Source organism: Hirundo rustica, chromosome 16 (genome assembly GCF_015227805.2).
Source record: "Hirundo rustica isolate bHirRus1 chromosome 16, bHirRus1.pri.v3, whole genome shotgun sequence".
NCBI classification, from domain to species: domain Eukaryota; kingdom Metazoa; phylum Chordata; class Aves; order Passeriformes; family Hirundinidae; genus Hirundo; species Hirundo rustica.
Window position 1 is genome coordinate 8,593,301 of NC_053465.1, and position 112,045 is coordinate 8,705,345.

Sequence of the window (112,045 nt, forward strand, 5' to 3'; positions counted from 1 at the left end):
GCCCATGTGCTTGCTGCTGGTGCAGGCCCCACCACCCCAGCAGGGACAGAGGTGACACTCACCCCTGCAGCTCCCAGGGTCTCCTTCCAGAGCTTGGTTTGTAGCTGGGAGCTGCACTAGCAACCGCCACCACTCTGATAGAGCAGCCATTTGGAAAGTCACATTGATCCAGTTCCTCTGTCTACTGGGTGTGAGGCTCTTCCAAATACCTGCAGCAGTGGAGACCAACACCCAGTTGTGCCCAAGCTGTCTCGTCATGTCTTATCTTCCCTGGCACCCTGTTGCACCTTTGTATTGAGCGAAGGCTCCCCAGCCAGTTTCTTCTTTTCTATATAGTTAAATAAAGACTTTTAGAAGGTACTTGCAAGGTATTTGCAAGATCTTCATGCTCTTTTTATCTTTCTTTTCTGTCTACTCTTTACTTGCTGTGTTTTATGGCTTTTCCTTTTCTCCTCTTGTGGGAAACCTTTTCACTTTTAAAACACTGACCTTCTCCCTGTCATACCTCCTTAACCTTAGCAGTGAGTCAGGCAGGGTGTTTTCTTGGACCTCTTAGTTCTTTTTGAGTTGTGGCACATGTTTTGCTTAGGCTTTAATAGAGCATTTTTTAATCACCTCCAGACTGCTTGCAGGCTCCTTGCTTTCTGCCTGCTCCTTTTCGGTTTGTTGTTATTGACTAATCACCTTATTTTTTCATAGTTCCCTTTCTTGAAATTGTAGAGCCCCAGGCTGGATTTATTTGGTGTGCACTCTCCCACTACAGCATTAAAGGTTGTTTTGTGGTCACTAGCAGAGACCAGCTCTCCCACAAACACCTTGTGAAGCAGGTCCTGTGCACCGCTCCCCACCAAACCCAGAGCAGCAGCCCTCCTCGCACTCCCAGCACTGCTTGGTCCTGGAGACCCTTTATTGTACCCAAACCCACTTTTTATTCCTTCCTGATGGATCACTGAGCTGACTAACTTCTCTAATCTCATTTTATATTTGCTGTTCATTACCTTTATCTTTACCGGGGTTCAGTAGCACAGTACCAGCTCTACTGTATTTTTTTTTTTTTTTTTTAACTGGAATCTGCGATTTTCCCATCTCAAGGAGTCTGTGCTGGTTTTGGGGTTGTTAGGATTGGAAAGCCTGGCATTATCGTATTTTTTAAGCTTCTGGTACAGTAACAAAAGCACATCTAGGTTCTGTCTTTGGTTGTTTAACAATGTTCTTGTGAGTCTGCTGGTACCATACACGGCCAAATTCACCTGATTTACTGCAGCTGCTTCTTTTATGTCCCCGCTGGTCACCCTCGGATACAGGCCATCTCCTCCTCACCAGGGTGTCAGTCTCAGTTTCTACACCCACTGACCTTCCTTCAGCTTCCCATCTGAACATCCCTTCCCAGCTTTTCCCTGTCGCAGTGCCACCTGCCCAGCTCTGCTGCGGTGCAGGATCCAGTCGCTGTGACAGCAGCTGGCAGCTCCGGAGCTGTCCCCATTCCCCCTCATGGCAAGGGCTGCAAGGGCAGAGCTGGCACCTCGCCCTGCAGCTCTCCCACACCTCCTCTGCCTGCTGGCCCTGCAGGCTGTGCAAGCACAGACACCCAAACCCTGCTCAGGGTGTGACAAGCCGAGCATCTCTCGCAGATTCCTCCTCCGGGGGGGCTGAAGCTGATGGGTTTGGAAAATGCACCGTGGTTTGTTTTTGTTTTTGTTTTTTTGTACAAAGTGGGAATGACAGTGCTTCACTCTGGGCTCATTGACCCCCCTTACCAGAAGCTGTCTCACGGCTTTCTGCACCGCCACCCCAGCACCTGGCTCTGTCCCTAGCCCTGTCTGCTGGCCCCAGAGCTAATTCGGGTGTCCCCCCGGCACAACCAGCCCCGCTGGCTGCCCCTGGCCCGGGTCCCCACGACACCCCAGCATCCCCATCCTCTGCCCTTGCCTTGCCCCAGCACTGCCTGCTCACCCCACGCTGGGTACCCCCAATTCCCGCTGGCATATCCCTCCTGCCCGGCCCCACCAGGCCCCGGGCACAGTGCGGGGAGGCAGGGAAGGGGCTCCGAGGGGTGCGGGGAGCTCGGATTTGGGGGACTGCGGGGTCTGACCGCAGGGTCCCGAACGGGCAGTGCTGGCTGCCCACTGCCGGCAGGTCCGTGCACCCTCCCCGGCCCCATCCCGGTGTTCCCGAGACCTGGAAAATAACACACCTTGCTCACAAATGGGCCTCAAGGATGGAGAAATTGTCAGCAAAACCGTGCTTTAATTCCTGCATATAAAACCATTAATCTCTAAAATGATAGGAGACACAAATGATGAAAAAATTTCAAAGATGTCGAAGGAAGGGTGTATTCCCTGCCTGGGAACAGTGATTCTCCAAGGACCCAAAGGACACGCTGTTGGCGTGTTCCCAGGTCTAAGGCACTGCAGGGAGAACTGTCACTGCCCAGAGGTCACCAGTTAAAGGCCCCAGGAGTGTCCTGGCGGCCCAGCCTGCTCCTCTGCCGCTGGAACTCCTCACACAGGATGCTGTGGGCAGGTCGCTGGTTTCATGTGCTGCCGGCGTGCTCCACTCTCTGGTACTGTGCGTGTGTGCAGCTCGCTCCTCTCCCACGTCTCTGCTTGAACACGTTTCCTTCCCACACCCTGCCGGGAGCGATGAAGGTCAGGAGCAGCAGCTGCAGCAGCAGGGAGCCAGGCAGGGGCTCAGAGCAGTGACCCCTCCTGCCCCCAAGGGGTGTGTGCTCCCTGCCCTTGGCATCAGCCCTGAGGCAGCACAATCTCTCCTGCTCCAGCAGCGCCTGCCCTGCCACTTCCATCGCAACCAGGATGGCAGAACCACATTTTGGTTTTCCCTAGCCCATTACAAGCTTTGTGTGAAAACTACCAGGTTGGGAGCCCATGCTACAGGAGAAGTCTCTGCCCCAGAGGAGAAGGATCAGCCTGGGATTATTCTAAGGGGAAAAGTCAGCACGATCATCCCCTGCTACTTCCTCCCAGTCCTGACCTTCCCGTCCCATGTTACGGTCCCCGTCTCCTCTCCTTGATCACGAGCCCTAGTTTTTAGCCCATTTTTCTTGAGTGTCACTACTGCCCTCCAGCATCACAGCTGCAAGGCTCAGGCTGAAGCCACTGCAGCTCTCCCACCCTGTCCCACAGCCCTGCCACAAACTTGAGATTTTCTATTTTCTCAGCAGCACCGGCCAGACTTCACACGAGCCCAGTGCCCCAGACCTCAGGGGCTGGCAGTGGGAAGCACCCAAAGCCAGCACTCCTGCTGGGACAACAGCACACCCACCGTTTCCTGGAGAACTGCTGGTCTATCTCCTCCAGGGACTGTCCTTTTGTTTCAGGCACAAAAAGGTAAATGAATATAACAGCCATCACTCCCATCAGCCCATAGAGAAGGAACATCCAAGAGAATCCAATGGCATCTGCAGAGATTTAAGTGTGTGAGTGTAGAGGGTGGGTCACATCGTGGAGTACAGAGGAAACTGGTTGCTTACTGGGAGGTGGTCACTGGTGCCTGACAGGGGCACCTTGTTTTGTGAAGCTTTCAGGAGGGCTGGGAAACTCCTTATCTGCAAGGCCTGGACTGGGAATTGGCAAAGGGGAAGGCTGGTGCATGCCAGGCTTTGCCAGCACCAGGGGGAAGGCGGCAGCTGAGGTCCAGGACCAGCAGTGCCTGCTGAGAAATGCTGGAGAGCCGCCGGGATGGAAGCTGCGGACTCCGTGTTTCCTGATACTGTGGTGCTACAGTGCAGCCCAGTGGGCAATGGGTGATTTTTATAAACGAGTGACAGAGAGCTCTGACCAGAGCTGCCCGGGCTTTCCTGCTCTCAGGGACAACAGGGTCACACCTATCCCAGCCTCACCTCCTCAGGGCTCAAAATGCCACTTAATCTCCAAACAGCTCATGTGGCCACCTTCCCCAACCAGCTGTGGGAGGTGGAGGGAGGCGAAGGGGATACTCACCAATAAGGTCCAGGAAGGAGAGGCTGATCAGTAAATTAGCAGCCCAGTTAAAGCTGTTACAGAAGGCAAAGGCTCTTCCTCTTATCCCAGCAGGGTAAATCTCACTCAGGACCAGCCAGGTCACTGCACAGATTAGAGAGATCACAAAAACAGCGTGGAGTTAAGCAATTTGTTTGGGAAATGGGCAAGGGAGATTTCAGCAGGGGGTTTAAACTCTGGCTTCACCCAGCACCCGCTGCTGGTGGGGTCAAACATTCATCGATCTCAGAGACAGGTCACAGCAGAACACTTCAAACCTCCTGCATTCAATGCTTCATGGAGGAATGAAATAGCAATAAACAGGCCCAGGGAGTAAAGAAGAAAGCAGGGTAGCCGGTCATTCCATTTCACAGGAGATGAAGAGGTCTGACAGGCCTGCTGTCAGGTCATGCTCTTCGTAAAGAAATGAGAAAAGGGTGGAATTAGGGAGACAACACTGCATTTGGGCAAAAATCAGAGTTAAAGCAATATATATATCGTTAAGTCTCTCCTGTCCTGGGGTTATTTTGCTTGAAATAATTTGCAGGGTGGCTGTCAAACCCATGAGACTTGCTGACTTAACATTCTTTTCTTGAGTTAAATGCTGTTTTCTCCCATCAAGGCATTTAAATGCCAGAAAACAGTAGAACTCACATGGAAGCAAGAACTAATCTTTAATCTCACTTGATGAAAAATAAATAATAATAAATAGAATAAAAAAACCCAATTGATATTGAGAAACTCTCAAAAGAGGTTCAATTTCCAGTTCTGCACTGACTTTCATAATCACCCAGCAGAAGCCCCTCAGTCCCTCTGCCCACAGCCCTGTATTTTCCTCCTCACCAGAGTGACAGGAAGTTTACGTAGTGCTTGTAGGGCTTGTAGGATGCTCAGATTTTCCACTGAACTTCAGAGAAAAACCAGCTTTACCAGAGCAGTGAATAGCATGGAAGAGAAAGTTACTCCAGCGCTGTAGCTGACAGAGCTGCAGTGCTAGAAAATGATTCAGGAGGGGACACGTTTCCAGTTCCCAGACACTGAGTTGCTCAGCACAGCAGATACGTGAGGAATGGTTCAAGCAGGCAGCCTGCAGATCAGCTCTAGTTTTATTCTCTGGGTTAGTGCAAGGATAAACACCACACTTACTTGGCCCAAATCCAATCGAGAAGGCGCTCACAAAAGCCATCAGGCTCAGCAGTGTAATCCAATTTAAGACAGTATGTTGTGCCCAGGGAGCAGCACCGAGAGGAGGGCCCGTGCTTTCCAGTGTTCCTGTCTTGGGCTGACCTGCCAAGCCCCTTTTCTGAGTGAGGGAAGAATTAGGAACAACCTCTTTGCTTTGAGTGCTGGCAAAAACTTTTGTAAGGCCGGTTGTGGCAGCAAAACCTGCGCCTGCCTGACTTTTGACAGCACCAGACGCTGGTGGGACGGGTGACACAGCAGACTGGGGGAGCTCGGGTGTCAGGGGGTGCTGGCTGAGGCTGTGGGACGCATTGGGGTCCGTGGCCGCTTCGCAGTCCCTGGCCATGGCCGGCGGAGCCATGCGGCTGGTGAGGCCGATGGCGGTGACAGAGATGGCCATCACCACGCAGCCAGCCATGAGCAGCACTCTCCTGCCTGCCTTGTCTGCCAAGGCCATGGCCACCAGCGTGGCCACCACCTTTATCGCTCCCAGCCCAACTGAGGCCAGGATGGCCGAGGAGTTGCTCCGGAACCCCACCGAGTGGAAGATTTTGGAGGCGTAGCCCAGCACGTTGGGCTGCCCAGTGAACTGCTGGAAGAGCACCAGTCCCAGCCCCACCAGAGTCCGCCTTCTCATGTTGTCTCTGGTCCTGAAAAGATCAAGAAATGAGTAATGCCTCTCCTGATAGGGCTCCCGCTTTGCTGCTGCTCTGTGCTCTGTGTCCTGCAACGGGATGAGGCCCTTCTGGCAGTCTGAGTCCCAGGAGCTTAATTTAACAGGGTTCACTGGGAGAAAGAGGATGCTGAGGAACTGCATGGCCGTCGGGGCAATGGCCAGTCCAAACATGTACCTCCAGCCCTCATCCACGTCCGCAAAGATGTAATTCAGTGCGTAGGACAGCAGGATGCCCACGGTGATTCCCGCTTCGTAGAGAGACACCAGCAGCCCTCGCTGGTGAGCAGCCACCATTTCTGAGACGTAGATGCAGCAGGCCATGGATGAGACAGAGATGGCAAAGCCCACGGTGACGCGGCCAATGACCAGCACGGCGAATGACCTGGCCAGCGTGAGGAGGAGGCTGCCCACCAAGAGCACCACGTTGCTGACCAGGATTGCTCTCCTGCGGCCGTGGCGGTCGATGAGGATCCCCCCGGCCAGCGAGGCGAGCAGCGCTCCGATAAGGACGGCGCTCACCAGGACCTCCTGCTTGAAGCAGCTGAGCTGGAAGTCTGTCTGCAGCTGCAGCAGCGCTCCAGAGATTATCCCCAGCTCGTAGCCAAATATCAGCCCGCCCAGGAGAGACACTGTTGCAGACAGGAGGAGGACCAGCAGCGCATGACCTGGAAAACAAGCAAGCAGTGCTAGGTTCGCTTTTCTGATGCTATAAGGCAAGCTATCAGCATGCACAGGCTGGAAAAAGCTCTCCCAGGACACCCCCAGTTTTCCATCTACAAGGTCATGATGTGGAATTCCCCCATAGGTCACGTGTATGGAGGAACTTGCAGACAGCCACATAACCCACCAGGCTTCCACTAACTGCAGGGGTACTCATTTGAGGTGCACAACTTTGAAATCAGCACTTTTAAACAGCGCTGAGATTTGTTTTTAAGTGCAGGACAGTGATTTTTAGCGTCTGGAGTTGTGGGATCCTCTGTGGTATCTCTTGATTGTAAGTGCAAAATTTGTTCTGGGCAGGAAATGCAGCTTCTGCATTCGGGTTCTGAACTGTTCTGCATCATTTTCACATTTCAGTGCATGTGGTACCACCAGCTCTCCCTGCAGGTTTTGCATTCTCACTTCCTATCTTGTCGTTAAAAGCCCTGCTCACAAAAGTTTATTTTTCCTTTATTTTTGCCTTTAGTTAATCTTGTACTCTCAGCATGACTTTGTGGGGTGGCCCTGATTTCTCCATCTCTCCTTCTGCAGCCCACAGCTCCCAGGATCTCCAAGTCAATCACAGTCTCCTCAGCCTGGTCCTGGTCCACGGGACAAACTTCACTGTGAGCTGACCAGTTTACTGTTGCCAGCCTCAAATACAAGAAGTGACTCTTTGACCTCGCTCTTCTCACAGGGCTGAGCGTGCCAGTTCCCTAACTTTAGCTAAAAAAAAAGAAGATAAAAAAAGCAGCAAAAGCAACTGAAACCAAGCCACCCCAAGCAATCCCACAAAACCAAGGTGCTGGCTGCACAATCTTCTCACCATGGGGAGGGGACAGAAGTGTGACCATGTGTGAACCAGCAGGGATTGCACTGGGGCAAGAGCCAGCGCTGATGTGGGCACCGCTGGGAACAAGGTGACAGGCACCTCCCCTCCAATTTCACTTTTGAAGCATAGGTAAAGTGCATTAGTTCTGGGGTTTGTGCTGTTCTGCAGCATGTAATACTATCTGCATTCTCTAGTTTAATTAGAAATACTCACAGTTTTGGTAGACTGTACCAAATTTGGTAGACTGTGGAAAAAACGTGGGCACAACCACCAGACTGTGGAAACTTTTCTCACCCTGCCGAAGGACTTTTTTCCTGTCACAAGCTGTGTTTAATGGGAAGTGTCTCTGTTTGGCCTTTAATTACAGCTATCAATAAAGGATATTTCTCAGCGATGGCTGGATATAAATACAATTATTTTTATTTATTCTGCAACCCTCTGTGTTTCATTTGTGTTACTTATGCCATTCCAGCTCTCCCAGTCCCTCCCACCATACTCTGTGTGACCATCTGCACCGCTTTTAGCACTTCTTGTACGTGTTATGCAGATAATTAGAAAAAATATCTGCTGAGAACATAAGGCATAAGTGGCCATCCTAGTAGCTTCAAGGCACAAATTCTATTACAGAGACAGTCCTACTATAAATACCATGTGTGATTTCATCAGGTTTTGCTGCATTTCTTGTTAACTCAATAAGCAGTCACGGCTTATGAACTTTGACTGAAATCCAGTTTGTGTATCGTCTACTCTGACGTAGCTGGGGAATTTGAGGACTCTTCAGATGTCCACATGAGGACAGAGGGTTTGCTGGAGCAAGGAGCTGCGCCAGGCGATTCCCCCCCTACAGCAAACCGGTGCGGGGCTGCGCTCCGGGACAGGGCAGTGACCGGCTGTCCAGCCGGGCTGCGGCCGGCCTGACCCCGGACTCTGCTCACACCGACCAAGGCCGATGGGCGCCGCACCGCTGCCTCCAGCAATTCCCACTCCAGCACACCCAGGTCCCTGCACAGCCCCCGAACCCCCGCTCCCCTCCCCGGCGCGCCCCCGGCGCAGCCCCGGGACCGAGCCGCAGGAAATTCCTCGGCTCTCACGCTCGCTGTACGCGCCGCTGGGACCGCTAAAAAAAGAACAGAAAGAAAGGAAGGGGCGGGGGATGCATCCCCAGACTTTAGGAAAAGTTGCAAACTTTCTTTCTTGCTGTTGTTGTTTCGGAAACTCCTCCCCGGGGCAGGACGCGGCTGCCCCGGAGGGGCTCCGGTCCCCCCGTGGCCGGAGGGGCTCCGGTCCCCCCGTGGCCGGAGGGGCTCCGGTCCCCCCGTGGCCGGAGGGGCTCCGGTCCCCCCGTGGCCGGAGGGGCTCCGGTCCCCCCGTGGCCGGAGGGGCTCCGGTCCCCCCGTGGCCGGAGGGGCTCCGGTCCCCCCGCGCCCCCCGCCCGTCCCGCACTCACCCATGGCGGGGCCGGGCCCGGCGGGCGCGGAGCGCAGCGCGGCGGGGCGGAGCGGGGCGGAGCGGGGTCCGGCGGCCACGTCGCTGCCGCCCTGCCCCCGGCCGGGCAGCTTGGGGCTTGTAGTCGCCTTGCCCGCCCCTCTCCGGGGCGGGGGGCGCCCGGGAGCGATGGCGAGGGTCGAGGAGCGGAGCCGGATCCCCGGGGGATGCGTGAGCCCAGGGGTGAGCCCGCGGGGTGGCCGGGGACGCGACACGTTGCGGAGGTACGTGGCGAGTTTGTCCAGAAAGCGTGGCTGGAATGTCAGCTCTGTCCCCGGTCTGTGTCGCTTGAGGAACAGAAATCTCCTCGCTGCCTGCGGAGCTGCTCGTGTGCAGAGCTTCAGCTCTCTGGACGAGAAAGCCTCCACAAAGCCCGCAAGAGCTTCACAGTTTGTTAATGTTTTTGGGTAGCTCGGCTGGAAAGCCGCAGAAACCTGCTAAGAAAGGGGTGGCCATTTGAAAACTGAAAACAAAAAGAGCAGCAGGGGTGGTTTAGGTTGGATATCAGGAAAAGGTTTTTTCACACAGAGTGGTTGGGCACTAGAACAGGCTCCCCAGGGCAGTGATCACAGCACCAAGCCTGACTGAGTTCAGAAAGTGTTTGGACCTGATGGGATTGTTGGGGTGTCCTGTGCAGGGCCAGGAGTTGGATTCCATGATCCTGGTGGCCCCCTTCCATCTCAGCATATAGTTTGAGTCCATGATTCTGTGATTCTGTGTCTGAGTTTGCCCTCTTTCATGGCTGTGGGACAGAAAGAATCAGCCTCTCAAGCTTATCTCCTTCCCCTGACACGGTGCTCCATCAGACAAAGCATTCAGTATTCTACTTCCTCAGCAATCAGCATTATTTTTTCTGCTCAGTGGAGCAGGAACCTTCCTGCTGTCCTGCATAAAAGATGCTGGGACTTGCACTTGGGTGCAAGATTATTTTCTGAGGCTAATTTCATGTGTCCCAAAGTCCAGTTTGTTAGGCAAGGATTTTACAAAGCACGATACACTTCGGAGTGCTTTGAGAACTCTTCAACATGATATGCCAACATTGCCCCTTGGTGCTGTTTGTGTGAATGGCAGCTACTGGGCGGGTTGTGCTGTGCCAGGGTACACGAGATGTTCAGGAGTTTGCTGTGACCCAGCTGGCGTGGGGAACAGCGAGGAAGATGTGGTGCCACAAGGTGGCAAGCCATGCACAGCCTCCCCAGAGCCTTGCAGCCGGCACTGCCACTGCAGGGTAAGTGCAGAGGACCACGAACCTGCTCTGTGAGCTGGCATGTGACTGCAGGTAACCTTTCATTAAAAACCTATATTGAATTTTAATATTTAGTATGTTATAACTACACAAGCTCCAGAACAGCACTCTGTGGAGCCTGTGCTGGCAAAGCTTTTTGCCCCAGTACAGAGTTGAAGTGAGGAAGGTCTGAGTCAGTGACCATTGTGCCTCTGACACAGGCAAAAATTAGGTTGGGTGAAGAATAAAGAACACACGTGAGTATGTGATTTTTTTAAAGAGTCTTTTAAGCCGTCCGTCATGTTAACTTAATAGGGAATTTAAGAAAAGTATTTAAAATCTGTTATTTTCCCAAGTATGAGGATACATCTCATGTCTCTGCTCTGTAGAGCAGTGGTGCCAACTCATTTTATTCAAACTCATAGTTTTGGGATGCTTGAGATGGGCCATATTGGATCATGTATATCCTTTCAGCTTTAGCCTGTTGGATATCTGGCTGCAACATGAGCAGCAAAATGTTTTGGTTTTGTTTCTCCTCAAAATCACAGGGAATATGAAAAGTGTGTCAAATGATGTACCTGGTTTATAGATTAAATAAAAGCTTCCCATTCATATGCTCTAATTTCAGTGGAAATACAGGATGTGAAAACACCTTTTCTAAGACCTTGTATCTGATGCAGACTGACAGCTGCAACAGGGATCACACACTTGGTGCAGAATGGCTTCAAACACCAGCCAACAGAAACCCATGGAGTTCATGGGAAGAGCTTTTCAATAGCATTTGCATTTCATATTAGACCAGTTTAAACAGCTCTGAAATCACAACCAGCTCTTGTGATATGCACAGGGAGAAATGACTCCAGTTTTCTCTCTTCTCCAAGACCCACATGAGACCAGTTCATGGCAGACAGCAAACACAACATCTCTGTGTCTAGGCTAGTGTTCCACCTCTGGGGAGCACAGGGGGATGCAGGAGATGCAGTGTGATCGTCCCCATGATCTCTGGCCCCCACAGCTCAAGCCAAGGTATTTTGGGTGAGCTGTGTCAGGAACTTGAGGAGATGTCTCCCATGCATTGCTCCCCATGATGTCAGGCAGAGAGCCAGAGAGAACCTAGAGTCCTCATCAGCCTCAGGGCAAACTCACTCTTGGAGACATGATCTCCAATTTGCCTGAACAATTCCTTCCTTCTGAAATTATTTCAGTGTGAGAAGAAAAAAATCATATCTTTCTTTATGGTCACTCAGCATTTTTCTGCCACCTGAACATTTTCTGGAGGCTTCTTGGTCTCTGGCAGGGCGAGAAATACTATTAGCACTGAGAAGAAGAAGGTGAGGTCCTGGGGAGCACAGGAAGAGCTTTATGGTGTGTTTACCAAAGGCGGCCAAAAAGGTGACATCAGTACGTACAGAAACGCAGCTGTCACATCGACACTGTGGGGGCTGTGCGTTATTGTCCTCTGGAAAAAAGGTGAAAGCCTGCTATGATCTACAGCAGGGATAATTCTGGGGAAAAAAAATTTCTTTCTTTGGGGTCCTTAAAGTACAGCTTCCTTATCACACCTTTTGTAGCCAGTGTGTGTTCTGGGCTTGCTGAAAGCAGCACCTTTGTCCCTAAGCTCCACATGAGAAGGTCTGGGGGGGTTGGATCACCTATGCTTCGTGCCGGCAGGCACGTTCCTGTCCTTCCTCCCTGCTGTGATGCCTTCCTCCTCCTCTCCAGTGGTGTGTCTTGGCAGTGCCGTTTCCCCATGCCATCCCTATCTCGCTCCCGGCAGCCGAACAGCAGCACATCCCCAGGGCTGAGCCGCAGGAATGTGCTCCTGGAGAGCTCCGCCCCGGGAACGGCAGCCTGGGTTCGGTAACACAACCCGCCTGTGAGTACTGCTGATGTTACGCTCTACCTCGGAGCTGGAGCAGCTGGAACAGGCTTTAAAATCACAAAATGAAATACAAATGCAAGAGGAGAAAGAAGTCCATCCTGGAAAAAAAAGGAGGACATGGTGTTCAGGAACCCTCATCACCCTCAAGCTTATTTTTTTCCATTATGACTGACCCTTAGGAATGGGCTTGGGGGACCAAGGTGACCAAACTCAATTCAGTTATTGATGGAAGTGATGGTCCCTGAGCAGGAAAAAGTGTCACAGCTGGCCGGGATGGAGCCAGCTCAGCAGGAACCTGCATTTATTGCACGTTCATTTACATCCCACAGGAATTTCTCCTGATGCCAGGCTGCACAAGTTTTCTGTCATGATGTCCTAACCCAGGGGGGTTCCCTGGTAGTGGTGGTTAGCGGCATTGGTCCCATGAGGAATCTTGTTTCCTTAAACATTTTAGGGGTGCCTCCAGCATGGCACCTTGCAACAACTCAAATTCATCCCTTTCCCCATCTGTCCAGCTCTGAGGCTGGCAGCCTCCATCCCGAAATAAGCTGGGGGGTGTTGGGGGAGCTGCTTGCAGGGCTGCATCCTGCTTGATGCCAAGGGATCTGTAGGACAGCAGGAATGAGCCCGTGAGACCTGCCTTGGTTCCCATTAGCTTGGTTTGCTGTGCTGCCATTTTTAACTTAACTGCAGTGTTTGTGAAAGGAGAGTTTGTAAATGCTTGTCACCAGGAGCACAAAGTTACATAATGAAACCAGTGGCTTCAGAGCAGTTCTCTGGGGTGATTTGATATTCCAATAAAAATACCGGGTGATACCATAAATATTGTAAATGGCTCTAGTTAGTTTCCAAGGGCTATGTCAACTGTTTATTGCATTAAAAGAGAAAAGAATAAGTAAAATCACAGGGAAGATAAAATTTAAATAAATAAAATAAGGGGGAAAATAAAGCAAAAATATTTTCTTTCATATTTTGAAAGCTCTGGAGGAGGTTTTTGGCCAGCATGAGGGAAAACCATCACGTTTGCCAGAATAATGAACCGGAGGCTATGTGCGTGCACTTGCTTATAGGTTGTATGTGTGTGTCTGTGGGGGATCTGTGCACAGATACTCTGATAAAATCTGTTCACAACACGGGGAACACCTTTTGCTTTATTTGGGTGTTTGAGGCATTTGCAAATTCCAGCCACAGAGGGCAGGAATTCACCCCATTCCCTGGGGGAGCTGTTGGGCTCCTGCAGCCCTGCCACAGCATGGGCAGCTGCACGAGGGTGCCACGAGTGGGCAGAATTGCAGGATGGATTAACTGTATCATTGAAAACTTGGGAAGGTTATTTAAAAGTTGTCACTGAAGCAAGATAAATATTTGCCAGGCATGATCCCACTGTGCAATGACATGTAAGCTGTGTGGAATGTGGTAATAAAATATAAATATTCCAAAAAGGAAACAAATGTAGTGGGTGAGAAAATAAAGACAAAATGGACTTGCAGTGCCTCCAAAAGCAACAATTGAAAACATATTTACACGTACTGGGCTGAATTCTCTTGTATCTTCTGAGGAACATATTTGCAGCACGTGCAGATCACCCGGTAGGGCAGTGGGTTTTCAGGGTGCCATAAAAATACAAATATGGCTCCAATGGGGTTTATGAGGGTAATGAGGTTTATCCATCTCTTAATAAGATGCTCGAGGAAGGTGGAGTCACTGGATTCATGACATGAGTGGCCCATGACAGACCTGGGGCATAAGATTTGGTGGTGCCCAGCGTGGGGAGCCGAGGTCACACCATGCTCTGCTGCAGGCTGCTGATCCCCTGCAGCTTGTGGGCACATCCCTTCTCCTACCCAGCCAACTGGGCGGCTGCAGTGGGACTGCACAGGCTCCAGCAGAGGCTTTTGGCACATGCAAGAGCAAGAGCCAGTGACGGACCATCCTGGTGGTGATGTCCCAGAGATGGAGTCCCCATGGTGATGCTCCAGTGCTGGGGGTGACACCGTGGCAGCGGTGCCCCAGGGATGATGCTCTGGAGGGGGCTTCCACGGTGATCCTGGGAAAACCTCGGGGGAACCACGAGCTCCCGCTGGCCCCCTCGGCAAGACGCGCATCCCTTGCAAGCCCTGGGGCGGCTGCAGGTCTCGCTCTTGCACCGCCAAAACCCGGGGAGCCCGCACCGGCTCAGGAATGCTCGGGAACGAGTCCCACCGTGCCGCAGTTAGCCAGTGTCCCCCGCCACGGCAGAGGCGAGCAGCAGGCAGCAGGATTTGCGGGTGAAGGGCCGGGAGGGGATGGAAGGAGCAGCCCCGGAGCAGAGCGGCGCCGGGCGCGTTACAGCGAGCGCAGCGCAGCGGGACAGCCGGGCGGCCTTCGGCACTTCGTGTCTTTCCGTCACGGACAACGAGCCTTGCCGAGGAAGGCCGGAGATTACCGAGCTTAGCCGAATGGGCGCCCCGAGCATGCGCCGTGTGGGTCCCAGTGATGGCGGCGGCGTAGGCGGGGGCCGGCGGTGCGCTGTCGGTCATGGCGGGGCCCGCGGGCGCTGCGATGGGAGATGTGGGGCCCGCCAGGGGCGAGCTGGGGACCGCGGGCCCCGCCGTGGACGGTTCCGAGGGCGCGGCGGGCGCTGCCGTGGTGGCGGAGGAGCCGCCGGCGCCGCCGCCGCTGCCGGGGCTGCGGCTGGTGCAGCAGGGCGCCGAGGCGCACGTGTACCGCGGGCTCTTCCTCGGCCGGGCGGCCGTGGCGAAGCTCCGCGTCCCGAAGCGGTACCGCCACCCGGCGCTGGAGGAGCGGCTGAGCCGGCGGCGAATGGCCCAGGAGGCGCGGTCGCTGCTGCGGTGCCGGCGGGCAGGTGGGCACGGGGCCGGGCCGGGGCGCCTGGCAAGACTGATGGACAGACAGATGGACACACGCCGGGGCGGGCTGAGCGGGGCAGCCCCGGCAGGACACGCGGACAGACACCCCAGGGCAGTGGGAGCTCCATCACCCCGGCTCTTTCACGTCGCTCAGCGCAGATCTCAGGCACCTGGCGCCTTCTTGCGCCATCCTGAAGGGTGCGGGGGCTTCTGAGCCCGGGGCGGCACGCTCTGCGCTTTCAGGGTGCCCCTAAAACTCATCTTGCCCTCGGTGTGTCCCAGAGCGTGATTTATGGAGGAGGCTCGCCCCAGTAGGGGCTGGGCTGTCAAAAGGTTTGAGCTGCCGAGCCTTTATTAGAGTGCAGGGCAGTGCAGATGCCTTGGGAGTGAGTGTTGGGCGGGCCGTTCCAAGGGGTGCATCATCAGTGCCTGGAGGTGGTATCAACTGGCATTGCTTCTTAAGGCTTTTATTGGTTGTGTTTTGTTGTTAGAATAAGTCTGGGAATCGTGTAAATTAACTGCTGGCGTTTGATTTGTTCTTTTAAATAGGGATTCCAGCTCCAGTGGTCTACTTCGTGGATTATGTCACCAACTCCATCTTTCTTGAAGATATTGTAGACTCAATTACTGTTCAGGATCATATTTATGCTGTACAGAAGAGTGGAAACGATACCAGTGGCCTCCATAAGTTAGCAGAGAAGATGGGTGAGCTGTTAGCAAGGATGCACGATGAGGATATTATCCACGGGGATCTCACAACTGCCAATCTCCTCCTGCGGCCACCCATGGAGAAGCTGGACTTGGTGCTGATAGACTTTGGACTCAGTTTTATTTCGGGTCTTCCAGAGGATAAAGGAGTTGATTTGTATGTTCTGGAGAAAGCCTTCATTAGCACTCATCCAGATACTGAAACGATGTTCCAAGCTCTGCTAAAGACCTATGCAGCCAGGTCTAAAAAATCTGGTCCTGTGATCAAAAAGCTGGATGAGGTTCGGCTAAGGGGGAGGAAGAGATCCATGATTGGGTAGCAGAGAGTGGGGTTAGGGATGGAGAAATAGTTAGGTTTTACAAATAGGGTTATTTATATTTATATTTGGTTTTATTTCACAGATCACTATTTTGGTAACTGTGTCTTCAAATAAATAAACTTGAAAGAGTTTTAAGTGTCATAAAATAACTGAAGTAATTGTGAGATTGGGGCACAGCCAAGAGAGAAACAATTAGAGGTCACTTCTGTCCTAAATGTTAAATATTTCTAACACAAGGTAGTTTACAGTGTCATTCTACTCATCTTTGTGTGGTTAGAATCATTCAGAGCGATCTTTCTAGGACTGTAGACCATAAATTCATGGGAGGTTCTTACTTCAGAGACTACAAAACAGCATCTACAAAGTGTGTTGTTTTTCTCAGAAGACTTTACAACAAAGGGTTTAAATCTGTTAAAAATGACTCAACACATCCTGAAGATTTTCTGAACTGAATTCTTGAACATGAGCAATGCTGAAATACCACACGAAACATAAACCAGTTTTATTTTCTTCCAGTAGTAAATTCTGGCTTTTTTTTTCTTTCAGTCAATAGTGCTGTCTTAAGAAAATACAAAATTAGTTAATCCAGAATAGTTTTCTACTGAGAAACTTCCACTTTAAGCAAGAAGTCTGCTGTAAATGTCCTTTTCTGGAGCTTTGTAAGGGGGGGCTGCTGGTATTGCCTGTCCAGGTAGGTGGTTAGAAGAGGTAGGCGGTAATACTCTTTTTCTTGTCACATTTTCTCTATATTACTTAATTTTTCTGACTTACTCTATCTAGTAGTGTGAATGGAAGGCGTGCCAGAGGAAAATCTTGCACACCCCACAGTGGGTGGGTTAGACGACTATCATCTTTATGAGCAGGCTGGGATGTGAGTTGGGTGAATGCAGGAGCATCACTGTCTTCAGGTAGTGATAGAAAGAAACCGTGAACTTCTTGCTGAGCCATGTGCTGTGCTGGGCAGCCTTTACCCATCGGGAAGATCCTCTGTTCTGTCGTGCAATCCCTTGCGCTCTGAAACTACTCGTGAAAAAGAGGGGGTGAAGTCCTTCGCCTCTGCACAGCCGCGGACGTGTCCTGCACGCTGTGGAGGAGAAGGCAGCTGTGAGAAGCTGCTCTGCCAGGCAGGGCAGAAGGGACGAGGCCTTTTCCCTCCCGGTTTGGAGCAGCGCAGCCCGAGCAGCGGGGCGGGGGGCGGGCGGGACCCCGGGGCGGGCGGCGCCGAGAACCACGAAGCTCCTCCGCGGAGGGAGCCGCACTCCGCGCGGTGGCGCCGGCGCAGCGCTGCCGCCCCTGGCCGCGCAGGTGGGCGGTTCGCGTCCCGCAAGTGTCCTAGCGCGGCGGGCTGCCCGTGCCCGGCGCGCATTCACCTCTTGCCACAGGAGCCGCCTGGGCGAGTGCCCGACCCCGGCGTGTGGGGCCCGGGTTCCACCGCCCAGCCACAGCTTTGGCTGCCGCGCCGGGCGCCCAGTCGCTCTCTGCGGGGCTTGCGGCTCCTGTGTTTTGTTCGCACTGCCCGTGTGCCCCGGGCGCTCCCCCGGCCTGGCACAAGGGCGAGGAGCGGGGCTGGAGGAGCTGCTGCGCTTTCTCCCTGCCCGGAGAGCGACACGCACGCTGGAATGGGTGCTCCCCGGGCTGGTGGGAGCGGGTGGGGTGAGCTAGCGAGTCCCCTCAGGGAGGATCTGAGCCCGAGTGCCGGCCCCGCTGAGCAGAGGCAGCAGCCTGACCCCCCCCTTGCCCGCCGTCCCCCATCTGTACAAACAGCGCTCGCACCGTCCCCCGTGATGCCAGGATTGAGTTCTGTTTGCAGAGCCCTTTGAAGAAGTCTCTTTCCGACGATCTTAGTGTTTGTTAAAAGGCGGCTCTCCCCGCGGGGCAGCGGAGCAGAAACAAAGCGGGTCCGCGGGCGGTGCCCTGGGCCGGGCTCGGCAGCCTGTGGTCGGGCCGGTCCTCCCGGGGAGCACGGGCCGGCCTTCGAGCAGGGCACTGCACTGGCCCTGCTGAAATCAGCCCTGGGACGCAGCTTCAAAACAAAGCGGGACGTTACTGGTCATGAAAAGCAAAATGTTTTGCTTCTTCGCTGCGTGATAAACCCCTCCTTGTTATATAAGTGTTACTTTCTGCACATCTGTGTTAGGGCTTGTTGATGTTTCCTCTTGATCAGTCTGGCGTGTCGTATGGATTGCTGTAGAGAATGCTGAACTGTTGCTGTTTGAAGGTGGAAAAATCTCAGCAGGTGCCCATCCAGCAAAAAGGGCACTCTGGACCTGTGCAGTGTCCACTCCACCTCTTCTTGCAGCCTCAGCTGTATCAGTCCATCAGGAGCTGGACTCAATGATCCTTGGGGGTCCCTTCCAACTCACTCTGTGATTTTGGGACGAGTTGTGTCTGCAGCAGCAGCTCTTTGGATGAAAAGCGCTGGTTCCGTGACTGTTTCACAGGTGGAGGTTCCAGTTTTTGCTGGCTGGGAATAGCGTGATATGCTGCTGCATTAGCTTTCCATGCATCTCAGTCATAAGCAGCACTGAATTACTACTACTACTACTATTACTATTACTATTACTATTATTATTATTATTATTATTATTATTAAATAATTTACCATTGCATAATTTCCACTCAGGCTTTATGTCTAGCGCAGGTGTATTCTTGTAAGGTAAATAAGACTCCTATTTTTTTTTTTTTTTTCCCCTGAATAGTTTATCTGCTGCAAATCCAGTTCTGTACCACAAATATTCTTCCAGAGTCTGGCCTGACTTTTTACAAAGTCCTTGCAACCCGCACTGGCAGAAGTGGTGATGTCCTGCCCTGTCCTACCCAGAGGGGCTGCTCTCCCAGAGGCTGTGTTGTCCTTCAGCCCCTCCAAAACCTTCTCCCTTGCCTTTTGGGGGGACCCTGAGATTGTGAGATGTGACGAGTGGTGGCCGGTGGTGCATGAAGCCACTGGGGGTCTCTCTGCCACCATCACTAGCACCAGGAAAATCTGTGTGTTCATGGAAAACCTTTGGGCAGAATGTATTTACAGCGGTGTGCTGGATGTACACTTGATCACTCTGGGTCTTTCTACTGCTTGAATATTTTTGCTTTTAAGAAATGAATTGTTGTCTCAGGGCATCAACTCCAGGCCTGCTGGGAACAGCTTTATTTCCAGAGGCTTCCCAGCACCTGCTTGATCTTGCTCTGCATCTGGATATCACTCAAAAATGCCATGAATACAGGGAGGTGCGGACAAGATGTGGAAAGAGGAATGAAAGACCAATGAAATGGAAATAGAGGCATTTTATCAGCAGACAGCACAGCGTGGTGTTTCTGAGGGAACTGCTGATTATTGATGGAGTTGTCTTTTCTGTTTATTTTGGTATCTGATATCATCAGTGATTTCTGTGGTGGGATTGGGGAGCTCTTGGCAACCAACCTCACTTTAGCTTGGCAATAAGACCAAATTCTGTTTTGCCCACTGATGCCATGAGGGCAGACCAGAACTAAGGGGATTTTTCGAGATGTATGAGTTGAAGATCTAAAGGAGCACTAAGAAGGAAAAGAAACATGAAAAAATATAAACCCTACAAGCAAGGAACAGGGATGGAGACACTGTTGAATAATCTGGGAATGCTGTAGCCATGATTTTTGGACAGTGGCTGCCCTGTGATGGCAGTTACTGTGTGTATATGTAAAAACTGTGCATGCAAGGTATATAGTGTAGCTTTCTTCAGTGGACTTTTTTACAGTCTAGGCCTTGATATCTGGAGGAAATTGATATTTTCCAGTTTTCTGCAAGATGCAGAACACTGATAACCTTTTGCAACCCTCTTCTCCCATCACTGCTGATAGAAAACCAAGTTAGTGCAATAAAAGCATAAAAGCTCATTTGTAACCCAGGGTTCACTCCATGAGGGTCACTACAGATAAATAAAGCCCCTCCCTGGCCCAAGCACAAGTCGTGTCCCACAGAGGTCCTTTTGGGCACTTCACAGCACCTTTCTTTTGCCAATAAACCAAACTTACTTTAAGTGATGGCCCAGGAGCTGTGTGACTCCAGTGATGGCCGTGGAGCACAGGGAAGGCACAGGCAGGGCAGCTGCAGCTGGCACTGGAAATGTGGGCGATAGGGATGGAGTTTACAAGAAAACAAACTAATTAAACGTTAATTCCCAGCTGAAGTTCAGGAAGGGCAAGAGAACCAGCGTGCAGCCGCTGCACAATGGGCTCGGCTGGGCAGCTCTGAAGGCTGAGCCAGCATCGGCCCCGCTGAGCCGAGAGGGGCCGGGTGGGGATGGGGAAGGGGCTGTCCAGGCGTCAGTCACAGCTCACAGGGGAACGTGCTGCCCATCCCCTCGCCCTCCACACCGCCAGAAACGTGTATCCTTGTAAGAGAAAGAGCGAACTGAGCCCGTTGTTATGGCTTTGAAGCTTTTTTTAACTTTCAAGGTTGATTTTGAGAGAACAAGTTCTGTAGAGCTTCTTCGGTCCGGCATTCAAACACGGGCTTCCAGTCTCTGGCTGATGGGTATTTTGGGTAAGCTGAACCCGTTTTAAGCAGTCACATTGTTTTACTGGCCTGAATTTTGCTTTCAGGTCTCCAGTCATCCCTCTGCCCATCCTCTCCATCACTCACCACTACCCGAGTAAAGAAGCAGCTTCTGCTACCACAGCCCGCTGTAGCGGCATTGAGGCAGTGCAGCAGTCTCCTTCTCATTTACTTTGGCCGGGATAACTTTATATTCATGTTGTCGAGCGGCTAAGGAAAAGCGAGATAAAAATCCCCGCAGATTTCTCTCGGTCAGCTGCGTGCTCTCCTCGGGGCCCCGGGAGAAGGTGCGTTTGGCAGCGGGGCTGGGCAGCGCGGGGCCGGGGCCAGGCGGATGCCGGATCCTCGCCTTGCCAGCGGCCCCCGGCAGTGCCCGGCAAAAGCTTTTGTGTCCGTTCTGCTGTTTGAAAAGAGCCGCAGTGGTGACGCCGCCACCCTTTAACCCCTGCCCGGGACGGCCGTGGGCATTAACTGGTTTGTTATTATTTGTGCAAGGTTACATATATGCTGTCGAGGAGAGGGAGGGGAACGGAGGAGGTGGATCCAGACCTGGAACAGGGTCAAACGGGAGCGCAGTCCTGTCTCTATTGCTGATTGTTTCACCACACTCTGGTTTCTTGGTCCCTGTGCGCCAGTGATTCACGGTTTGTGTAAGGGGGACGAGGCTTTCTCACAGCTGTTTTTTAATCCAATGCATTTGACTCCAACTTCCTTGATGATCTAAAAGTGGTATCAAGGAGGAGTAACTCTCCAGAGAGTTGATTAATCGTGGAACAGAGAGGTTTCTCTGCTGAATGTGAGTTTTATACATCTGTCATATATGGGTCAATTTGCCCAGGTTTGAATATGTTTGAAAGCACTCAGAGGATGGTTACGAAGTAGTAAGGGTGTTGCTTTGCTTTCCCATATTTCTCCCCATCACTCAGCTTTGTTTAGCCTTCAGTTGCAGGAATCCAGGCGGTGCAAAAAGCAGCTCCCTTGGCTTTGATCTCTTGCTCATCTGAGCAGTGGAGCAGCTGGCTTCCTGGGGTGTTTGCCTCACTGTGCTCAGACGAGACCGGCAGGCTCCGCAGCGCTTGCTGAGATTCTCTGCGGTCAGGAGAGGGGATCCTGTCCTGCCCCACACACTCCCCAATTTTCTTTTTGAAGACCCCGGTACAGGGCAGAGCTGGCGAGACCATCCACCCTCGGAGTTCAGATTGGGCAGCTTTTGTGTTTTCTTTCTGACTCATGAAGCATCCTTAAGGTCCCGCCCTACAGGACACCCAGGGTACGGTCATATGCTCGTCGCTTGCTTGCTGGGGCTCACACTTGTGTGAGACAAGACTTTGCCTCTTGCTGTTCCGCTATTTCCCATGGCTCTATCCCGCTCCGCGCCACTGACCTTTTGTTTGGTTGTGTTTGCTTATTTTTAATAAGGAAAGGGAAAAAAAAAAAAAAAAAAAAAAAAAAAAAAGGAAAGAGAAAGACGGCTGGGAAATGGTGAAGTGGGGGAAAGGCGGGGGATATAGGGGCCGTATAAAGGGCGGTATAGGGGATGGGAGGCGGAGTAGCGGGGCTCAGCGCCGTGGGGCGGTGCGGGGCCGTTCCCGGTGGGCGAGCCGGGGCGGAGAAGGGCGGGGGGGCTCCGGGGGTGTCCCGCCCACCGGGAGGGCCGTTCCCGGGGGATAAAGCGGGCGCGCGGCGGTGGATGCGGCGATGGGCGCGGGATGGCGGCGCTGGGGGCGCTGGTGAAGAAGGCGTGGAGCGTGCGGAGGTTCGTGGTGCTGCTGTGCGCGCCGCTGGCGCTGGTGCCCATCCTGCTCAGCCTGCCCCCCAAGGTACCGCGCTCGGGACCCCGCGTGGGCGCTGCGGGCTGGGGACACGGGCACCGACACGCTGCGGGGCGGGAGAACGAACTGGGACCGCTGCCTCGGGAACAGGTGTTACACCCCGGGAGCTGGGGGAGCGGGGACACAGCCGGGGCGCTCCGTGCCACCGCTGGCCTCAGCACCAGCAGTGTTTGGCTCTCGAGAGGGTCACCCTCCATGGAGGCAGGGGATGGCAGAGTGTGGGCTGCACAGCTCCTCACGCTTTTGCAACAACTTGAAGTGCGAATGGAGGGGGCATCCTGCGGCCGCGTCGGGTTTGTGGGGGAAAGAAGGGACAGATAACGTGAATTGTGTTTAATGGTTCTTATGCAGACATTGGGAGGCGAGAGGATCGTGTGGGTCAGCATCAGCTCAAGCTCAGTGGCAATAATTAGTGCCTCTTGCTGGGACGCTGTAGTTTTTATCAGCAGCGCCCAAATGGCATCTGGGGAAACTGAGGAAAGACCAGCATCACCCAGGGAGGGGTTTGCAGAGCTGGGGTAGAAAGTGAGTGCCCGGTGCTGAGAGTCCGCCTGGCATCGCTGGCGCATCCCCTCAGCCACGGGAGTGGCAGCGGGCAGTGGTGGCGGCGGTGGGACAGGGACCTGCAGGGCTGGGGCTGCCGGGGGACCCGAGTGCCGCCCACAGCACTCTCAGCGGGACCTTTGGGGCGGTATCTGAAAGGGCTTTGCGAGTAAGATAAGCGGTGTTTTGTAAATGTGGAAATTGGTCTGCTCTTAAAGTTTGTGCTCTAGCATGTGATGAGCTGCACATAAAGCAATCTGTGGCAAGGCTTTGGGGGCTGGAGGATTTTTTTTTTTTTGGCTGTCCTACATACACAGCTCTTGTGCTGGAACCTCTGAGCCTTGGGTGGAAGTCCACGGGGCAGTGAAGACACTGTGGAATTTTGCACCATTGACTTCAGCGTGAGCAGGATTTCACCCTCATGCTCTGACTCAGATCCATTTGAGAATGACTTTTTTTACAACGGAAAATAAGTAATGATCAGTGTGTAGTGAATATAGAATATGTTAGGTGCTGTAAGGACACAAAGTTGTCACTTACTTCTGCCTGTTCAGTGCTTGTCGGGTGGAATCTTCTAATTTGAGATACAAAATGCACCTGTTAAATTAAAAATAACATAGATTGACCATTTATTTAGTGACACCATATATTAAAAGAGACATTTCTTTGGATTTAATATCACTTTTTTTCCCTCTGTTTTATATTATTGGCTGAGTTATGAATATGCTAAATGTCTGCCTTAAGGAGCAGAAAATACATTTCACAATAGGTACTAAATTCCCTTGAGGATTCATAAGTGAATAGTTACAATTCTACATTCATTTTCAGTAGCTGAACAAATGACTTCAAGTGTATTTAATAGCATTTTGTTTGGCACTTGGTAGAATTGTGAGATAGGATTAGAGAGTGAGGAGATGCACTGTATGCTAAGTGCAAGCTCCAGCCTGGTCTGTGCAGAGGTTAATTGTGAGAACAAATCACAGATAAACCCAGAGCTGTGGGGAGGAGTCACATGTCAAGGGAAGCACCTTGATCTAGGTGCTCTGTGTGCTGGTAAAAGTGTGTAGTGTCATGCAGGCTGTACAGGGAGTTGGATGTTCAGGAAAGGGATTTCTGTATGTGTACAGAACTAAAAAATGTCTCTGTGGTGCTGCTCACACCCACTCAGCTCCTCCAGTAAGCTGGTAGCCCACTCCAGGGTGCAGTTCAGGGTGGACCTCATGAACAGGGTGGTCTGGTCAATGCTGTTTTATTAAGGAAAAGGTGGTGTCAGGAAAGTGGAAATGTTTGCAGCTGCGCGGGCGGCAAAGCAGGGATACAGCCGTGGTAATGGGAGGAGATTCTGGCAGATCTGGCTTCTCTGCTGCTCACCTTGGGGGTCTGTTCTTCATTCTCCACGGGCTTTAAAGCATCAGAGGTGCTAGCAGTGACAGTGGCTGGTACCTGTGCTGGTGTCTGTCAAAACCTGGATGCTCACATGAGCGAAACCACTCCAACATTTCAAGCAAGTCCAACTGCAGCTTCCCCAGGTTCTCCCAGGGTTTGGCATGGGGGGAACCTGTAGCTGTTAACTCCTGCACACCGTTGTATCTGTTCGTGTTCAGGGTCAATGATTCATCCAGGGTTTCAACACTAAACTCTCTCACTTGTTCAACAAGAAAAGAAACTTGCTGTTGCATCAACAGGGGATTAAGTTCTGACGTCTGGAGCTTGCCTGACCCCCCGCCCGCAGCCCTAGCCGCGAGGGGCCGTGGCAGAGGAAGGAGCAGGTTATGCTTTCAACCACAGTGTGAAAACAGCACGGGGGAGGAGCAGGCGAGGGTCAGCGGGCAGGGGATCAGGGGTGGCAGAGTGTGGAAGCTGTCCTGGCGCGTGATGGCGAAGGCATGCCCTCGGCTGCACCGCCAGAGTCAGGCGGTGTGTCCTGACACGGGCCTGGAGCCCGGCCTCGCGCTCTCCTGGGCAGCCGGGTCGTGAGAGCTGCTGCAGGTGTTCAGCAAGAACTCCACTGACTGGGCTGCTGCTGGAGTTACTGGGAGCCTGTCCCAAGCAGGGCATCCGGGGACAGCAGGCTGGGGCAGGAGGAGCTCCTGCAGTGATGTGTGGTCACTGTAACAACAGTGATGCTGCCGAGTGCTTGCCCATGTGGAACTTGGGGGCGTTGGACAAGCTGGAGAAACCTGTGCTCCCTCTGGGATGGTCAGAATGCTGCCTGGCAGGGTGCAACACAAACTGGTAGGAGATGAGAAAGGGTGAGGCTCAGCCTCTGCTGGTCTCAGGATGAGCCTTGCCTTGCGAGAATGTGTTTTACAGGCACCTCTGCAGTTATTTGCTGCTCTGCTGATGTTAAAAATCTGTTTTCCATCATGTCACTCTTTACGTTCTCCCTACTGGGATGCTCAGCAATCTCCTAAGGGATTTCCACTATAAAAAGCCACCTCAGCTTTTGTTTCAAGGGCAGCATTTCACTTGGATCTGGAGACCAGGAAATCTTGACTTAAAGCCGATAGAACACAACAGAATGTGGATTAGTATGTCCTTTTTGAGTGATACCCTGTGATGTGGGTGCAGTGGGTTTTCCAGCGAAACCTACACCTAAGTGACATTCCCCTGGAAACAAAATCCTTTTTGGAAAATCCTCCATCAAACCTGCTCTTGCTTACCAATGATGCACTCCAGCATCCACATCTTCAAGCTGTGATTAGAGCCCTTGCCAGCTGTCACTCTGCAGTGGTTTTTTCTCCAGACCTCTGTGTGAGTCCCTTCACAGAGGGATGGTGACAGGGCTGGCACTGCTGTTGTTAGTTGCCCTTGTCTTTAATTGATGACCTCTTTAGGTTGTGGTTGTGGAGAGGGAGGCTTGTGTCAGTGGTTTTGCCTACAACCTCCTTTCTCTTCAACAGAGAAAAGAAATTTCTGCTTTGTGGGTGCGTTTGCCGAGACTTCAGGGTGCTCACCCCAAGCTGTGTCTGGAACAGTGGCTTGTGTCCATCCCATCAGGGAGCAGAAGGAAATGCTCTGTGTGGAGCCAGTTCTCTGCACAGGGTCTGCGTGTCACCTCACGCTCTGGTTGCTGCTGAAATGGCTGAATGTGCGTCCCGTGAGTGGAAGTGCCTGAGACCCCCCTGCTCGGAGGGCTGTGAATGATTGCAAAGAGCTGGGGCAGGGCAGGAGGGGCTGGAGGAACTGTTCTGCTGGAAGGGGCATGGGGGCACTTTTAATGAGCTGTGCAAAGAGCTTGTTCCAACAGCTTCTAATGAACTCAATGTCTACAGCCTCTTGGCTTGGTAACAGCTGAGGCAGCCAAATCTGCTAAAAGGAGCCCTGAGCAGGCAAATAGGGCCCAGCGCCTCCAGAAAACAGACTTGACTTCCTCAGTGGCCATAGAGCAATTTAAAATTAACTTGGATGTGATGGGTCCTCCTGGTTAGAACAAGGAGACTTTAAGATCTTCCAGAAGAAAAATTACATTGCTTGCACTGGAAAGCAAAGAGCATGAAGGGCGTCTTTGTGGGCAGAGGCGTGATGCAAATGTAGACAAAGGGGATGGGAGTGGGTTGTCCTGCACGCCGGAGGGGAGCTGGGTCCTGGCTGCAGAGCATAGCAGGAGCATGGACAGGCAGGGAACAGTCTAGAGAGCAGCCTGGCAGGAGAAATAACTGGTTGGAGCCTGATTTTACATTTCATACACAAAGTCCATCTCTGCAGTGTTTGTGCGTGGTGATTTGGGATGGCCAGTTTCACAAAATGGGAAGCAATGGTCAGTTAAAAGATGAGAGCAAGAGCTTCAGTGGGGAAAGAGGGGGGAAAACTGAAAGTACGGTGACTACATTTTACCACATCCTCTGTGAGCTTCAGTCCAGAGAGAGGGCAAGCCTGGCAAAGAGCAAGCTGGCACTGGGAGGATGTGAAAGCAGCAAAACTTGGGTTGGGGGAAAGGGAAGTCTTTATTGGCAAGAGTCAATATTAATTGGAAAACACAACTGCACATAAAACATGTCTGCCTGATTCCTGCCTGTGTCTGCAATGGTTGACTCAATGATTGCAAAGGTCTTTTCCAAACCACTTGTTTCTGTGGTTCTGTGAAAAGAGATGTGGAAGAATTGAGGAAGAAATCGGCAGGGTGTTGAGGGTGATGAACACAAATGCTGTAATCTGTTGCCAGATGGACAGTGCGGAAAAAGCCACATTCAGTGAAGCATTTTTGTTCTATACTGAGCAAAGTTCTGATAGTGCAATCCTACAGCATAAGAAATTGACTGATAATAAATATTTTTACTGTGACAGTAAATAAATGGAAATTAAAATTTTCATATATCTAACCCTGGCTACTTTAAAGTCTATATGTTCAGACAACTCCCATACAATAATTTTGCAAGAGCTGCCTGAAGAGTTTGTTGTGCCCCAATAAACTGTTTGTATTTCTACAAGCCCCAGTGCAGATGGAGATCACCAGGGATGCTGACCACGTGCCAGGCTGATCTGTAGCCTCCCTTGGGAAGTATTAAAAAAAGCCCAGCAAAATGTGGGAGATCATAATATGTAATTAGCTCAACACACCTACAGGACTGGTTACCCACAGCCAAGGTGGTTAACGTGATACTTGAGTGTATGGGATGTGTGAAAGTTGACAAAAGCAGTGAAAAATCCACCAGGCTGCTATTTGTTGAATTGGTGACTTTTTGCCACACACCCAATTTACCCACTTTTTCAGAGCTTCAGCAGTCTCATTTTAAAACAAGATTTTTTTTTTTCTTTTTGCCAACTACAAAATTCCTCAAGAAGTTTAAATGAAAGTGTTTAATAAGCTTTATGTCATTTTAGCAGAGGAAAATAGATTCCCTGAAGCTCTTACAGCTTTGTGGCCCTGTGTTACTGGCCCCTTTCTAGCCACTCTGCAAATAACCAGGGGGAGCAAAATGACTCTGCTGGCAGGGAGGCTGGTAAACAGGGCTTGGGCTGTGTCCAGATTACATAATGCTTGCAGGAGCTGGGTTAGTAGAAATCAGATTCACATATCCATCCTGCTGGAGAGCAGGCAGTGAGCACAGTGAGCGGTAGCACAGTTACAGCTGTTGCATGAGAACACTCAGCGCTTCTTTTTCTGCTCCGAGTAGTTCTGTATATCACAGGCAGGATGTTTCTTTGTGATAGCAAAGGGATAAAAGGGCTTGAAAAGTTCAAATTCAGCCAAAATCTCTCTTGGTATTGGTATCAAGGTCCTGGAGGAGCCCTGTCTGCCACTGTTTTACGTGGTTATAGGGTGGGTGGTGGGGGAGCTGCTGGGGCTGTGGTGACCATGCAGCATTTGGGGGCTGATGGAGAAAACCCAAAGCTTGGCAGTGCAAGGCAGGGCTGCTTTGAGCACTGAGTCTGCCTGGTGGGGAAGCTGTGGGCGCTGGGTCTGATGGAGAACAAGGTCCAGCTGAGGACCCCGGTGTCCCTTTCAGGCTGGCAGCGGGGGCTGCTGGCTGTGCCTGTGTCTCAGTGCTCTGCCTGGGCCAGCCAGCTCGCCTTACCTGACCCACATTCCCTGCCAGAGCCTCCTTTCCCTGGGGCTCCTCATCTGCCCTTCCTGCAGACCGCCAGCTCTCCTGCCCACAGGAGACAACCTCGTGGTTTGGCTTCCTCTGCCATAGCCCAGCAGGTCCCCCAGCGTGGAAAATCCCCGGTGCTTTGAGTGTAGCAAAGACAGGATCTGTGTCTGGAGGGGCAGAGGTCGATCCCAAGGCTCTTGAGCAACAGGAGGAAGAGCTGCTGCAGTCCAGAGCCACCAGCGCTTTCCTGGAAATCATTAAATGGCTGCAAAATTAACCCGATCACAAGATCCATTTTAAAGTTCCTATGTGCCACCATGAACTTTGATAGAACTCTGTTGAAAAACACGAATGCAGAGCTGCAGGGAGATACGAGAAGTGGAAGGAGTCTTGACGAGGATGCAGCCAAGGGATCGAAGGATAAAGATCACGTGGAGGGAGCAGCGAGTTCAGCTCAGCCTGTCCAGGGGCACCCTTGGCCAAATCCCTCAAGGACCATTCTCCTGACATTTGTTAGCACTGATTGTTTGTGTGCTACCCAAATATACCAAACACTGGGGACATCAATAAATTGACACTTGCAAAATATCTTGAAATCAAAAAGCTTTCAATTTCATCTAGAGTTTGGTACAATTTTATTGATGACTGTTTTTTTTTTTTTCATTCTGAGGAAGGCTTGGTTGAAATTGAAGTTATTGTGGGTAGGTCTTGTTCCTTTGTTGTTCAATGGTGGTCTTATCACAAAAAGCTGCAATTTGTCCTCTTTTAGGGTCGAATAATTTGGATAAACAGCACTACAGCTTTCTTTAAGTGGTTTCCTGTTGATCCATATAGGTATCAAAAATTCAGGGAAGCCTTTCACATAGCAGTTCTTTCTGCACTGTTTTGGTTTTACCCCTTGGCTTTTGATCTTGCAGTGAAGGGGAGTTATTAGATTGATGCTGTGTCTCATTGCAGTGTTTTCCAGAACATTTTCCATGCACTGGAGAATAAATATCCATTACTTATAATTAGTTTTCTTAATTGTACATCATCTATTTTGTAAAGTTAATTAAAGCCTTCACTGATATGCTCTTGTATCATTGTTAAATATTTTCAGTAGCTCTACTCCTGTAAGAGCCAAAGTGTCTTTATTTTGAAATTGACTTTGGTGCACTTTTCCTTTCAGGAAACTGAAGAATATTTTGCCAGTGGGAGAAAAAAATTATCCACATGGCCTTTGGAAATCAAATGGAAAAGAGCTTAATGAGAGCAAAGCTATTTGTTTGGCATATGAAAAGAACCATAGAAAAGAGAAATTATCAGTTGGCACAGGAATTAAATCACTAATCTAGTGGCAAACACTTTAAAACATGATTCTTTATTTTTGTAAACTTAAGCACTGCCAGGTTTGCTGCTCTGGTCCTGCTGGCTTGGGGGAAGTGAAGCACGGGGAGCCCATGAGAGGTGCCAGGGCTGAGCTGAGCCTGGGGATTTTGCTTCACACACTCTCATATGGCATTTTATTGGCACTAAAATTAGGTTCGTATGAAGCATTGACACTGCTACAATTAATGTATGAAAAAAAATATCAGTTGCACTCAGTTCTGCCGTGTTCATGTTTCCATGAGCACCGAAGTGCTTGCTAGCGGGGCCCCCTGTGAATGCAAACCTGGGTGCTAAAAGCAAATCAGAAATTCTATCATTTTGTCCACCTTTCAAACCCTCACTTGCAGATGTAGTGAACAAGAAATCCATGTTGGTTTTGACCTCATTGAGCCCAGGCCTGGAGCAAATTGTTCAAAGGTGAACAGGCACGTGGCGGCTGTGCTGTACCTGCTCTGGTGCCTGGCTGAGCCCTCAAATGATGCAGCTGAGACCACACTGCCCCCAAAATGCAGCTCCCCACAGTCCCCAGCCCATGCTGTCCCCAGCCTTGGCAGGGAGCAGAGCCATCATCTCCCTCTCTGAAGCCCAGGCTCAGTCCAGGGGAGGAAGGTCTCAGCAGAGGGACAGGGGTGCCTTTGAGTAGCAATTCAACCTGCTCAACAAGCTGGAAAAACGATAAAATAAATAGTTCTGAGGCTTCCAAGTGATTCTCAGCAGTTATTTATAGTGCTGTGGGCAGTCTGCCTGTGCTTGCTGACAATATCCCTGTTCAGCCCTGCTGTGACCGAGCCCAGCTCTGCGCTGGGCTCCCCCATCCTGGGCTTGGTGCCGCTCTCCCGACTTCCTTCCCCTGCCCGTTATTTTGGCCGTGGCTGTCGTGACAAATGGCTTTGGTCTCGTTTGTGCCTCCTGGGTGGATGGATGAATTCACACCACGGCGTGGGGGCGCTGGGTTTCTGCCAGCCTTGGCCAAGGCTGGGGCGATGCCGGGCGATGCCTGCCCGCGGGAGGTGCTGTGACACCAGGGTGCTGGATTTACCCATTTCCGGAGGGGCTGCCATGAGTTGCCATGGAATGGGTCCTCACAAATCTCTTGGCAGACTCTGATCCAAGAAAAGAGACCTTTCTGTGTGCTGCCTGTTGCAAATGTGTGGAACATACGTCTCCCAAGGCTGTTTTTGCATATCTGTAGAGAGCATGGTCCGTGAAAGTGGGAGGGAAAGCGCGGACATTAAATGTGTCAGACACCTGAGCATGTTAGCAGCAGTGCCAGCCCGAAATCAACATTGTGGGACAGTTCCTGCTCTCCAGAGGGTCCTTGCTTGATGCCTGTGAGCCTGCAGCATATGGGAAGATCAGGCAGTCAAGGAGGATTTTGGTTTTGCTGTGGTCTCAGATCAGTCCTGAACTCCTCACAAAGTGTAGGGAAGATGTTGTACTTGACTGAAATGATTTGGTAGAAGCGCTGTATCCTTAAGAAAGTAACTGGAGCATTTTGCTTCTCTAAGTGTCTCCAAGTGACAGGATGTCTGTAATGCCCCATCTCACTTTTCCTCTCCTCCTTTTGCAGGAAGGAAGATGTCTCTATGTGATCCTGCTGATGGCCCTGTACTGGTGCACGGAGGCGCTGCCCTTGGCTGTGACAGCTCTGCTGCCCATCGTCCTCTTCCCCTTCCTGGGGATCCTCCCATCCAACAAAGTTTGCCCACAATACTTTTTAGACACCAATTTCCTCTTCCTCAGTGGTTTAATCATGGCCTCGGCCATTGAGGAGTGGAATTTACACCGCAGGATTGCTCTCCGGGTTCTCATGTTGGTGGGAGTGCAGCCAGCCAGGTGACTACAGGAGCAGGGGGTTCTCCATGGGGGATGTGAGCTGCAGGTGCTGGGGAAGTGGCTCTGCTGCGCTGCTCCTGCAGTGGGGCTGTCCACACCCCCTTTTCTCCAGCTTCTGGTGTTTGTTCAGCTGTCTGCCCCTGGGCCAGGGAGAATCGTTTGGTTCAGCCCCATACTTGAGCTCCATCCAGTTTTAGGAGGGTCATAGAAATCCTTTTTGGTATTGGTTTTGTTATCTCTGCACATGAGCTTTTCCTCCTACTGTGTCAGAGAGTTTGCCAAAGTGAAGCAATTCAGCTTTTCCTTTTTTCTCTCTTTCAGACTAATCTTAGGGATGATGTTGACAACGTCTTTCCTGTCCATGTGGTTAAGTAACACTGCCTCCACTGCTATGATGCTTCCAATTGCAAATGCAATTTTAAAAAGCCTCTTTGGGGAGAAAGACACATCTAAGGATATGAACAGGGAAAATGAAGAAAACCAAGGTAACTGAGACAGGGCAGTAGTATAAGCCAGCTGAAGTCTGCCCTGCTGCTCTCAATTCTGCCCCATTTTATTGGCTTCACTGGCACAAATACCATGTTCCTTAGCTTGCAGCTCGATCTCAGGGCTGGTTCCACTTTACTGCACGCTTTGTTCCCATGGTGGAAGAATACTGGCAAGAAAACTCCCTTTTACCCTGCCCCTTCCTCATGTCGTGCAGGAGGCAATGCTTACCAGCGGCCAGGAAACCCAAAAAGCGGCGATGCCCAGCCGACCTGCTCCATAACCCTGCTGCTGGCACACGATGAAGGCCAGCTCTGGGGCACAGTGGTGGTGGGATTTGCAGGGATGCTGTGGGCATAGCTGGAGCCAGGGAGGGCTGTAGGTAGGGCAGGTGATGTGTGATGGTGCAGGGTCCCTCCGTGTGGCACACGGAGCTGTTGTGAGCTGGGTACACGTGTGTTCTCCTCTTGTTTTCCTATTTGTTCACCCCTGGAACTGGAGCCTGAGCTGGAGGAGAAAGCAAGGACTCAAGGGAAGGCTGGCAGCTTAAATATCTATCTATAAAGTTCTTTGTGATGTTTTTCCCTCTCGATGCTGCTGTTTGGTGTTGTTCCTGAGCAGGCTGAGGACAGGTGAGGGGTATGTGGCCGTGTAAGGCTTTCCTCCTGCCCCCTCTTCACAAACCATTTACCAGAACTTTGGGCTTCTGGCAGACAGTGATGAGAAACAGCAAACCACAAATGACATCCTGACATCCTCCTTGCAGCTGTTGCTGATAGATGGAGCAGTAGTCACAACTTCTTCTGCTTCTTCTGCTTCTTCTTGCACTAATTAGTAATTCATCTGCCTCTGTGATTTAAAAGCAATGGCTTCTTTCTTCCTCCTGAGTCCTAAGGCAGATAAAGGAGTCCCCAGAAGAAAGCTTAAACATGTGCACACTCTAATAAAGACATAATTAACCATTCATCATTGATGTTTAGAAATCATGAGATATTTGCACTCCAGGTTTCTTTATCATGTTTGCTTTATGAATTTTTGACTGTTCACTTCTATTAAAATCAACCCCATTGATTTCCTTGCTGTAATTTCCTGTTGTGTGTTTTGTCAGTCTGCTTTTAACCTTTTTGTCCCCAGCCTCTGAAACTGACTGTGTAGTTGTGGCTGTAAATACAGTAGAGTTTGGGAACACAAAAAAGGAAGATTTCCCCCCCTTGTCCTAGAGACTGTTAAGCACAGAATTAACATCCTTGACTCACAACACTGGCAGTGGTAAGAGAAACCAGAAAAGGCAAGGGAGGGGCATTCAGGTAAAAGAATGAATGAAGTGATGCTTTGCAAATATCATGTGATGGTGTGATGATTTGGGGTTTTTTTGTTTTGTTTGGGGTTTTTTTGAGATAAAAGCTTTAAAAAGTTATTTATGATACAACTGAAGGAGGAACCACCTGTAAAATGTACAACATTTTGTACACCAAAATCCATATTTTCATGTAGACTTTTTATTTGAACTTTAGTGTCCCGAGGTAGACTCATCCTTTTCTGTAATCCTTCTGAATGGATGAGCAAAGCTGTGTTCCTTGAAGGAAGCCCTAAACCTGAAGTCAGTCAAAAACACTTAGGAGTGGAGATGTGCAGATGAGAAAAAAGCATACTCATTTCATAGTTTATTAAATGTTTATAATCTATTGGAATTGTGATCTGTGCTCCAAAAAAGACAGATTCATTTGTGAAGGGAGCTGTATGTGGAAGAAAGCTTGTACAATGGCACGTTATATGATCAGTTTGCCAATTGACTTGGTTTCCTAACACTGTGGTAGAGTCCATGAGGCTAAAAAATATTTGGGTGGTTAAAAATAACAATTTAAAACATAATAAAGAATATGTGACATTTCAAAGCATTGGATTTACAGCAGAAAAAATCTCAGCAAGTGCATGAAAACACTTTTATGTAGGACTTTGCTTGCACACACAGTGCCTGAATTTGGGTGATCTCTGATCAGTTGGTGACACTTTTTTCCTGATGAGAGAATCTCAGGCTTTCCAATCACTTATGTCTGTGCTCAGCTATGTGGGCAGCATGTTGTAGATCAGCAAATATTTACATTCTTGTGTCACTGGCAGCTAAAACTGAGTATAATAATTTGTTCATTTTCACATGTTTGGCTTCTGATGCAAGAGAGCAGGTAGTGAGTTTGGGTGGCTGAAATCCCAGCTGGTTCTGGTGGATCAAAGCAGGGTTATAAATTTAACACCAACAGACATTTTTCAGCTTCTAGAACTTTCCTTTTGGAGGTGGGCCCTGCAATTCTGTCTGACATCTCCAGCAATAGGTGTGTGACAAGCTGGAAGCTGCTGTGCCAGTGATCCTGACCTCTGTCCTGCTTCTGCCCACTAACCCATCACTGGCAATATTTCATTTCTCTGAGCACCTTAAATACCTCCAGGTAAAAATCACAAGAAAATATTTCCATTCTTTTTTTCTTTCACGGAGAAAATTCTGAAAATTCAAGACAAACTGCATTCAGTGCTTGAGGTGCAACTGTGTCACAGACCTGGAAATTGTCTCTAAAGGGGTAGGTGGGGAATGTGCATTTTAGGACTGCTGCCTGGTTTGACTGCCTAATACCAGGGCATGGCCACAGCACAGCTGCCTGCATCCCTACGTGGGTGGAAATAGTTGGTTTTACGTCTTCTCAACCTTTTAGAAACAGTAAAAATATCATTAAAGCAAAAATCATCCAGAAAAAACATTTTTGTCTCTAAGGTATATGAGGTATTTTGGTGAAATGGCTGCAGAATTCTCATACTGCTCTGTGAGAAGTGTGTACAGCTGGGCCCAAACTCTGTTATCTTTGGCCTTTTCTGACTTATGGACCCATAATAATTTTCTATTCCTTTTTTACAAGTTTCATAGGAAAAGCTCTGCAGTATGCCTGGCTTTCCTTTGCATGGTTACCTTTGCAATTCTTCCTTGAAAGATAACTCACAGATAGTCCTGCCCAGATGGGCTGGTAGTCTGAGCTTAGCAGGGGAAAAAAAAAAAAAAAAAAAAAAAGTTGAGGTAGAATGAAATGTTTTTGCAGAGTCAGGACTGGGCTTCAGTGGGACAGACATGTAAGAGCCTTTGGACTGAATCCATTGAGGGATCAACAGTCAACCATGGGTTAATGTTCATCCTTCTAATTACATCCCTTCATCGTGGCAAGGCTGGGATGAAAGCTCAGCATGTGTCCAAGCCAATTAAGTCCAATTCAGTAAATTAGCGATGTGTAAAACATGACATCACAAAAATCCTTGGCTCACTGAGCTGGAATGAGCACGGTGTCTTTGGCGCGCACGAGAGCGAGGCCAGGGACTTTGACCACTGGCTTCTCTCCGTGCTTTGGATCTCTAGGTCACGTTGGCTGGAGGGGGATTGGGGTTTGGGCTAAAAAGGGAATTTGGGGAATGCTTGGGTGGCAGTACTGGGAACTGGGCTCTGTATGTAGCTGTCTGCAGAGCGCAGGGAAGGGCAGGCACACAAACCTCTGCGCCCAAAACCGCACAGAGAGGACAAGGAGAGGCAGCAGAGCCAGCAGGGGTGGGGAAGGGCCAGCTGGGCTGAAGGTGGATAAAACTCCCAAGTGCTCCAGCCGAGTGAGGAACACAGGAAATAGGATTTGGTAGCAGATCTCCCAACCTCAGGAGGTCAAGCCCTGACCACAAATGCCACGAGCCTTAGTGTCAGGTCTGGTAACGGAGAGTGATTGAATTGTATTTCCATCTTTTGATTTCTGAGTTCTCTCATGTGTTGGTGTGGTCAAGGGGTGTGCAGCTCCCTGTTTACTGGGACTGGCTGCTCAGCCTGCAGGGTCTGTCATTTGTGGAGAGGAGGATGGGCTTGGAATGGTCCTTGCAGTCAGGGGGGCTTCTGCAGGACCTGGTACAAAACCTAATCCCCAAATGTGCCTCACTCTTGTCTTTAAAGAAGGAATTGCAGCCTTACGGTGACTACATTAGATGCCTGCAAGATATAAAATTCTCACCCCATGGGAATGAAGCTCAGTGACAGGAAATGCTCCTGCTGTGCCTTGGGGAACCTGCCTTACAGATACAACAAGGCCCAACAGTGTTTCTTCCTAAGAATGACTTACGGTTAATCCTCCCCCAAAAAACCCACCCCAAACCCGTGACTTGGTAAGGGATGCCCTGGAAGCCTTGGCTGTGTTAGAAGATCCCCAAGGCCAGCCTGTGGCAAAAGCTGTAAAGGGACCAAGGGCCCGGGTGTTGGAGGAGAAGCTGGGTGCTGTGGTGGGGCTGGAGCAGTGGCAGGAGGAGGTGGGCATGTTCATCCCTGCCAGGTGCTCCTGACCCCATCCCCTTGGTGTGAGCTCACCCTTCATTTGCACAGCCCCTCCTCTAAAATGGTAGCTGTTTCCTCCGTCCCTCTGTTTGGTTCAAGGAGAATTTTCTAGATGCTTTGAACTGTTTTAAAGTCCTCATCTTTCTTTTTCAGCATCTTTACAGCAGAATAAACTTTACACTGTGCCAACTGAGATGCAGTTTCTGGCAAGTACTGAGGAGTAAGTTAACTATAAAGTTTGTATTAGAGAGTTGAGAGAGAATGATCCCCTGAGCTAGACCAAGCGTTAGGAATTTGAAATTCAATCATTGCAATGTTTTGATTATACCGAACATCCCGGTCACTAGCAGCCTGATGATGGAAACCTTCCTCATTGTGTCCAGCATCCCTCTGCATGTCCAAATCCTTACAGAGGTTTTTTCAGCCACTCTGAAATCATAGCCAGAGGTGTCTCCTGCTGGGGATTTGTGCCTTGGTTTTCTCAGGAACATCAACAGTGTGAAGCCGATGGTGTAAAACCCCCAGGATTTACACACTGGCGATGGTCCTGCTTTGATAACAAGGACGGGGAGGAAGCATCTTTTCAGGAACACAGGAACAGATGCTTCTTTCCTCAAACCTATCAAATTTTAGTTCTTTTTCCTTCTGGCAGTCCTGTGGACTTTATGCTGAGTGTTACAAGCTGCTGAGGGGCTGGGCAAGGCACAGGCACCCTGAGCTCCTGTGGATGGGTCTGAGGGTGCTCTGTCCTCTGAAGGCTGACAGCCCTGTGTGGCACCTCACCAAGCAGACCCCTCTGCAGCACTGAGCTGCTGAGGAGTCCTTGAGCACACTGGGAGCTTGGATTTCTAAAAACTGGGAGTTCTCCTTCTGTCAAGGCTCTGAAGTGGTTGCACTGTATTTAAACCAGGGCTTTCACCGGATTCTCTTTTGGACTATTTTAAAGCAAAGATCTGGCCGAGGAGAAGGAGCTTTCCAATGATGCTCTCTCGGACTTAAAGAAGGAGGAGGAATACAAAACAAACATATGGAAAGGTTTCCTCATCTCAATCCCGTATGCAGCCAGCATCGGAGGTACAGCAACGCTGACTGGAACTGCACCAAACCTCATCCTTCTGGGACAGCTGAAGAGGTATGGGAGGCTGTCCTGGGGATCCTTGGCAGCCCTGCAAGACAGAGACACCTTCTTCATCCCTGCAGGAAATTCCTTTCTGTGCTGAGGGCTGGTTTGGAAAATTCATGTCCTTCCAGAACGTTTTGGGAAATGAAAGCAGGGAGTGCAGCAGCCTTAGACTTAACAAGCAGGTTTCCAGTGTAGCCAGGGAGGCTGTCAGCCAAACTGGAGCATGTGTGCTTCACCCCACTGATGCTTTTAATCCCATTGAATTGAATGGGACTTGGCTCCACGCCTACAATTAACCTGGGAACTGTTTTGATGAAGCAGACTCTGTAGCGCTTTGTGAGCAGTTATAGCTACTGCTGCATGGGAGAAAGAAAAATAACGAACCCACTACTTCTGGCCTGTTTTCTGAGTCATAAAAGAATCCTCCCATGTGCAGAGATTTATGCCAGCCCAGGTGCCCACAGGTATCTCTTGCTTTTGCTGGCCTCTACAAGAAGTTCACACAGCCTGTTCTGGGCGCTGCAGAATCCCTGCAAGGTTCATGTCCAGACTCTCCAGCAGTTTCTGTAGCAGGGTTTAATCCTGGGTGTTCAGGGGTACCTTTAGGGAAGGCATTGATCATCTGGAGAGAGATTTCCAGATCTTTCCTTGCAGGTTTGCACAGCTGGGCTGGGTGGGGTGTGGGTGGCAGGCTGCCCTGGGAATTGTCCCAACACAACGCTCCTCACATTTCCTTAGGTCCAGATAACTCCTAAGGCACAGGGATCATTTTTAAATGCACAGGGGCAGATTTGTGGGATATTTCACTGCTGATTTCAGATGCTTGTTTACCCGTGGATGGAAGGGTTGCTTTCCCATCTTGCATTAACTTGATTTTTCCCATTTGCTTAGTTATTTTCCAGAATGTGATGTGGTGAACTTTGGTTCTTGGTTTATGTTTGCATTTCCTTTAATGCTGATTTTTCTTCTCATGGGATGGCTATGGATCTCCATCCTGTATGGAGGAATTAACCTGAGGTACGTTGATATTCACTATACATATATGTAGCCTGGTTATATTAGCATTATGAAATGGGTGTTCATCATGCTTCTCATCCTAAATCTACTGATATCACCCAGGATCATCACCTGGAAAGTGAGGGAATTTACAGCTAACTCTAGCAGGCCCATCCCATAACAAGTAATCTATTTTTAAAATGCTGATATGCAGTAGGAAGTTTTTAAAGATATCTCACAGTTATATGTACTTTATCCAATTGAAATACATGTACAGAGTATGTATTATATTCATTCAGTTAAATGTATAATTTCTAAAGGTTGTTTCACTGCCTGACCTTGGCCTGTGGAGGGTAAATGGCAGATTTTTAATGGCAGAAGGAAAAGCAGGATCTAGCTTTGAAGACCGTGATAAAATCTTAGCTCCCCTTAAAAGAGACAGGATTTCTTCTTGGGGCAAAAACCTGGGTTTGGAACAGATTACTTCAAAACAGGGCTTAATTTTACAACAACGTGTTAATCTGTAACTGAGAATAACATGTTTTTCCGGTAAATCTTTGCTGGACGCATGCAAACCCTCAGTGTGCACACCCTAAAGCCATTGCAGCACTGCTCTGCCGCTCATGTGGAGACCTTTTTTCCCCTTCCACGCTCTCACGAGCGACAGGAACAAAGTCTTGCTTCCTCCAGGGATCATACAGAATTTGTAATATTTAGAAAAGTCTTTAATTGTTGTTTTGACTTTAAAATGCAAATGTGGGGAGAGGGGGGAGAAAAAAAAAAAAGAGAACAGGTGTCTAAATATTTACACTGTCTCAGACACAGGGAAAAGAGAAAAAAAAAAAAAAAGAAAAAAGATCAATGGGAAAGTTTTAATCCAGAAAAGGCCAAAGGCTCGTCCTCAGCTTGCTGGTGGGGCTTCTCAGGAGGCTCTGCGTGCTGCCGTGCGATGCTGGGCTGGCTCCCGCTGCTGCGCTGCTCACGCCGTGTGCCAGGGCCGGGTGCAGCCCAGCCTGGGCTGCCCTGGTGAGGCTGGGCAGGGCACAGCTGCTCAGGTGAGGGCAGGGGCCAAAGCTCCTCTGGGAGGCAGAGGGAAGGCAGAGCTGCCGTGGTGCTCGGAGAACGTGATGCTCTGTGTTTGCTTTGGCTCGTGGCCCCAGCCCAGGGATAGCTGGGCCAGCACAGATACCAGAATTCCCCCGTGGAGGAGACACTGCAAAGCTTCACGAGCACAGCCAGGGCTCCACGGGAGCCTGGAGGGATGCTTGGGCTGTGATTGTTGGGGACAGTGGCTGGGCTTTCTCCGTGGGCAGGTGCTTGGTGTCTGCAGCAGGGCACAGGCAGGTGGACACCTGGGCTTTGCTTGAATCCACAAGGCAGTAAAAGGCTGAGCTGTGGGCTGGCTCTTAGCAACAACTCCTAAAAATCAAGAAATTAAAGGGCCAGAAACCTGAAGTGCAGGAGCTTCTGAGTGATCAACCATTCATCTATACAGAACATCCAGCCACCGTTTCCCTTTGAAACAATAAATGAATTGAAGAAGGGCAGGGAGCACGGGGATGGGCAGATGCATCCGATACAGAAATTTGTAGGTTCAATCAAGGTCCCAGGCAGTGTTAGAAACCAGGTTCAGTGTCATGAGAAGTGGTGGGAGATGAAGTGAAAGATATGAATATATCGTTTGTATGCACATGCTACAAAGGAGCAAACTGTGGGCAGTCAGCGCAGCCAGGCTAAGAGGCTTAGCCAGGAGCACATTAACATTCCCGGCCACTTAGAAATTCCTCACATTTTTGTTGATCCTCAGCAGCATCCTGGGATCACCCAGGAAATTACAAGTGACTTGAAAAACGAAGGGACAGATTAATTTTCTGTGTCACCCTATTCCTAGTCGTTCTGCCCAAGTAGGTAACTTGCTTGGAAGGAAGACAAGGAAATCCTGCAACGCTGGGACTTTCATTTGGCAATCACAGCCCATGCTGGAGGAAACAGTTCAGGATATAAATGAGAGGAAACTTCCTCACCTCTGCGGGGACTCCTTTGTATGAATGCACAGACAAAGGATCTATAAAATAAAGCCTTATTACCTTTATCTCAGCAGAGATTTTCATTGTTAGCCTTCATAATCTGAAGGTAACACAAACAGAGCTGCCAGAGATGTGCAGCTCTTTGAACCTTGAAGAGCAGGTGCTGCAGAAGGACACTGAGTCCTGCGTGTGCTGTGTAGAAAATGAACATTATTTCCCATGTGTCACTTAGGTCAGAGGCGTGTAAAAATGTAACTGTGTTTCTTGGCAGGGGCTGGAAAACAAAAAAATCAAATATAAGAGTGGATGCAGAAACCCGAGCCAAGGAGGTGATAAAGGAGGACTATCAGAAGCTGGGTCCAACAAAGTGAGTTGTAAAGTTGGGATAGAAATGAGAAAGAAATTAAGTGGGTTTGGAAATATCCTGTTTTAAGACTGGAGGACTGTGGGGAATGGAGCTTTTTAAAGAAAATGATACCAGTATTTCTACTCAGTCTGTTTGTAGCCTGTTGAACTTTGCTTTTTGGGTGCTCCAGCCTCCTCACCTTTGCTAGTGTGAATAACTGCAAACTGCAGCTTGCTCTCAGATCTCCTGAGGAACAACATTCCTGTTATAGAGGGAATTCATGCTGGGTTGTTTAATTACTCTTTACGATTTTCCTGCTCCAGGAACAAACCCAGTTCTGTGTGTGTTCAGTGCTAACCAACACAGGCTGGATTTCAAGGGTTTGTGCATACCTGTCCTGCAAAGCAGGAGGCATTTGCTGAGAAGGCTGGTGGATCATGTTATGGATATGAATCATATGGATTGTGGATATACTTTAAGAAATCTTAAAGCTCAGAGAAAGAAGTCAGATCCATGCCATGTAACACATTATTTTTTCTGGATAATTCCCTCAACTATGCTAGTCAAGCAAGGAAAGTCAAAGCTGGTACAAACTGCAATGATGAGGATTATATTTTGGAGTAAGGCACCAGCAGAAACAAACATGAGTTTTAGACTTCTGAGAAATGCCAAAAAGAGGGGAAACAGGAAAAGCTGAATATCCCCCAAACCAACCCTGCATTTATCCAACAATTCACTGATATTCTGGGCAGCCAAGACTGCTGAAGACTGCTGAAACTGTAGGGTTTATCCTTAAATGGTCTGTATTTCCCCACCTGTAAAATAATGTTTTCATACTCAGGGCAGTGCTGTGAATATCCAGCGATGTTTGTGTCGTGCTACCGACATTGTAATTATTTCTGTTGTGTGGAACATGGAGTGGTTCTTCAAAGACAGCTCTCTGTGCCTGTGCTGTAAATGAAAGAAATTGGTTTATTTGTTCCATTCAGTACATTATACAGCAGCCTGCAAAATGTCTCTGAAAGAATCAAAGTCCCACTTTGAGATCTAGGAGTGGGAAAGTCCATTAAGCTGAGCTCTACCAATTTGATTAGCAGCCCCATAACTAAAAATCAGCTCAAGCAGCCTCTTCCCGAGGGCTTATATGCCCCTGCTTGTGCTCAGAGAGATTTTAAATAGTATTTTCAGGCATCATCGTGGTTAAACCTTAACTCCACTAGATACTTAGTGAATGATATTGCCTTTTACCCTGCTGTTTGTCATGTGTCTAAGGGACCGTGTTTAGATTTTGACCTTGGAGGAATTTGTTCCTGCTGTCTCACATATGATTTGATTCTCAGTCATCCTTTTGTATTGCTTGAGCTGCAGTGCCCCCATCCCTGGCTGGGGCACGGTCAGAGGAATGACCATGAGGAGCAGCCTGGCCTTCGCTCTCTGCCACACCCAGAACCTTGCATCCAAGTGTTGTGACATTCCTGATCTCCATCTTGCCTCTCCTTAATGTCTTCCAATAGGAGAGTATTGCTGGCAAACACCAGCATCTGCAAAGAGATTTACAGTCTGTTCCAATGCTTCACTGTAGCTGTTTTTAGAAAATCAGCCTCGCTTCTCAGCCAAGATGCTGCAGCAGGAGCTGGATACTTATCCTATCTTGGATTCACTCCTTTAGCACATCAGCAATTTAACCTCATTTCTTTTTGTTTCAGGTTTGCAGAACAGGCAATTTTCTTCTTCTTCTGCATGTTTGCAATCTTGCTGTTCTCCAGGGATCCCAAATTCATTCCAGGTTGGGCAAGCTTGTTTGCACCAGGGTAAGACTTTATCTTCATTCCACTCTGCCATTTTGCAGTAACATTTCCAAGTCATTGACATTCCTGAGTTTCTGATTGCGTTGCTTAACACTATTGCTCAGGTTTCCTGGAATAAATTAACTGAGCATCAAGGACCAGAGCCAACTTTACTTTTTCCCTCTCCTAGAGGAGGTGCGTGAAGCTAGTGGGAAGTTGTGATGGTGTCTGTTTGAGGCCATCCCTAGGATTTAATGTTGGGAATGCAGTTTATAGATATATTTACAGTGAAATACTGAGTTCTTTAGGCAATCCACTGATTTCACCAGGGCTGAAGACTGAAGAGAGATGTCAGGAGCTGATTCTGAGGGCTATCCTGACTTTGCCAAGTTTGTGTCCCCTGTGACAACCATACCTTGTGAAGATTAATAGATACAGCAGTTAGGGTATGCTACAGCTCAGATACGGTGTTTTTATTTCTTAAAAGAAGAGACCTTCATAGTCTTGTGGGGGGTTTTTTTCAAATAATTTCCTAGTTTGATAAATGATTCGTTAATATAACAAAGTAGTTATGGACCTTTTCCTTATCAGTTAATAACTCCTTAAATCTAACTCATGCTTAAGCTTTTTACTGGATGGAGCCTGTCTTTCACCTGAGAATTTGATGATTTTGCAAGGAGCTCATATAAATAAGGTGGTTTGGGCTCTGTCTCTCTTCCTCTCTACAACAGGCTGAGGAAACTTGTCCTTATAACTCTGCAATCAGAAAACCAGAAGATCAGTGTGGAGGGGATTAGATCTTGGTTTTTACTTTTGTAGGGCAGCTTTTCTGGGGGGTTCACAGCCCCTGGTAGAAATGTAGCTCGACAGGGAATTAAAAAAGAAAAGGACCGTGAACAACGAACATTGTTCAGACCTGATGGAAACTTGTAATCTTCTTTGGTAAATCCCTGTTTTTATAAACTTTGTAATTCTACAGGCTTGTGCTTCTTACAAGTGTTTCTGCTGCTTTTGGACAGGTTTATCACAGATGCGGTTACAGGAATCACCATTGTGATTATACTCTTCTTCTTCCCTTCACAAAAGCCGTCCTTCAGGTGGTGGTTTGACTTGAAAGGTGAGTAGGGGACACCTCCAGGCAGGGACTCTGGGCTTGCCTGTGTCCTGGCAGGGCAGGCCTGGGGCAGGAGGCGATGCTCCCCCCTTGGAGCCGCAGCAGCAGCACAGGCTGTGTGCTTTGAAGGTGCCATTTGACCCTAGAGAGGCTTTTTCTTTTTTCCTGAAGTCCCAGCAGAGGCTTGGCAGTCACTGTCCTGCTGCTGATGGCAGGAAGGACTCAGTTGCTCACGCAGCTGTCAGGGTTGATGCCGTGGTGGGATGAAGTGACCTGAAATGGGTGTTCATTTACCACAGCAGACCTGATGGTGGGACAGAGGTTTGGTGTCTGACTTCCCAACAGCTCCTGTCCTTCGAGGGGAGCTTGGACCTCTGAGAGGGCAGAGCTGGGCTAGTTGTCCATTCTGGGATACTCAGAACTTTCTCAGTGTTCTCCTCAGTTTCTAGAATCATTTAGAATTTGAACTCCTAAAGCTCAAACTCTCCAGCAGGTTTTGAAGTCTTGGGTCGGTCCTCTTGAGTAGCAGTGAAATACAAATTTTAATTCACAAACTGCTTGGAATAAGAGATGATCTGAATGTGGAGAAGTAGCTGATGAAGGTCCTTTGTGGATGATGGAGCATTGCCTGGGGTCTGTGGGAACAAAATAGCAGCTGCTCTGAGTCATGCACACTTGTTGTGTTGTCCATACACAGGAAGACGTTTAATCAGGCCTCCTGTGGATAAAATATGTGCCCTTTTTCAACAGAAATTTCAGTCCCATTAGTGCATCCTTCCATACAACAGAGCTCACTGTATCACATATTAAGAAATGGCTTTTAGGGGAGATGATGTCTCTGCTGTTAAACTCACTGGCTGTTGAAGGACAAATGGAAATTTAATAACACCTTTATAATTCAAATGGCAGAAAATTTACTCCTTCTTTGGACTCCCATCTGTTGAAGACAATGTTTATGTCTCTTACAGAGAGAAAATTAACCCGATATTAAATATTAAAACAAGAAAGCCTCAAAGAAAACTTTATTGCTAGAATTTCTTTTTATTTTTTTTAAATATCTGATACTAAGTTAACTGTTCCTTTAGTTGGCTAACTCAAGACACTCCATGTGTGTATTTGACCAGTAACTCATGGTCAGGGAGCTTCAGCACTGCTGTCACACTCACGATATCATTCAGCCAGTGGCTGATGCTCCTCTTTGGGTGGGTGTTTGACACAGGCCTTTCCTCTTTGTCCAGCACCAAACACAGAGACCCAGCCCTTGCTGACTTGGAGGAAGGCGCAAGAGACGGTGCCCTGGAATATCATCCTGCTGCTGGGAGGAGGCTTTGCCATGGCCAAGGGCTGTGAGGTGAGGCCCACACAGATGCCATGTGGCATTATCCTGCTCTGCGGGGTTGGATCTTATCAGGGTGGCACTTGGTGTTCTCATTTGGCTTTGGAAAACTTGACTCAATGGAGTCACCACACTCAAAGGACGTATTTTCCAGCTCCAAGTGACAACAATACACAGCAGATAACAGAAGAGGCCACAGCTCCTTGCAAGCTGCTCGCTGTGAGACACCCTGAGGACAAGTTCTAGGAGGGGACCAGTTCCCCTGCAGGGATGCAGGAGGATGACTCCTGTTTTGACTCTCCCCTTCTGCAGGAGTCTGGCTTGTCTGTGTGGATAGGAGGCCACCTGCATCCCTTGGAGGGGGTGCCACCCCCCGTGGCTGTCATCCTCATCACGGCTGTCATCGCCTTGTTCACAGAGTTTGCCAGCAACACTGCCACCATAATCATCTTCCTGCCTATCTTGGCAGAGCTGGTAAGCTCATCCCATGGCAGGACCAGCTCCTCCTCTGCCCTCTCCTTGCCCTGCCCCTTGGGTGGGCAGGTTGGTGTTGGGTCTGTGCTGGGACAGGCACTGGGGCATTTTCCTGCTCCTGGGCTTCAGGCTCTTCAATACCCTTGGGAGCAACAAGCCCTGTAGCATAACGTGGACACGGAAGGATACTGATCCTTCAGACCTTATTGTGAGAGATGTGATCATCTGTCACAGAGTGTGGGACAGGGCTGAGCACAGGGCACTGGCTGTCTGCACCCTTTGATTCATCTGTTGGCAGCTCAAATCACCAAGGTTCCATTTCTGTTCCTTTCTGGTTTTCCAGGCAATTCGTCTGAAAGTAAATCCCCTCTATTTAATGATACCAGGAACTATAGGATGCTCCTATGCATTCATGTTGCCAGTCTCAACACCTCCCAACTCAATTGCGTTCTCCTCTGGACATTTGATGGTCAAGGATATGGTAAGTTCCTTTAGATGCATGAAATTATGAAAACAATCAGCCTGAGTGTTTAAAGAAGGGGGTTTTCTCTGTATTGTTAGTACTTGAATAAGTAGTAAAATGAGAAGACAAAAGTCTGATACTGTTCTCAACAGTGTTTGAAGGCACAGGATGGAAGGAGCTCGTATGAAGTTGAAGTTTGGAGCCACCATGGCTCCAAATGTGACAAAAGTGCTCTTGAATGTGGTCAGCATCCCCCAGCCCCTTGTCCTGTTCCTCTAGTGTGAGCATCTCAATTTCCACAGATTTCTGGACACAAGAAAATTTCCCCAGCTCAGTGAAATAAAGCTTACGAGTAAAATTAGGCTTAGTCCCAGTTCCTGCTCACATTCCTAAGGCTAAACAGATGTTAATGTTTTTGATGGATCAAAGCTTGGTAAGCAGCTGCAGAATGGCCTTTGTGGCTTTAAGCCTGCTTAAAATGTTGCTAATATTAACAGCAATTAAGCCTTCCATTTTTATAATGTTTGCATTCAAATAGCTTCGTGCTTCACATGCTGTAGATGTCCAGTCTAAACTCAACAGCTGTCTTTGTATTTCTTTTGTAGGCAAGAACTGGGTTGCTCATGAATCTTATGGGAGTTCTGCTTCTTAGCTTGGCTATGAACACATGGGCCAAGAGCATCTTCCAGCTGGGGACCTTCCCTGCATGGGCCAACATCCATGCAGAAAATGCCACCTCACTTGTGACAGCTGTAGAAAATGTCACTTTAAGTGCACTAAATAAAATATGAACAAAGCCACCCCCGGGGAAGGACTCACTCACTTAGGACTGGGGCACTGGAATCGTCAGAGTTTGCACAGGAGGAGAAGCCACGTGGCCGCTCACACTCTGTGGGACCTTCTGGTTTAATTTTATTTTTAGAAATCCTGGTCAGTGTCACAACATCCATTCGCTATTTTCTCTGGAGATCTTTCCCCACCTTTTGCAGGTACAAATCCGACTCTCCCGGGGTCCTTCTGTCACAGGTGGTTGTTAACTGGACAACCTGTAAGCGTGGAGCATCTTTGGGTAGATTCCTGTTGCCCCATGAGAGCTGACGAGCCTTGCTGCTCTAGCTTCTGATACCCTACCTCGTTTTGGAAAGCAGCCCTGGCAACGGGGTGCAGGCAACTGGATTATTTATGTGCAACCCAATGTGAGTGAGTGTATCAGAATCTGGCTGGGGAGAAGGCGGCGTGGCCGCGTGCTTCTGGCAGGGTGTAGGGCTGGGCTCTCATCGCCACCTCAGGAGGGATTCTCTCACGGAGGGCGAAGGCGATTTCTTCAGGTTTGTGTGCGAAGGGGTGACTCAGGAGACGTGTCGGTAGGACTCGGTGCATTGCTCCATGCTTTGGAAACTGGAAGGTCACAGTTTGTTTCCAAACACGTTGGGTGTTTTGCAAACCTGGGGCAGCGATTGCTGCCTGGTTCTTTGCGCCGAGTACACGGACGGGGCTTTGGGACCAAATTAATTTCTGACAACGCTTTGGGCATCGGTGGAGTTTCACCACTGGTAACTGTGGCCAGTCTTAGGTTTGTGAGATTGACTCACTCACAAATGACCCACTGAGTCACAGGTCAGTGGACAAGTTGCATTGGAATATTATTGACATTTCTTAAAAATAGGCTTTGATTCTTAACGTCTTTCTAAATCAGATTGCTTGGGTACTTTCAATGAAAGCATTGCAAATTGACTGTGATTTTAATCACCGTTTTATCCAATTATTTTTATTTTATTTTCTGTAAGGATGTAAAATATTAAACTGAAATCCTCAGTCATTGAAATAGATGATTGAATGAAAAAGGATCTGATTATTGTTTCACGGAAGGTGAGTGACCGGATCCCTGTGCTGGGACCGGTTTGTCTGACAATGTGAACTGGTGGAGCCGACAAGATGAACTGGCCTGGGACAGGGATCCAGTGCATCCCCCTGCTCCCGTGCTGCTGATAACCCCCTGGGCCAGGTGGGAGGGCTGGCAGGGAGATGTTCACCAGCCACAGCTGCTGCTGCAGGGGTTACCCTGTGGGGGTTACCTCGGGGTGATGTGGCAGGTGGGAACTTGAGGGGCTTGATCCGAAATCACCAAAAGCAATTGAATGTGGAACTTTAATCTATCAAGTTAAAAAAAAAAAAATCTTTAATGTTCAAACAAAATCCTTAATGATTGTGGAAAACTTAAAATAAAGCACGTTGGTTAGCATGTCACATGGTCCTGTTTGCTCTGTAGTTTGAGGGGAGAAAAGCAAAGCCCGAGCCTCCCCCTGCTCCAGCTCCATCCCTGATTTGGGCAGTGGCTCCCCGGGAGGAGCAGGAGAGCAGTGCAGTCCTGTTAAGCAGCCGAGCAATGGGAAAACCCCTGGCCCAGCATCTCAGGGCTGCTCTGCTAAAGAGCCTTTGAGCATACCCCAAATCCCTGCTCTGCTTGGCTGTGCTGGGTTCGGGCACTGTCGCTCTGCTTGGATGCTCCTCACCATGCCTTAGCAAAGATGGGCTGAATGGGAAGGGAAAATTGCTCCCTGCAGTTTGCTTTCTCAGCCAGCTGTCTGTGAACAGCAAGGGATTGCTGTCCTGGGCCAGGAAACAGGGAACAGGGAACTGGGAACTGGGATCAGGCTGTGCTGCAAGAAGGAGCTCTGTGGTCCCACTGCCCAGAGCTGCTGGAGCTGCCGCTGCCGCTGCTGCTACAGGGGATCCTCATCAGCTGTGGGACAGAGCTGCCTCTGTCCATGCAGCCTGGAGGACAGGCAGCAAGGGCTTTGGGATCATCCCGTTCCGAGGGGTAACACCCAGTCCAGCTCCCTTGCAGATGCTGGGGTCGCAGGTGGTTTCAGCTCTGACTTGGTGCATCATCTGTGATCGAATCCGGGATGGTTTTGTTTGGGCTTGAGAGCAGAGATGAGACCACAGGGTTTGTGCAGAAGTCTCCGAAAATCACTTCCACATGCCTGTGGCACTGTCTATCCAGGGATCAGGAAGAATCTCACAAATGCAGCCAGGGCAGGGTTGTGATCTCAGTGCCAACATGAGAAACTGAGGCAGAGAGGGGACCAGTGACTTACCCAAGCTTCACAATGAAGCCTTGGCACACCCAGAAAAGGTGTAAGAAGCACCTGGATCCTAAACCTCTTTAGTCCAAGACCTGTTTGCCAGCTCTGTCAGCAGCCCCTGTGTTTCCCAGGGCTCCCCAGAGGATTTGATTTAAGGCATGTGGACGACAGCATTACCTAATTCTGCTCTTTTATACCCAGGCATCCCTGAGAGTAGGACTAGTCTGGCATGCTTGAGTTTTAATTAATTTTTCTAAGCAGAGATTTTAAGATTTAGTATTTCTGAGGTTCAAAGGTGAACAGGCCTGCATGAATAATCTCTGCTTCCATTTGCTGCTGCTAGTACTAAGATTTGCCAAAAGCAGCTTTTAATGGCAAGTCAACCCCATTAGTCTTGAAGGGTCTGTGATGTGTGTAGAGATATGAAAATTCCCAGGGAAGGGTATTTCAAGTGCTGTAGAAACCTTCTATAACTTTGACTGTGTTATTTTAAAGGAACTTTGCTTGCCTTTGCACCATTTCTCTAGGAATGTAAAAATCCAACAACCATCACAAAAGCCATTCACATTAGCAGCCTCCTTGTGAATTTTAATTAACAGGAAATGCCACTCACGCATTGAAATTCAACATCCAGAATATCTCTGCTTTACTCCTTTGATGTTCCCCATCCAGTCCTGGACCAACATCCATATGTTCTCCTGAGACACTCAGAGGAAAATAATTTTGGTTTATTTATAGTAGGAAAGCATTTTGTCGTTGTCTTTTATCCCAGAAGCATTTGAGTTGCTTTACAAGCTGTTCACACGGAGGAGCTGCTCTGTGTCCTTACAGCAGGGAGTGATTCCAGAGCTGTGCTTGTCAGTTCGCACTCAGCAGCCAAGCCGGAATTTCAGGAGAGGCAGGGAAAGAGTCATGAAACCAACGAAGGGCCAGGGTGATCGGGAATTCAGCTATTTACAGGTTAGACAGCCTTGGTTCCCTTAGCCTATTTATCCCTCATAAAGGCTATTGCTGGGATTTTCCTGGGTTTCCATAGTAATAACCTAAGAAGATATGTTCTGACTCTGTGTTACTATAAGTTGTTCATTTGCAAGTGATTTTAACAAACAAAGAACCATCCCTAATTAGTTAATCTTTCCCACACCCTCAATTTGTCAATTGGCAGAACAAAGCGATCAACAGGTGCTGATGATTCTGCCACGGGGAATTAAATCCTTCTATTTTAGCCCTTCCTTCACCTTCTTTCCCCAGCCTTTTTTTCTTGAGCTGTATAGTTCATTTACCCCACCCTCTGCCTGGGGTGCAGCGGTGCACCCCCGCCCATGCCTGTCACCATGACAAGGTGACACTGTCACCACAGCTTGAACTTGCAGGTGTCTCGGCCACCCCAAACACAGCAGAGTGCGCTCAGAATGAGTTAAAAAACTCTGTCCTGGTGGGTACAAGCTCAGTGCTCATCCCCAGTGCAGGTAAAGCCAGGCTCTGCTTGCTGGCAGGGATGCCCTGGGGTGCTCTGCTCAGTGGAATCCTCTGCTGCCTCCCAGTTCCAGCCAGCTGCTCACAGCCATGTGGGGCTCAGTTTCCTCCTGCAGTGCTAAAAAGTCAAAATCGGTGATGACAGAAGAATTTAGAGCTTGAGCTCTACAGAGACTGGAGCTTGTCAAGGAAGCAAATTCCTTTTATACCATCTGGAAATGACACAGGGTGGGAAAAGGCACCTTGGAGCATCCCGGGAGGATGCAGCGTTCCTCCCTACGACAGAACTCTCCTAACCACAGAGTATTTTATTTCAGAACCAAAATGAGCAGACCTCAGGATCATTGGGCAGAGCGTGACCACAAGATGTCACAGTTGCTTCACTGCGATGTGTGGTCCTGCCTTCCCCGTGCCCCAGTCCTGCCCCTTTCCCACTCCCAGCTTTCACCTGCTATTCCCCAAGTATCCCTATGAACACACACGCTGGAATTTGGGGTTTTGCTGCTGCGTTTTGTTTGTTGTTGTTTTGTTTGTTGTTGTTGTTTTGTTTGTTTGTTTGCCTGTTGTTCTTTTTTTTTGGCAAAGCAAGCTTGTTCATTGTGTTCTGGGGAAGCTTAGGCATTTGGGTTTCTAGCTCATTTACAGGCCTTTTGTGGCATTAAATCGAAGTTACCCCAAATTTACACCCTTGCTATAGGTCCAGTTGCAGACAACAATTTTGAGTAGAGCCAGAGGAAAAAAAATCTAAGTATAACTGCGAACAAACACTTCTTGGTGTGCCAGAGTTACTGCTCAGCGTCCCCACAGATCTCAGGTGCCTTTGCCAGATGGTGTAGCAGACTCAGAAAACACCACAATGTTGTGGACTTGAGAGGTTTTTGTTCTTTATAGCCTATTGCTAAATTGATTTCTTTTTCTGCCCCAGAGGGCTGCCTGCGTAGCCTGGATGGGGTCCCAGGGGCTGATGCTAATATCAGTTCACTCTGAAGTAGAGCAAGAAAGGAGTTTAGTTGTAGAAGAAGCTGATGAGCCTTGCAGCATCCAGCTATGGGTCTTTTGGGTTAGTCCCTTATAGTACATTGAATTCAAGACCTAATTCATGGCCTGTGCAAGCAATTGCAATGGATGCTCCAAACAAACAGCACTTTCTTTCCTGCCCGCCTGGCTGGTGCCTCTTCCTGGCTGGAGCCAGGCAGAGTTTCTCATCTGGCCTCTGTGCTCTGGGGCACCAGGAGGAAAGATTTGCTCCAGCAGCCACACAGGAAAAACAACCCCCCAGCTATGAAAGCGGAGCTGTAGAGTGGAGCAGCAAGGGCACGAGGCCCTGGTGCCCGCAGGAAGGGCAGGGGAAGCAGGCTGAGGTTTGCTCATGGCTCCTTGTCCCACAATGCCTGCCACTGCCAGGGGTCCAGCCGTGTCCCTGGGGAAGTGCTGCTCTCCCGGCTCTCCCTGCAGGGCAGAGCCCCTCGTGCTGTGTCCCCAGGGGTGGCCGGGGCAGGGCTGACCTCGAGCCCTTCGCCCTTTCCTGCCCAGGGGAGCATGAGAACATCCCAGCGGCTCCCAGCTGGTGGGAGGGCTTGGCTCGGGACAGCGGGTCCCCATAGGAGGTGGGCTCAGTGGCAGCTAGGTGAGCTGTGTCACCTTTGCCCACAAACGGTGGCTTAGCATTGAGAGCCTCTGGCCAAGGTTTGGTGGGAGCCAGGGAAGGCTCCTGTAAGCCCTGAGCTCATTGCTGAGGAGCAAACACCGTGGCTGGTCCTCATCTCCAGGTGAGCAGGTTTGGTGGCTGGAGCTCTGCTGGGCTCTTCCTGGAGGCCAGGAAAGTTGGTCCCTTGAGAACAGCTTATCCTGGTCTGTACATCTGGGAGCTTCTCAACGGTTTGGGAATCCTGACTGTGGCTGGGTTTTCTCTGCAGTGGATTTGCTGGCTGTGGGGAATTCAGAAAGGTTCAAGATCGAATTTTCCTCTGCTAGGAGTGTGAGGTGAGCCTTGAAGCCATCTGTGAACCCTGCACAGAGTTTCAGCAGGGAGCAGCAGCCTGCCAGAACAGATGAGCAGTTACCAACTGGGTTGCTGGATCCTGCTGTGCCCTTTGTGCCAAGACTGATGTCTGAAGGAGGAAAAGGTCCCGTTTGCTCTGAGGGAGATGCCAGCCCTGCTCACTGCCTGCTGGTGGGCAGTGTGAGGAGTAGTCATCTGATTTCCCCACCAGGAATGATGACACCCCAAGTCCCATATGATCCTTGTTCCATCTTCGTCAGCCCATGTGTCATTGACTCATTTTTTTTTTCAGCTGTGTGTCATTAAAATAAGCCTTCTCTGCAACAAGAGTAAGACCAGAAAAAGTGTGAAGCCCAAGCAGTGCTGTGCATCCTGGCTGTTCTGTAGTGCTGCTATTCCATGGGCTTCACTCACCAGGTTTTGCACGCTTCAGGGATTGCCAGTGCTGCTGATCTGAATTGCCTTAAAATTCCTTGAGTTTTGAGTCCTGGCTCTCTGGTGGTGCCTTGGTTTCCTACCCTGCCTCTCCCAACAGCCACATCCAGGATCCTCTCGGAGCAATAAGGCACTGGAACATGGAAAGTTTTCGGGCAAATCTGGGGCACCTCACTGCCACTGGGTATGTAGAGTCAGCTTTAATCCCTCTCTTTCCCTCTGTCTTGATAGCTGTTGTATGGCTTTTCCACAGAAAACCCCCTTTCCTGGCTAAAACTGTCCCTGAAAGGATAGCTGAGGCTGCTGTCCAGCAGTGGGAGACAGGGATTGCCTGGCTGGGTTTAACCCCTGGGACAGGCTCTTCTCCCCTCCAGGTTTTCTGCTTTCCAGAGAGTCGCTCCAGATGTGAGCCTGAGAAATTATGTTCTTTCCTAAATGTTTGTTTCCATTAGACATTTAAATAGCTTTATGGGACATTTCATCCTGTCTGTAGTGGCCAAATTCTTGTCCGTGGAGACTTCCTCTGGCACTGCAGCCTCAGCGTGAAACTTTTCTCTGTTTGTCACCCTTAAACATGTAGATTTGTGTTTGGTCTCCTCTTAAGAGGCAGACCACTCAGCTGCCTTTTGTCCATGGAACACCTTTGAAACACAGAGCTAACTATTTCCACAGAAACCAGTAGCCTCCTCTTTCGCCCTCCAACATCCTCTAAATGAGCACTAAAGCCTCAACCACTACCAATGAGGTGATCCCCCAGAACGACTCTCTTATGGTTTTTATAGAATAACACAATGTTTTCCTGTGCTTGCATTAATAGAGGAGCAGTTGTATGGTTCTGGTATTTATTTTTCAATAAACTCCTTGAACTTCCCTGTCCTGCTGCTTTCCAGGGGAGATCTCAGCCCTATGTATTCAGGGAAGTTAGCAGGGAAGTAGAGAAGGGTGAGACCAGAGGCACCCAGGGGAGGAGAATATAAAACCCTGTATCATCTCAAGAAACTCCCCTAATCGGTGTTTATGAACTTCCTCTGCTAACACTTGTTCTGTTCCCAGGATGAGAGCCCGTGTTTACTGTGAAGACTTTCTGCTCCCAAAGGTGCAGAGAACTCTGGCAGACCTGTGGCAGATTTACTCCAAACCTGTCCCAGCAGATGGCAGAGAGCTGCGGACCTTGTTTCTGCAGTGCTCCTGCGTTACAGTAGTGATAGGAGGCCTCTTTTACAACTGGATGTTTGCCTCCCTGGAGTACTCCTGGCACCTCTCCGTTGCCGTGGCTGTCTCCTTCAGCCTGCTCCTTCTCCTGACTCTCCTTTTGGTGCATCCTGCCCGTTGTGTCTTCAGCATGATCATGCCCACCTTAGGCACCAAACAGGGCCGGAAGCTTCTCTTCTCCACCTGCATCATGATCGCAGTGGTGAACATAACACCCAACATCGTCAGCAACATCAAATCCATACTGCAGGTTATTAAGTGCATCTGCAAGAATTCCTCTGACAGCCTTCTGAACTCAACTGCCCTGCTAGAGAAGGTTTCCTGGGAGTTTGGGGATGCAATCCAAGAAAGCTTTCCTTCCATTCACAAGCCTATGAATGGACATTTTCGCTTTTTGTTGATTCAGAACAGCTCTTTGATTAACCAAAAAATGCACCTTGCTGGTGAGAAAATTAGCAGAGAGTTCTTGTCTGTTGAGGTGCTGGTCAAAGACTCTATACGAGTAGCCAACAGACTGGCTGCTGCTTTCTTCATGTTCTGTCTCTGTTTTGAGTCCACCTGGTATTTGAAAAATTATCTCACCAACCTCCGCTTCGACAATTTCTACATCACCAAGAAGCTGGAGCGTTTAGCCGCGGACAGAAGAGCGGCTCATCTCCTGGTGGGCTCATCCAAAAAACTCATCCGCCCAACGGGCTTGAAGCTGTCCTGGGAAGAGGTGGTGCCGTGCCTCGTGCAAGCCATGCTGGTCACGGTGGCCCTGCTGCTGCTGCTGCTGCTGGTGGCCATGGACCACTTTGCGTTCAGCGTGGCAGACACGGTGGTGAGGAGGACAGCTCAGTTCTCTGCGGTGCCCGTCACCCTCAGCATCAAATACAAGGTGAGTGCTGGGGTGTCCTGCCCTGCCCTGTGTGGGGACCCCGCCCTGTGTCCCTTCAGGGAGGTGGTGGTGGGGATTGCAGTGTTTGCACTCTAGTTTACACAATCCTGACTTCCCTCCCTGGCAGCCAGCTGGACGAGCAGCAGGCTTTGGGGAAGGAGGCAGTGGCACAAGCTCAGTTGTTCCTCCCAGTGCATCAAAGAGCAGCAGACACTCTCCACGTTACAGCCCCTTGGGAGCTTGGAGGGGAGCAAATAGTGCCTCATGCTGCAAAGACGCTGCTAGCACCAGGCAGTCACATGGCCCTGTGTCTCCAGGCCCTTTCCCTGATCAAAGTGTGCCTCGGACACTGTCCCCCCACTGCAGGGTGGGTGCAAGTCCAAAAGGAAGGGGGCAGCTGATGGACGCTGAGAATCCTCATCCTATGGCACGGGCTGCTCCTTCCGTAGCAATCCCTGCTTGCTGGCTTTGTTGTTGCCCTCTGCAATCCTTTCCACAAATCTCCTCAGTTTGTATTTCAATATTCTTTGGCTTGGTGTTCCAGCTTCCCTCTTCTGCCCCCCAGCCTGCCACCTTCCCCAGCCCCAGGATCCTTAGTGCAGATACCTGCTCATGATGGATTTACAGGAAAACAGTCAGGGCTTTGGAAAAACTTCTAATATTCAGATATTCAGCCTCTAATACCACAGTCTGGATGATGCCTTTCACCATAAATCTCACCCAGTGAATGCCTGTTACGATGTCTGTACCAGTGGATGGAGATGACAGATAGGACTGGCTCTCACCCTGCCCAGTACTCAGTGCCCACACATCGCAGTTAATCAGTCTGAAGAGATCACACCTTCACTGCCCTTCTCTTAGTGCTGTAACAGCCATTCCACACCCCCAGGCAGATGTTTCTGCAGCACTCAGCTGATTTTGGGTTTCTTCACACCCCATTTGCATTCTAACTCTCCTTATTTCAGGCTGACATAGTGTTCGTCAAAGTCATCCGGCGTCCTCCTGACTTCAGCAGGACCTACCACCACCAGCTGATCTTCAGCTCTGCCCGCTGCAGCATCAGCCCCCCGACGCCTCCCAGCCCCTCTGTGCTGCTCGTGCTGGGGCTGCTCTTCTTCATCCTCTACATCACCGTGCCCCTGGAAACCTACGCGCGCCGCCTGTGCCGGGGAATCGCAGCCTCCTTCTTCCCGGGCTGGGAGGAGAAGCGAGTGCTTCACCTGTACGGGAAACTGGCCAGGAGGCACAGCAAGGAGCAAAACTCCGGGAGGGGTGCTTTGGGAAGTCAGGGGGATGTCTGACGCCACGGGATCGCACATTTCATCTTCCAGTGTTAAAGAAGTGTTTGGAGTTTGGGGAAAAAAAATACAGGAAAAAAAAAAAATATATATATATATATAAGAGGGAGAAGAAAAAGGAAAAAAGAAAGTTGAAAGGTCCCATTTTTGCATTTATTTGGGAAAAATTGGCTACATTTCCTTTTTATATATATATAAGGTCTGGAGTCAGCTGTTGCATATCTGCGGCACTAGGGAAGGCAAACTGGGAAAAACAAGGGAGCTGGGCTCAGGGAGGAGCTCACTTACCTTCTCCACCACATCCGTGCTGGAAGAAGTGCACACTTCCTTTCTTTCTTAGGTTATACCTTCAGGCAACAAAAAGGGAAACTCATTTGAATCGATTAATTTAATTTTCAATTAGTTTTTCTTTCAGGTTTTGTGTACAGAAACCTGGGTAGACCAGATAAGTTTAGAAGATAGTTTATTCACCAAAGAAAGTGTCACTTCAACCTGCTGAAGTAAATTCAAGATCGATATGACCATGAGAGGCACATCCTGGGCATGGGTGGTGGTGGAAATCTGCACATGAGGCTTTACAAAATCTCTTCAAAATGTCTGTTCAAAATAAAATAAATAAAATAGCTGCAGGACCTCAGAAGAGAAATGGAACAGCCCACAAAGATCAGTTTGGGTGTTGATCACTTTTCTCAAGTAAGAAGTGATAGGATGAGAGGAAAGAGCCTCAAGTTGTGCCAGGAGAGGCTTAGATTTGATTTTAGGAAAAAATCCTTCAAGTTTTGCCAAGCACTGGCACAGGCTGCCCAGGGCAGTGGTGGGGTCACCATCCCTGGGGTGATTTAAGAGACACGTGGATGTGGCACTTGGGGACAGGTTTTAATGGTCCCTTGGCAGTGCTGGGTTAATGGTTGGATTTCATGGTTTTAAATGTTGGGTTGTTTCAAGCTCAGAAACTGTTATTGTATCTGAATTAATAAATGCATCATTTGGGCAGCATCTGAAATGTGTTATTTTTGATAGAGGGGCAGGCTGGACATCTCTGTAAGGGCAGGAGCCGGAGGAGAGGAGATAAATCCCTGCCAGGTTAAAAACTAAGCAACTTCACAGCTTCATTTCTTCGAAGGATGCCTATTATTTTCCTCCCTTCTTCCATTGAAGTCTTCATTAAGGTAATTATTTGACATAATGCACCTCAATGAGATTAAACAACAGAAATTAAGTGCTAGCTGCTGCCAGATGCACTGAATTTTCTCATCTTCTGAGGTCCTTGAAACAAGTATGTTTGAATTTATTTTTTTTTAAAGCATCTATCTAACAAAACCCTGGTGAATTCATCTCCCCAGGTTTTTTAATGCTCTGTTGTTCTGATGATTAATCCATGCACCTTTAGCCTCTACAGCAACTGGGGGCTTTATCATGGCGTTTCAGTAGAAAATGCCCTGTGCTCTATTGTTTGGGCGAAAGAAAAAGGTTTCCACTGAGTAGCTACAATTATCTGGAGCTGGGGGTTCAAATAGCTGGGAGGAGAGAAGCCCTCAGACAGCAAACCATCCGAGCAGCATGGTGTCTTCCAACAAGAACAACTTGAAAAGGGTTTTTCCTCAGGAAAGCTTATCTTTTTGACATCAGCCATGTTGTCCCTGGTGCCGAATTGGGCTGTCATCTTCTCCCCAGACAGGGGAACTGGCAGGAGGCAGAGTTCCTGGAAATTGCTCTGCTCTCCTGAGAGGCGTTGTTCCTCAGGCAGACAAAGGTGTGACAAAACAGAAAACATTACCATTATGGAGCTGTATTGCCCACTGGAGGGGTGAGCTGCCTTCCCAGGGTTTGCTTGATGGTGCAAGAGAGGAACGCTGAACAGATTAATCAGCAGGAAATGTTAATTTATTCACGTATTTTTTATTAAGTAGAACCAATGTACTAGTCTTGTTATTTGCTGAGGGATTTTCATCCCTCGGAGCCCCTCCATACTCACAGCCTCACTCCTGCTCATCAGGCTCTCGTTGCCTTTGTTTTCAGCCAGCACATCCCTCCCATCCCACAGGCAGGAGGAAATGGGGAGCAAGGCTTTGTCCTGTGCCACTCACCCAGGTCCTGAGCATCCTCCTCCAGGGGAAAATCCCTGCTGGGCACTGCTGCTCCTACTCATTCACTCCTCTGCTGGCCCTGACTGCCAGGAAGGGTTTCACCACGCCTGGACCTGGCTTTGGAAGCTCACGGTCAGAGGTTTGTGTGCAGTGAGGCAGAGGCTGGGGAGCCTCTGGTGAGAGGCACCAAACCCCCCTGCCGTCACCCATCAGTACCAGTGCCAGCCCCCAGCATTGCTGATGCCCTGATCCTGCTGCCAGGGCCTCGCAAATCCTACAAATCCATCAGATCTGCCGCAGCTGCCAGCAGTGGAGGTGTGGCCCTGGATCCGTATCCACAGCTATCATCTTTCCCAGGAGCTACCAGCACGTGAGGAGCTGTCAGCCTGGCAGGACACACAGGTCTGCCTGCCTGGCTTCTTCTCTGCACTTATTGAGATTGGAGCCTTCTTAATTAGCTAGAGAAAAAAATTTAAGCACAAGAGAGAAAGACCCAGGGATTGCTTTTCCCTCCAGCAGCACAACAAACCCGGGGGACAGAAAGACACTCGCACACAGGAGGAGTTCTACCCTGCAGCCCCTGGTTCCTTGGAATCTTGTGATGTATTTTAGGGAAGGGATGGAGGTGAACGGACTCCATTTCCTCAGCCTCAGGTATATTAGGTAAAATAGACACTAAGTTCCAGCTTATGGCTGGCTGGCAGGCAAGAATGAATGGCTTTAATATTCTGAGGTGCAAGTATAAACAATGCAGCTCAGACAGTCTCTAGGAATGATCTCATTCATAACCACAAATCTGCATCTACCAGAGCAGACAGGCAAGCAAACAAAAACCTCTCTCCAAAAGTATTTTCTGATTTTTAAGCAAAGTCCATTTTTATTGCATTTGTCCTGTCTATGGTATTTAAAAATTCCGGGTTTTATTGCATTTATCCTATCTATAGTATTTGCACTGTAAATGCAATAGAGAAGGGACACTTCCATGCACCAGATTTTAGAAAAGGAACTATTAATGGACATAAATAAAAACAAAAAGCTACTTCATAGCACTGTGCATATAATTCATAGTGAGAGTTTCCCAGATCCTGGCTCTTTCAACCGTAGATTGTGTCAGGGTTTCACTCTGAACTCAATGCCTCACATTTTGCAATAGAAATTTTCCAAATTAGTTGTAACAGGCTTTTAGCCTGCAACAAGAACAGGAAATGAGGTAGAAGCAACACTGGTTATCCCAGAAGGCAGCTAGAAGCTGGAATGTGGATACAAAATCCTCCAGGCACGTTTCTCATGATTTCCAGAATTCTGGGCACATCACTGATTCTCCGTCTTCAGGTACTCAGAGAAGCCCTGTGACTTCAGAAGGAAACTCCAGGGATACACAGGTTAACACTGGCACGTTGGGGAGATGCTGAGGAAATGGAGCCAGTTCACCTCCATCCCTCCAGGCCCTTCCCAAGGACTGAGGCAGACACAGTTCTGTGTTTCTTTGCTGTTGAGCAAAGATCAAATTCCAGGGGAGATGTGTTCAACACACAAACTGAACATGAAAAAGTACCAAGATTTCGCACATTTCTTACTTAAATGCCATTCCAGTCAAAGATTCTGTATTTTGTAATTCCTGTAATTCCTGACCCCGTCTGGAAAGAGCTGGAGGGATGCTTTCATATCCAAGAAGGGAGAGAGGCCAATTCTATGAATTTATATCCCAAGAGATTTAAAATAACAAGGCCAGGGGTCTGACTAGGCAGGGGTGGTCCATAGCTTGGATGAGATGTTTTCCTTTGAAACAGGTTGAGAAACTGAAAGAGCCAAGCTGAAAGGCTGAAAGCTTCCTCTTTTCACATTAGGAATTAAGCTGTTCAGAAAATAAAGTGGGAACTCCATGAATTACAGGAAGGAGCAGGTCAAGAGGAGGTTGTGGCTGGGATGGGATGAATCACCTTTTCCTTTTACCAGGAGAGGGAAGAAATTGTTCCATGTGCCCAATGCTTTGTGCTCTGCACTGCCAGGGCATCAGCAATGCCAGGTTCACAACCACAGCGAGGGAGGGAGAACTTTGGCCCCATCTAGACCTTTCCTAAAAACAGATGCCTAAAACCATGTGAGTTTTGCTCTCTCAGGAGCAGCTGGTGATGCATGTCTGGTCCTGGGCCCTGAGGGAGGTGAGTATGGTGCTCTTGATGGGACTGGTGGGAGGAAGGAGCTTTTCCTGGCATTAGAATAAATTCCTCTAAGAGCAGGGAGAGATTTGCTCTCTGTCTGGACACTGCAACGAGTAGTGCACACAGGAAAGACTGAAAAAAAAAATATCTGAAACCACAAATTGGGTGGAGGCTCCTGAGCAGCAAGAGCTGCCGCAATTTCACCATCTGTTCTTTCGGACTAACCAGAGCAGCTCTGAGGAGTGAAGGCTGATGGGTCAGAGACATATTTGGGGGGGAAGATATGCAGCAGCAAGACCAGAGAGGTCAGCTTTAGCCAGGTTTTTTTCTGTCCTTGTTTCTGTCCCATCTCAGGGATGGCAGTTGTCGGGGGCTCCTTTTCAGGAGTTTAAATTCCCCGGCATTCAGGTGGTTTTAGAGTTCTGGCCCTCTGCAAAGCTCTGTGCCAAACGCAGGAAAAGACGGAGTCTTCAAGGTTACATGCTTCGTTTATTAGTTCTTATCTTACAATTTTCTCAGTGTCCAAAAGGTGTTTGCTGCGGCTCGGACATCTGGTGACTCCTCCTGTCTCTGGGCTGTCCTTATCTTTTATACTAATTGCTACGTATTCTTTATTTACTATTTATTACCAATGTCTATCACTATTACTAAAAAGGTCATCTTTACTCTGACCCAATCCTCACTAACTACTTTGTGCCACGTCACTGCAGAAATGGAGTGAGGGAACAAGAAGGAAGAAGAAAGGGACAACGCCCTAAATTCTCCATCTTGCCCCATTCACTTCAATGCCAAGAATCCCAAACTCACTGTTTTTTCACCCTGTGATATACTAAACTACTATTTTTTACACTCTTGTGGCCTGCAATGCTTCCTGCAGTGCAAGAAGCCTCTCCCATGGACTGAAATCAAATCCAGTGTCTCTCTGAGCCCTGGGCTCTGGGCTGGGGTCCCAGACCCCCCTGCCCAGGTCCCTGACCCTCCAGGGCAACCAAAGGAATGCCCTGGACTCCAACATGTCCTTTCATGCCCTAGACAGCTGTGTAGGATACAATGATGGAGTTCAGTGATGAAGGACTTTACAGATACCATTTCCAGAGTTTCCTGGGTGTGTTTGCACCAGTGCTGACCTAAGGACTTGGAGCATTTTGTCACCCCCAATTTGTCACACCTGTTTGTTTGGTGTGACATCCAGTCATGGTATGAGCCCAGACCTGGATACCAAGGGAGGGTGGGCTCGTGTTTGCTCCCTGATGGATGTCTTGGCTCTGCCTGCACGGACGGGGAGCAGGAGCAGAGCTGGAGGCTGCTGTGCTCTCCCAGGGCTGTGCTCATCAGGTGTGCAGAGTGTGCTGTACCAAGTGCTTGTTGTTACAGAGTTATGGTGTTGACATTTAGATGTCACAGAATATGAAATAACCCATAATTACAATCTAATTGTTCTGCCGAGTTTTATTCTTTCCTAATATTGCATGAAGAGCTTTTATCTCCCCTTAGCATTATCGTGGCTGTTATCCCCCCAGGATGCCCCTCCAGCACGCATCCACCCTGATTACTGTTCTGGGACCTGCCAATCTCTCTCCTGACTCCAGGCACATCCTCCCCTGCATGCTCTCCTCAGGGTGAGCGCTGGGGTGGGGGATTGAGGGAGGGTTTGTCACACACAGTGCCCCAAAAGCACATCAGAAGATGTGTCATTTTTCACAGCACAGCTCCAAGTCTGGCAAAGGCTCAGCTTTGTTTGCCCAAACCACCTTTTCCTCTTACTAACATCAAGACTCCAGGGAGACTGGGGCTCCCAGTGCTTCCATCTCCTTGTGCTGCCCTGAAAGCTGAGGCTTCCACCTGCTTCTCTCTTTTTGCTTATCCAGGCATATTTCCTGGAGGATTGAGCACACTGGAGCAGGTGGCAGGGTTCATTGGTGACAGCAAGAGCTGTGAACCCTGACCTGATGCTGTGGCTGATGCCCAAGTCCTGCAGGGGCCATGGGGTGTGCAGGTGATGCCATCCATGGATGCTGGGCTCAGTGGGAGTCTTCCATGGCACTTCCAGGCTCCCACAGCCAGCCCAGAGCAGCACAGCTGGTGGCACAGCGTGGGGAGTTCCCTGGCACACAGGATGACAATGTTTGTTTTTGTAAAATACGCTGTGTCCCATGCACACTTGGCCTCACTCAGACCTTCACACAGCATCCTTTATCCTTTCCCATTCTGGTATTCTCTGCAGAGCTGGATAAATCCCCAGTGGGTGGGTTCATCGATTTATCAAACCAGTCCAATGCACATTGCTGCAGATTTTATTTTATTTTTTTCCCCACTGTTCAGGCTGCTCAGCCCTTCCAGGAGCTACCTGGAGCAGAGTTTGAAGGATGCACCTCTTAAAATATTAGTAGGGACAGTTCACAAATAAACTATACTCAGAAATGAGAGGCTCGTGAATGGCTGGCCCTGGCCATGTCCCTCATTTGCAATATCTCTTTTCATCTGTTTGATAATTTTGGGGCACTGAGAAGCTTTTTCCTTGGGGTCTCAGGCTGCAAACACAGCAAGGAAGCAGGGGAAGGGAGAAGGGATCATTTTCCTGTTTGTGAAAGTGGCCTCACTTGACTTTCTTGAAAAGCTCAAATTGCAGTTATTAGCTGAAGAAGAATCACTGGTTCCTTCGTGTCCTGAAGGCATTTTTAAGACAGGGTGCATCATTGATTTAATAGCAACAAATCTTCAAAAGAGATTATACAAACCAGAGAGGAAGGTGCCCAGAAGACAGGAGGAAACTCTGCCAGCGAGGCAGGCAAGAGAGGATCTGAGATGACCCACAGAGCTGCCGGTGCCCCTTGAAGGTGCAATTAACAAACCCTCCCTGTCCTCATATGGGCGTGGGGAACATCCTGTCCCTGTGCCAGCACTACCCTGGGCACGATGTTACAATAAGAGCTCGGAGCTCCTTAGTCCTGGCACCACCAGGTCCATCAGGCACCTGCTGCCCCGCAGGAAATGCTGCCTGTCCTGTTACCCGAGAGAACAGGCTGAAGATATTCTCATCTTCAAGACTGGAATGGTTTCACCCACAGAAGTCCACATCGCTGCCTTCCTGTTAATCGTTTCCATTCCTTCAGTCTTCAGCGTTTTCCATAATGTTGCTCCCATCCACATCGCTGGCACAGATCTATGACCTGGTCCCTCTAGGGCTGTTCACAGAAATCAGTAGAAAAACACCAAGTTTGTTGGGTTTTTTTTATTTTTTAACATTTTTCTGTTCATGAGGCACAAACCCGGATCTATTTTGCGTCCATTTAATTCCTCAACAACTGCCCCTTTTGCTTGATCTCTGAGGGTAATAACCCAGAAAGCCCCAAAGCAATTTACTTCTTGGCTGTGACTCTGAAACATGTGAAGGTGATTTTTGACAGAACTTCTCTCTCCTTTGTCTTTCTGATCGAGCAACAACTGCTGCTGCTGTCAGACTGACTCACACTCCATCTCTATTGGCACTTGTCAGCCCTCAGGCTGCTCAGCACCTGAGCACCTCCCTGCCTGGTCCCTGCTGAGCTGCAGGAATGCAGAAGTGGGAATCACTTCCCCATCAGCACTCGAAATTCAAAATTTGGCCACTGCCTAGGGCCCTAAACCCTGTAACCAGTGTCTCAAAACCACTTGTGGTTTCTGTAATTCCACTTCTCCACATTCACTGGCACCACATGGATGCAGCCTCTGTGCCCCAGCTCTAACAGCAGAAGTTTTATGGGTTTAATATTTGTAGCAATGAAACCCAGGGGAATGGAAAGAAGTTTTTCACAGATTCAGGTAGGAGGATCATTTTCTTTTATCTTTGTTTATTTAATATATGAAGCCTCAGAGTTCTTTTCTGTTGATAGGACTAAGGGAACTGCCCAGTGAGAGGGAGAGGGATGTGGGAGTGGGATGAGCTGCAAGAAGACTTCATGGACATCCTGAAGCCAGTGTAGAACTGCCTGGGCACCCAGGCTGGGCACAGTGCTGCTAACCTGGCCACGGAGCTGCACAGACACCCCTATCCAAAAACAGCCCTGCCAGCACCCAGGGCCATGGCCATTCCCATTTGGGGACCTCAGGGAAATGAACACTTCTCTTTCCTGATGTTTCAGAGAGTGTGCGGTGGCAGGCGTCTATAGAGGATGGCAGTGCCAGGTGATGCCAGCAGAGAAGGAAATGCTGATGCGTGTTAAAAGAGCAAAACATGGAATGTTAGTTAAAAAGATCAACATCTTTGGCCGTCAAAATATTTAGATTTGAGTCAAGCTGGAAGAAAATATTTTATGTGTCAAGCTGGGTAGCCTCTTAAATACACGGCCTCAGTCACATCCTGAACATCACAGTTACTGAAGGAGCCTGTAAAGAGAATATAAAGCAGTTATCACAGCAAACCTCACAATATTGACAATAAAACCCTGCAGTGAGTGCATTGGGCAGACACACATTCCTCCCCAGCCCAGCCCCAGCCCGGTGATGGACACAGAGCAGCTCAGGGACTGGCAGGAGGAGCTGCTTCAGTGAGGTGCTTTAATGCTGATGTTTCCTGCACTAATAACTGCTGGATTGTCAGTGCCACAGAGCAAAGCACAGCGAAATAATTACCTGCAATTATCCTGCACAGTGTTCCAGGTCTGAACCAAAACAAAGCTTTTTCCAGTGTCTGCAGGAGTTTGTCTTGATTTTGTTTCCTGACCCCACAAAGCCAATTCCTGGAATGGGTTTGAGGAAGCAAATGACCCCCAACTTCCCTCTCAGGACATTTGTGCCAGGTTTGCCCCTTCTCCTCTCCCACACACAGTTTTTGTACACAGCCCACATCCTGAGGACTTCCAGCATCCCTGCGAGACAGCAGCAGTGGATGAAGTGCTGGAGCTGTGTCTGTGTTCGGGTCACTGAAGTACACAACCCCTTGGATTATGTGAGCAAACACACGTGCCCACACTCCCAGTCCTTCCCACAAAAGTGCCATAAGGGACAGGAGCTGCTCTGCCTCCCAAACCTGGGGCTGTAGAGGGCAGGGGAGTGAGGCTGGCCAGGACACAGGACCTGGTGCAGACCTAAGGAAACCAAATGGAAAAAGAAGAGAATAATTGTCCTTTAGAACTGACCCAAGGATGAGTGAAATATTATGGGGAGTAGTGGAAAACTACATGGATTTTTGTCTGCCAAAGAGCAGCGTAAGTTTTCCCAGAAAAAAAAGGGGAAAATACTGTTTGCCACAGCAAGTCAAAGCCTGGGGACAGAGTGCTGCTCTTTGGGCTGAGGCAAAAGGCACTTTATCCACTCAGGTTTGCCCAGCCCAGGTTAAAAATTTGTGAAACACTGGACTTGAATCACCCAGCCTCAGAATGGTCTTCACATTTGGATATGTACCTCAGTGTCTGGGATTAACAGGACACCTCTGCCTTTAACTGAAATTTAATATAAGGAAAAAGAGAGTTCACCCCTTGTCCTTTCCTCCACTCCATAGGTTACGGGGCCTTTAGCACAATTGCTTTTTCAGTTTGAAAATGCATTTTCTGACAGATTGCAGAGACATCAGGAGCAAGCATGGAGCTGGCAGCAAATTCTGGCTCCTACTGCCCATCAGGGAGACCCTGGATCTCCCAGCCTGACCACCAGGGAGATACCAGGCACCCCAGCTCATTGTTGGAAAGATTTGAAATCTCCCAGTCCAGGACTGGTTAAGCCTTGTCCCTCCGAAGTGACCGTGGGCTTGTTTGGGACAGGGATGGCTACAGCAAAGACAGCACGGGGAGGTCACCACCCCATGTTCAGGGCAGGCAGTCCTCCCCCCCGCCCGAGGGAAGCAGGAAAGGCTGTGGATCTCACTGGCATTGCTCTGCTCCCATCCTCCTGAGGATGAGGAACGAGGATCTCCTCACCCTCAGCTCCCCTTGCCCTGGGGGAACAGTGACGCCTGTGCCTCGGCTGGGGACACAGGCACCACACTCCGGGGTCTCACTCACTGTTGGGGTACTCTGTCCCTCTCCACCCTGCCATCTCTCACCTGCACTCCACATCCCCTGCCTGGGCTCCTCTCTTCCTCCTCCTCCTCCTCCTCCTCCTCCCTGTCCGGCTCCGCGGTGCGCTAGGACCCGGCGGGCGCAGGCGGGGGATGCCGGCGGGAGGCGATGCGGGGTCCCGGGGACCGAGGTGGCCCTGGGGGGCTGTGGACTGTCCTGGGGGAGGCCTGGGGGTCCCGGGGCTCCCGGCGGCTAAGGGGAGTCCCGGAGGGCTCCGGGAGCCTGGGGGTTCTGGACAGTCCCGGGTGGTTCAGGGGAGCTCCTGGAGGGTCCCGGGGACTGCGGCGATCCTGGCCGCTCCCTGCCCGGGCAGGCGGAGAGTTTGCAGGGGAGAAGGATGCGAGGACCAGGGCGGCTGCAAGACTTGGGGTGAATCGCTGAAAAAACGGGGAGGGAGGAGCCGGGGTGGGCGGGAATGAGGGGAGGGGGCTCGGGGGCAGCCCCGGCTCCCCGCTGCCGCCGCAGGGTGCGCGGGGCTGCGCCGGTGGCTGCGGGCACGATGGAGAACGGCTCGGCCAGCCCGGGAGCCGCGCTGGGCAGCGGCAACCAGAGCCTGGGCAGGATGCCCCGGCAGCCCCTGGAGCTGCAGGTGGTCACCATCCTGCTGGTGCTGCTCATCTGCGGCGTGGGCATCGCGGGCAACGCCATGGTGGTGCTGGTGGTGCTGCGCACCAAGCACATGGTGACCCCCACCAACTGCTACCTGGTGAGCCTGGCCGTGGCCGACCTCATCGTGCTGCTGGCGGCCGGTCTGCCTAACATCTCCGAAGTGGTGGCTTCTTGGGTGTACGGCTACGCCGGCTGCCTCTGCATCACCTACTTGCAGTACCTGGGCATCAACATCTCCGCCTGGTCCATCGCCGCCTTCACGGTGGAGCGGTACATCGCCATCTGCCACGCCATCAAGGCGCAGCTCCTGTGCACCGTGTCCCGCGCCAGGCGCATCATCGCCTCGCTGTGGCTCTTCACCTCGCTCTATTGCCTCATGTGGTTCTTCCTGGTGGACACCACCCAGGTCACCTTCTCGGACGGGGCGCAGGTCACCTGCGGCTACCGCGTCTCCAGAAGCCTTTACATGCCCATTTACTTCTTGGATTTTGCCGTCTTCTACGTCATCCCGCTGGGGCTGGCCGCTGTCCTGTACGGCCTCATTGCCCGCATCCTCTTCGCGAGCCCCGTGGCCGGCGCGCCGCAGCATTCCTTCCCGGGCTCCGTGCATCAGGGCAGCTCCCTCCAGCTCTCCTCTCGGGGCAGCAGGGGGGCCCTGAGCTCCCGCAAGCAGGTAGGGGCTCCCCGCCGTCTGGGCATGCAGGCGGCTCTGCCGGGGGCTCAGGGCTTCCAGGGGCGTTCTGGCAAGGGGCGAGGTGCCACAGTACTTTGTTCCCCTTCGTGGAGGGAGTGGGGAGTGATGGTTTGCTGCAAAGGAGCCCCTCGAGCCCAGCTGGGGTCTGGCAGCGCGGATGGGCTCTGCCTGCTTTGGGATTCGGCCGGGGAGAGGCAGGAGTGCAGGAACTTTTGCTGGCTGATTAATTACTGATTGCCTCTCCGAGGAGGAGAGGGCTGGGTCACGTTATGCCGGTGGGACTCACCTCCCAGACAGCGTCCTGTGCAGGTGAGCTCAGATTTAAAGGAGCAAAGAGAAAGGAGAACCGTTTTCCCTTGGAGCCCAGGCCTGGCTGCAGCCCCCAGTCTGTGCAGCTGGGGGAGTCACCTCGGTGTCACAGCGGTGTGTTTGCATTTCGGTGATTCCCGTGTCTCTCAGCTGCCTGCTATCTCCTCACATCCTTCTCCTCCCACCTCCTTCTGTCCTCATTGCTCGTCCTTCTCCGTTCACATGGACAATCACTGCCTGGTGTCCCATCTCTTTGGACAGGTCAGTACCTAGACACGGGACAGTCCCATCCTGAGCAGACAGGGCCCAGCCAGCTTTCCTTTTAAAGGAAAGAGTGGAATCTGGGAGGTTGGCTTGAGTCCTTGAATTCACTAGTTCTGTTGTGATTTCCAGACAGCCCCAAGTCGATTTCAGCCTGCCCTGAAGTCCTCGTGTTTCCAGCTCAGTAGCTTGTTGCCTGCCTCGCACAGGAACCTCCATTCCCCAGGAGAGACGAGTCAGGGTCACAGAGGGGAAGCAAACAGCTCAGAGGACGTGTATTCCTTCACGAACTTCTAAATCTTTCCAGTCCAGCTTTTCCTCCCTTTTCCTCTGAAAGGTTTAAAGCAGTACTGACTTCTTCAAAAGCATTTTCCTGCTCTCCCATGCTCTGGCTGCTACGGGAGCCTCGGGCAGGGCTCTCGACTGGTCGATGGATGTCTCTTTCCAGAGCAGCTTGCTGGAGGGGCTGGAGGGGCTGGAGGGGCTGGAGGGGCTGGAGGGGCTGGAGGGGCTGTGCCGCTCCCCCTGCAATGCTGTGCCGTGGAGTGGGACAGCATGCTCCAGCATCATTAGGACAAGTGGCTGCTGGGCCATTCCAGCTCCTGGAAATATCTTGTGCTCTCTGTACTCTTACACCAGGAGTTTACTCAAGATTGTCATTACCTCCCAAAATATCCTAACATGCCAAAACTTCCCCTGAACTGCCTGACATTAGAGTGCTGCCATCATAAGGAATAAAGATGGCAATAAGTTTTTAAACTGTGAAGGCAGTTTTCCAGGGCTTCCAGCTGGTGGGTGTGTGTAGCTGTGGAGGTGCCTCTGACCAGAGTACAGGCACATCAGCATTTCCCCTCTGACCTCTCTTTTAAGGGGAACTGGCTTTTCCAAGCCCCATGCCCACAGTTCCCTGGGAAAGGTCCTGAAGGGGCTCTCTCAGTGGTGCCCATTTTTCTCCCCTGCCTGGTTGGCTGAGGAAGCTTTTATGTGGCTGTGCTCCTACACAGCCCCAGAACTTCTCTTGGGGTGTGAAGATGCTGTTATTCTCTCACTGGTGCTTCTAAAAGCACCTAAATCCTGAGCAGGACAACACAAGGTGTGAGCTTTGCTGTATTCATCACTTCTGCGGACACCCAGCCCGTATTCCTCCTCCCGGAGAGGGACCACTAGAGGGAGTGGGATTCCTGAAAAAAGGATGTACAACTCAGACTGCTGGCGCAGGAGCAAGGAGGGAGGATGCTGGGGAGAAGCATCTGTGGCTTCCAGGAGAGAGGCAGAGGCTGGACGCAGATTTGTGAGACACCACTTGTACATTCTCTCATCTTTCCCAAAAGGCAACAAACTGTGGCAGCAAACAAGTTTCAGTCTTAGCAACAGCCTCAGCACTCACTGTATCACTGCAAGATCTTATTTTTGGAAGCGTCCTCACATTTCCATTAAACCACACACAGCAAACCCCTTCTATTTTGGCCACAGCTTGGTAATAGTCCCTTTCTTCCAGGGAGAGTTTTGTTGCCACAAGCAATGACTCCCAGTTTCTACTCACGGCATTAGAGGAAGGCATAGTTTCTTTTGATGAAGTAAAATAGCACCCTGAGAAAAGCTGAGGGAGGCTCAATGTGATCCCAGTGCCTGCGTCCATACTAAGAACTGGATTATTGCACAACTCCCTTTCTGACGTTTGGATCACCACTGCCTAGATATACATGTGCCATCAGTGTTTAGTCATACTTTCCTCCTCGGGGACGTGTGTTAGTATTTGTTTGAGGAGGATTGTCACTTACCAGAAATAGCTGTTGAAATTATTAGGATGACTGGTGTTTCAGTGCAAAACCCCAATTTCCTAAATGAGCTTATGTTGGGCTGAGAGCAATTACTGCTCACTTCTGAGTTCTCAGTTTCTTTTTGCTCCCCATATGTTTATGTAGTACTCCCCCAGTGTGATGAAAATTAAAGTGGTTAAGTAGCTAAGTAACCCTATATTAGCACAAGTAGTATAAAATTCCTGACAGTCTCCTTTGCTTCCAGGGTTGCTCTCTACCAGGAGCCTATTCCCTGGAACAATATAGGTGGTGTAGGAAACCCTAGGGAAGGAGATGAAGTGTAGCCCATTACACCCCTAAAACCGAGGTCCCCACATTTAGACAAGTATTTTCTCCATTCATTAACTTCACTTAATTTTCAAACTTGCTTTCTGGTGCAGACATTCCCATGGTTATCCCAGCCCATTGCAAGGATGGTGAACACTTTCTCTAAAGAGATTTAGAGGCTCTTCAATGGTAGATGACAACCTATAATTTCCGGTTTTATTTACGCAAGATTGCTTCCTGATTAAAATGGTTTCAGCAAGAAACAGCACCATGGCTTGGGTGTTTCTTTTAAATGCTCAGAGAGAGAAACTAGCTGTCTGCACCAGGTGGGAAAGTTCTGCCGGAGATTTGGCACCACCTGGCAGTTTCTCTTTCTGCATTTCCCCATCAAGGTGACCAAGATGCTGGCTGTTGTGGTGGCCCTCTTCGCCGTGCTGTGGCTGCCGTACCGCGCGCTGGTGGTGGTGAACTCCTTCGTGGACCCTCCGTACCTGAACACCTGGTTCCTCCTCTTCTGCCGCCTGTGCATCTACCTCAACAGCGCCATCAACCCCATCATCTACAACCTCATGTCACAGAAGTTCAGGGCTGCCTTCAGGAAGTTGTACAAGTGCCAGGAGAGGAGAGCTGAGCACCCTGCCCCGTGCTCCACCCCGGTGTACTACAGTGCCGTGAAGGACAGTTCTCACAACAGCTCTGACCACAACCTCACCGAGCAGGAGGATCTGAGCAAGCTCCCCGCTCCTGCAAAGAGTAAACGAACCCTGTGAGCCTGAAACAAGGCAGGCAGTGGCAGCTATGTGATGTACACGCTGTGCTGGGAGAGTGCCAAGAGGAATTGCTTTGGCATTGCAGCAAGCTTCATTCAATACTTCTTCAGGGCATTTAACAAAACATAATGTCATAGGCAAATTAATTTGCTTTTCCTTAGCGCTAATTTATTCTTGTTTGGTGAAGCGTTAGGCACATGTCAATATTTAGCATCTCTAAAGCATCTGTTGTTAAATATAGCAGTGCCACCCTGTTTTCTGTTACGTGCAAGTGCTGAGCTGGGCCAAAGCATTGAAAGGAATCCCAGGAACAGAAGGGCATTAGAGGAAAAAAAATACACCATTTTAGAGTGAGTCTCTCCTACCCAAATTGACGTGCCTGTAACACAGCTCATGGAATCTGCTCCTCTGGAGTCCTTTTGAAGTTAATGGGGACAATTAGGTGCTTTCACGTGTCTCCTCTCACACTCCTGTGAGGATTACACATCCCTACAGAGGAGATGAATGCCTTCAAGATACAAGACCATTGACTTTAAAGGGACTCTCAGGGGGAGACTCCTACATCAGGAATAACCAAAGCTGGGTGTCATGAGCCTCATGTCATGTCTCTGGAAACACTGCACTGCTGGTAGCACAGAAACCCAACATCCAGACTGGATGGATTTGCTACAATGAACAAACTAATAAGGAACAAACTAATAATGAGTGTTCCCTAATGTGACAGAATTACTTCCAACATTGTGGTCTGAGTTTCTTTTGGATAACTTTACCTTCCCTGTCTAAATTCCTCTGGCTGCTTCAGCTGAAAACTGTACTCTTGTCCTGTAAGCCCCAATGTGGTGTAGTCATGTACCATAGAGCAGTGTTGCTCTCTGCCCCAGCTACAGGTGCAGAAATTCTCCTGTTTCCTGGGAATAACTTGTGAAGTCCATTAAGTGTTTTGTGATTAGTGACTCAAGTATTTATTGCTGCTGTCATCTTGTAAGCAAAGTAGACATTCATACCCTGCAGCATCCAGGAGACCAGTCCAAGGACACTTGCCCCAGACTCACAAGAGACCATCTGGACTATGAGTAAAATCAAAAAAGATTACCCATGAGCCAAACCCTAGGGCTCTTGCCAAATAAAACAAGTGTCTGCCATCAGTAAACCTCAAGTGACTGTGAAGTATTACTTGAACAGCCAATGCAGCCTCACTAGTCTGGCTTTCACCAAACTGTGATGTTAGAAGAGCTTAGAATTTTGCATCCACTCGGGGAAATATGTGAGTGACAGTTTCAAGGGCACAGGATGTTAATTAACCATTCTGCATCTACAAGAAATCACTGTGCTGTGTGAGTCAGGACAAGACCTCAAGTCTCCTCAGGGTATTGAAACTGTCCAGGACTATTTTGTTATGTGTAGGGAGGTTTTGCATGTATGACTATTATATTGCATGTTATTAAACCATCTACGTTGCCCCTAAAATAGATGGAGGATGAGAGAAGAGAACATTGGCTTTTTGCAATTATTTTAAATATAATGCATTTGGAATTCAAGGATTGATGCTATTTTTGCACAGTTTTGTGTATATTGTATATTGTGAATTTAGCAACAGAGTTCCCACTTGTTGTTAAGAAAGTTCTGCACAGAGATTTGAGATTTACTTCTTGAAGAAAATGGAGGTGTTTTGCTAACATGTCAACATGTCAGGATTTGCTTTTTTATCGTACAATCTTTTTTACAATACAGACTTCCCCCCCCCCCCGAAGAGATTTTTTTCTCAGCAGCTCAGAACAAGCCATTGATAAAAGCATGTGCAGACAAACCAGAGCAGCAAGGATCAGGGTGAGGTGGAGGAAGGGGTGACCGCTGGGGCCTTGAGCACAGGCAGCATCTTCTCGGGGATGGGCTGTCCTGTGTCCTCCAGCCCTTCCCCCTGAAGCTGTGAGTGCAGAGAGCTGGATGTGGGAAGAGGATTTACTGCCAGAGCTGGGAAACCCACTGCATCCTGACCGAAGGCATTTATCCGGCATGGGATGTGCGGTGTGACAGTCTTATCTCTGCGAACACAAGGAGCAGCTTAATTCTGAAGTATCCCCAGCAGGATGTTTTCCACCTCCTCATCACATTTCCTATCTTCACTCATCCCCTTTCTGCTTCCCCCCCCAGATGGAGACAGCCTAAAAGCATTATTTTCTTAATTAAATTTCAGCCTCTGGCCAACGGCTAATTGATAGTTCTGAAATATTTGTTCAACGTACTTGAGATTCAATTAAAACCTGCTTCTCTTCTCCCCTTTCTGCTCTTAGCTGCCAAGTACTGCATGACCCCATGCTATTTTTTTGAGAAGTAATTGGCAGATGAATTCTCCTGGAACCACGAGATCTCCAACAACTGCACAGAGCATTAAACTCTGTAGATGAGGAATGAGTTTCTGGTCCTTCCCCCTGCATGAATTCTGACACTTTAGGAGGAGATGAGAGACTTGGAGGTGGAAGTGGAGGCAGAAGGTCAGCACTCAGCTTGCTAAGGAGACGCTGGTTGAGAGATGCATGCTGCTGGGAAATAAATCACTAGCAGGAAGGAATTAAAAGAAACAACTCATCACTGTAACCGCCTTTGGATATTCAGGGTCTGAATAAAAACCTTAATTCCTTATAAGAAATCAGAGAGCTCCCTTGAAGCTTCAGCCTGCATTACCTTGTACCTTGCAACATCCCACCCTGCTCGTAAAGTCTCAAGCTGTATTTTACCCTCAGCAGTTATTTGTCTCAACAGCATGAATGTGGGCTGTGAGTTTATGAACATGCCAGCAAATAAAGAATCTATTGCTCCTGAGTAATTTATCGCATTGAAATGCAACTCAACATGATCTAACCTGTTACTTTCCTAATTAAAGCTCATTATTTCTAACCGCTGCCCTTTCAGGGGTTGTTAACCTGGTAAAACACCATCTGGTTTCTTCAATTACAAACAAGTAAGTCTCCTGGCAGGAGAGGAGGGAGCTGGCAGTGCTGCAGAGCCCTGGGTTGAGGGGAGGAATTTGTGAGTGGTGCAGAGAGGGGGCAGGAGGAGGCAGAGGCTTGGGGAAGAGCTGATGGGAGAGAGGTGAGGGAGGTTTCTGTGCCTGCAGAGCCATAGGTTGGCTGAAGCTCCTGCCATTCATCGGGGAGTTTTCAGTTTCGGAGACATCACATCCAGCATGTTTACCTCAATTTGGCTGGTCCCAGTGACAGAGGCCACACAGAAACTGCCTGTATGCAGGGCATGGATGGGACCTCAGCAAGGGTTATTTACTCTGGCAAAACACACATGTTGAAGTAACTTACCAAAATCTGTGGTTAAAGCTCCTATCAAGGTTGTCTTCTTACTTTGTCTCTAGATTTGGGTGGCGGGAAATTGGGGAAATCGGGCACCTATGCCAGCCTGTGCCACGGAGAGTGTCCATGCAGGTGGTTTTTTGGGAGAGCCTCTCCCCTACGATGCTGGCCAGTGCTCTGAAAGCCAGCCTGCTCCAGGGCCAAATTACAGAGTAACCCACAAAATACCAGGAGTTCCCTAAAAAAAGGGATTAAAAGACCATGAAGGCATCCAGCACTTTCCTGCATCGAGAACAGGCTTCCACTCTGTGGTACTCAAGCATATTTCTGAGACAAAATAGTGTTAAATGAATATTATTAAGATCACCGAAGAGGATGGTGAGCAATTGCTTAATTTTTTAAGAGCCACAAGAAAGGGTGGACCACACATTAGGGAAAGAAATGGATGCAGCATTTTTTCAATCTGGTCTGGCCCCAGCTGCTTCTTTGAACTAATTTGTTCAAGCAGATCACAAAATTAAAGAGCTGCTAATAAAACTGGGAGATAGTCCTACAACAATATTAATGTAATCACTCACAGTTACTTGTTCATTTTGCAATTCCTGCTTCCCAAGGCTTCTGGAGGGCTCTTGGGCCAGCACTGTCCCCAGACCTGCCTCCAGGCTGGCACTCACTCAGGATTGCTCCTCAGGACTCTTCAAACCAAGGCAGGAGTTCCAGAACTGCCCTGGGACACACAGCAGATCGAAACTTGCCAGTCCTGTGGGACTGACTTTAATTTACTGAAATACCCTCAGTTTAGTAGTTAACCAGCCCTACACATTTCTGTCCTGCCAGGGTCTAAATGGAGACTTCAATGGGAGGGCATTGCCTGTGCCCCAAATTGGGGGTGTTTTCCCAGATACTGCCTGAGGGAGGGAACATGATGGCAACACCACAGGTCCCTGTGCCATGGGTGATGGGCAGAAATATTAAGGACAATTTGTGCTTTATAATTGATGAATTTTCTTTAATAACCACCATATGAATTGGGCTCTGAGAGTGCTGTTTCTATAGAGACGGGATGCTGTGAGTGCACCAGTGGCTGCTCTGGTGGGAATAGGGAATTGATGCCTGAAAACACAAGCTGTGAAGCCTATAAAAACTACCCTCTCCAGGAGAAGGCCCTGGTGCTAACTTGGTTTTGAGGTCCTCAGCAAGGGCCCACTGGGCTCCCTAGCTGGCTGATCCTGTCCTTGCAGGCACAGTGAGGGTGGTTGCTCAGAGGAAGTAAATCAAAAGCAACTTTTTCCAGCTCTGTCATGCCAGCGTTTCTGACAGAAGAGGAGAGGAGAGGAGAGGAGAGGAGAGGAGAGGAGAGGAGAGGAGAGGAGAGGAGAGGAGAGGAGAGGAGAGGAGAGGAGAGGAGAGGAGAGGAGAGGAGAGGAGAGGAGAGGAGAGGAGAGGAGAGGAGAGGAGAGGAGAGGAGAGGAGAGGAGAGGAGAGGAGAGGAGAGGAGAGGAGAGGAGAGGAGAGGAGAGGAGAGGATTCCACAATAAGACCCTTGCTGCCAGCCCCAAGCTGGGCATGGGATGGCCTTGCTGGTGGTGCCTGTTTTCTGATGCATTAATGCTCCCGGGGCTCAAGCTAGCTTCCTCCAGGAAGGGTCCTGAAGCAAAAGCAGTTGTGTGGAGTCAGACCCATTCCTGGGTTCTGGGCCAGAGAGGACCAGAGGAACCCTTCTGCAAGTTTCAGCACCTTCTCAGTTCCCAGGTCACCTTCACCCCAGCTCTGACACTTCATCTTGTGCAAACATGAAGACCAAAAGAGAGGGTGGCTGCTGAGAGCCCCCATGCCCCACAAGGCTGGTGGAGGACAGCGTGGCTGTCCCCAGGATGCCTGGGCAGGTCACTGTCAGAGGACACTGGGGCTCAGGTTGCACCTTCCCTCCCACCAGTGGAGGGTAAGGCTCCTGCCCTTCGACACAGGATCAGGCCAGTGCCTTCAGCCCGGTTCTCACATATCAGACACCTCCCTGCCTGCCCTTGGGGACACTTGGCTGGACACTGTGGGGCCCTTATCCCTGAAACCAGCAGCTATTGAGGCAGAGAGCCCAGCACTGTCCCCCCCTACCCTGGGGAAGCTGCAGACATTTTGTTCTGCCTTTATTAATACTTTTGAAGCAACGTGTCATTTTTTCAGCAGCAGACCCACCTCCCTCTGTACTGCCTCTGCAACACATGAGCCAAAGACCTGCTCCATTCATCAGCCTGAGATTTATGAGGTGCACAAGGCTCCAGTTACCCTGCTGCCCCTGACTGATGAATGAGATGTAGCTGGTTCCTTCCATACCAGAAGCAAAGAAATCCCAGGCCAGAGCAAAGCCATCATCTCATCAAACTCAGCTCCTTACGTCTCCACCAGGGCATGAAATCTGCCACGAGACCCCTCACAGGCACAGAAGCCAGGGGCAGCACTCCTGCCCGTGAAGGCTGAGCCTGTGTCCCACCAGCCTCTCTGCACGGTCCGGCTTTGCTCATGTGAGACACTCCAGAAATAGAAAAAGGATTGGAGGTTTCGGCTACTCCGGATTCCTCAGGCCCCAGGGCCCTGCTGCCCTGGGCTGGTGCTGGGCTCTGCTCATCCATCCTCCCCCATAAATCACCCAGCTGCCATTTCCCTCTATCTCTGCCTGGCTTTCCTCTCACCGGCGCTGTTTCAAGGGGCTGAGCGAGAGGATGGGGCACAGGCAGTGGAGAATCACTCCTCCCCAAAGCCAGGAGGGGCAGGCAGTGACACACGGCTCAGAATGAACTTGGCAGCAGCCCTGGGGTGGGCAGGCAGCAAAGGGACCTGTCAGTGGCCACCTGCATGGCCTGGGCAGGCTCTGGGCCAGCCAGCTGCCTTTCCTGCTGGCCCTGTGCAACCCCTGCCAGAGGCCAGCGCGATGGCAGCACATGGAGTGTGCTCAGGGAGCCGCGGGGGCCTTAACGGCTGCCAAAAAGCAGGTAGTGAAAACAACTCTCATTGCAAAGTACCCCCATCAATTAAAAAAAAAAAAAAAAAAAGGCAAAATTTTGAAACAGGCAATTTTAAGAAAAAGCTAAAAATCACCCAGATGCCAACAATGAAATTCTGAACTATGCTCTGCTTTAAGACTGGAGTGAATGCGTCAACATGAAAAGAAACCTGGAGATTCCCCTGCAAAAATCCACATGGATAGAGTGAGCAGATAACTGTTTATTATTGCACATAATCCAGCAGAACAACCGACAGAAAACTCTGGACAGTAGTACACAGATCATAGTAAACAGCCTGCAAAATCTGTGATGAACGTATTTTTGTGTGAAGAGTGAAAGGTATCTGCATCTTTGTAAGACCTGAAAAGTATAACAGAAAATCCTAGTCAGTTTTGAAAGCATGCAGTTTGAGGTAAATCTGGTATTTTGCATCTAAGGAAATGAAATCCCTAAGGGGCTCTCTCTCTATGTATATATATCCATATCTCAGTGCAATATGGATACAGTTATACGTCACATAAAAGCAAATCTACCTACTTGTCTCAGAAGGTTACTAGGAGGAAAGCACATTACTGAGTGCATATCGCATGCATAAAAAATAGGCAGGGGGAGGGGAGGGAATTTCCTTAGCACTGTTGAAAAAGATCAATTTTTTGTGCTTAGTGATAAATAAAAGCCCCTCAGGTCTCTCAGTGGAAATTGTCTTGGTGGTGAATAAAAGCAATTGGCATACTGAAACTGCAGAAACTTGCAGTTGGCAAGTGAATGCCAGCAAATGGAGATAAAATGTCAAAGGCAGCAGAGCCTGGGGTTTGCAATGCATTTATATTTAAGGAAAGAAAAAAAAAAAAAAAAAGAAAATAAGCAAATTGCTACTAAACTATGCCCTGTGGAAGTGTAGATGATGCTGCACAGCTTTCTCAGGACTGGTACAGCCACATGGCTTTTAGGAAAGGATCACATTGACTTCTCCCACACTTAATACCACGTATTTGCTACTGTGGCAATGTTCCTGAGCTGAATAAGGTTAAAAAATAGACTTGGTTCACAAAGAAAAGTACTGAATTATTCTCACTCTCTTATGCCATAACTAGAGTAGATAAATTAGGCAGGTTTTTCCCCGTGTCTCCAGTGAGTGTAAACCCCTGCGTGTCTGCCACTCTGTCTCTGAAATCCTTTCAGATTGACCTTTGAAGCAGACCAGGCATCTGTTTTATTCCTTAACTAACATTTCCCCATTCTTTCCAGTCCAACAAGGTTTTCCCACCCAGTCCTGTGCTGTGGGACTTCAGGATACACAGAGGTGCACAACCAACTATAAATATCATCTCTGATTATCTTAAAAAGGGATAGAAAATACACATTGCTCTTAAAAGAAGGAAGAAACATGTCCAAGCACTCAGCCTCACACTAAACTGTAACTTCATCTGTGCCAACTTTCTAAGCTTGCACTGCTAAGGATCAGAGCACATCATGGTGGAAATATCTCCTTCCAAAAGTCACTCCCTGTCGCAGCTTTGGGAAAATCAGTGCAAATCGCCCAGGCCTCTCAGCTTTGCACACACGAGCAACAGCTACAACTGCCCCACTGTACTCTGCCACTGCTGGAAGCCTGGCTGCTGCATATTTCTGAGCCCAACACCCAAACACACTGCAGTCACTCACACCTCTGCACCTGTTTTCTTTCAGGAATAAGGTAACCTCTCCCACGATAGCCACCCTGCCTCCTCTGGCTGGAAAGTGTGTTTGTTGGGTGCAATGAGAGGCCAGGACCCCCCTGCAGCCCGGCACGCCAAGGGGAGGAACCTGCAGGTGTTCGGAGGCATTTTCAGCAAGAACCTCCTTTTCACTGTAACTCACAACATTTTCAGAGAAAAAAAGGGGTAAAGGGACAAATTCAGCACACCCACTCTCTTTCCCGTTAGAGCGGGAAGCCACCCACAGCAAGACGCTTCTGTGCAGAGCATCGTCGGTGTCAGGAGAGCACTCGGATGGTGCCTGGTCCCAAAAGAGGCCCCATATCCACCCAGAGCACCCCCACAGGCACCAACAGCATTGGATCCACCAGTCCCTCACACCCCACCCCGCGGCCCCATCTGTGGTGCATCGGCCGCCGTGGGCAGGACTCGGGTCACACTTCAACAAGCCCAATTTCAACTTGCTCCCCCTCTCAGTCCTCCATACGTGGAAAAGGATGCCAGGTGACAGGGGAAAGGAAACACTTTTTGTTCGTCCCTTTGGATGACTTCCAAGCACGGAGGGCAGCGCCGTCCAGCGCGAGCCACGGCGCGGCTCTCATGAGTCATTCTGCTTGCTGTGTTGCTTCATCTCCATGCCATGGATGACAGTCTTTGGAAAATCTCTGACACCGAGTCAACCAAGGGAGTTACAAAACACATCAGTGTGCACGCATGAGACCTTCTCACTCATTTTCCTACAGCTACAGATAAATCCCTCATCCCTGGCACGGCAGGACAGTTGATGGCTTTGGTGAGAATAATTTAAGGCAACTGCTATTTTATACAAAGAAGAGGAGACCACAGTGCAGAAACCCTGGCTTTTCCTTGGTAGATTGCAGAGGCCAGCCACAGCCTGGGAGCAGGAAACTGAACTGATCTTCAGACACTCTTGTTTAAGGTTGATGTTTGCAGTGCAACCTTGGGATCTCAATCTCCTCTTAGGTGTTTCCGGGTGGCTGAGCTTTAATCCCCGCCAAGGTCTGAGGTCTCTACCAGCAGCAACGCCTGTCCCGGACACAGATAAATGGGAAAGTCAAGGGACAGCAAAACATCTGACCAACACATTACCAGAGCTGTCTGCAAGGCTTTCACCTGTGCAGGCTGAGTGAGACTGAAAACATGACAGAAATCAGTGCCCAGCAGAGCAGTTTTGTCCCCCAGGGAATATCCTCACAGGGGTTTAGAGGTGTCTCTTGTGTTACGTTCACATGAGGCTCAAGGGTCAGGTTCAGCCTTGATGGCAGATTTTGTTTGAGATATTTGAGCCCCAGACAGAAGTCTTGTGCAAGCTGAGGACAATTTCCTGTCTGTAGGAGTACCCCAGGCACGAGAAACCTCACAAGATTTTATTGCCACCAAATCCAAATGTAAACCCTTACCCAATTCAAGTGGAAGACCTGAGCAAGCTCCAGTCTTACAGACATCTTGATTCATATTTATCTTTAATAAAATAATCATGTAACAACTGCTGCAGAACTAGTACTGGTGCAATCAGCTGCAGTTTTCAGTTTCATATTTTCTATGTGTTCTTGCATCCTGCTGGTCTGAGTGCTAAGAAATACTATAATGTACAAGTTACCTGGGAGCAGCCATGTTGAAACAGGAAATTGAAAGTGTTCCTTGAAGCATTTGCAGCATTTGCAGCAAACAAATTTCAAATTTAACATCACACACTCTTGCACTAGAATTCTCACTCCATGAAACATGCCCATGGTACTGGGAAGGCAAAACTATATGGTGGGACTGTATCCCACCAATACAGTCTACGTTCCTAATTTTGAGAAAAATTATTAAATTATTTCATAATTTCATGCAATAATATTATGACATTTTATGAAAAGTGAGTCAACCTTAAAACATCCAGTGACATCTACAAATTGAGGATAAAATCTCATTCTGCTTCTTACCTTGTTCAAGAGGCTCATCATGTCAAAAAATGTACAAACAGGATGGCCAGACCAATGTTCAGTAAGATGACCATGCAGATCACGATTGTGTTAGGTCCCTGAAGGAAAAAACCACAACAGAGTATTACACACCACAGCTCCAGGGAAGGAGACAGACACAGCTTGATTCTGCTGTCCAAAAATACCACAATTACCTCCTCGCAATGCACTGAAATCTGGCACTTAACAACTAGCCTGAATTTCAAACTAGTGGAATGTTCATCCTATCCTATTCCTACTTCTTCCCTGCAAATTCATTTGGAGAAGGTTAAATCAGGTTTCTTTTGCAGCTAAATTAGATTACAGGAGACCCTGACCACCGGAACATGAACTGCTGATCCCATGTCAGGCTGCTCCTCCCAGCTCCCTTCTGCATCCACATTGCCTGTTTTTGTAAACTGGCCATTTTTAATATCACAGAATCATAGAATGCTTTAGTTTGGAAGAGGACCTTGAAGATCACCTATTTCCAAACCCCAACAGATGAACCCATGTGAGATTGCTGTAATTTCAGACCAAAGTATTTCCAAGCTGTGCTTTTCTAAAGTCACATTGGAATCATTCACGTCCAAAGGGTTGCAAGATGGGACTCAGAGGGCTAATAAAACGTCTGGGTTTCCAGCTGTATTTGCTAAGAGCAAAATTGAGTTTCAGTGACTATATTTTAAACCTGGGAAATTGGCTGGTGATTCAACACCACAGTTCAGCTCATGAGGTGCCCCTACAGCAGAAAAAGTAAATATAACGGGTAAAAGAGAAATACGCTTGAGCTTTTCCTGTTTTTTTTCCCCCCAGCTTTCACATCCAAAATGTGGCTGGTAATGGGGTGGGAAAAGAAGGTGAGAAAAGTGGATAAAATTAATTGGAAGATGCCTGGTTTTGCACAAATTTTGAAACATGACATGTCTGAAAGCGTATCTGCCCAGGTAAAGAGAGGAGGTCAAAACAGAAGGGTTATGAATGTCAGGCCAAGCATCAAGGCAGGGCAGGCTGGGAAGGTGGCAGGAGAAGGGGATACCAACACTCTCCTCCAGCAGGATCTATGATTCCAAAAGAGCTGCTGGGCACCACTTGGTGCCTGCTGCAGCACCAGGCCCAGGGGCTCTGGATCCCTCTGGGTCCTGCCAGACCTCATGGGGAACAATAAAGGAAAGGCAAAGGTGGCTCCCAGGAAGCTCCCACATCACCTCTTCACACTCCTCTGCCTTCTGTGCTGCCACCACTGCCGCCGCCTGGGCCGGGCCGCGCTTGGCCCCTGCCTTGGGCTCCGTCCGGCCTGCTGCCCTGGCCTCAGCCTTCCTGTCGGCCGTGGGCTCAGCCCGGCCCACGGCCCTGCGCTCAGGGCTGGGGCGCTGCTGCGGCTCCTTGGGGCGAGGCGGCTCCGGCTTGGCCTCTGCCGCAACCGATGGCTTCTCGTCCCGGCCTTGTGGCGGGCCAGGGGTGCCCCCCCGGCGCTGGGGCTCCCCCCGGGGCTCCGGGGAGGGCGGCTCGTTCTCGGGGAACTGCTCCTCCTCATAGTCCGTGGCGGGGGTGACCGGCGACGTCCGCACGGCGTAGCTGTGGTAGCCCTTGAAGAGCTCGACGTCGGGCTCGCGCGCCATGCGCTGCAGCGGCCCGATCTCCATCTGCTCGGCGGGACGGCCACGGCCCCGCGAGGCCGGGCGACCCTCGCCCTCAGAGGGTGCTGGGCTCCCGCCGCCCGCCCGCCCGCCCGCCTCGGCCCAGCCGCCCGAGCGCAGGGCCCCGTCCTGCCGGGGGGCCGCCTTGGCCCTCTTGGCCTCGGGAGGGGTGGCGGCGGGGCTGGGGGCCGGGCTGGCGCGGGGCTGCGGCTCCTCTTGCTCGTGGAGCTGGGGGCTCTCTGGCGGCGTGGGGGGGCGGCGGGGCAGCCTCGGGCCGTGGCGCCTCTTCCTCCATGTTGACGGCGTGCTCCGCGTTCTCGATGATCTCCTGCAGCAGCTTCCGCTTCTGGTACTCGGGGCCTGCGGAGAGAAGGGCTGGTGTGAGGAGTCACTGCGGGACGGGGGACAGCAGGGTACCCCAGTGCCACGGCACCATCGTGGCTTAGGCAGCTGTGCCCCCAGCAGCAGTGGGTTTGGGGACCATGGTGCGAGGGTCCAGGCTGTAGTCTGCGAGAGGAGGTACTCCCAAACCAGACCCTGCTGCCAGGAGGAATTGCCTCCAGGAGCTCCCGAAGGCTCCAAGCCTTATCATGGGCCATCCGGTTGGGAAGAGCCGAAGGAGTGGGCAGGAGCTGCAGATAAGGTAAAAAAAACAATGAAAATCTGCAGCCCAACTTCTTGTGGTCACATAGATGGGTCATGCTGGGGCTAAGGAGGATACAGCTCCCAATGAACTTTGTTTGGGTTTTTTTATTTAATGCCTGGAAAACTCTTCCATGTGGCTTCCTTGGTGTCAATAGCATGGTAGCTTCACAGGATGCACAGGATGACCAGTGTCATTGGGAAAGGCAGGGTCCCAAAATTATTTATGTGCCATCCATCATGATAGGAAAAACATGTTTCTTATATATTGAACAGGGTTGGAAGCTATACAGCCCTCTTGTCCACTCTGAGCTCCACAACAGCAGTAAATTACCTGGCACCATCGCGAAAGGTGTCTCAGGGCTTCAGATTTTGTTTTGGTCTCATCTCAGACACTGACCTGTGAGATCCTAGCAACACTGCCTCACTTCAATTCTTTACCTATCATTAAATCTTTACTTCTTATTAGCCCTAGTGGGGTCAAGGGAATTCAGGCAGAGCCTGACACCGAAGATATCCACCAAAATGCATCACTAAAGAACTGGGACTCTCCTGTGGAATGACAACCCTCCATAGCGCTCCACACGCTGAGACGTGCTGGGAGAAGGGTCCCCACATCAAGGGTCACCATGATGCTCACAGCAAGTGAGAACAAGAAGAGCATCATGCTCTTCCTGTGCAGTGTGAGATCTCAGATCAGCTTCTTTGAAAGGAAAGCACCTGATCTGGCCTCATTCTGCTGAACCCCAGTGATGCTGACAAGTGCAGATGTACAGGGCTTGCTCTGTGCTCATGAACGACACAGATCCCGGAGACACACTGTCTCTGGCTGCCTTAAGGTCCCTCCCCTCATCTCCTCCATCTCATGGACTGATGCAGACCTGAGTCTGGTTGGGAAATTTGGTTTGGTGCTCCTTTCCCTCCCATAAGTCAGTGGTACGATTTGCACACTGCTACCTCCTGTCCATGCAGCCAATGCCTCCACTCAGAGGGGCAGTGGGGAAACGGAGGGCACTGATTTCAGCTGCTGCACACTGCTGTCAATCAGCAAGTGACCCATTCAGGGCCATTTATTTCTGGCTGCAAGTGAGTTATTTGGAAGCCATTTCAACAGTTGTTCAGACTCCTCAAAATAGGCTGCCTGCAGCTCCAGGCTCCTTGCTCTCTCCTGCTGCTTTCTTCTCTTCCTGAATAATTTACAACACAAAACCCCCCAACTGCCTGGAGGGCATGCACTCATCTCCCCACCTTCATTTCTCAGCACATTTCAGCAAGGGTTTTGGCTTACATCCTTCTCTGATTTACTAGGGATGATACCCTAACCAAAATTCAGGGCTCAACAGTAACTAAGGATATGGGGCTTGCTGAGCAGGATTGCCTGTGCCAGACCCAACTCAGTCAACCTGCCAGGATAGCTGGGAGAAATACAGCTACCAAACACTGCTGGGCTTTCCTGGCTGTGTGAGCAGCAGCTCTGTCCTACCAAAACCCAAGGCTGGACTACTGTCTGTTTGTTCCTGGATGGTGCAACCATGCGAGAAGAGACCTATTCTTCTGCACTTTGGGAATTTAGAGGTTTGAGAGAATCATAGAAGAATAACATGCATCAGGAGCTTAGAAGGCCACTGAGAGAGGCCAGGACCCAAGTGAGGCCCTACACAACAGCAGCAAGAGGAGCCAGCACCTGAGGAGCCAGGAGCGGAGGTCAGGCTGCCCCAAGTGTTTTACAGAGACTGTTTCAGTTGTCTCATTCAATTGTCATGCGTGGAAAAAACAATCTAGCTAGATGTCCTAAACCTCCCCTCAGGAATTCCAGTTTCCTTTGTCTCTGTGCTATAAATACCCCAGTGTGCAAAGGGTGAATGTAGAGCTGTGAGTGCCAGCTGGGGGGGCTTATGTGAGGATCAAGCGACGTTTAGCCTTTGTTAAATGAAGTGCCATGAGCTGGCTCATGCCCATGCCCGGGTGCTCTGGTGTTTCCCCACTCCAAGCCAGCTCAATGGGCCTTGTTGGGTGCTGGGGAGGAAGAGGCAGCCCTCCAGCACAGCATTTCCCCAGCTCACAGGTGCAGGACAAGGCAGGAGCACAGGGAATTTAGGAAAAACTGTCAGGATGACTCTCCCCAAGCAGGCACCAGCTGTTAGCTCTTCCCATCTCCCACTGTGTGCCCTGTGCTGGAGTGTGGTACAGGAGATGCAGAGACACCGAAATCAGAGCAGGGGCAGGTGTCAGGTTTTGCTGAGCACGAGTCAACCTTTGGCTTCTACCCCCAGTTTTACTGCTGTGATAGTCCCTTGTGATCTTGCCTCACACTCACTCCAGGCAATAAATCCAGATAATAAGAAAGACAGGATGAAAATGTAGGCACTTGGAATTTTTATTTTCTACTCTGTTATTACTTTCCCTCTCTGTAAAGGAAAGTTTTCCGGGAAGAGCATATCTCTAGCTAACTCAGTCCAAGGAAAAGTAATGGCATTCACAATGCTGCTTCTAATATTACACTTCCCATCTACTAATCCTCAGTGCTTGGTCTCACGGAAGGAACCTCCCAAGTGTTTTCCTAGCCAAATAATTAGCAGTGATGCTAACAAATGAACAGAGAATCAGGGAAATGGTATTTTGTATTAGCTGCTTTCTTATAGGATATCACAGCCCCTAATAAGCATAGCCTGATTGTTCTGAGGCCCCACAGGATATGGGTTTGGGAGTCAATGTGCAACATGGTTCCAAGAAAAAGCCACAAGGGATGTATCTACAGGAGAGCTGCAGATAGTCTCCAGCTTGCTGCCTGTCCTGCCAGGTGTTTTGAGGGTTCTGCTGTGTGGAGAAACATAAGGAGCTGAGAAACTGTGGGGTTTTCCTCTAGGCTAAGGTAACAGAATGAGTAAAACAGTGGTGTAAGGAGGACAGCAAATCAGCCAGGGCAAGGGGCTGGCTGCATTGAGCAAAAGAGGATTTAGGATAGACAGGAGGACAACTTGTGGAGTTACTAAGTGGATGAAGCCCTTGAATGGATTCCCCATGGAAATTGCAAGACCCCTCTTGGAGGATGTCTCTGATCCTACCTGGCTGGTAGAAGTCTGGGGAGAGCTCCCTGGCCATCATTCTGGCTATGCCTGATTCGTTGTTGGCTGCCTGAGCTGCCTGCTCAGACCCTTCAGCCTTGGCTTTGGCATGAGCCGTCCTGCAGAGAGAAGAGGGGAGAACAGTGAGCACCCTCTGAGCTGAGGTCATCCCAGCTCACACAGCAAACCCTGGCTGGCACCAAAACTGCATCAGCCCATCTGGCAAAGCAGCACTCAGAATTCGCCCACATGACCCAAAACCCTACACTCAGGCAGAGAAGAGCAGATTTTCAACATGGAAGGGGCCCAGATGCTCAAGGGTAAGGTGGAAAGGCTGCACATAGGGAACAGGGCAGGTGTATTTGCAAATGTGAGCATGTTCACACGTTGCAGTGAGGCAGCAGGTGCTGCAGAATGGGCTCACTGCTGTGCTGCTCAGAGGAATGACCAAGGCATCACACAGGCATCATTGGTGGCTGAACTCCTCTGTGTGTCACCAGCCCTGAGCTGCTGCACCTTGCCAGAGGCAGTGTGCCCCTGCTCAGCACACAAGATGGGTTTTCCCTGAAATTGCTCTCCTGTAGCTCTCCAGCAAACAACATGCCTTGTCCAGGGGCTCCTTTACTTGCTGCAGCCTGACAGGCTGATCTCACCAGAGCTATTGTCCCGCTCTCAACTTGGCTCTCTGAGTGCTCTCTGCTCCTTCCCAGCACATCTCCTCCTCAATCCACAGGGCTACAGGCAATGGGAGTTATTTTACTGGCCGGCTGTCATATTCCTCACATGCCTCATGCTTAGGGCCCTGTGATCTTCTTGCTAAAAGCAGGGCTGGCTTTACAGCCCAGCTGCTCACAGTCTGGGAAGGAGCTGACTTCAAACAGCACCGTTGCACCTTAGAAATAAGGGTGGGTGAAGCACAGTATGTTCAGCTGCTTTGCTGCACTCAGGTCTTACCGAGAGCTGCCTTCCCCATGCTCTCACTGTTGTATTTTCTGAGGCTCCCCATATTCCCTGCTTCACGTACAAATCCACATATTTTTGTGTGATAAGCAGTTAGCATTCCTCAAACACCAATTCACCCTAAATTACAACCATTAATGGGGTCTTAGGGTGTCTGATGAGCCCTTTCCAGATGCAGGCTGGTATGTGGTCATGTTTTAGGACAAAAAAGGAGGAAAGATGCAGCTCTCATTCCTGCAGTGAAAACACTCCAGAGGAATTTTTGGACTGTTAGTCATGAAATGAGGATTGATTCCTTTCCACTAAACTGAGAGGCAGTAGGCAGACAAGACAAGCTGAAGTCTGAAGACTCAACAGGTGCAATGAAAAGATGATAGAAATGCAGCTCTGAGACCCTCACAAGGGAGAAGATACACACATATGCCATTCTGAGTAGCTGCAGGGAAAGAACTGAAAGTAGGACACCAATCCCAACAGACACAGGCAACAGTGTGACTTGACAAGGGGCCAGAAACACTGCTCAGGGCCCTCAGATAGAGAAGAGGGTGCAGAGCTGCTGTGGCTCAGCCTGTCCCTCCCTGGGATGACATCCCACTCTGCTGGAGCCATGATTCACCTCCCTGCCCACAATCACACGTTATCTCCCTGCTTTCTCTGCAGGTTACGCCGCCTGGCATTGCAGTCATTCTTGGTCTTTTTCTCCAAAATTATTACAGCTCCTAAAAAAAACCAGACACATGATGAGGCAGAAAACAGCATTTTTAGGCTGCGGCTTGCGAGCAGGGGGTCTGAGCCAGATCTGAACAGAGAAAGCACCTCCTTTTTTGGTAGCAAATAATCAGCGTGATTAATTCCACTATAATCTGGCAGGGGCCAAGGGGGCTGTGTCTGTGCTCTCCATGCCTGGGGGATCAGAGTGGGCTGGGTGTGCTGTGCCTGGGGCACACAGCCTGCCTGGCGCCGGCCCCAGGGAAGAGGCTTGCAAAGGGAGGATCCAGCTCTTCATCCTGGCAGGACGTGCTCCAGGCCCTGCCTTTGTCCTGCTGCTCCTGGAGGATGAGATTCACCATCAAGAGATAAAATTCTCCCTTGCAGTTGCTCTCTGAGCCGGGCAGATGCTATCCTGACCGATTCCCAGGCAGACAATCAGCCAGCTGGCCCCAGCTGGGGGAGCAGCAGGCAGCTCCTGGCAAGTGCATTCCTCAAAGTAGCTCCCAAAGTAGTCTGGAAGTGCATTAGATGTGGGGTCTGCTCTTACTAGTAAGGACAGAGCTGGACATGTCACCAAGTGGGTGCAGACGGCTCCTGCATGCTCAGCTCTCTCCCAGCACCTGGGGACAACACAAGAGAACAGCCTGGGGATGTTGGGAGTTGAGGTAGCTCCCAGTTATGCTTTTCTTCTGCAGGAGATTTGCTTTCCTCCAGAGAAGCTGCTGGATGCTATTTGACTGCAATTCCTGCAGATGGAGAGATGGCAAGACCAAGAGGATCCAGCCTGGGTTGCAGAGGCTGCAGTGAGGATGCTGTGGGTGGTGGGGAGCTGAGACACCACGACCCAAAGGGTAGCAGGGCTCTACAGTGAGGGGCGTGAGGGCAGGGACACTCTGGGCCAGCTCCCAGGCTGCACACATGGAGCGGTGACAAGGAGCTGAGCAGTACAACTTTGGCATCCTGCACTGCCCCACGGCAGCTCTCACTCTGTGGGACACAGCTGAGCTCTGCTCCCGTCCCCCTGCTTGCAAAGCCATCCAGAGGTGTTTGGTATGGGGGACTATGGTCAACACAGCTGCACTTTCAAATCTGGCACCTCCAGCAGACCACACATCGGCCCTGTCGGCATCCCAGGGGAGCACTGCTCTCCCAGCCAGCAGCCTGGCCCTGCAGCGATGAGGGATGCTGATGCCCCGTGCTGGGTCCCTCCACTGCTGAGATCATTTATCTGACAGCAGCCAGGTGATGAACGTTTGGCTTTCAGAGATACGGCATGGTGTCTTAACTTCACCTTCCCTGGTTGAGCCGCACATCCCCAGGGCACCAGTGCTGCTCGCAGCCCTCCAAAAAACCCACGCTGGGGGTTTAGCAGAACTGTGACAAAGCCCAGCCTAGAGGAAAGGGTCCAGCCATAGCAATAACATCTAACTGGCCTCGAGTATCCCTGAATTTATTTATCCGCGTGGCTGGCAGAGCCTGGGAGCTCAGCACAGAGGAAAACTTGGCCCTGGCAGCAAAGCAGGAGACAAACGCCAGCCGCCCCAGGAGAGCCCAGTGCATGCAGCACAACTGCCTGTCCCATCCCACGGCCTGGGGGCTGCCGGGAGCAGGAGCTAAGGAGAGAAAAAGCCCAGGCAGGTTTGAGGGTGTCAGGAAGGTGATTTTCAAACTTCAGAAGTGAAACATGCAAGAGGAAAAATGTCTTCCAAAGTTAAAATCTTCTCAAAAAGCAGAATGAGCTTTCGCAAAAAGGAAATGCCAGCCTTGATAAATTTGATGCTATTCAGGCACGCTTTAATCAGGGCCACACTTTTTTATTTACTGCTGTTGTGTTGTCAGCTCCCAGTAACTCTGCAGCAAACAGCCCCTGCAAAAACCAGCTGAGGAAAAAGTGGAGATAGAGGAGATCAGCTGGAAACCAAAACACAGACCCAGGAGCTTTAGAGCAGCCGGCAGCAGAATCCAAAAGACCCTTTTCAAGGCAGCACTGGAAAATGAGCCACGAGCAATAAGCACATCCAGCTGGAGGAAATAAACACAAAGAGGGATCTTTACAAACCCACACCGGTGCTCCTGGTCCCAAAAGGCAGTGCTGCCAGGATGAGCGCTTCCCAACTGCACCCTGAGCCATCTCCCTGGGCAGTGCTGTTAAAAATAGCTCCAGTGAATTCTTTACAAGGAGGAGCAGCAGCTCGGAGCCGAGCAGAGGGGAGGCATGTGGGCAATGTCTGCAGCCCCTGTCCCAGCCCTGCTGCCACTGCCTCCCGGCTGGATCACAGCGGCTGCCGGGCTTCACACCCCAGCAGGACGGGAGGGTTGAATGCATCTGCTGCTGTATTTGCTCCTCCGGCATGGCTCTAATGCTCTAATCGTTTTTGTACTAGTGCAGGACCGCTCCTGTCCTTCCTGGCCGTGTCCCAGAAACACTGCCTGAATCATTCCTCCAACTGCTGCTGAAATCCCCCACGGACACACGAGCCGCAGCTGAGCACCGCGCTAACAGGTGAGGCCCAAACCGAGCCAGCACGCCCGTCTCTTTGGACAGTTCATGCGGTTTTGCACATCCACATTGGATTAGACTGCAAATGAAATTGGAATTAGCAGGGAATACTGCAAATACCAGACAGGGCTGGGGTGCCTGAAGATGCAGCAATGACCTTGCAGCTAGAAATAGGGGAAGAGTTCAGCTCTCTGCCCTCACATTTGCTTATTGGGGGAATGTCAGACCTGTCCAGCACTGTCCTTCCTTCTCCAAGGTCTCTCTTCCCTTGATTCAGTAAACCCTGAGCAAGGACCAACTGAACACCCCTTTAACACAACCCATTCTATGATTCTTGGCATCCTTGGTATTAGGAGCTGTCTAGAAGACCATTAAGCGAAAGTAATTCATGAGTCAGTTCTATGAAGAGTCTTCTACCCAACTCCCCTCTCCTGGAAACTGGCTTTTCCACTCCCAGCCAAATCCCTGCTCCAGCATCCAACAGGAATCATTTTGTCCTTCTGAAAAAAGTTAAAACAATTGTTTGTCTTGGCAGGACTGTTTGCAGCACTCAGAAGGGATCAAGGGAAAGCTGAAGAAGTTTTATTGTTAATGGCAACACAGTCCCTTCTGCGCTCACATTGTGAAGGGCAAGAGGACACAGACCTGACCAGCACACACCTAGGCTGGGGCTGGATGACATTTAAAGGTCCCTTCCAGAATTCTATGATTCTACATCCTGAGTAGGACAGAACTTTATGGCTTCTCTATTTGACACACTGTCTTCATACTTGTGCCACCTCTCTAGCTGGAGCATCCCTTTCTTTCTGCTCAGCCCCAATCCCTCTCCTTTGTCTCTCCCTCTGCCTTCACATGCAGGCAGATACCAGCAAAACTCTGCTACCGTCATTTGCCTGTAACCAGCCCATGGGATTGAATATCCCTCTTCAGTCCACCTCTCATGCCTCTTTCCCTGCCCTCAGTCAAACCCATCCATCCCATCCCATGGGTGTCCTGCCCTGACAGACGGCTGTACCATTCATGTTTCTTTTGCTCTTTTTGCTCCGTCACTCACATGCATGTACCCACTCCACTTCCACTCTGACACCCCTGGGGTGCATGAGCCTTTGCTGCTTTATTATACAGGCTCTGCACCTGCAAGGTCTGATCTAAATTGTGAAATAAGCATAAACCAGCACAACTTGCATCCTAAAGGAGACACCTCCATACTACTGAAGCAGAAAGCCAAAAAGAAAAACCATCCTGACCTTGCAGAGCAGCTCATGAGGTGCTCCAGGCTTTTTCCTCTCAGTACCAGCACTTACACAGAAGTGGCAGCACTTTGTACATGCCCAGGCTACTTGGCTGGATAAATCAGACCTTTCCTCCTTCCTTCCACAGAAAGGACATGACCAGGCCATTCAGCCCAGAGAAAAGCATCCTTTTCTGTGCACTGCTTTAGGAGCACAGACCTGGCAGAACTCCCTGCCACCTAACGAGCTCAGCCTTTATGATTAGTTGGTGAATTTTTAAAATACCGAAATGCTATCCTTAGCTCTAAATAGCTCGGAGCCACTTGCATCTTTCACTGAGGGATACTTCCCCTTGGAACAGTTAAAGTGATATTAATCTTTCAGCAGACAGATCTGCAGCTGTCTTCAATAAGATGACAACCTACTCACCCCAGCCCCACGTACAGGAGGATCTGCTCCATCAGCCTCTGCCAGCCCCAGGGCCGCGGGAGCCGAGCGGGACCGGGTGGCCAGTGGTCACCTGGCTGTGAGGAGCCCGTGGGGCTGGCACAGCCCACAGCTGCTCTCTGTTTCCCCCACAGCCCCAGGACGCAGGGAGCAGCTGCCCAGAGCCAGCTCCAAAAGGAGCAGAGCAAGCCAGAGCCTCAAAGGGGTGCTGGCACCAGGATGACACCACAGCCCAGGGAGCAGCCAGGCTGGGAGCAGCCTGTCAGAGCATCCACAGAGATATTTTTGGGAAAAGGGGGATTTGCAGCTGCCAGCTGGACCCTCTCCTTCTCCCCCTGGTTTTCAGGGCCACTCTGCTGCTCTGAGTGCAGATTGAGGTGGAGCCCCGAGGAGCAGGTCCCTCAGAGCAGCACAGCCCTGGGGCTATTCCCAAATGCCAGTGATTTATTCCAGCTTCCAGGACATCATTACCAAAGGGGCTCAGCAAACGCCTTGGGGACCCTGATTTAATTAGATACTACTGCAACATGAAAGGAGCTGGGTTATCCCAGTGGCTGGTGCATCAAAGCATCTTTACAGCACATATGGAACCAGCGTCCTTCAGCCTTTCCATCCCCCGTGTGCCCTGCACTGAGTGAGCAGAGGCTGCTCCCTCCCCTGCCCTCGGAATTCCCACTTCCAAGAAAGACGAGGGATGCAGCAGGCATTTGTGTTGAGGGAGTCCACCTGACCAGGAGCTCCTGCCCAGCCCCAGGCTCTGCCAAACAGACGGCATCCATAAGAGGAGTGTGTTTTACCAGATTGCCAGATCCACCAGCATTAAAATCGGCCAGGAAATCTGTGTTTCACTCTTGATTTGTTTGTTTTTTTTTCAACCAGAAGTTTTAGCAACTTCTAAATGAAATGTTTTTCAGATTTCAGCAATCCAAACCAAAAGAGTGAGGAACTGCTGTGCCTGTTTTGTGGGGGTTTTTTCCTAGTCAAAAAAAGAAAAGTGGATTTATTTTTTTTTTAAGAAATTAAGGTGGATTTCTTAAAATAGTGCATTTGCCCCAAACCCCAATTACTTATCAAAATTTAAAGTAGGAACCTTTTTCTCCCAGTACTGTAGGTCTCTTGAGATGATGTTCACAGATCTGAGGTCCAGGAAAAAGAGGAGAGGGAGCGGTGAGGGCACCCAGCCCGTGTCCCACACTTCAGTGCCTGCAGCTCCCATGCACCTGTACCCAAATCTGTTAGCACCCAGGCAGATGGGACACCAGTCCCTGCCAGCCCTCACTGAAGAATCATCAGGCTTTGCAGGAGCAAAATGAAAAAACTTGGACTGAGAAAGCTAAAGAGCTCTGGCTCAGCACCAGGATAAGCTGAAAAACTGCCCCTCCTCCAGGAGAAGTGAGGGTTTCTGCATCGCAGGCTTTCTATTTAAATTGGATGTTTCACTTAAATATTATTTCTTTTTCAAGATAAGGCTATTTCACATTCCTGAAATGATGATAACCTCTGAGCAAAGTATGATTGAATTCAATGATTTCAAAGCCCCTCTCCCTGCCAGCTGACTGCAAGCATTTGGATGGGAGTCAGAGCCCCCTTGTTCCACGCAGCAGCAGATCAATTGAACGAGATGCTATCATTTTCCACAGTCATTTTTGCAGATTAAAGTCACACTTCATTTTTCCCTGTCTGTGTTTGTAAGCCGTTGAGATAAGGATTTCCCAGAAGGTCGGAATGAACAGCCCATTAATTCCACTTTCCCTGCCCGGCTGGCTGTCTGAATTATACCCATCCCTAGGGCTGACATCCTGCCATCCCATCTCTGCTGCTCTTGAGGGCATCCCTGCAAGACAGAGCCTCTCTTGCCTCAACCCTGATAACCCAGGAAGCCCTGGAGAAAGCTGTGTGCTGTCCAGCAGATGCCTTCTCCTTGGAGCTACTGAAAGTGCACGTTCCCTCTTACCCTAATAAGGCACGAAAGTGCCTGAGGAAATTCATGTGAGGTGGGTGGAAAACAGATAAAGCCGAGCACCTCCTCCAGAGTCAGAGCACATCCCGTGTAAGGAGCACGGTGGGCCAAAAATGTGTCAGTGCTGGAACCGCAGCCAGCCTGGATGAGGCTGTTCTGGGAGAGGGCTGGAAGAAGGGGGTGAAGGCATCACTCACCCAATGACACTGAATCCCTCCAGCCCACAAAGCCTCTCACACAGCCCCCCTTTGTGGGGGGACACACTGTGGGTGTCCCACAGCTGGGGTGGGTGTCTGATCCTGGCTGTGGGTGTGTCTGATCCAGCACTGGGGCTTGCTGTCCCCATGGCCACACTGGATCAGAGAGAAGAGCTCACCCAAACCCTACAGCCCTCTCCCTGCATGGCTCCAGTGGATGGGTGGAACGAGGATTAGGCAGAGGTTTGAACACAGCAATACTTCTGCAGAGCTGGAGACTGCTCTGCCACACAGAAAGTGGGAGAGCCCCAGCCCTGGGCTTTGGCTGGTGCAGAAATAGATGCCAGCAACTGGGTTTCTATTTACCAAGGGTGATGAAACAGGATTATCCTCTTTATAAACACACCAAGCTCTGTGAGAAACATCTTTACTGGGACAGCAGGACTGAGACACGTCCCCTCAATGCTGTGCCCTGGCACTCACTATAGCAGGGAGCCCTGTGGCTGCTCTTGTTCCTGTCCATGTGCACACTGACCCTCTGAACCCTGTCCATGGAAGCACCAAGATGCAGATTCCCAATATGGGGCTGTGAGGCAGCCACAATTCCTGGAGCAGCCAGAATACCCAGCCATCAAGGAGCTGTGCTCAGCTCAGGCCACTCCACTGCCTCCAGGTGTGGTTGTACCTTGCCAGGAGTGACCCTTCCACTACACCTCATGAGGGGGTGAGGGGTAGTCCTTGGCCCTCCTGCACCTCCATGTACTCGTCATTTAAGCCCCATGGGAGCTCAGGCTGTGACATCTGTGATCTTTGGTGTCTGATCAGACAGCTGCAGAAATGCTGCTCCCAACTGTTGTGTCCCTCCCTGGCAAACAGCAGCCAGTGACCCACCCGGGGCTGGGAAAAGCTCTGGCATCTCCCGCCTGCCGCTGCCTCCTAATTACACACACACCCATCACACTCGGAGTGTGGAGCCCTGGAGGCTGGGAGAGCACAGGAGGATCAGCTGCTCCCTCCTGTCCTGGCAGGGGCTGTCCTGAGCCATGGCTGTTGCTGCCCACTCTCACAGGGTGGCCACCAGCATCCTGCCCTCCTCGGGCTTTAAACGTAAAGGTCTGGGAACGTGCTGAACTCCTGAGGTGTCGAATGGCTGTGCCTCTGGTTAAAAGCACATTTAAAAAAAATCCTTTTGCTTTTTCAGAGCAAACCCCAAGTCTGATTCAACAGACCTAAAATCCCAGGTCTGAAATCCGGCCTCAGGGGAAGCTGAGCTGTGCTGTCAGCGCCGGGAGCGCCAAGGCCACTGTGGCCACCAGCCCAGCGCTGCACTGGACACAAAAGGTGCCTCACCAAAGAGGTGCCTCAGGAAGTTGTCCCTTTGGCTGCCCACTTTCCCCACCAGCAGCTTAAACCCCCAAGAGCATGGGGACAAGGGCAGAGCTGTGCCAAATAAAGCACCTTCCGAGTGGGAGCGCTCAGCCGAGCCCCAGCGGCGTGGGCTGCCCCAGCCCCGGCTCTCAGCTGTCACACTCAGGCCACGCTGATAAAGCCCTGCTCTGCCTGCCCTTATTTAGTCAGGAGCCTCTGCTGACTCCAGCGATTTTGGGACGTCATTTGCACCACACGGCCGCGTTCCCCAAGGAGACGCTCGCTGCTGCCCGGCCACGCAGCCTGGAAATGCCGAGCGCAGGGAGACAGCGGCGACGCTGCTGGGAACGCAGCCAGGCAGAAGAGGCTTGGAAAGTGATACAGGAGCTGTCAAGTGCTCTTGTTATTTGAAGGGAGAGCTAAGATGTGCCCCAAAGTCATGGGTACGGAGAGAAAACCAACGTAGGCTTCAAAACCAGGCAGCAGCTCGCAGTGTGAGCAATGCCCATGTGTTGGTGGTGGGGAAGCCACATCAATGTAATGCCTGGCACTGGAGCTCTGCTGTGCTTCCACAGAGCTCAGGCTCACCCTGAGAGCAAACCCCACTGAATCAGGAATTGATGCCCCACAATTCAGAACACAATCAAGAAATTCCTACAGATATCTACTGATATTACATTAAAACAAAAATAAATCCAAAATGTGTCCACTTGTAGTTGTACACTCCAGGTATAAACCACACAGGGGCTCCAGGGCCAGCACACGAGGACGAACTGGTGAAGCACAGCACCCATTATAGCCTCAAATATCTTGCTTTCCTGTTGATCCCGTGACATCCAGCAGATGTGTCTGAGGTGTTCCTGCCAGGACGTGCACCCTTGAATGGATCTCGGAGCTTGGCCAGACCCGTGCCTTGCAGGACACATGGCCAAATTCCTCCATTGATTTTGGTCCAAGTCACTGGGAAGTACAACCATGTGCAGAAGCAGAACATGTCAGATACTGCTGCAATGGGACTGAGGTGGGATTTGCAGCATTTACACTCATTTTGTTCTTAAAAAGCACCAGTGAGAAGGAAAACTCCTGTAAAAGCTGCTCAGCTTCTGAGCACACAGGTTTCAAAAAATCAAAGGTTCCCCCTGCAGACAGCCTTGCCCTTCCTCTATTTTACTTTATTTTCATCTGTTCTGAAGAGATGAAAGCCTACCATTTTTATGCTGCTTCTCCCTGTATTCTGTGGGACCATCCTCCCCATCTGACAGGCAAACACACGCTGCTCCCCAGGCACAAGGAGCATCAAGTACCCGTGGCACAAAGCACCCTATTCTGTACCAGCCCATGTGCCCAGAAAGCTGCAGGGCAGCTGTTTCACACCTCAGCATGGCTTTGAACCAGCTCACCCACGGCCTGGTGGTGGCTGTCCCCTCCTCACAGTCCTCCAGACAGCTTGTCTTCTTCAGCTCCTGGGAGGTGAAACCCCAGTTGTGATCCCAGGCTCTCCTCGTGCTTCCCATCCACACCAACTTTTTTTTCGAAGGAGTCCCCAGTGAGGATGGAGGGTGGGAGAGGGGAGGTTGGAGGGACGCAGCAGGAGCCTTCACCGGGCACTGCAGGAAAGCCGTGTCCCAGCTCTGAGAGGAGTCACTTGGGATCACAGCAGGACAAGTCCTGCAGCACCAGCTGCACAGGGCAGGGCTAATGAACACCACAGGGTGTGTGTGACGTGTGTTAACCCCACATCCATCCCTGGCTACCCCTGGGCACGAGCAAAGCCGTGTCTGCCAGTCACCACAGAGGCTGCATTCCAAGATGACTCTTCTCCTGAGTGAGAGCAGCCTGGGTGAGGATTCACACTCCAGCTTCCATCAACTTCATCCCTCTAGCTGATCCCTAGAGCTGCTGAGAGATGTACCCAGAGTTTTTTACCCAACATCCAAGCAGCACCAATGGGCTTTGCAAGGGCTGACCTGGATGGGCTGCTCAGGGCAGCATGGCCCCATGCCAAACTATTTCCACTAAAATAATGGAAGACAGAGCTGTTCTCTCAGCTGACTCTGAGATGATGTCCTCAGCTTCTTGCACAACTGGGAAAGCAGCTGGATTGCCAAGCCAGGAGAATTCAGGAGGGAGCTGAGGAGGCCAGGGCAGCGCTGCTGGGGCAGCAGAGGCAGCAGGACAGGCAGTAGCTGGGTGTGCCCACAGCCCTGGCTGCAACACCCAAAGTGAAACAGCAGCTGGGATGGGAGCTGTGAAGCAGCCTGGTGCCTCAGACACCCTCAGAGCAGTGCAGGGGACAAGGGAGGCTTGGTGACTGCCCTGCCCATCGTCCCTGGCTGTTGCTGCTCTCTGCGCAAAGCTCACAGCCAGGGCACCCCTCAGTGCTGCTGACAGCCCCTGGCCACGCACCCCAGAGCTCAGCACGTGCCTGGCATTCCTGCGGTGCAAGTTTCCAGTGCTTGGGCTTGCTCTCCTCAGAATTTCTATCCCTAAAGAGCCTTTTATGGTGCAAAAGGGAGAAATCTGGCCTTCTCCTGGCATTTCACCCCCAGCCAGCAGGAGGATGGATGTTACGGCCATTTAGCTCTGCAAGGGGCTCCCCTGAGTGCCACAGGCAAATGAAACTCAAACATCCATGTACAACAGCACAGGTGTGCAGAGGTAGCTGGGAATTTGCACAGCTCACCTGCTGTGTCCTGATAATTAGTGCCTAGTAATAATCTTACATACAGAAATGTCGTATCTTCCCCCAAGGAAAGGATGGGTGTAGCCTCAAAGGCATTTTTTTGGGTAGGAGACACACTGCCATCTCAGGAGAAATGTAAATGCTCCATCTAGAAAGCTCCACCTCACAGTTATGAGCTCAGGCAATGCTAATGATAGTGCAGCCCTTCTATAAACTGTAATGATCCATTTTCACAATCTGTCTGCAATTACTCTGCCCTGGGTGTGGAAACTGAGGCAAGGTTCAAGGCCAAAGCAAAATTCGGTGGCAGAGCTGGGGTTTAAACTAAGGGCGTTCTCCAGGAAAATTATGTCGATTTACTCTCTACTCCAAATCTGAGGTGAAAGGAGGAGGGAGGAGAGCATTAGTCAAATTTACAAAAGGCATCAGGTAGAGAGAGCAGCTCTGCCCTGGGCAAGATACACCAGGAATAAACACCGATGGAAAGGCTGAGTTATGGTTTACAGGACAGGCAGCCTGAATTCCCCTCTCCCAGCGGGTGCAGCTCAGCTGGAAGCTGGAAGCTGGAACACAACTGGGGCTCCACGCTGCCAGTGAGCACAACAATCCCTTCCCTGCCCAGCAGCCACACCACTGCAGGGCCTGCTGGCTGAGGACTCCCTGGAGGAAACCAGCTTCCACATCTTATTTCCTCCAGCTCCAAGGTTTCCTTAATAGGAAATTATTCCCCAGCTGCACTGGGGAGGGATGCAGTCCCCGGCCAGGGCAGCGGGCACATTCCAGCCCCTGATTGAAAACACTGCAGAGCCGCTTTTGATCCAAAGTGTAAATAGTGTATAATAAAAAGGGGTTTGTGTAAACCAGCCGAGCTCTCTGGGAGCAGTGTTTGCAGCTCCAGCGCCCTTATTCACGCCGTGGCCACACGCTTTTCCCGGGCACGACAAAGCCGGTGTCGGGCTGAGCCTGCCCTGCCAGAAGGATCCAGGGCCCCACGCCACCCCAGCCTGTTATTTTTATCCTAGCTGGCCCTGCATGGAGCTTCACTTGCAATCCTGCTGGGTTTTCTCCACCACTCCCTGAGGCAACTGGGTTTTGTTAAAAAAAAAAAAAAAAAAAAAATCAATCATGCTTCCCACAAAATATGGAGAAGAAATGGCCACTGGAAGAGTAAAGTGAGGGATTCTTCAAGGAGTGGAATTGGGTTTGGGAATAGGTGTCCTCCTCGTTTATTCGTGCCCTCTCCTTGATAATGAAGTAACTGAAAATGAAACAGGAATTAAAAGGAGTGAGACAGGACAGCCATGGAGTCACAGCCCCTGCCCAGCAGCTGAGCAGAGCCTGTGCAGGGTGAGGTTTTCTTGGTGAGGTCAGGTGAAACCTCAAGGACTGTTACAACCACTTTTCCCCCAGGAAGAGAAGAGGAGCGAAAGCTCCAACCCTGCCTCCCAGATCTCTGTTCTCTGCCAGGTTGGCTCTGAGACTGGCAGGAATGCTGCAGGAGGAGTGTGCTGCCAACAAAGCTCCAACACAGGCAGGGATGTGCGCTGGAGGAGGAGAATTTCCCCTGCCCTTTCCATGCAGACCCTGAAGCCTCTCTTATTTCCTCTCTCCTCCACTGCTCCAGGAGAGACAGTGGAGCAATTACAGTCAGCTGCTAAAATTGACAACCCTAATGCATCCCACAAACTTCCCCCAGAGCCACACTGCGGACTCCAGGGCCAAACTGCGTTCTGCTGCAGCCCCAGTTTGTCTGGGACACGTCTGGCTGCTCATGAGCCTGTTGGATTTATCACCATCAAGCCCTCTGTTTCTCATGCTGCCCCACCAGTGCCCAGCGGCTCTGACAGCCCGTCACAGCACCAGGATGCTTCCCATCCCGCTGTGTGCCAGGGCTGGTAACAATTCCTGCTGTCCAGCACCTCCTCTCCGGACCAGGGCTGCAGGGGGGGCAGGAGAGGGGATGAGAAAAGGACACACGGGGTGGGGACCATCGCCACGGGAGCCTGCGTGCCGGAGCTCCGAGCACCCACCTGGATGCCGCGATCTCCGACTTCTGCCGTGCGATGGCCGCGGCCCTCTGAGCCCCCTCCACGCTCCTGTCCACCTTCTGCCGGATCTTGGCGCTCTTGAGGGGTAGCACACGCTTCTTCATGCCCTTGACCAGGACATTGTGGCGGTACTTGCCCTCCTCCTTCTTGCCGTCGGGCAGCGTGGTGCAGCCGTAGCCGTGCCGCAGGTTGTCCAGCCATTCGCCCTCGTACTTGAGCCCGCTGGAGCGCTCGCTGACGCCGAAGCCGGCGCGTTTGTCGTTCTTCCACTCGCCCATGTAGGTCTCCGTGGTGGTGGCGTCGATGTCAGACTCGAAGGGCGTGTACTCCTCGCCCTCGGCGCCCTCGCCCAGGCTGACGGTGGACGTGGCGTCGCTGGCGGCCGAGCTGATCCCGCTCTCGCTCTTGAGGAAGCTGACGCGGCTCTTCTGGCTGGCCAGGGATGACTTGGACTCGGACTTCTTCAGCTTGCCCAGCAAGGAGCCCCTGCGGAAGAGCCCCCCTTTCTTGGGCTTGCCGGCCTCGGCGTCCGCGTAGAGGCTGAGGGCGAAGCCTCCGCGGGTGATGGTGGGCGACAGGGCCAGGCTCTCGGCGTTGGCGGCGGGCGAGTCCTGCTGGGGCAGGGTGCCGTTGCTGTGCTCGCTGCGCAGGGAGGACAGCGACGTGCGCAGCGGGGAGCGCACCACCGAGGCCATGCCGTAGGGCACGCTCTGCCGCACGCCGTAGCCGTGCCGCATGCCGTTGGTGAACTGGCCCTGGTACGTGCCTGCGGGAGACAAGACGGGCAGCGTGAAAGAGCGGCTTGGTCCTGGGGAGAGCGAAGGGAGGTGAGCCGTGGGGTTGGCGCTGACCACAGCTCCAGTGGTGCCCGCCCACGTGCTAAAGCATGGTGCCCAGGGAGCGGGGGATGCCAGCCCGAGAGCCCGTGCGGGCGGGTGACGGCTCGTTGCAAAGGGATTGAGGCACCGGGGGACATTTTGCAAACCCAAAGCCACTTACGGTACGGGATCTGGGTTTCCCCCGGGAGGGAAGTGGGAGGCAGCCCCCAGGGGTGGAGTTCGGGCTGTGCAGAGCGTGGCAGCAGCCCCAGCAGGCGTGTGAGCTGCCGTGGCACATCTCTCCTTGGCTTGGTGACAGTCCCTTTCAGCCTGTTCTGCAGTCTGTCACTTGCAGGCTGCCAGGACCAGCTCTACAGCCCTGAGTCAGGATCCCACATGTCCACTGACTGCCCTGGTACCTGGAGCCACATCTCCTAGTGGCTGACATATGGCTTCTCTGAGTTCCCAAGATCAAGACTTGTGACACACTGCACAAAGGAAAAGATGGGCAAAAAAAGGGAGGAGAGAAGCAGCTCCATGTGGGGTTCCTTCAGCTCTGCCCCAGCAAGCACCACCCCACCACACTCCTCAGGACCCAGCTCAAGAGGGTGGACGGTGTCATATGAGGGGAGACACAGAAAGGAACGTGTTCACCATGGCCACGGCTGCACCTTGGGTACAGGACCCTGCTAAGAACCAGCAGGATTTAGGCAGTGACACCTTGACGGACTGGGACATTGCTCCTCTCCAGATGCCCAGATCCCTAAGGCAAGCACATTTGCAGGCTCCAGCAGAGTGCAGACCCCCACTCTGACTTTTCTCACCAGGATGTCAAGAGATTTAAATTAGCTGCAGCAGAGGCCCCAATGAAGAGCTCCTGGGAAGGGCAGGGGGCTGGTGGGGCAGCAGGCAGTGGTTCTGACAGCCTGGGATGAGCCTGGGATGAGCCATCTTCCCAGCCTGGCTCTCATCAGTCTATAGATGCAGTTGCCTCAGAAACCAGCAAACCACCCAAAACAAAGGCAGCATTCCGCTCTGCTCCTGGCACTACAGGGCCTGGAATGGGCCACCCCAGAGCAGCACCCTGTGGAACAGAGGCTGCCAGCAGCTCCCTCAGCCTGGGCCACAGGCAGAGGGTGATGGGGGAGCACAAACACCTCTATTCCTTTACTCTCCCAAGTGCTGCTTCCTGTAAGCCAAGGGTCAGCAGTGCTGGGGGTATTTTCACAGAGACCTGTCTTAAACCCGGTTTGCAAAAAGCAGTGATCTACCAGAAAACCCATTTTGGGAGAGCAGGCTCTCCCACGGTCCTGGGGAGGCTCAGCCAGGGCTGGGCTGAGATGGGAAGGGGGTGACCCATCTTCAAGGCATTAATCTCCCCCCTCAGACACTATTACTGAGCCCAGGGATGACCCTGTCCCCCAAGGAGCAAATCCAGTTCCTTCTTTGGCGATCGTGGGAGTGCATATTTTACAGTCTCCCAGGCCACTTCTGCAGCATAATCTCTCCTCCCAAGCTTCAGGTTTCGTTGAAATCCTCTTTGGACCTGCCTGTGGAGTGTTAACTTACAGTGCTGAGGGCCAGGAAAGACAAGAAGTGCCCGAGTGAGCAGCAGCTGCTGCCCTGGGTGAGCTGCCCCCGGCCAGCCCCTGCCCACCCTGCGCACAGGGAACTGTGGGGTCCCCGTAAACAGTTGGTCTCCCCTACAAAAACTTGGGGTTTCAGCTAATATGTGGCATTTGCAAACTGCAGCCAGCCATGGGGAGCCAGCTGCCAGAGCAAGGGGCCATTTTCCATTTTCTTGGATGAGTTTGAAGCTCTTCTAGGGAAAAATAAGGAAAAATCAGCATGGGTTTGGGCACGAGTCAGGAGCCGAGGACCATCACTGGAGATCTGGGCATGTTCCTCACCATGCTCCCAAATCCTTCTCCATAAAATGGTGATGAGTCTTCCTAGTGCAAAGTGAAGTTACAGAGACCCCCCAGTGCCCCACGTCCCTCCCTGGTGAGGTCAGTGCTCCATCCCACCCGCCCAGCCGGCGAGCAGGGCTGACACATGATCAGGGTGACACTGGAGACCTTCTCCTAGGATGGGAACAACTTCACACGTATCAGGCTGCAGCTGGTAATGCCGCCATGGTAATTCCCTGCAAAAGGACCTCTGGAAAAGTCTTGCAGGTTAAAGGGGTTCAGCCACTCCTCAGGGGTCAGGTCAGAGCAGCTGCTGCACTCCAGCAAATCCCCAGCCCTCTCTGTCCCCCTCAACAGCTCCAGAGCCAGCTGGGTGGGAAAAGCCACGTGGCACAATGAGTCTCCAGGGAGCGGGGATGGAGTGCCACCCTCAACACAGGGTTCAACACCAGCTCCACAGGCTGGTCTCAGCTCCCTGATTTCAGCCCATAAGCGACATCGCCCCTGTGGCCAGAGCTGCCAACCCCGCCTGGATGAACGAGGGCACCGACACCGAGCTGCCCACGGCTGCCCAGCCAAGGTGGGGCTGAGCAGGCGCTGCCACGGCCCTGTCGTGCTGCCATTCCCTGCCCAGCTGAGGCTCCGTGCCAGGGCAGGGCCATAAACCAGCCCCGGAGCGGAGCCAGAGGCTGCAGGGAGCGGCTGCAGGCGCCAGCACCGTGCGTCAGGACACGCAAGGTTCGAGCAGAGCCAAGCCCTGCCTCACCAACACGGCCCAGTGCAGTCACTTCAACAGAAAACAGGGCTGTGCAGAACCTCTCTGCAGCAGGGCTGCACGTCCCCAAGCCCCCACCACAGCCCAGGACCAACACAGCCTGGGCAAGGGGGCCGGGCAGCACGCAGAGCCGTCAGCCGGGCTGCCACGAGCTCACACGCGTCTGAGGCTCTGCAGAAAAGAATTAAAAAGCAATGGATGTGCAACAAATAAATCTCTGTTTAGGATAGGGAGCCTACTTCCCTGCCTCCCCAGCCCTGGTGATTCATCAGGGCAGTGGGGCAGAGACACCTCATCTCATCAGCGTGTGATTAGTGGGGGACAGGGGCCCAATAATCCTTTATTGGCTGCTTTTTTTTTTGTTCTCATGACAAAAACCACTGTCTCCTCTGCAGTCTCCAGGAATACGATTCATCACCTCTGCACAGCCTCAACCAAAAGCAGGTGATGCTGCCTGGATAACTTCATAGGATGGGAAAGGATTAAATTGCAGGATCAATGGAAATGACATCCCTGCAGCCTTCACCTCCAAACACTCCAAAGGGGTGGAAGCTTCACCCTCTGCTTCACCCCAGCAGCAGGATGGGATGGTGCACGGCTGCATCCAAAGCAAATCTTCAGCTCCCAGTGCCCTGCAGCAAGATGCCGTCACCAGCAGTCACACACTTCCCCTTCCCAGCCTGTCTCAAGGCTCCCATATAATTAGTGATGAATGTAAATAATACAAACAACCATGTAAATAATGCAAACAGCTCAAATCGCACCCCTGCCCTGCAGTCCCCTGCTGTCACCCGGATACTGCGATGACAGGCAGGTTAGACCTCAGTGTGAGTGGCCAGGGACATTTAAATGACACACAGCACCATGTGCAGGACAGGCCAGCAAAACCAGAGTGCTGCCTTTTGGTGCCAGCAGTACTGTCTGACGGGTTCTGCTGGAAAAGAGAGGCAAAGAAAACCACATAGAGGGGTAAAAAATTCACTATATTAATTCATTGGGTCACACTCAGCCAGGCAGGAGCTTTGCTACACAGGCAGCAGATGAAAGCCAGCACCATCGTGGCTCTCCCAGGGTCTTTTCCTTCTTTCACAGACACAAACTCATGGATGCTGCTCCTTCTGTCCTGGTCCAGGCCCCTTTCCAGTGCACTTGCCCTGCTGCAGGGAGGAGTTGTGCTGCTCCACATCACCCATCTCATCTCCCCAGTAAAGCACTTCTGCTTTTCCCCTCTTTGGTGGTCTTGTGATCATTGGTCTAATTGTTCCCTTGTGGTTAATTGACACCTTTTTTTTTTTTTTTAGGTTTTCCTTAGCACCCTAGAGAACAAATTGCAGTATCCAAAGTAAGTTGGGTTTAGGCTGCTTTGATTGCAAGTGAGGTTCCCCCCGCCATACAGATACATACAAGCAGTTATTTGTACAGCAAAGACAGGCTTTGGGCTGGATCGTGGGTACACGGCACAATTCACCATTAGCAGTGGGATTTTTCCTGCAGTAAAACTTGACTCAGGGTTTTGACTCACAGTCAAATGCACAAAATATTCAGAAAATGAGGCCTTCCTTTACAGCACGGACAAAACTCAATGAGCAAAGCCAAATAGCTACATGTTTACTCATAGCTTATGTTGCAGAACAATGAGTTCCTTCATGCTGTGCCTTCCACAACCCTACTCACTGCCTGCTTCAGCCAGAGCATTCTGCCCCTCTGAAGGGCTCTGAGCTCTTCCCTGGTGACAGCAGCACACACCAGTATATCCAGCGTGGACACACAGAGAGGTGTCTCAGAATGTCACTGTGTCTGCCCGGCCACACACACAGCTCTGAACCCCTTGGCTGATTTCAATCCGTGTTACAGAAAACTCCTTAAAGCCCCCAGTCTCCCATAGCTTTCACAAAAATAGGCTTTTGGTAGTGGGGAGAAAAATCCACACCGTGCCTGGGCTAAACGGTACCATGACCCTGGTTCTTATTAGACACCAGAAATCTACATGGGATTTCAAAAAGCTTCACTCCAGATTTGGGCTTTTTTTAAATCTTGGCCAGACACAAGATTCAAACACAGACAACCCTATATTTTAAGCGTATTTTGAAATGTAAATTTTTATGTATGTCTATATATATATATATATATATATATATATATGTATGTATATATAAAAAGTTAAAGGCTATTTTAAAACATCAGGATCAGCTACATTTCCCTGAAATCTGCAAGCAGTCCAACCATGACCTAAAGCTTCTGACGGCCTGGCAAGGGCTGCACATTCCCAGAGCCCTTTTTCCTCATGTGGCTGGCTTCCAAGGGGCTTGGGAATCATGTCCCCTGCTCAAGGGACAGCAGATATCCAAAGCCTTTCCAGATGTTTATCTTGGCAGCCTCAAATTCAAACATTAACAGGTCCCATTAGCAGTCTGGCCACATGTGGATCTTGCAGGTGGTTGTTGTGTGCAGGTGAGGAGACAAAACAGGAAAAGGTCCTGCAGGTCAGTGAGACCATTCCACCGCTGTCCTTCAGATGTGATGCTGGACAGTGATCCCTGGCCTTGACTGCAGTTCTATCCATGTTCCTGGGCCATCAGAGAAACTCATGCACTGAATGAACAGCTCAGATCAGGCAGGGTGTGATGACCCAAGGCACGGAGCAGCCACTGGGCACCCCAGCACAACCCCCGTGAGCCCCGTGGGGCTGAGCTCGGTCTTTTGGCAGGACACATCTCCAAGGATCAGGGCTAAAGTGCCAGCCTCGAGTGGCACCAGGGATCATGCAGCTGGCACGTTCTTGGGTGTGGGACAACACCCCAGGGAGTGCTGTGCTGACAGAAGCAGGATATTCTATATCCTTACAGGAGAACGCATGGGCTCATCTTTCCCGCTCTTCTGTCCCAAGCTTTCAGTCCCATATCTAATCAAACCCCTATGTCAAGTCTTACCCTTCAAAATTCTCCCCCAGAGCATTATCTGGAATTTTCCAGTAGCCCTTCACCCTTAGAAGGATTTGCATTTTAGGAAGCGGCAAGGAAGCAACCATATAAATTCAGAGGAGATATCTCCAGAATGACATCTCCTTGACATCTCCAGAATGAAATTCCCAATGGCAGCCATTGCTGATTGCTGCTCCTTACTCACCAGAGCACACCTTCCGTGTCACCTACTCGTCTTATGGCCTCACGTGAAGGTTGCACCCATTAAACCATTCCATGGCCACAGGACAGAAGGGGGAAAAAAAATTAAGGAGCTGGAGGGATGTGTCAGTTCATGTCTGTACCTACAACATTCAAGGGCACAAGGAAAATGGGTCATCTTCAAGACTTTATTCTCAATCTTAAAGTTAGCCACAAACCCACAAAACTCATTGAGAAATATTTATGAAAAACATAGTGCTGAAAGCCAGTTTTGAATTAGCCCATTTTTCTAATGCCTATAAATGTGATGCTTTTCATTCTGAAGGTTTATATTATAGTTATTTTGCCTTATAAACTAACTTCAATGCCGGTCCTAGATAAATATAGATGCAATTTTGATCCATATTTTGAAGGGTATTTCTTTCAAATCACCCTCTCTATTTAGCAATCCTAAATGTGGCAGCCTGGAACATTACAGTGCTGAAGAGCTACAAAATCACTTGCACAGAAATTCTTGCCATGTTTCTAACCCCAGAATTGCCACTAATGCAAGAGCACAATTAGACGGAGCATTTACAGAGCACAACAAACATCTGACTACGTGGTGCAGTTGTATAGGAGCGGAGGTTGAAACCTGCCAAATAACCAAAGGGATTTATTTTGGGGGGAAGGCACATGGCTACGTATTCTAGACAGCTTACATGGGCTCAATCAAAACTCTTTGGCAAAGCAGATGTGCAGGCAGCCCGTCACAGGCAGTGTTGGATGCATAGGGATAGCGTGCTGGGATGCTGTGGGTGGCTCATATCCGACAGAGAACATTCACAACTCGCTGCCTGGTGAGCGAGCGCGCGGCTCCCTGAGGTCGTGCGCCAGCTGGGACTTTCTGGGTTGGTTCAGCCAGGAGCTGCAATAACCAGTCCCTGTGGAACCAGGAGTCAAAGACTACACAAAATCAAGTTGGTTGGTGTTAAAAGAGCAGCTTGGGGCAATGCTCCTGCTGCTCTCCCTCGTGTTCACAGACAGTGAGCTGCACGTGCTGCGCCCAGCTGGGAAAATCGGGGCACGCACACAGTGATGAGATGGTTGGGGTTGCATCCCCAAGCTCCCCTTCTTGACTGAAGCACCCCAATGGCTCCTTGTAGAGCACTGTGCCTGTCTAAATCTCACTAGCAGGGACCGGACCAGGTCACCCCTTCGGCAGGGACAACGTGCAACCTCTGTTGTCACAGGCTGGGTGTGACACGGCTCACCCCATTCCCTCCGGAGCCACCCTTACCTCCGTCAGCGTAGGTCTCGGTGCCGTAGCCGTCCTGCAGGCCATTGTTCCATGTACCCTCGTACTTGGCTCCGCTGCTCATGCTCTGCCTCGCGCCGTACCGTCCCTTAAAGCCATGGGTCCACTCTCCTCTGTAAACCCACCGTCCTTTGGTCTCGATTCCCAGGCCGTGCCTCTTGCCTTGGGACCAGTAGCCTTCGTAGGTGTTGCCACTGGGCCACGTGTATATGCCCACCACCTCGAAGCCGTAGTTCCAGGAGCCCGAGTACTCGCCCTGGCCCTTGGGGCCGGTGCAGATGCCGTGCCCGTGGGCTTTGCCCCCCTCCCAGCCCCCGCAATAGGCGCCTCCATCATCGAAATCAAACCTGCCGCCGCTCATGGTGCCCTCCGGTGCCCCTCAACCGGGCAGCGTTCCCAGGGGCAGCGCTCCGGGGCTCCCGCATCCCCGGAGGGAACGGGCTGGGCGCCGAGAGCGGCCGCTCCTGCCTCGCCTGGCCCGGCCGAGGGGCTGGGGCACGGCAGGAGAGAGAAATTGGACGAGAGGGAGGGGAGAAGGGCGGGCCGAGCTCCAGCCCCCCCGTAGGGGCAGCCGCTCCGCGCCGGTACCTGCCCCGCGGGCACGGGCATGGGCGGCCCGGGGAGCCGCCCCCGCGGCAGAGGGAGGGAGGGAGGGAGGGAGGGAGGGAGGGATGGGGGTCCCGATCCCCGCGGCCGAGAAGGGGTGCGAGTCCCTATCCCCGAGGCGGAGGAAGGGATGGGGGTCCCGAGCCGGCCGCTCTCCCCCGCCCGGCCGCCGCCGCCCGCCCCGTCCCGTCCCGCTCTCCTCCCCCGCCGGGAGAAAGGTCAGCGCTGCCCTAACAAGGCCATCGGATCCCAGGAGCTGCTCCCAAAAATAACCCCCCTGGAGCCCGGCCCCCGCCTCGGGGCCCTTTTATGAAGGAGGGGAGTGACACATCCCACCCCCCACCCCCCCCGCGCCGTCCCCCGCCCCGGGCAGGGATCCAGGCGGAGAAGAGGCTGGGAAAGTAAATGTCTGCTTAAAATAGAGCCTGGGAAGGGGCCGCCGCGCTCCCCCGGGCCGGCAGCCGCTGTCCCGCTCCGCCGGAGGCCCGCGGGATGCGGGACGGAGCGCCCGGGGCCAGGTCACTCTCACCGTGTGTACCTGGCAGAGGCAGAACACGGAGTAAGAGCACAGCCGTCACCCGAGTGCAGCCAACAGCGCACTCAGCCCCTCTGCTACTGCCCAAAGTCACTTTCCAGAGCTGCTGTGGGGTAATGAAAGAACTTCAGTAGTGGCCATTTACCCCTCCCTCCCAAACAACAAACTTCCTGAATTTCCTTCTGTTTAACAGCCAGCAGCATAATTCAGTCTGTGTGGAAGAGATCACAGACAGTTGTAGACACACCTTGTGTGTAACCATGTCATCAAATACAGATGGCAGAGGACAAGGACTGAAAGACCAGGTAACAGGCTAATCCAAGCCCTCTCTTCTTCCAGCACACCCATCCCATTCCTAAAGACACGGACCCAGCAAGACCCTCCCTTACTGACCACCACGCTGAGAAGCTGCAGGAGCTGTGGGGGGTTTTCAGCCCTTCCAGGGGAGATCCCAAAACCCCACCGAACTCTGGGGCAAAGCTGCGGACTCAGTTCTTCAACTTTCAACCCCCTCATTGGCATTTCTAGGAAGAAAAGGTACGGAGGAACCACACAAGATATAAGTGCAAGAGAAGCAGGGTGTGAGCAGCACACAAACACAGAACACCCGCAGGCACAGGTGAGAAGGACCAAGTTAGAAGTTAATTACAAAGGGCTTCACTTTTATTCAGCCACAAGAAGGAATGAGCTCTTTGGTAACGGACTCAAACATGACTCAGAAGTGCCACTTGGCAGAACCAGCCCTCTAAAGCCTTCTGTAAAAAAAAAATAGCCAGATTTTGAAATTGGTTCAAGTTAATTTTTTTTTGTTGTTTTAAACTTTTAGACTACTTAGGCAAGTTTTCAAAGTTCTTGCTGCATTATTAAGGGCCATAAATTCACATTTTCTCAAAGCAAAACCAGAAGGTTTTGCTCTATGGTTTCTGCAAAGACCAAAACTTCTGAAAACAACTTGTGGTAACAGAAGAGAAAGCGTTAAGGCAGTGGTTGCAGCAACTCATGGTCTTTTATTCCATGGTGTTCCAGCACTTATGAGCCCAAAGATGTCGTAACTGTCCCAAGAAGATGCCAAGTTCAGGACTACGTAATTATTTACTTAGCAACTTTTCCTAATTACATATCACAGTTGTGAACTGATTGCACACTTTGTTTAAACATTAATAACTTATGCAGATTTTGGCATTTAAAGAGTTTTTGTTGACCGCCAAACCCACACAAACTTCAGAAACCACTGACAGTCTGTGTGCACAAAGGCACCACACAGAGCTGCTCTTATTTCCACGTTTTGGCAGAAAAATTCCCGTTCTCCCTGAAGACTGAGCCTGCTGCAGCAGCCAGCCCCAGCCTGGGGCTGACCTCTAGTGGCACTGCTCGTGTCCCTTCCCAGTCAGCACCAGCTCACATTTTTCTACTATTTTTACATCTCCCGGATTTCAACCCACTTTAACACAGTACTGACAGTGCAATCCTAAACCCTGCAGTACACGTCGGGTTACTAATGAATGAAATGGTAAAAGCAGTGCAGTCTTGAAAGGCACTTTCAGCCCCACGATGGTGCTGTGGTCAGAATTTGCATTTGAGAACAGTTAAGAATAATTATTTGAGAAATAAAGTCATTCTGCACTTTGTAGCCCAGTTTTGTAGACAACAGTTACCAAAAAATTGTCTTCAACTCAGAACACAGGTGGCAGACACGCAGCTATTGCAGAGCATGGAAAAGATGTGGGACACAGGTATATGCTCTCCATGGTGTAGGTGATACTTCAGAACTGGCAAAACAGTGAAACTGGTAAATTTACATGGACACTTGTTCTAAGACGCCAGGTGCTGGCACAGAAACTGTAAAAAACCCCCCAAGAGTAACACCAAAGGATTTTGCAGGAAAATGTTTGTCTCTGTTTCTTTTCCACATCTTACATGTCAGAAAGCTGAGGTACTGCAAGTAGTAAAAACAAACGAAACACAACTTTTCTCAGCCTCAACAAATTATATTTGATGGGATGCTCCTTTGATAGACACTCATAAAAAAGACTGTGCTGATGCACACTGTGTATGGAGAGCTGCTTGCTTCTGAAGCAGTAAATTACAGGAGAATGCAAAGCTGGACAAGGCAGCTAAAGTGATGATAGTTTAGCAAGACTTTAGTGGAGACAAATTCTCAGCTTCCAGAATTCCAACAGAGATA

The 112,045-nt window shown here is 50.6% G+C and overlaps 6 protein-coding genes across 6 annotated transcripts; 4 read left to right on the plus strand and 2 right to left on the minus strand.

Annotated features, from left to right (window-relative positions):
• Positions 1-2,259: 2,259 nt before the first annotated feature.
• Positions 2,260-14,477, minus strand: SLC2A10 (solute carrier family 2 member 10). Its single transcript, XM_040080317.2, has 5 exons — positions 14,384-14,477; positions 5,124-6,608; positions 3,960-4,082; positions 3,283-3,418; positions 2,260-2,630 (listed from the first exon to the last, which is right to left on the minus strand). Exons 1-5 carry the CDS (start codon positions 14,475-14,477, stop codon positions 2,534-2,536), a joined length of 1,935 nt encoding a protein of 644 aa, XP_039936251.2. The 3' UTR covers positions 2,260-2,533.
• TP53RK (TP53 regulating kinase) lies at positions 14,432-15,973 on the plus strand. The gene is made up of 2 exons (XM_040080100.2): positions 14,432-14,803; positions 15,357-15,973. Exons 1-2 carry the CDS (start codon positions 14,476-14,478, stop codon positions 15,833-15,835), a joined length of 807 nt encoding a protein of 268 aa, XP_039936034.2. The 5' UTR covers positions 14,432-14,475; the 3' UTR covers positions 15,836-15,973.
• A 6,093-nt stretch (positions 15,974-22,066) lies between these two features.
• Positions 22,067-48,220, plus strand: SLC13A3 (solute carrier family 13 member 3). Its single transcript, XM_040079922.2, has 13 exons — positions 22,067-22,183; positions 31,214-31,479; positions 31,801-31,964; positions 36,461-36,527; positions 37,254-37,439; positions 38,322-38,447; positions 40,725-40,820; positions 42,506-42,610; positions 43,606-43,703; positions 44,939-45,051; positions 45,349-45,510; positions 45,854-45,991; positions 46,579-48,220. The coding sequence occupies exons 1-13, from the start codon at positions 22,073-22,075 to the stop codon at positions 46,762-46,764; spliced, it is 1,818 nt and encodes a 605-aa protein (XP_039935856.1). The 5' UTR covers positions 22,067-22,072; the 3' UTR covers positions 46,765-48,220.
• Positions 48,221-52,146: 3,926 nt separating this feature from the next.
• OCSTAMP (osteoclast stimulatory transmembrane protein) lies at positions 52,147-57,339 on the plus strand. Its single transcript, XM_040080059.1, has 3 exons — positions 52,147-53,159; positions 54,029-55,067; positions 56,033-57,339. Exons 1-3 carry the CDS (start codon positions 53,116-53,118, stop codon positions 56,366-56,368), a joined length of 1,419 nt encoding a protein of 472 aa, XP_039935993.1. The 5' UTR covers positions 52,147-53,115; the 3' UTR covers positions 56,369-57,339.
• Positions 57,340-67,148: 9,809 nt separating this feature from the next.
• Positions 67,149-74,212, plus strand: LOC120760079 (thyrotropin-releasing hormone receptor-like). The gene is made up of 2 exons (XM_040080002.2): positions 67,149-67,931; positions 71,002-74,212. The coding sequence occupies exons 1-2, from the start codon at positions 67,149-67,151 to the stop codon at positions 71,377-71,379; spliced, it is 1,161 nt and encodes a 386-aa protein (XP_039935936.1). The 3' UTR covers positions 71,380-74,212.
• Positions 74,213-77,892: 3,680 nt separating this feature from the next.
• On the minus strand, positions 77,893-109,339 carry JPH2 (junctophilin 2). Its single transcript, XM_040080132.2, is given in 7 exon segments — positions 77,893-80,424; positions 81,327-81,424; positions 82,553-83,224; positions 83,226-83,344; positions 86,692-86,810; positions 100,780-101,563; positions 108,702-109,339. Coding segments are annotated over 6 exon segments (2,154 nt in total). The 5' UTR covers positions 109,081-109,339; the 3' UTR covers positions 77,893-80,424; positions 81,327-81,343.
• Positions 109,340-112,045: the final 2,706 nt, after the last annotated feature.

Excerpts from the sequence above, each read along its gene's own strand:
- TP53RK (XM_040080100.2), top strand. The coding sequence starts at position 14,476 with ATGGCGGGGCCCGCGGGCGCTGCGATGGGAGATGTGGGGCCCGCCAGG. Across the intron at positions 14,804-15,356 it reads GCTGCGGTGCCGGCGGGCAG|GGATTCCAGCTCCAGTGGTC; the intron begins GTGGGCACGGGG and ends TCTTTTAAATAG.
- SLC2A10 (XM_040080317.2), bottom strand. The coding sequence starts at position 14,477 with ATGACCGACAGCGCACCGCCGGCCCCCGCCTACGCCGCCGCCATCACT. Across the intron at positions 6,609-14,383 it reads CGCCCATTCGGCTAAGCTCG|ATGGAAAACTGGGGGTGTCC; the intron begins GTAATCTCCGGC and ends ATGACCTTGTAG. Across the intron at positions 3,419-3,959 it reads CTCCTTCCTGGACCTTATTG|ATGCCATTGGATTCTCTTGG; the intron begins GTGAGTATCCCC and ends AAATCTCTGCAG.
- SLC13A3 (XM_040079922.2), top strand. The coding sequence starts at position 22,073 with ATGGCGGCGCTGGGGGCGCTGGTGAAGAAGGCGTGGAGCGTGCGGAGG. Across the intron at positions 38,448-40,724 it reads TATGGAGGAATTAACCTGAG|GGGCTGGAAAACAAAAAAAT; the intron begins GTACGTTGATAT and ends GTTTCTTGGCAG. Across the intron at positions 43,704-44,938 it reads GTGGTGGTTTGACTTGAAAG|CACCAAACACAGAGACCCAG; the intron begins GTGAGTAGGGGA and ends CTCTTTGTCCAG.
- OCSTAMP (XM_040080059.1), top strand. The coding sequence starts at position 53,116 with ATGGAAAGTTTTCGGGCAAATCTGGGGCACCTCACTGCCACTGG. Across the intron at positions 53,160-54,028 it reads GGGCACCTCACTGCCACTGG|GATGAGAGCCCGTGTTTACT; the intron begins GTATGTAGAGTC and ends TTCTGTTCCCAG. Across the intron at positions 55,068-56,032 it reads CCCTCAGCATCAAATACAAG|GCTGACATAGTGTTCGTCAA; the intron begins GTGAGTGCTGGG and ends TCCTTATTTCAG.
- LOC120760079 (XM_040080002.2), top strand. The coding sequence starts at position 67,149 with ATGGAGAACGGCTCGGCCAGCCCGGGAGCCGCGCTGGGCAGCGGCAAC. Across the intron at positions 67,932-71,001 it reads CCCTGAGCTCCCGCAAGCAG|GTGACCAAGATGCTGGCTGT; the intron begins GTAGGGGCTCCC and ends TTCCCCATCAAG.